Genomic DNA, 144,179 nt, shown 5'->3' with positions numbered 1-144,179 from the left:
CTGGACTGGAAAAAAGGATTTCCACTCTAAGTCTGTGTTGGCACTAAAGGGGATTCAGGTAGCCCGGGCTGCTGAGTTTTTGGGTTCATTATAAGAGGTCATTGCGTAGGGTAAATATTCCCCTGGCTTGTGCGATTAGATCATTTGACCATCAATCAGTACTCAGTCAGGATTGAATTGACAATATCTCTTCCAGTGGCCAACCTTGTTACAGATTTAACAAGGGAAAATATTCTTTAAAGCCTAATATTTCTGAGGTTCACACTGCCTCATCCTCTCCCAAAACCCTGCATGTTCCCTCAATAAGCCATTGAAATTCCCTGCACATTTGGTCCTATACGCCTATTAAATCCCAGAACTGGGTCAATCACATTCATACTTACCATGCCTCCATTTTTAGCTAGCTTGGTTAGGATGCCCATGAACCTTTCCTTCAAATCCATTCCCTTGTCATCCAGGGTATTGCTGCAATATTTTTCATACTGCAGTATCTCATCTAAAGGCATACATTGCTAGCAGAGAATGCCTTGAGTGTGTCAAATTCCCTATAACTAGTTCTGCATTATACAAGGCTGGTCTAGTCCTTAACATTTTGTTTATAAAATCATCCTTCTCCTCGCTCTCGCTCTCTGTCTCTATCTCTCCTTTGGGTTTTGTTTTACCACTGGGGTTCTCCTTCTCCAAAGCATCACTATCTATCAAGGGATATACATCCACTGTCTTGATAACATCCTCCCACCATCTCCTTTGTCTCTCGTCATCTTGTGCGCTTATCCAGGAATGGGCCTTATTTCAGAATTCCCTTTGGTATTGCTTATTTCAGAATTTAAGTGCAAACACTTGCCTATTCTTCTCATTTACAGCCTGTTCCCAGAGATTCAAGGCCTCAAATTGGATTGTTCTAGGCCGGGACTTTAACACAGGGATCCTCTTTCTCAGATTCTCAAGTCTAGGTATGTGAAGCATCCCACACAACTGTAAATTCCATCGTTTAGACATATTCATGCTATTATATGAGCCATATGCATGTAGGTAGCCCTTTTTTGGCTGCCATTTCTCTTTAAAAAGGACTCACCTATTCCCCATCTAATTACTCCTGTAATGATCACACTCTTCACACATTCAAGCCCTTCTCCTTCTCAGAGCTCACAGATCATCTGCAAATACCGGCCTGACCCTGTCAAAAGTCAACAAATCGCGACATGGCTTTTGGTGTGTGATAGCCAATTCCTGCGCTGGACCCTATGATCTTCCCTAACTCTCTCCCTTAGAGTTTAACGTTGTCTGCTTCGCCTAAAAAGAAAGTGTCTAAAAGATGGAGAATGCTATTCACACTCAATTGCCAACAGACTACCGACCGGAGGGAGCTTGCCTTAACCAGAGAGCTCACTCTCATGCACTGAGGAAAGAACAACTACCGACCTTGATTAGTACAGGTGCAAAAATAGCAATGTTAGGTCCCTATCCTGGTATGACTGGTAGCACTTTACCCTACACCTCACCTTAGCAGACAGTAACCTCTCTGCAACTATTTACATTAAAAGGTTCCCAGCCAAAAGCAGTTTATGTAACACCATCCTCAAAATTTAAAGAAAAATGTCAAGGATACATAGATTACCATCCGTGTAAATCCAAAAATCATGCACTGTCTTGCTTCACAGTCATCCAAGGCTCATTGCACACACACCGTACTCTCTAGTGATACTCACATCGTTGCCTTCAGGGTTACTGAGTCAGCAACTCATCTCCGAGAGTCAGGATCATGCATGTGGGCTGGCTCAATTTGGATATCAGGGCAAAACCGCCGAAACCATAAAGGTGCACTTTGCTGGTTCTATGGCCAATTTACCTTTCCATGGCAGGTCCAATCAATATCTGATGGATCCAGTTGGAACGATCAGCTCTGCTACCAGACCTGTCAATGCGCTAACCCTCTTTGGCTTTAACTTCCGAAGCGCACCGATAACTTGGACTGGGAGTGGTCTGTTACCTGTTGGACTGTGGTGCTACCTGTTGGACCAGTCTCTCTGGTATTTTGATCTCAATTCATAGAACAATAAAAGGTAAGCATGTTGCTCAAAGAACATGAGATGGGTAAAACCATAAAGTTGTATTCAAATTAGAATAGTTACAGCAATGCGTGGACTGGGCCAGGCCCTTGATTAGCAATATTAAGCATACAAGTTTATCAAAGAGTAGGATGTCAAAAAACTCAGTAGAAATCTAGCCATAGAATAGAAAAGGAGTTGGCTATAATTATTCAAACTTACATCATCTTTTCTTAAAATTGATCGTGAGTGATTAGTGGTTTCTTAGTGTTCTTAAGTAATAAGTGCTAGGAACCATTCACCGTATGGGAGTTTCCTTGCCCAGATTGAATATTAAGGAGTGGTTTATTGTTTTGATTAAGTATCTTTAGACTGGGTGTTGAGTGATTTCTAAGTGTTGTAATAGGAATACATTGCCAGCCATATGCAACGTTTTCTTGACCCTGTTCCTCATGTGAACAGTCCAGCCCAAACTGCCAAGCAAGGGCATTGAAAAACCATTGAAAGGCCTTAAATTCCACCTTTTGTACATACAAATCATTCCTAAGGTAGGCCTTAAGTAGCCCAAAAAAAGGGTGCTCTGTATTTAAAATGTAGGACATGTGCGTTTAAGTTTAACATGTCCTGGTAGTGAAAAACTCCCAAATGTGCTTTTCATTACTGTGAGGTTTATTCCTCTCATAGGATAACATAAGGGATTCCTTATTACATTTAATGAACTGTAATTCCTAACTGAGAGGAGGTAGATCTGTCATTTTTAGTACCTATAGAATTTTAGTGTTAAATCCTCTGTAATGACAGAGTGACATTTATTGTTACAATTTTGAAAATGCCACTTTTAGAAGGCTGGCATTTTCCTGCACTTAGCGCTGTGTGCCTGCAACCTGTTTCTGATTGCATGTATGGGTTGGGTTACAGCTGGACATTGTGCATTCCCTCTAGACAGCTACACACAATGGGAGCTTATGTGTGGGTTTATGTGCCAGACTGGGATGATTGAGGGAGGAGCAGGGCACAGCCTCACATTTACACCTGAATAGGCTGTGTTCTGTCCCCACACAAAGCACTGCATATGCCCCTGTGGATTGGTGTCACTACAACGCAGGCTATTACAACGCCTGCTGTTACAACGCGGTTTTTACACCGCATACCATTACAACGCATAGTGCTTTTAAGCGCTGGATAGTGAATTATTTAATTTACTATTCCAACTCCAGTCCCCGTGGATAGTAGGGAAGGTGTTGGATAGTAAATTAAATATATTCCCTATCCTAGAGCGCCCCCCAGCGCAATGCGTTGTAATGGTTTGCGTTGTAATGGTTGCGATGTAATGGTAGTGCGTTGTAATAAATGCGTTGTAAGTGATGTTCCCCGCCCCTGTATCAAGTCTGGAGCTAGTGCAGGAAAGGAGGACATCTGTGCACTTCAAAGACCCTTCTTTGAAGTGTACCCCACTTCAGGGTTACCACTTGGTATAAGAACTGAACCTTAGACCCTACCACCTCAGTAAACTTCTGGACCTGTGGATACTCTTCCAACAAGATGGACTGCTGTGCAACTGAAGGACTGTCACTCTGCTGGACTGCTGCTACGTAAGAACTGGTGCTTCTGCTGTGCTGACCTTTTTGCTTGGAGAGAAAGCACTGGAATCCATCTTGAACCCAGGACCCCAGAGTGACTCAAAGGGCTAGTCTGCTGGCCTCCTGATCTTAGCATCAGGGACAGACAGGATTTCCACAGCTCCTGGGCCCATCTTCAATAAGTTTGTGACACTCAAAAAGCATCTCTCAGGTCACTGCTTCCTTCAGTAAATCTGTAGTTCTTAAATCAAGCTTTTAGGCTCTTTGTGAATTCAGGCCCGTTCGCACCCTAACTATGCCTCTCACCGGAAGAATCAGTGAAAGCTGCCGCAAGTTTCTCTCTTCGCACAGAAAGCATCGCCTTCCAGCACGGATCTCCAATGTGATGTTCAAGCTCATCCATGACACCCAGCCTGCTCTTTGCCCCCCTGCCAACCACCGGCAGTGATGGTTTCTTTGCTCCAGGCGAACTTCTGCCCCGCGAACTGGACTCTTGGCACAATTCTTGAGAAGGTAAATGTCAGCAGGAATTATCTGGGACTGTATCGACTCGCTCTCCATTGTGGTCTGCTTGAACTTTTGAATTTGGTGCCCAGTTGGCGCTTCAAGCTTTTAGGCACAATATTTCAGTTTATTCTTTATAAATCCATTACTCCGGTTCTACCGTTTGGATGTTTGTTGTTTTGGTTTTGTTTTGTTCATTAATATTGAGCTCTATTTGTCTAACCTTGCATGTCTTTTTTTGTGTGGTGTTTTCACTGTGTTACTGTTTGAATTGTGTCACAAATACTGTACACATTGCCTCTTAAATTAAGTGTGACTGCTCTTTGCCAAGCTACCAGAGGGTGAGCACAGGCTAATTTATGGTGTGTGTGTGACTTACCCTAGCTATGATTGTGGTAACTGTTTGACCAGGTCTTCTACCCCAGTGAACCAGGGACCTAATTTCTAACAAAAAGCATAATAGAATTTGGTGGTGATGGTGATTCCTGATTGAATTAGATTTCTGTAACGCCTTCTATAAGATAACATGAGCTTTTTTAAATGCACCATTGGGGTTTGGGTGCAGAAGGTGAGGCCACTGGGTTGCATATCCTTACCACTCTGAACAGTGAAATTTGGTTTCTGGGTTGTCTTCTTTTTTTGTGCAGAGACACAGTCCTGGCTTGGGATTGCTTTGAGTGTGAGTGCCAGGACTCATGACCTACCTGAACCTGAGATGTGGCAGCCAAAGTGTGGAAACATTAATAGAGGGGTAACATGGGAAGTGCTAAATCCATTTGTGACATAAATCACAAAGACAGAAGTGTATTTGTTTCCGAACAGCTTATGTCCAAACAGCATTGTCTCCTTTCTGAGGAAGTATATAGTCATGGATATTCCTGTAGGTTTTTTTTTCACCAAATGACATGGACAATCTTTCTATATGCATATTATTTTCCTTTTCACCTCTGAGAAAATGTAGGTTGCAGAATTAAGATTAGGCTCACCTCATTTATTGGCCTTTTGTGTTCCTCGCTGCTTAGACTAGCACATTAAAAACAAACACAATCTATTTTAGAATATTTTCCCGAGGATTTTGCGAACAGTTCACATTCGAAAAGAAAAGAAAAATCGTTTTCACTTATTTTTTCCTGTAGGTCATACATTAAAAGCATTCTGAACCCTACTGCCTCCCTCTATAATAAATGTGCTTATTCATACTATTAATTCTGTTTAAGCATCAATAATGGATTTCTTTCCCCAAGGAGACCGATCAATTACCCCTGAACTGGAGGGCAAGTTATACTTTGTGAATTTGTCCTTAAATGTGTGTTTTTTTGTAGGCGTACTCAAGCTTGTAACCTGAAACACTTCATGTTTCTAATGATGAATAATACAATACTATAGCATATTACTTGTAGCGCACAATATTTTTAGGATACAAAAGCACTTCACTGCAGAATGCAGCAGCTGTGGTATTAGGCGAGCAGGCTAAGCCACTTCGGAGACAAAAACAGCTGTGTTATTGTTGCAGTAGCAGCTCCTCTCACTTGAGGTCACCCATTATAGATGTTGTCCGCCAATAAACGAAAGAAATATCCTTCAAAGGAAAGTACAGGATTGTGACTCACGATATCTTTGTAGGTATCCTCTCAGATTCAAACGGCTTCATTCAGAATTCACCCCTTCATTTGTCCATTAATATACATTCGATTGTTCTTTCATTCATCCAACCAGCCAATGAATCACTAATTCAACTGCTCACCCATTCATTAAGTAAAGCTGACGCAGGAACTAGGGGATTTATTGCTCAGTATAGGAGACATAAAAGACAGTTTAACATAGCGATTGGTAATGTGACATGTATACCCGCAATTAATGTTGACACTGTTGTTTTACTCTATCTATGGTTGTGGTATGTTTGAAAAACACAATACATTGCAGTTATTGAATGGGAATATGTTTTTCAATCTGAACATGACAATTTTATTTTAGCCCATTAACTCATTGGGCTTTTCCACCTTCAGTGCCAAGGCCATTTTCTGATGTTTGGGGCACTTCACACTTAAGTCTTCATAACTTTTTTCCACAAAAGGTATTCAGACCTAATGTGGACCCTTTTTTCCAAAATAAGGAAATTTTAAACATATGCAGTGTTTGTGTATTCCTTTGGGGAACCAAGAAAGTAAGCAAACGATAGCAACATAATGAGATTAAAGTGCTGTGCAATAAAGTGTAGATTTACCCTAATCTGGCCTCAACAAGTGGTTTGCTATGCTAAGATCCTCATCTTTCTAGGTTTCAGCAACAAGGAGAGTTATAATAGAAACCAATATTGTAATCAGTTTTTGCATTTTTCTAACTCGTAGACAATTTTTTCCATTATTTGTGGTTTCAACCTACTTGCAGTTTGTTCTGGAAACAGGTGTTAAACCCAAGTGTGAACCCAAAAACCTATACATTTCTAAAATCTAGGCACAATTCTGAATTCAGCAAGGAGTAATTTGTTTTTATTGTTCTTGTTGTTTTTAAAAGAGACTAATCATTAAAATACAAAATATTGAAAAGAAGTCAGTAATATAGCAAGTGTGAAAATGCTTTCATTAGTAATATTTTGCCCTGATGGCTGAGTCACAAAAGTAGTACACAGTTATGATCAGATCCCTCTGGTCGCAGTGATATATAGAGTTAGTTGGTTGTTCAAAAACACACAATTCCCACTGCTAACAACTGAGCTGGAGCTTGTAATGATTTTTCATTGATTACAGACCATAGAGCAATTTATATAGTAAAATGTAATGAATGTAAAATGAGTTTGAAACTATGCAAAATACCACAACATAAACCTAGCAGTACTGAGGAAAGTAACCCTCAAATGGAGAACAAACTTTTCTTGTAAAACCCTCACTCCCCAGGGTTACCCGTTAGTGGCATGCTCCATCGTCGGCTCCATCCTGTTCTGCTACATTGCAGGCGTGCTGCCACCTGGGGAATACGTGGAAGAACTTATAAGACTATACAATCATAAAGGAGATGGTGTAAAAACCGGAAGTGGGGGGTGTTTTGTGTGTCTTAAAAATATCTGTCTAGTAGGTTTAACCTATTTATTCAGACCTCTAGCCGGTTTGATTAAAAACAGGGGGTGTTTTAGTAAATTAGGGTGTCATGTACCCGGTTTCCTGAAGAGTCAGCATGTTTCAAGCTGTACCCCTACTGGCTTTTCGTCAGGACCATAGGAAAACAATTATTTACAATGATGACAGTTCCGTGGTACTATTTCTGCTACATAACAATACACTTATTGCACGCAACTGGAAGGTGTATACACTTATAGCACCTAACAGGGGAATGTTGTCTTTTCTTTCTGTGAAAAAACAAACAGAGGGGTAGAGTTTACAGTATCGAGCTGTATGTATGTTCCTAAGTGTTCAATCTTATTATTTGCGGCATAATTAGCACCTAAAAGTGAAGAGAAACAGACTGTGACAGGGCACTACTTGTGTAATCCTAACCATTCCAAAAAGCTTTATTCGACGTTTTAAGTCTTAAAAGCACACAAAAATACATCTAAGACAATTCATAAGACATCTACAATCAGTTCATAATACACCATATCAAATAAGAAACACCCAAATGGATAGATAAATACAATTACCATCAAAAAGCTATGTACAAATATAAAAATACAATAAAAATTATTGTGCTAAAACTTTGTAGTTGTTCATAATATGGACTTCAGATTTCTAAGCCAGGTGGTTAATAATAAAAAAATACAATACAGCATGACATAATCTCATTTAATCTAATGATTAATCTTGGTGACATGATCCTATTGACCACGCCCACCCCAGGTATTTCGCCATTGTTATGACAATCACTTCTGTTGTGTTGGTTTTTAGGATTCTTTCAGCTTCGCTGGCCCTTCTTGTTCCCAAGAGCTTACAAATTGGTGTCAACCAGACATGACGTAGGGCATTGTATCCAATGCATACAAACAATAGATGGGCCAGTGATTTTTTGCCATACTGGCATACCGACACAAGTCATTGCTAAATTTGAACCATTTACTAGTAACGACTCTTAATGGCAATGTACCCACCCTATACTGGAAATATAGTTTCCGCTTGTGGGGCTTTGTGATAAAATCCCAATATTGTTCCAGCCTAGGGATAGGTTTACAGTCCAGAAATAGCCCTGTTAAAGAAGAGGACTCACAACTTCTCACAATATTAATCTGGACCGATTTCCAATATTTGGCCTTCAGAATTGTTTGGGTGGAAAAGTGGTGTTTTTAGGATCCACCCACAAAGAATTCATATCGATATTCATTAGGATAGGTCTAAGCTCCCTCAACCATTTTATTTGGTGCGATGTGCCTACCCTTATTATATCTCTGAAACCAGCCACATATTCTGAGAGCTCTGGGGTGGGCCAGAGTCTACGCCAGTATAAAAGAAGACGTAGTTTAGCAGTGTCTGCAATTGAATTTCTCCCAAGATTGTTTAATAATGGGCGTGTCAGGCTTCTCTGTGGCAAGTTGGTAATATTTCTAAAAAACGTATTTTCAGAAAGTGTGAGCTTAACTGAGTTCTCATACCCCAAAGCTCCGCACCGTATAAGGTGGAGCTGATGATTTTCATGTTATAGATCTCGATTAACGGGCTGATTATCTTAGAGAATGAGGTGTTAGATTCCCTTTGCTGCACCCCTGCCAATTGTCAGTGTTTTAGGGATGCTATATCGACCTGCTGTGCCCAATTTAGCCCCTCCTGGATGTTTACCCCTAGGTATGTGAACTCCTTGACTTGCTTAAGCAGGAGGTTCTTCATTTTAATGCCTACCTTGAAGGCCCTATGTGGATTAAACGTCATCAATTTTGAGTTCCTCAAAAATCTTTAGAGCTCTCTGGAGCCCACTAGGCGTCTAGGAATGATCAATGTGTCATCCGTAAACATTAGTATGGAGACTTTTTCACCTGCTAATGTCGGAGCATCTGTAGGGGTTGACCTCATGCAGTTCACTATTCCATTGATGTATAAGGAATATAGTATTGGGCCATCACACATCCTTGTCGAACTCCCTTCTCTACCGGAGAAGATTCCATGACTTCACTCTGCATACCTCAGCGAATCTTATTCATGTTGTCCTCATGCATCCTAATGATAAGTGTCAACAGGTCTGATGGTAGCCCCATTTCTTGTAATGTCTGCCAAAGTTTCGCCCATTGGTACAAGGTCAAATTAAGACCTAATTCAACAAAGACGGTGTACAAACTACCCTTACCCAGGGTTACTGTTTTCCAAAAAGACAAAATAAACCTGAACACTTGGTCGTTTGTGCTAGTAAAAGCAGGGAACCCTGCTTGTAGTGGCAATAGAATGCTACATTCATTGATCCATTCTTTAACTTTGTTGAGCACCAGCCTACCCATTACCTTTTGCAATGAATCTATTAGTCTGATTGGCGTATAATTCCCTGGGCACGCTTTGTCCCCTTTCTTAAAAACTGGTATGATTTCTGCTCCTTTCCAGGAGTCCGGGACCGGCGCACTCTGGGCCATAGCAATTGTCAATAGGTAGATGTACTTACACCATCTCTCTTTATCATAAAGGAATACATTCCCCAGTATTCCATCTGGGCCAGGCACCATCTCAGCCAAAATTGATTTCAGTGCCAGCTCGACATCTGTCTTGCTAAAGACTGCCTCCTGAAAAATAAGTTTGACGATGCCACCCGCTTTTCCATACACATTTGTGGAGTATTGTGGTTTAAAATAGTTTACCCACTCCGACTGTGAGACATGGCTTTGGGACTGGCAGGCCTGCCCACCTCTGTCCCATTTGTTTACATTCCAGAACTGTTTGGGTTTCTCCTAACACATGCCTCCCTAAGTTCCACACACCTTTCATTGTCCCATTCGTTCTTTGCCTTTACTTGGGCCCCCGATAGGTAGCCCTTGCTGCTTGCACCGCTAAGGGAATACCTTCTTTAATAGCCACCCCTAGGAGTGCTCAAGTCTTTTTTCATTCTTTGCAATACCATTTCTGCGTTTTAGGAATAGCTGCCTTTTTAGTTCTACCCTTTTTGATAAAATACATAAGTAGCTGACCAAAGAATTTATTGTGTATGCAAGTGGGTTGCTTTAGGGCCGTTGGATTTACTGCACTGGCCTGGAGCTCATTTATGGCATAATCTATATCCTTTTCGATGCTGGCTAATACTTCAGGTAGCTCAGTTATCATGGAACAACTTCAGCAGTGGAGTATGTGTCCTGTTGTTCATGGGGAGCCTTAAACCGTATTAGGTCAGGTTCACACATAATGGATTATGGTCACTTTCCAATCTATCATGAACCCTCATATCCTTAACGGCATGCCAAAGTGCTAGGCTAACTAATACATAGTCTATCCCACTAGCACCATAGCCATTGTCAAATGTCTTGAACCCCATTTTGTCTGACGGTGTTTGGCCATTAACTGCCCGCAATCTCTTCTCCATACAGATGGAATGAATTTGGGTCACCGCATCTGTCTATCTTTTTATTGGGTCAAGTTCCAGCTTTGGGACACCCCACTTAGTGTCTTCCTCATCTAACAAATTACCCTCCTCACTCAATAGAGGCTCAAACTTTGCGTTCAGGTCCCCCGCGACAATGATGTTTGAGTTTGTCTGGCTGTCAATAAGAAGATCGTCAAGAGCTGCTAAAACTCCAGACTTTTTCCCCCTGTTACCTCGCACATAGATATTATATATATCCATGATCCTGTTAGTTCCCCTATACACTCTAACAGCCTGAATGTCCTGATTAAAAGTTGGGAGTGCTTGGATGTCTAGCCCTAGGTCTTGCCTCACCCAGATTGCCAAGCCGCCTGATGGCCTCCCTTTTGAGCCTTTAACGTCCGGGATGTAAACATTTTTAAATATCCCACACAAAAGAGAGGGACTTCTGCCCAAGTCTCTTGATAGAGACAGATCTCAAAACCTTCAATGAAAGCATGCCATTCTGGGGATCCCAGTTTGGAACCTAGTCCTGCGATGTTCCAGGACAACAGGATTTTCTTCAAGGATATTGTACAAACAACCAAATGACCACTCAAGACCACTAAAATTGGGCTATCCTCCTGTCCTGGACCATCGTTTTGTCTAATTGGCATGGATTCAGCTTCAGGGGTTTGATCTAGCTCTATAGTTAAATGTTCAATACCTACTGTACTGTCCCTTTGGATGGTATTAGTTAATTGGTATTCCTGCTGCCTTATAGGCAATTCGGCCTCTAGTCAGTCTATGTTGTCTAAGGTAGCGCTTCCCTGCATTCTAGCTAGTTTGTGGGTGAGAGGGCAGGCATTCTCAAAACTCAGGGGAGAGCACCTACACTGGATGGCTGACTGGCCCGGCGGGCTTGTGCGAAACTCTAAAGCACATAAATTATCAGCTAGATCTGCCCTAGTCATTGAGCGCTCGATGCAATCCAGATGGTTAGTCGGTGAAAACAACCTACAAGCTTTTGCTTTATCTTCCCTTATTACCGATCGACACCCCCTTACATGCAGTATCAAGTGAATGGTTTTATTTATTAGGGAATCCTTGTTTTCTGGGCGTTTGCTTACATCAAGTTTTGGTACGTTCACCACAAAAATTCGATGGGTTTTAGGTGGATCTGCAAAATAGTGAGCTAATTGCGTGTGTCTCTGCCCGGTCTCCGGCTGGATAGGATATACTACAACATTTTCGTTATGCCGAGTCGGAGCCCTCATGTGAGCTGCTTTGTAGGGGTTGTCAATGTAACTTGCAGTAGGGTGTGGAGTGAGTCTAGACTTTGGTAGAGGTGGCCTTGTATTATCAAACCTGGGCATTCCCAAACTGGATAAAGCCCCTCCTGCAAGAGTTTTTGTTACTTGAGGTACATTACTGGTGTAGCCCTAGATGTTACATGGGTACCTGGAATCATACTCTCCCTTGCATCCCCAGTTTGAGCTGGGGCAGATGTCAGTAGCTTAACCATCGCCGTTAGTTCCCCTATCTGGCTTCTCAAAGATCCCATTTCCTGCCTCAATAAAATAAGTTGGTGTGAGATATCTTGGTGTTCCTCTGTCATGCCTGGCTCTACATCCTTTCCCTGCTCTGGTGAGGTCTGTGTCATCTGTGTTAACTTTAGCCCTCCTACTTCCCTTTTTTCGTTATCGGATATGTCTAGTAGTGGCAGATATCTGTTTGTACAATGTATCGCTGGAACAATGTGATCTATATTAGCCATGTCCCCATTAGCCCCTTCTCCATCATCCTTCTTATTAGACACTTTTTTTAAGTGTTTTATGGTAACATTGCAGGGATGGTGGGAGTGATGGAATGTATCTGTGTGGACAAACTGGGGAGAGTTGTAATACAATGGCCTGAGTAGTGGGTGCAGACTCCAAAATGCCCTCACACTCTCCTATTACGGTATCAATCCAATCTAAAACACAATTACTACCTGCATGCAATTGGAGCTCTCTTGCCTTTTTACCCATATCACCCCGATTTGATCCATTGCCTCCAACCTCCCCCATCCCCACTTCCACCCGGTAGCTTTCTTTTGCCCATAGCTTACCGTTACGGGTCTGGCAATGTGCCCCCTTCAGACAAGCTGCACATCCAGCGTCAATACTATACCTTTGCTTCAATATGGTATTTCCTTGCGAGCGCTAACTCTAGTAAGACAACCAAAAGGAGGAATTATTGCAACATCGAAAATAAAGCCAACTATTTCAAACAGATAGTCTCATTAGTGGCTTAGTCGTTCAGTCAACGTCGTTAGGGTGTGAACAGTACCTTGGGGGTTTGTGATAGTCCCCACGACGTCTCAACATCGGCTCCTCAGCTGGACCAGCAAACAAAAAAGGGGTGCGGGGGCTGCAGTGGTTATTTCGCGCCTCCAAGTGCGTTAGCAGCATCACGGGCACTTGGGCCCAAAGGCTGCTGGGGGTCGTAGCTGGGTCGTTCCCCTCACGGCCAGGAATGCTGGATTTCAGCCGTTCCCCTCAAGGCAGGAGCAGAGGCTGCTTGACTTGGTCCCGGTGCCTTTTGATGTCCCACGCTGCGGAGGGCTGCCGTGGTTATATCGTGCCTCCAGGCACATTAGCAGCGTCACCAGCTCTAGGGCGCAAGGGCAGCTGGGGGTCCTAATTGGGCTATTCCCCTCACATCCAGGAATGCTGGATTTCAGCCATTCTCCTTATGGCAGCAGCGGAGGCTGCTTGACTGGGTCCCGGTGCCTTTTGATGTCCCACGCTGCAGGAGGGCCACTGTGGTTATATAGCGCCTCCAGGCATGTGAGCAGCATCATCCTAACTTAAACATAACCTGTGTTGTCTTGAGGGGTAATTCAAAAGTACACACGTATAAAAACACACACATTTCCAAACATGTATAACAGTGTAAAACATCACAAACATTTTATATCATGTTGTCATTACCCCATGGTTCCTCTGGGGAAGAGTATAGCCTGTAGTCACACTCTGTAATGGAAAAATGCAGAGGAGATATAAAGAGCATATCTCTCATTAATGTGGATGAAATTCTGTTTAAAGACTGATCATGGCTGCAATCAGCGAAAATGTAATGAAAAACAAGTGAGGCCGATTTTAATGGAGTGTGGAGACTTGCAGATTGTGCCACACTAACCATATCAAGGCAGCAGCTCTGCTGATTTGCCTAATGGTTTTGCCCACCGGGGACTGCATCTTACTTGCACATTGATCGCCGGTTGATTAAATCAGAAAGGGGGCGTAGGAACGTAATGTCCTTGCACTCACTAAAGACTAGACCGCAATATTCCAAACAAATATGGCGCACAAAAATTAAACAACCTCTCGGTTCAATTAGTGTTTTTTAAAAAAAACTTTATTAAATGCCAGGCCTAATCATTAGGGATGTAAAAGAAGCTACTATTCCACATATCAGTTGTGATGTTTTTACTGTGAAAACGGCTGATTGGATATGAATATTGCATTCGGTACAACAGATCAACCGTTGGTTGTTCTGTGGTTCAATATCTGTCCATCCAATAGTGGTCACCAAATAAAATTAAATAATGGTGCTGTCGAGGAGGTCCCAGATTTCGGTTACGTGTTTGTGGAGTGATCTGACGTTGAGGAAAATGCATTGTTGGGACTTCGGTTCAGGTGTTTTCTTGTGGGCAGGTTATGCTGGGTCTGTGTTACTGAGAATTATGGCGGGTTTGTGAACTCCCCTAGGCGCGCACTATACACTTGGTGTGTCTACACCTTCACCAATTTCAAAGGAAAATTTCAATAATATTGACCCAAAATTCATTTGTCGATTTTATATATTGCATATAATTCTATGTCTGTGTTACTGGCAGTGCTGTAGGTGTGCCGGCAGCGGTGACAGCGGAAAAGTCCGTGGGTGTTGGCTGGTGATGCTAGCTTGCAGTTGTGGTTGCAGCCTGGGTTGAGTGCATAAACTGCCGCTGGGTCGTAGCATTGGCGGTGAAGAGGTCCAGGGTTCCTGGTGCTGGTCGCCGTCGGGTCGCGGACGGACGAAGACTGGCTTGCCTTTGACGTCCCAGCGGCACGGCCGCCCAGCGGCTGCCATTAAGTAGGGGTCAGGGAGGGCTAGACAGTGGGGAGGCAGGAGCAGGGAGAGGAACTGGCTTGGCCGGTCCCGTTGGTCGTGCTGGTGGGGAGGGGCTGCAGGAACTGCAGTGGCAGCGAAAAACGTGAACGAAAAGTGTGAAGGAGTGAAATACAAACAAAAACGTGCAAGAAAATTGGCGGACAGAGATAGAAGGAGAGTAAAAGGGAGAGATAAAATGAGGGTGAAAAAACAAGTACATTGGACCATGAGATGAAAAGCGGAGCGAGAGAAGGAGACAGAGGTCCACTGGACCACCAGGGATGAGGCGCAGGTATATCATGCGGGTGGAGGAGGGTCTCGAACACTAATACTCAGGATTGCAGGGGCTTGGGGGAGGCCTCACTTAATGGTGGAGCTGCGAGGGTGAGAGAGCAATTTCAGTGACAATAAGTCAATGGTCTTGCTCGCCTGTCCACGCAGCGGCTGACATTAAGTAGGGGTCAGGGAGGGCTGGACAGCTGGGATGCGGTAGTGGAGAGGGGAACAGGCCTAGGCCGGTCGCGCTGGTTGTGGTGGGGGAGGGGCCATGGGGGCAGCAGGGAAAAACAGGCTAGGAAAGTGTGAAAGTGAAATAAAAACAGAAAAGTGCAAGAAAAGTGGGGGACAGAAACAGGAGGCAAGCCAGCAAAGTGGGGGATAGAAACAGGAGGCAAGCCAGCAAACCCTTGGAGTCACTCTGATTTCAAGCTAAATGGGTCCAGTCCTTGTACTCACCAGGGCAGAGATCAGCAAGCATAAGGACAGTCAGCAGAGCAGAGAAGCAGCTCCCACAGAACAGAGGGTAGTTTTAAGTTCTAGGGTGGGGGCTGAGGGATGTTTTAGGACATATTTAGTTGTATAGGCATGCATGGTAAAGGCATATGCGTGAATAAGACTTGTGTAGGTAAAACCGCGTGGAACCGCATGCACGGTTCAGACACACAACCCTGTGTATATGGTATGCCACCTTACAAGGGAATTATAAGTAAACTAAATATGCCAATCAGATATACACCAATGTCGCCAGGTTTAGGAGAGAAGCACCTGCACTTTAGCACTGATCAGCGGTGGTAATGCACTCAGAGTCTTAAGGCCAACAAAATATACAGCAAAAAGTGAAGGTAAGCAGACAGACAGTTAGGAGAAGACCACACAAAGGGTGAAAGGTTTAACAACACCCAAGGCAAAAGCACATATTACTATAGTCATGCCTGATGTTCCTTGTGAAACAGCAGAATATAGGTGACTCACAATGATGTTAGACAAGTGCACCGCCTGCCCATCTGCTTCAGCCCACCACAGCATAGGGCAGTGTTTCTGTTCACTTCAGCCACTGATCAGTTATTCATATTTCACTTCGATCCAGCACAGTATAAATCATCAGGCAATGTGTCACCCTACTTCATCCACTGATCAGGAATTGTGCCATTCTTATGTTACTTCCTCCACGCACAGAATACATAATTGTGCAACAGGTGAAACCACTCATTCATATTTTGCTTCTGCACACTATCGGATAAAGCAATGAAGCAGACCAATTCAACCACTGATCAGTTAGTCTACTAGTTAGTCTACCATTCACATTTTGCTCCCGCCAAGCACAGCCTCCTTACTATATGGGCATAGTAAAATACCTAAATAATAGCTGAAGTGAGCTCACCATTTGCCCAGAGATTTATGCTGTGCTCTGTGGAAGTAAAATATGAATGGCCAATACGTTATCAGTAATTAAATTAGTGTGACACATTGGAGGACGAGTCTTAAAAGCCCTGGGCAGCAGCAGATTAAAAAATAAAGAGAAAATGGTGGCCAACTTTTCTCTTTTTATGAGTGAACAGAATCACCCAACCATGCAGCCTGATTAGCCCTCCCAGTGAAGGTAATATCTCCAAACTATTGTATGTCCCCCAGTGGGGCTCAACCCATGCTGTGGGTATGGCCCGCCACATTTTTTTCCTGGGGGGGGGATGGAAAAGCCCCAGGCTAATGCGAGCAACACAACAATGTGACAGCCATTTTTTCTCTTTGCTGGGGGTGCTATGTCCCATGGTGAGTTGACACATGGCTTGTGTGGCTGACCCCCCAAAAAACAAGACACCCGGGATGTCTTAAGTGATCCCTGCTTTTAGGTCTTAGTGTGTTCACGATTAACGAGCAAAGATAGGTTTGAAAGAGCCATTGATGAAAAAGACAGACGGTCTCCTTCACAGCAATTCCTCCTTAAAACATGAGGGAGTCTGCTTAGGGGAGAATCTCATTGTACAAATGCGGAGTTGCTCTCACCTGCTCTTCATGGCTCTGTCTAATAGGAAGGGTTGAATTTGATTTGGAGGTCGTGTGAGGGAGTCAATGGGTCATCCACCACAATAAACTAGTTAAATACAAGTTGAGCAATTAACCTCAGAGAACTTTCAAACAGACAGTGTATAAATAACTGCCCGCTCAAGAGCAGTCTATATTGAGGCCACCCGTTTTCCACTTGTTTGTTGGCAATTACCCTGACTCTGTGCATGCTGTAATTTTAACTCTGCGGGACTCGCTGTGTGTAGCGCGCTGTTTAAATGTGTTTGGTCTTCACTTTCTAAACTCACTTTTAAACTTAAAATCTCAACTTACTTTTGCTGCTAACTTCAACCCGTTCCACTGCGGCAGGATGCCGTTTGTTGTGGAGGGCATCAATTGGTTTCTGCACCTCCCTTTGGGTGACGCATTTCAGGGGACGCAGGGGGCAGGAGGTGGCACTGGCCATTAGTGCTCACCTATTCAGCATGGTGGGGCCGCAGACACACAGCAGACACACCCAGCAGGAGTGCCTAAGGCCAGCCCGCCTGCACCCGTCCGCGCCTGGTCTCCGCCAGTTGCCAGAAATGCTGGCAGTTTGGGCAGAGACAACTTCGCCTATACCAGCGGCGACCTGTTGGATATCAGGAAGGTAGTGAAACCTTGTGCTCATCCTTTGGGCAAGGTGCCTGAGGGTCCTTTTGGCTGTATACACTGCGGCTTTATTTCTTGGGCCACTAAGTTGCCTTGTATAAAACCCCCCTCAACGAGCACAAATTTAAGATTTGCAGTCTGAACTGCTGCTCTCTAGTGAAGCACTTTCTCGATGTTCACGAGCTGTTGCAGGACAAAGCTCCTGATGTTCTTTTTTTAAAGGAAACCTGGCTGTCAGCCGATACGGTGGCTGAGCCCGGTCTGCCACTTCCCCATAGCTTTAATATCATGACTCTTAACAGAGATTCTAGGGGGGGTGATATTGCAGTAGTTTTTAAATCCTGCTATACTTGCACCTCCGCCAAAGTGGCTGAGGCTGGCTGTGAGTGTGCACGTTTCAGGATTTCCCTTAACGCAGGTTTTACCCTTTCGGGTCTACTGATCTACCACCCCCCAGGACCCTCTAAAGAGTTCAGGACAGCACTCATAGAATCAGTCAATTTGTTGGTAACAAGAGCAGCCAATTATACTATCATTGGGGACTAGAATTTGCACTTGGAAAGTCCTCTGGATCCAGAGATAGGCAGACGGGCAGCTTTCTGGCGTACTTGAGGCATATCAGTTGGTTCAACTAGTCCAAGACCCTGCCCACTGTGCCAGCCACTTGTTGGATCCAGTCTTTTTGAACCTCCGCTCCCTCACAGTCAATCCCCGGTCCTGGTGTGCTGGTTGGACCATTACTTGATATCTATGATCCTCACTGGGGTAGAGCCCTCTCAGAAGGTGGCTCAGCACTCCTCTTGCAGGTGCCCATGGTATAAATTAAACAGCGAACAATTTCATGCCCTACTGTCCACAAATGCCCTTACCCACCGGATGACCCGGATGCTGCTGAGAAAAGCACTGTCGGACTGGATCCATCCGCCACTAGATGTGCCTATTCCAGCCAGGTGGTCTAAGTGCTGTAACACCAAGTCTAGTCCATGGTACAGTGACAAGCTTGCCAGCATACATAAAATCTGAAAAAGGTTGGAACGGGTGTGGAGATGTGACTATGATTTGATCTCCAAGGTGAACTATCAGGCAGCTATCAAAGACTACAACAGGGGCATCCAGTGATAATGGGCAGTCAATTACACAGCTGAGATCCAGGGAAGCAAAAAACCAGCTAAATGTATCTTTGGTATACTTAAAGATCTTAAACAGGATGGGTTACCCCCAGCATGACATCAGATGATCAATGTGAGGCTCTCGCCACCTTTTTCATGGAAAAGGTGGAGAACATCTACAATTCTTTTTTGCCAGATTCCTCATTTTTAGGCCCAGCTTTCAGTCCCTGTCCCACCTAAAGTCTTGCGTCCTTTCCATTAATTTCTACAGACGAGCTGCGTGTCCTATGCAGCAAGGTGAAATCAGGTTCTCCTGCTGACCCCCTTAAACCAGAGCATTTTATTAACTCTTTACCCAATCTCCTGTCTCCTTTGTGTCAGATGATTAACTTGTCCCTGTCCAGGGCAGTTGTCCCCAGGACAGGAAAGCAAGCAAGGGTGACTTCCCTGTTAAAAAAAACATTCCCTGGACACAACCAAACTGGTGAATGTTTGTCCCATATCTCTCCTGTCATGGATATCTAAGACTGCTGAGTCCCATGTCAACTCCATTCTGACAGGTTGCCTGAAGACAATAACATCTTGGACATTTCTCAGAACGGCTTTCGCCCTGGTCTCAGCACGGAATCAGCTTTCCTAGTAGTGATTGAAAATCTGGGGGCCGCACTGGATGAGGGATGTATTGTATTGTATTGTATTGTAATTGCATTTATATAGGGCTTACTACCCCTGACAAGGCGTCAAAGCGCTTTTTCGGCGGGCAGCACGCTACTCCGGGACCCATAGAGGATTAGTGTTGAATTAGTATAGTGAAACATGCAAGTACATTTTAAGTGGTGGATAGGTTAGTCAGTTATTTGGATTTGGAATGATCGCAGAAGGATAGAGTAGGACAAAGGTTTGTATTTATTTATCGCTCCCTTGTTGATGCATGCTATTCATGGAGCCTATAAAGGATTAGTGGTGAATAAATATGGTGAAATATGAGGTAATTTCAGTGGTGATATTATTTTGTTACTTGGAGTGAGATGGATAGCGGATGGATAAAAGGGAAAGAGAGATTTCCATTCATATAGCACTTGTTACCCCTGATGGGTGTTGAAGCGCTTTTCTGACGAGTAGCACGCCACTCCGGAACCCATAAAGGATTAGTGTTGAAAATTAGTATTGTATAAATATGAATTAATTTGAGTAGTAGATATGTTATTCAGTTATTTGGGCAGTATATTAGTATAGTTGAATAGGGAATATGGAATTTAAGAAGTGAACATGTTAGTCTGTTAGTTTTGATTGAAAAAGGATAGTGGAGGGATAAAAGAGTGAATGATTTTTTTTTAAGTCTTAGCAGTAGGAAGACGCTTTTGGATGAGTAAAAAGAGGAGAGTTTAGAAATGTTTGTTTTAGGGGATCGGTGTAGTAAAAAGAGGTGTCAGATGATGCAAGGAGGTGTAGAGCAGGAGAGAGTCTAGAAAAGGTTATTTTGGCAATCATAGTAGTGGTATGGGATAAATGAGAGAGTGGATGTAGAAGATATATTGATAGATCTATAGGATGAGAGATAGGGTAGTGCATTAGAAGGAGTAGTAGAAAGAAGTTTGAGATGAGTCAGAAGGTTGGGCTAGAAGATATATTGAGGGAAGTATAGGATGTGCATAGTGTTGTGCGTGGTGTATATTTGGTGTGAGTGTGTTGCTCTGTTTGTGGTTGTGGATGGTGTTGGCTGGGTATTGTCAAATAAGAAAAAGGGCAGCATTTCTGGCCCTAGTACCGACCAGTCTCGAACAGGCTCAAACAGGCAACTACCCTTGTCCTCTCCGCCCTTAACAGGCTTAAAAAAAAGGCAACTACCCTTGTCCTCGCCGCCCTTAACAGGCTCAAACAGGTAACTACCCTTGTCCTCTCCGCCCTTCACCTCGACGCCCGGGCTGAGACGCCCTAAACCTGGCCTTTTTTGTAGCCCTAGTAATCAGGCGACCCCTTCAGCCAATGGGAACTCTAGCCCTAACACTATCCAATCACAACACTAGTCCTAACATCTAGAACCAATAGGAGACCAGGACCTTGCAGCCAATCTTAACCCTAGTCCAAGCACCCAATCAGTTCAAAAACCCTGATCTCTACGTCTAATAAAGGCCTTAGCCCTACCACTAGTCCCAACCCAAGTCCAAGCAGCCAATGGTACAGGTAGCCCTAGTCCCTGCTTCCAATACAAAGCCTAACCCTACTCTTAGTCCCACAACTGGCCCAACAACCAAATCACACCAGAAGCCCTAAATAGCTACTTCCAATTAAAGCTCTAACCCTAGCCCTAGTCCCACCCTACTCCCAACAACCAATAACATAGGAAGCCCTAGTCCCTACTTCAAATAGAAATCCTAACCCTAGCCCTAGTCCCAACCCTGCAATGGTTGAATCACAGACCGAGTAACCAATCAGAACCCTCAAATACCCAACCAATGAGGACATTAACCCTAACCCAATAGAAACACCAGATACAACCACCAATCAGTGTACCATATAAAGTCCCAGCAACCTAAGACAAGGTTTGCTGGCCAGGGAGTTGGAAGCTGCTTGCTCCTGTTCAGAATCTCCTAGGAGACAGACAGGCTCAATCCACAACTTTGAACTTTGAACTTTGAACTTTGAACTTCTGCAGGTATAGGCTTCACTAACTCGAAATCTAACAATACTGTTTGAATAAAGCTTTACTCCCCCTGCTGGCTAAAAAAAACGAAGTGCACAGGCCCCAGTAAATACAGTTTAAACAGCTCACAAAAGCACCCTCTGATGTAGAAAATCCCTGTTGCTGGGGGGGAGGCAGGGGGGGTTGGCCTCACTGACTTGTGAACACAAAATGGTGGCTCCGGGTGCACTGTTTGAGCACACAGGCCTAAGCACAGAGCAAAGGACAAATTTGGAGGGAAAACACATTTGTCACCAAGGAATGAAAGGGACAAACTACAGAGGTTGGACTGCAAATCCCACAATTCAGCACACTAAATGAAGGCAATCATGGGCAGGGAAAACCACAAATTTAAAACACAACACAGGTGATAAAATATGCAATCGACAGGCATCGACAGTAAACACAGAAAGTGAAAATCGTTTTTTAAACAACTTTTTGTCTTGGGAAGAGACAGCACTAGTCTGTCTCCTTACCACTTCCTGGACTCTGCTCACTGCAATCTGGGGCAAAGTTAGGCTGCAACTCACAAGATGTCGGCACTGATTTTATTAGACCTCAGTGCAGTATTTGATATGGTCTCCCATCAGATTCTGTTGCAATGGCTGGAGGAGGCGGGGATCTCAGGTTCAACCCTCGACCTGTTTGTCTCCTTCCTTTCTGAGAGGACCTTTCAGGTGTCGGCTCCCCCTTTCAGTATGGGTATTCTGCGGGGGCTTAAACCATTGCTAGGTTATTTTGACCTGTTCACTCAGCAGGTCATCATCCAGTCTGCCATCCCTAAGATTACAGACAATTCAGAATGCGGTGGCCAGAACCCTCCGTGGCCTCGCGAGGACTTGTTCTACCTCTGCTGCCATCCACCGACTACATTGGTTGCAGGTGGCCAGACGTGTGGAATTTAAATCTCTTTGCATCGCTTTTAAGATTCTGAATTCCTCTTCCCTGGCCATTTTGGCCACCCTGCTCTCTCCCTACATTCCCCCTGCCAACTTCGTTCTATGGGCCAACACTTGGCGGTGGTTCCTAGGGTAAGGAGAGCATGGACTGGGGACGTACCTTCTGCACACTGGCGGCCAAACTTTGGAACTCTCTTCCACTGTCCATTCACAGCCTAAACAATTATTTGGCATTCCGTAAGGCAACAAAGACTTATCTTTTCCTGTCACTGTAGGTTCCTATGCCTTTTCGGGTGGTCTTCTCCTTCTGACTGTTATTAGCTTCGGGACGCCCCTTTGCTGGGGCAGCTGTGCGCTCTATAAGCTACATAACATAACATAACATTACCTAGGGCCTGATTTAGAGTTTGGCAGACAAGGATTGCATCATAAACATGACCGGCATCCTGTCTGCCTTATTTTAAATGCTCTATATGCTAATAGACTTGTAACACATCAGATAGGATATTCTCCACATTTGTGACCAATTACTGGTCCGCCAAACTGTACATCAGGCCCCAAGTCAGGAAAACAAATGAACCCAACTAAAAGACAAGAATTGGCTGAATGTAAAAAAGTATTTCAAGCAGTTTGAATGGCAATACATAAAATATTTTAATACTTCAAACTTGACCATCCCAATCAAGTTTAGCAGATTTCACCCTCAGCCAAGCAGAAATGCTGAAAACTTTGACCATATGGCATATTTTCTGCAAAGTTTAAAAAAATGCCTGAAAACCAATACGTTACAGTGTTTTGAAAATGTCTGAATAAGAAATTTGACAACATTCTCCTATTATTTTTGAGAATCTGTAAAGCATAACTTGTTTCACTTCTAATCACTTTTTTGATGATATTATATTATATTATATTATATTTATTATATTATATTATATTATATTATATTATATTATATTATATTATATTATATTATATTATATTATATTGTATTATCTTTCCTGATATTGACTGCGCTCTGAAATATTTTCACTTAGAAAGTTTTCATGCCCACAAACTCATTCCCTGCTCTATAGCATGGTGGCAGCACCCTACTGTGCAGCATTCTAGAATCCACACTGGCCCTCATTTAAAGGCATTCTACATCCTAAGGTGACCTCCTCAAGTTTATGAAAAAATATGACCACCTCACCCTCACTAAACTCTCATGAAATTTGACTGGCTTACCATTGGCTGCCCACATCACCCTTAAAGCCATAATTTACAAAGCCATCACAACTGCTGATAGAGCGCGCAGGTCACCCGACTGTTTTATTACCAAATATGCATACTTGGGCCCATAATTTATTCATCACACTTATTTAATCGGGTAACCTACACTCTACTACCAGCAACCCTGTTCCTTTCTATTTTTCCCAATGTACCTGACTTACCAATCCTCGTCACATGTACCTAAGATCACAATGGATCAGAGAGCTAGCTGAAAAGATAAGCAGTCATCACAATATAATATCAATTAAAATAGTTTGCACTCTTTATAATAACCACAGACTCAAGAAGTTTTGAAAACTTTTATCTAATCATCTTCATCATCATATGTCATGAGCATAAGATTTACACAGATAAGACTATCTATGACTAGAATTAGAAATAACGTATAGCTATGAATAAGGCAGAAAATACTAATCATTTAGAAATCGTAACAGGGAAGGTGAAAATAAGGAACATGCTAATTTAGATCAACAGACTTTCACAACTTCTCTAAAGGCAGGTAAAGAAAGGGAACATGCTAAATCAAAGTAGACTTTCGTAATTCACTAACTGTTAAAAGAAATGAAACTTATGCAATTTGATTTATCTAGATTTTGCTTATTCACTATAGGGAGGGTAAGATTTGAACATAAACTATAAAATAACAATTTAGCATATGTCTAAAGGTAGGTAGAAAAGTGGAACACGCTAATAGACAAATAACGCATGAAAATCTCATTTATAAAGACAGGGGAGAAAAAGGAACGTATACAATTATGCTTTGCAATATTCGAGGATTAGAAATGCAAAATAGATAAGCAATCCCCCACACAGACTTTATATTTACCTAAGATAGAGTGAAGACCAACCCTGTCCATGGGTCAGTTGGAAAAGACGGGAAAGGACCCTCAAGGACTTAGGTGCCAGTAGGCGAGCAGGTACAGCTCATGGACAGTCAGGACAGGATAACCCCAGAATTTGGATCAGGACCTGGTTCACCAAAGGGTACGACCAACACCCACAGCTTAGGTTGCAACGCCTGAGCTACTCCCTCTCTGCAAAAATCTGCCAATAACCCCGATTGGGTTCTCGAACCTCCCAGCAAAGTGCTTCGCCAGCACTTTCAAGTCTGCATAAACCCCAAATGGGTTTCTCGAACCTCCCAACAGAGTGCGTCGCAGCTCTCTGAGTTCAGTCACCTATAGAGATCGTTGGGTCAGTGACAGATCAGCTATTCGGACAAGTCGGACAATTTCTCTAGCTAAACCTATGCTAGTTATACTGTTTTTTTGGGTCAGCGTACCACCCCCCAATGTTGCAAATGTAAGGATCCCCAATTTTGATTGGACAAAGGAGGAGGTTAGGTCATCACACCACCTAAAATTTAGACTTTCTCAGGCTCCTTATTTGAATTTTCTACCCGCCCCTCGAATTTTACTTTCCCATGACATATGTTTTCACATAACAATGGTGAATACAATTTTCATATACAATTGTTACAAATGTAGTACAGTTCGGCTTCTTCGACTAGGTGAGAAGGCTCTCTCCCAGGCTCATCTTGGCTTGGGTTGCCATCTGGCTTCCGTCCAAAGGTCATTTCTGTGGAAACTCGCAGATCTCGAGCAGACTCAGATTCAAGCAAGATCATGTTAGAACAGGCCAAGTTTTCGAAGTGTTACATGAAATGAAAAAGAACAGTTTTTGTACATAGAATAAATGATTTCACTGTATACCATGAGTTGCGATACCATTCCCATTACTTTATAATAGCCAAAGCATTAAGTTTTGGGCAGAACAGACAGCTTTGCGAAAGCGGCAATGCAAGCTGGGAGCATGTGAGAACACAAAGCATCCATTTTAGCTGTATTGCGCATGAGCAACAGATTCCCACCAGAACTGCGAGTACGTCATGTCACATGGGCATGACCGACGCATGCGCAGTCTAAATTCCAGCGTAGCAGCAGCCATTTTAGTGGCAAGCGTATTAGGTTTAATAAACACATAGGCAAGTGTCACTGGGACACCCCGTGTAGTGTAAAAATGTGCAATATTAGTGAGACAAACATGTTGGTTTAGTTTATTAACATTATTTGAGGTTCTTGATACCAGCAAGTAGCTCAATATGTGAATCCTTGCTCCATCAATCCCCTCTTTGATGATATTTACTATCATCACTAATTAATGGAACCAGATGCCAACTTTTCACATTTCACCCATTTCAATCTCTTCAAATTTTCTATTCAGCCTTTTTTCTGCATCTTTATTAGGATGATAATTTTTCATCTTTTTATGCATTTTATTATTCAATTCTTCTAGTTCGAGTTCTTCCACATTTCGTTTCATTCCTCTCTTATTCACAGCATACTTCTTTTTGTGTTTTTGACATTTACAACAAATTATTATAGTAAACACTAATGAACCTATTCCCGCTATTGGCATCAGTAGTTTACTCACAATACTTTTTCCTAGGTTAGAAAACCAACTACCTACAGAGGAGAGACCATCAGTTAGTCTCTTCCAGGCACTATCAACCTCTAGTGGTTTAAGTTCTTTTTCCAGATTAGTTATGTTTCTCACATATTTCTTAATTTCAACACTTTTGTCTGATATATACGTGCAACAATGTTGCGCTTTCAACATTCTACAGACTCCACCCTCTTTTGCCAATAATGTGTTAAGAGCAAGTAGATTTTGTAAAACCATAGATCTGATCGTAACCAATTTGGTATTGACCATCAAGAAACCTCCAGCAGTGTCAGTTGATAACCGATCTACTACTGTTGACAATTTTCAGATTCTGTGTGTATTCAGAGCCAGTCCCACTGTTGGTTTCAATGTACTAAATATATAACCTATTCTTTCTCCTACACTTTCTCTTTTACAACGTACTAATCCATTAGTGTTTTCATTGCTTCCAGCGACTTCATTCACATGGTATATTTTTGGGAAGACAATTCCAAAATAACAGCTTCCATACCAGTGATCTGGCACATTGAAATAAGCCTTGTTTCCACATATATAATAAATTCCGGGAAACACAGGATCTGACCCATTTTTGAAACCCCAACCTCCAATTACCTTGTAATTGTGTTCCTATTCACTGGAACCAATGAATATGTTATTATAGTAACTAGTCTTTTCTCTGTGAAGACAAAGTTTCCCTTTCTTTTCGAAATCCAGCAACAATGCAGCATTTGCTCCACCATTTGAGGTGCTCCCTATATTTTCAGCCCACTTAGGAGTTTTCGGCTTTTTGTCATTCGCTTTTCTCTGGAAACTTTCTCTTCTTTTCTCTGCCATATTTAGAAACATTTTCCCTTGTTCATGTAATGAACATGTTAGGTTATCTCTATGTGCTTCACCTAAATCTATTGTACCTATAGTTAGGAATTATTCTCCCATATAACGTGTTACATCACTCTTAGTATGTACAGGATTCAAATTTCCACGTATGGGAAGTTCAGAAAATATCACATCAGAATTAGAGTAATAATATTGTAAAGGTCCTCTCTTATAGAATAAACTAGCTAAAATACTACAGGAAATTCCATATGTTAGTGGCAAGTGATGGTAGGTCACACCCTCAGCTACTGAAGTAGGTAGCTTCATACAGACGTAACAGTTTTCTATCTCCTTTGCTTCCACATAGTGTACTAAAAGGTTTGCAAATACATTTAAATGAGTTCTATTCTTCATTCTGTGATAATGTAGTCCTTCCTCATCTGGTGCATCTAAGTCCATTCTAGTTTGTCTAAGGCTAAGTGATTTCTCTTGTGTCTCTACTCTTTGTGGTGTATCTTTCATTTGCAGCTCTTCTGTGTCTTTTGTCACGGATTTAGTAGGGTACAAATTAGTATCTTTACTCATCATTTAAGGAATAGTAATTGTTAGTCCTATCCATAATATAAGTACTAATGCTACACTACATAAACATACTTTGCAGCATGTTTTACAACAATTTCGTCTCGGTCTTCCATTCACAGTGGAATCAGACATTTTGGTTCAAAAGAAGCTTCAACCCCTCTTTGCAACTTTGCACAGGTTGCTTACACAGAGCAACTTTCAGATTGGTTTCACTTCATCGTCAGTCTGGTCAGCAATCAATTCTTCATCACTTTCGTCACTTATTTCAAGGTTTTCAAAGTCTTCCAACACCAGATAAGTCCATTCAGGACTCTTATATTTGTTATTCAGTCTCCTAATTCGGGAACTTCTCCTTTTAGGCTTTGTCCCAGACTTGTCAGGTTTACTGGAGTCTTGATTTTCTGGCTCAAGTTCTTCGTCAATAGTCTTTAGTCTCAGTCTCAGTCTTTTGACAAATCTCGGTACTTTATCTCCTTTTCTGAATCTTTTAACTGGCACTGTGCTTTGGCCCTCTTCAAAGGCTCTTTTATTTTCACTCAGTTGTGGCACATCTGCTTCAGTGTCTTCTTCCCTTCCTGTCTGACTAGTTCCAGGTCTTATTTCAGTTTCTTCTCCCTGGTTACTAAACTGGCCTTGTTCAGGTGTACGCTGGATTTGGCTTTGTTTTGTTTCAATTTCCTTTTCGTGAACACATTTATCTACTTTTATCTGATCCTGTTCAAGCACTTCGAACTTTTGATCTTCTTCCACTTGAACTTCCGCCCTAATTTATCTGTCCCTTTTCAGGCTCAGGAGTTCGTAGAGGTGTGTCGATAACCTGTTCTGTCCCTACCTGGACTCCCTCATCATCAGATTTGATTTGAATTTCGATGATCTGATTATCTTCTATTCCTGTCTCATCCTCACAAACCCACTCTCCACCTAAGTAGGTTTGTCTTCTTGTTCTTATTGGATCGAGAGTCAGGTCCATTACTGGGACCCAATCATCTTGACTGGAGCTCGGTTGTTCTTCTTCAGCTACTTCAGGACCAATTTCAGGAGACCCCACAGCTGCTCAACCTTCAGCCTCAGTTTCTTCTGGTTCAGTCACTTTCTTCGTATGGCTGGCATGGATCCACTGTGGCACACCTGCACACTTCACAACTGTTGTGGTAACCAGAATCACCTGTCTTCGTTTTCCCCACTTTGGTGCAAGGCAACTCTCCCGAGTATGTTTCTTAATTACAACCCAATCACCTGGGTTCAAGTCATGGGCTGGAGTTGCTGGTCTGGCGACAGCGTCTTCCCCAATCTGGTGAGAGATAGAACACACTTGGTCACCCAGTTGCTTGCAGTACTCTAGAAATCATCAGATATGTTTATCAGTTTGTGTCCTTGCACCCATGCTTGCCGCATTGCTCTTCCCATCAGAATCTCATGGGGACTCAGGCCTGTCTTCCGGTCTGGAATACTTCTAAGTCCCATCAAGACAAGGGGCAAAGCGTCAGGCCATTCCATTTGAGTAGATTCACACTTTTTTCCCAATCTTGACTTGATAGTGCCATTCAGTTGTTCTACCACTCCAGAAGCCTCTGGGCAATATGCACAGTGTAGTGTTTGCGTAATTTTGAATGCTTCACAGATTTGTCTTATTATTTCGCTATGGAAATGCCTACCTCTGTCTAATTCAATTGTGACTGGAAAACCGTACCTAGGTATCAACTCCCTCAGTAACAAATTGGCTACAGTGATGCTATCGTTCCTGCATGCAGGATAAGCTTCTACCCATTTTGAAAACAGGCAGACAATGATGAGAACGTACTTCATTCCTCGACATGGTGGTAACTGAATAAAGTCAAGTTGTAATCGTATGAAAGGGCCTTCTGCTTTTCCAATTGTACCTGGTAAAACTACTGTTTTCTTTCCGGGATGGAATTGCTTACACACCAAGCACCTCTGGCAGAGTGCCTCTGCTATGTTTCGGAATTTCGAATTGAACCATGTCTGTCTAAAGACACGAATCATTGCGTCTCTTCCTAAATGTGTATCTCCATGTATCAATCTAGCCATAGGAGCAAGCAGGCAGTCTGGCAACACAGGCATATCATCAAGGTAAACAATTACACCATCCTCATTCCTTCTCCTACAACCAAATGTTCTCCACCTTTCCTTTTCCTTTGGTTCTACTGCATTCTGCAAATCTCTCAGTTCTTCCCATGTTTTTTTTTCTTCAAACACCATAAATTGGCAGCTGTTTCCGCCTACCCCCTTTTTGGTATTGATTGCTATTTTGTATTTGGCACAATGTTTGGCCAGTTGGTCAGCATATCGATTACCTGCTGTCACTTTGTCATCGCCAGATTTGTGAGCAGCACACTTGACCACTGCCAATTCTTTTGGTAACTGGATTGCTTCCAGTAATTCTTGCACAAAATTTCCATTTCTGATAGGAGTACCTGAAGAAGTCAGAAACTCCCTTTGTAGCCACAATTGGCCAAAGTCATGCACAACCCCACAACCATACTGGCTATCAGTGTATATGGTTATTTTCATGTTCCTCCCAAATTTACAGGCTTTTGCCAATGCAACCAATTCGGCTACTTGTGCAGACTTACTCCATACAAATAGGATGCTACCACTGGACCTCCTAAAGTGCCTACTGCATAAGCAGCACTTAAGCCTCCATCCTCATGTCTCATGCATGAGCCATCTACAAATAGCTCAAAATCTTCATCATTTAGGGGCATTTCCTTCATATCTGGGCGTGGTTTTGTGCTATACTCAGTCAGATCAAGGCAGTCATGCTCAACTTCTCCCTTTACTCCTGCTGTGAATGAATTTGGTAGGAGGGTAGCTGGATTCAAAATATTACATGGGGCAATGGTTACATTTCCTGTACCTACAAGAATTCTCTCATACTTAGTCAGCTGACTAGGTGTGAGGTGCTGAGTTTTGGTTCTGGTCAACAAAATCACCACTGCATGTGGAACATACACAGTTACAGGATGTCCCTTAATAATGGATTCACTCTGTTCAAGACTCATGCAAGTTGCAGCTAGTGCTTTCAGACATCCAGGTAATCCAGCAACCACTGGATCTAAAGTAGAGGAAAAATACGATACAGGACGTCTGGTTAAACCATGATTTTGGGTCAGGACTGAAAGTGCACCATTGTCTCGTGTGTCACAAAACAGTGCAAACTCCTTTGAGTAGTCAGGCATTCCTAATGTGGGAGCTGTACACATACATTCCCGTAATTTCGTGAAAGCTGACATGCTTATCAATGGTCTTGCTAGGACTGCAAATCCCACAATTCACTGCCTACAGTATCCTACAACTCCAAGAAACATTCTGATTTCTTTCTGGGTATTGGGCAGCTCCATGTTTCGAATTATTCTAATTCTTTCTGTGGTAACCTTCCTGATACCTCTCTCTATCTGGTGCCCCAGATATTTCACTGAGGAGGTACAGAACTGTAATTTGTCTGGTGACACTTTATGTCCTCCTTCACCTAACTGGTTCAGTAAGGCAATAGTGTCCACGACACAGTCTTTTCTGCTTTTAGACGCCACCAAGAGGTCGTCTATGTATTGCACCAGGACTGATTCTCTAGGCAATACCAATGATTCAAGGCATTTTTTCAGAATTTGATTGAAAATCGAAGGACTCTCTGTGTACCCCTGAGGGACACGATTCCAGACGTAAACATGACTGTGAATTTAAATGAGAAAAGAAATTTGCTGTCTGGATGCAATGGAATTGAAAAGAATGCATGGCATAGGTCGATGACAGTAAGCCATCCAGCATTCCATGGTATTTGATGTAAGATCACTGGAGGGTTTGGCACAATAGGACAGCAAGGAACAACAATTTTATTTACCTTGCGCAGGTCCTGTACTACCCTGTACTTACCACTTGGTTTCTTTATTCCAATTATGGGCGAATTACAAGGACTGCTCAATACCTCCTGTATGATGTCTGCTTCCAACAACCTTTTTATTTCAATAGCAACCCCTGCTTTCACTTCTGCATCATTTTATACTGTTTAGTATTCGGGTAAACTGCATCTTCTTTTATAGGAATTTTAATTGGGTCAACATTTGCCATTAGTCCTATATCTTTCCCAGTGAAATCCCATTCCTCTGGTTTCACCGTCTGTTGGAGCTCTTCAGGTAAGCCTTGTATTGTCAGTCTTTTAATTTCCGAGTCAGGTCTTATTAACATTAATTTATAAATTCCATCTTCATCTGGGGTCTAAATTTCAACGCCATTTGGTGTGCAAAAGATGGTACAGTTAATTTTGCACAGCAAATCTCGTCCTAGTAAGTTCACAAGACTTGAATCACAAACAACGAATCTATGCATTTCTTTGAAATTCCCTATTTTAATTTCCATGGGTTCTGTAACTGGAATACTAATTAATTTATTAGAAACGCCCACTACTTGGATCGCTTCTCCCGAGAGGGGTAGGTTTTGAACGTCTGCTGTTCTTACAGTAGAACGGGTAGCACCAGTGTCCAACAGAAAGGTGACGTAATTTCCTTCAACCTTTCCTTCAATGTATGGCCCTGACTGGTCCACCGGCAAGGAGGTGCCAAGCACCCACTCCTCGTCCTCCCCCCTCAGGCACCGTCAGTAAGGTTCGTCACAGAGGAATGTATCATTTAACTAAAATTGCGAAGTTGCTGCATTTCTATCCCACCGTCCTTCCCAAACCTCTGCTTCTTCACCCTGTTGTGCTTTGCTCCTATAGTTTGGCCTAGGTGCACGAGGCAAATGATTCTGTTATACCTGTTGCTGTGTCTTCTGTGGTCCCTCATTCTGCTTCTGTGGATTTAAATCATTAATTTGTACATTACCATTCTGCACAGCCTTACACTCGTCCCTCCAGTGCCCCATCTTTCCGCACCCGTGGCAGGGACATTTCTTTCTGGCCTCTTCTTGACTCATCTTCACCCTTGGTTTTCCTCCACCCTTAGGGCTCTGATTCTGAGTATTTGTCATTTTACTTAACTGTTGTTCTTGGTGCTCTGCTAATTTTACTTGTGCCCACATGACTTTTTCTTTCAATTCCTTTTTCTTATTTTCTAGCTCATCTTTACAATATTTTGCATATTTCAGGACCTCATCAATGGGCTTAGCTTGCCAACAGATTTTATTATCTTTGATCCACTGTGAAATTTCAGGTCTTAATCCTAACACAAATCGGTAAATGAAGTGGGTCATATCTTTCATTTCAATATTGTCTAGCCCACTGTACGTTTTGAACACCTGTAACAGACGCTCATAATATGAATGCACAGTTTCATCTCAATTCTGAGTAGTTCTATCTATTCGAGTCCAGTCTGTCTCTTTTGCAGGCACCTTTACTTTCAGGTACAACATTACCTGATTGTACTTCCTCATCACCTCTTCGGAAGGAGCCCCTGTCTTTGGGTCTCTAGGGTATTCCTCATTTGGCCAATCTACAGCAATTTTACATTCTGTCCACAGATCTATAGGAACTACAATGTCAAAGAAACCATCTAGATCTTCCAGGAGGCATTTCGAAACCTTCACAAATCTCTCAACCTGTCTGTACCACTCTACAGGTTTTTCTCGTAATTTTGGAAAGTCATTTGTAAATGACACAATATCTTGTCTGGACCATGGCACATGTACATATCCTCCACCTGGTACTTCTCGCATGGGACATAATTTTTCTACCTTGTCTGCTTCTTTTAGGACAAATTCTGAAGCCATTTGTCTTGACCACACTTCTTCCTTTTTCTTTGCCCACCTGGCTCTCCATTTTTCTAGATCACCCCATTTTTGCATCAGATTCATCAACTCTCTGATCTGGACCTTTTTCCCTGACACATTCATGTTTTCTAAATCTTTGTCAGAAAATTCTACTCGATAGGGCTTCTGCAACACTTTCGATTTGCCAATGTCAATTCCCATACTAGCTGCCATATCCATTAATTTTTCGTGAAACACCCTTGTATTTTTAGTGATTCTTTTACAGACAAACTGCCATTCGTCTTCACTAAGGACATTCAATCTTTCCAGCCCCACATTCCCATTCATCAATTCTTCTATTTCAACTCTTAATTTAAATATGTCTAAGGGCTTGGTCTGTGATTTTGGTTTCTCGATTTTGCGGGTCCATCTTTCTATTTCTTCTGGAGTCACTACTGTGGCACTTCTCGTACCTGATGAAGTCTCTATCTGTACTTCCCTTGCAGCTACAGGTGTGGGTTTTCTCAGGGAACCCCTTTCAGGCTCTTGTATTGGTAAATCCATTAAGGAAATCACTGATTCACATTCGCTTGCCTGATCATCTACTATCAGGGTTTCTTTCCTTGGCGGTACTACTGATGTCATTATAACTGGAGCTTTTGGACTAGTCTGTTTCTCTCCGTACAATAAAACAACTGTGCCAATGGTTACTGTAATTGTCAAAGCCTCAGGACTTGTATTTAACTGGGATATTTTCTGAATTAATTCACTTCTCTGTTTATTTAAAGCTTCCTTTTCTCTTTCTTGTAATACTCTCTCAAGGGAGGTCTTGTGAATCACTTCCGGAACTAAAGGTGAATTAAAGAACGGAGCAGTCGGATTTGTAGTACTCGACCCCACATTACAGGAAGGCCTATAATATGGAACAGTCGTATTTGAGGTACTTGATCCCTCATTACAGGAAGGTCTAAAGAATGGATTTTTCGGGTTTACTATTCTTGTCTCTTCACTATATGGTGGTGGATTTTTCATTAATAAATCCTCCAGGTATTCATCATCAGAATCACCAGTAGTCATTAAATGTCTAGTTTTCTCAGTCCTTTTACCTCCCATAGGCTCCTCTACGGTTAGTACTGGGTAAAGTCCTTCCACTATCATATTCTGTTTCCACTGTTTCATTTTTTTCTCTTTTGCTTCTCAGTGCATTTTCGGGTACCATTTACTTATTCCTTTGTCAATCCTCGGTCTGTCTCGCTTAAAGGCTTCAATCTCCCATTCTTCTAAAGGCTCATATTGTGTCAACCTAGGTCTGGGATGTAAGTCATTCATTCGGTTTCTCAAATTAAACAAAATTCTTCCATTGAAGGTACCGTGTAAGGGAATGCTAAATTTCCATCATCTTTGGTATATTCCACCCAATTTTCCAACCATACACAAGCATGATACCCTCTGTCAAACAGCATAAATGAAGTAGGAGTGTTTGGTGGTGGAGTAATAACTCCTTCTCTAGTCTTAATCGGCTTGTCTTTCTTTAAATAGTTCTTGACTTCGTGTACAAGAGTCATTTTTCTCTTGCTTCCATACATATTGTAAGGTCTGCCCTTTAACATCTGTTCCTTAGCAAACCCTAAGTATCTCGGATCAGGTATAGTTTATGGATATCTCCGATACCACATATACTTTGCAAAAACTCAAATCGTGCAAAAATACGTACGTCTGTTTACTAAATTCTTCCAATGCTAGCGCGTCTTTCAATTTTCGACAACCAATCAACACTGTAGTTGTAAATAAGTTCCACCAATGGATAAGCGGCTTTACTGGTGAGACAAGTTCTCACGCTCCTGCGCTCACCCCTCCTTTCACATACTATCTCAGCTACCCGCCCGCTGTCTCGACCAATACCAGCGCGGCACAGAGTGACGTCAGCGCAGCTCCGCAACTGACTCCCTCCTTCACACGGTAACTGAAATTCAATTTTCTTTCTTAAAGTGCAAGTGCTTTACTTAATTTACAACCTAAAACATTCGCCACTGTACTCGAGCGTCTAGAAAGGAAAGATTTGTTTCACTGCAAGTAAACCTCTTCTGTCTACTTTTCATACACTACGGATAGATCCCTTCTGCCTATCCTTCATACAAGCATTTGAGAACCTGCTACTCCTTCGTCTCATCCACTCTGGGATATATACTAAGCCAAAAGTTTCACTAGCGAACCCTTTTGCTATCACTCAAGCTCTGACGAACCTACTACTCCTTCCGTGTGCAACTTACTAGGTTATACCACAATAGATGTTTTGCTAGCGAACTCGTTGCTATCATTCATTCAATTATTCATACAGAAAACCCTAATTAGTGGTTCCAGTTCTGCTCAACCATGCATTAATTTTCCTCGAGCCACTGACCTCATTGCGAGGTGGATTCTCCTCACCACCCGCTATTCTGCCCCCAGGGATTCTAGACAACATATAACAATTACTAATGAGTTGTGTTAATACATGGATCAATATAACAGTATTTCACCAAAAACACATTTCATAACATTTCAAAGCAATTTTACATTTAATCGATCGATACTCTTATTTAGCAGCAATTAAATTTCACAGTTAGCAGCAATTAACCTATCTACCTATCTTAACTAGTCCCTAACCATCATTCTGCTACCAGAAAATTACTGATAGAGCGCGCAGGTCACCCGACTGTTTTATTACCAAATATGCATACTTGGGCCCATAATTTATTTATCACACTTATTTAATCGGGTAACCTACACTCTACTACCAGCAACCCTGTTCCTTTCTATTTTTCCCAAAGTACCTGACTTACCAATCCTCGTCACAGGTCCCTAAGACCAGAATGGATCAGGGAGCTAGCTGAAAAGATAAGCAGTAATCACAATATAATATCAATTAAAATTGTTTGCACTCTTTATAATAACCACAGACTCAAGAAGTTTTCAAAACCTTTAACTAATCATCTTCATCATCATATGTCATGAGCATAAGATTTACACAGATAAGACTATCTATGACTAGAATTAGAAATAACGTATAGCTATGAATAAGGCAGAGAATACTAATCATTTAGAAATCGTAACAGGGAAGGTGAAAATAAGGAACATGCTAATTTAGATCAACAAACTTTCACAACTTCTCTTAAGGCGGGTAATGAAAGGGAACATGCTAAATCAAAGTAGACTTTCGTAATTCACTAACTGTTAAAAGGAAATGAAACGTATGCAATTTGATTTATCCAGATTTTGCTTATTCACTATAGGGAGGGAAAGATTGGAACTTACAACCTGATTCATCAACGGGCCGTTTTGCGAGCCCCTAATAGCGAATCATAGCGATTCGCTATTAAGGACTCGCAAAACGGTAATCATGTAGGAATCGCATAATAAAATGCGATTCCTACTGATTCCTTATTTGCGATTAGCAAATTGCTAATCGCAAATAAGGAATAACTCGCCATTCATTCCTATGGGCCAAAAGGCCCATAGGAATGAATGGGGAGTATTCCTTATTTGCGATTAGCAATTAGCTAATCGCAAATAAGATTGCGATTTGAAGGGTGCCAGGGGTGTCCACAGGACACCCTGTAGCACCCCTCAAATGAAATTTCACACAGGTGTTGCACACACACATGTCCAAAGGACATGTTTGTGTGTAACATGCAACTCAGAAAAATGCATTTAAATGCATTTTTCTGAGTTTTCGCAATTTACCGCGAGGTCTGACCTCGCGGTAAATTGCGGCAAGAAATTGCGAATTCGCAAATTTAAATTGGATGTTGAATTGCATTTAAGGAATCTCTAATAGAGATTCCTTAAATGTAATTCCTCGCACATTTGCGACATCGCAATTAGCGATTTTTGCATTTGGGATGCTGAATCCCAAATGCAAAAATCGCTCTCGCAAAGGGCCGGATTCTCAGAATCCGGCCCCTTGCGAGCGCAATTTAGGTTCATGAATCGGGCGGATAAACTATAAAATAACGATTTAGCATTTGGCTAAAGGTAGGTAGAAAAGTGGAACATGCTAATAGACAAATAATACATGAAAATCTCATTTATGAAGACAGGGGAGAAAAAGGAACGTATGCAATTATGCTTTGCAATATTCGAGGATTAGAAATGCAAATATAGATAAGCAATCACCCACACAGACTTTATATTTACCTAAGATAGAGTGAAGACCAAACCTGGCCACGGGTCAGTTGGAAAAAACTTGATAGGACCCTCGAGGACTTAGGTGCCAGTAGGTGAACAGGTACAGCTCATTAGACTCAAAAGTGACACAAATGGATTGAACGATTCTATTCCTTGGTCATCACTTTAAATCTTTCTGATTGTTTCAAAAGCTGTGAGCAATGCAAAAACAGTAATGTCTTCATTACATCTGGGCATTACTTCGAATTGATTTTATCATGGATACACATTATCAGAAAAGAATAAAGTGTCACGAAAGTATGAAGAGTTGAAGTCAATATCCCATTATTTTATAGAGATTAAGACTTCTTGAACTACATATCCCATATGTCTTGGTAATTCTGGACATGACCATGAACACTCCGGGTTTTTCGGGATATCCATTTGACAGATAGATTAAGGATAAACCATTTTTGAACTCAAGTCTTCTCTCTTTTTTGTATAAATTTTGTGTACATTTCGTGTTTAACAAGCTCCCACCTTCACGGGCCGAACTTGTACATTATTTCACATCTCTTTTGTAGTTCCAATTAGAGTCTTGCGGTATTCGTGGTACCGCGAGATTTCAGATAGGGACCCGGAAGACTGCTGTTTGTACGCAGGCTATTAAACTGCTGTCGCCCACCCGTTCAGTACCTCCCCGACGGCTCTGCTGACCGTCGGAGGTACCGACGGAAAGGTAGGCGGAGGGTTCACTTTTGTTAATACGCCGCGCTTGTTAATATGCTGCGCATGTTGAATTACGGGGACAGAATAGAAATGCTAATCTATACAACACACGAGATAGTGTAGCTGCCCAGAGACAAGGGGCTGATATAGTTTTTTTCCTCATTGCAAAGATCTATGAGTTATGTAAGTGGATATGACATCGAAGATCGCTAGAGTAGCTTGTTTTCTAATGCATTGGCAGTACAAGTTCTAAGGGGTTCAATGTACTGTGGGTAACACAGTTTGCCTGTTCATAAAGAAAAGAAAAAACAGCTCTTTTCCTCTTAGGTGTACCCCATCGGTCGAGATTCATCTGACTGAACCCTCTGCTCATATATAGTTGTAGATTATGTTCTTGAGCAGATTGCAGTGATGCATCCTTGGTCTTTGTCTTTACCCACCATCATCAGTGTCAAACTATATAAACATAATGAGAGTATATCTAATGCCTAATTGGTTCTGTGCTTGTGTGCTGGGGACAATTGTTACTGATTCTAATGTAAAAGTCTGATACACAACAAGAATTTTAGTTTGGTGTATTCTTCTTTTTAGAGCGGTGCCTCCTATATCCTGAGCCGTTGCCAGGTGGCGTTAAGTTTTTGTCTTCCATATTATAAAGGTAAGATAGAGTTTTGCACCATTCAGGGGCATATATGATGGCATAACAATTTGTAGCCACATATTATAAGAGGACTATTTGGTTGTTCTTTTCTAAGAATCACATGTGTTTTGTGCTATTTTATTTTATTTATTTTTTCAGAAAATTGAAGATATCAAGAGGAAAACGGGATTGTGAGATGCTGTACTCACGCCATATCCTTTTTTTATGTATTGTAAATAGCAGTAATTGTATTTTGGTTTTTTGAGGTCCTGACGAAAGCACATGGCTCAATCTCTTGCCTTAAAGTGCTGAAACATGTTGACCACTCCTGCTTAGGACAGCTATTTGTTAAAACTAGTCCTGGCGATCATGTTTTTAATCCTTGATCGTGACTGACACGAATAAAAATTGTTAGTCTGTTCACGCACCAATTTTATATTCTTGCACCCCACTATTTTTCACTGCATTAAAAAAAAAATGTTTTCATAAAAAAACTTGGTCCCACATATTCTATCCTGCTCATCTTGGTAATTACACCTTTCTGACATTCGCAAGCTCTGATGTTTATAGAGCTAGTCTGTCATTTTGCACATCAAAGGATACCCAAATGATGAAGCTGATCACCAGGTTTGGTGAATGATGGGAATCCATATACATAAATTTTTATGTCTATTTGCCATTTCAAAATTTTGCTTCTTAGCAGGAACTTCCTCTTTTTGTTCTCTCTTTCTCTAGACGCTGGAGTATATTTTGTATGTACAAGTCAGTTTGGGGCTACATATTCCAGTTAGTCTTTAAATTTTGGCCTCTGACCCTAATCTATCTTTTTTGTGTGTTACAGCTCATGGACAGTCAGGACAGGATAACCCCAGAATTTGGATCAGAACCGGGTTCACCAAAGGGTACGACCAACACCCGCAGCTTCGGGTGCAACACCTGCGCTACTCCCTCTCTGCAAGAATCTGCCAATAACCCTGAATAGGTTCTCGAACCTCCCAGCAAAGTGCTTCGCCAGCTCTTTTAAGTCTGCATAAACCCCGAATGGGTTTCTCGAACCTCCCAACAGAGTGTGTCGCAGCTCTCTGAGTTCAGTCACCTATAGAGTGCGTTGGGTCAGTGACAAGTCAGCTTTCCGGACAAGTCGGACAATTTCTCTAGCTAAACCTACGCTAGTTATACTGTTTTTCGGGTCAGTGTACCACCCCCCAATGTTGCAAATGTAAGGATCCCCAATTTTGATTGGACAAAGGAGGAGGAGGAGGAGGAGTCTAAAATTTAGACTTTCTCAGGCTCCTTATTTGAATTTTCTACCCGCCCCTCGAATTTTACATTCCCATGACAATGTTTTCACATAACAATGGTGAATACAATTTTCATATACAATTGTTACAAATGTAGTACAGTTCGGCTTCTTCGACTAGGTGAGAAGGCTCTCTCCCAGGCTCATCTTGGTTGGGTTGCCATCTGGCTTCCGTCCAAAGGTCAATTCTGTGGAGACTCGCAGATCTCGCGCAGACTCAGATTCAAGCAAGATCATGTTAGAACAGGCCAAGTTTTTGAAGTGTTACATGAAATGAAAAAGAACAGTTTTAGTACATAGAATAAATGATTTCACTGTATACCATGAGTTGCTAAACCATTCCCATTACTTTATAATAACCAAAGGATTAAGTTTTAGGCAGAACAGACAGCTTTGCGAAAGCGGCAATGCAAGCTTGGAGCATGTGAGAACACAAAGCAGCCATTTTAGCTGTATTGCGCATGAGCAACAAATTCCCACCAGAACTGCGAGTACGTCACGTCACATGGGTATGACCGACGCATGCGCAGTCTTAATTCTCGCGTAGCAGCAGCCATTTTAGTGGCAAGCGTATTAGGTTTAATAAACACATAGGCAAGCGTCACTGGGACATCCCGTGTAGTGTAACAATGTGCAATATTAGTGAGACAAACATGTTGGTTTAGTTTATTAACATTATTTGAGGTTCTTGATACCAGCAAGTCGCTCAATATGGGAATCCTTGCTCCATCACTGCCAACACCTACCTGGTTGATACCGAGAGTCTTTAGTGAACAAATCCATTTGCACTTGAAAGTTGATTTATGCTGTCATTTGCATCAGTTAGCATTGCATAAACTTTACTAATTCAGGCTCTTGATATTTTGGGAATTTGCAGTAGATGCAGTTTGCGAACCAGGTTGCACCAATGATGCTCTGTTTAAATGAAAAGCAATTTTATTCCCAAATTCCCATAACTATCACTCTGTTAAGAACCCCTGCACAAATACACATAGTAAATAAATGGGAAGTAAGATGACTGATAAATTTGTACCACTTATTCTACCATAAGGGACATAGGCCTCGATTATTCGACCGGAAGAAATTGATGTAGAGATTTTCCTGATTCATGAAAAACTGGATTTGCGATTCTCAAATAGCGAAAAATAGCGAATCGCTATTGAGAAATCGCAAATCAGAATTCATGAAGATTAGCGATAAAAAATTGCGATTCGCACGTGGGCGCAAATTCCGGTTGTGATTAACGATAATCGCAGAAAAATCGCTATTTCTGGCTACCCGCATCGGGATTGCGATATCGCAAATAGTGATATCGCTATTTGCGATATCGCTAATTGCGAGATCGCAAAATCGCGAGATCGGGAAAACGGGAAGTCGCATTTCGAGCACAGTGATGACATCACAACCAGGAAGCAGCCAGTTCCCACCCCCATTCACCACAGTGAGGCAGACCTCGAGGGAGCATGTGGGAGAGCTGCTGCTATACTACTGGTGATTTGTACTCTGCAACAACATTGCTGCCATGTCAGAGGAACCTGTTCCTGGCCCCAGCAACACCACAGGGCGGAAGAGGAAGCTAAAATTTTCAGAGCAGGAGCTCGAACATTTGATTGAAGGGGTGGTTGCCAACCACGCCAAACTGTTTGGCAAAGACTCCAGGAGGGTCCCGGAGCAGGAAAAAAGGAGGATCTGGCAGGGAATAGCCTCCACCGTCAACTCCGTGGGTGTTGCCGATAGGTCACTAGACGAACTGAAAAAAAGATGGTACGGCCTCCGAGGTCGTGCCAAAAAGAAGGTGGCTGAGCGCCATGGAGAGGCATCGGGCACTGGAGGTGGCGGACCTACAGTCCCTCCTAACACAGCCTTGGAGGACCAGGTGGAAGACACCCTTGAGAGGGAGGCGTGCATTGGCTTCACACGTCTGGACTCATCCCGCCCAACCCAAGACACCCAAGGTAAGTGGCATGCGACTGCGACCCTGTCCCCTATGAACGTCCATGACCATATAGGTTCCCATAATGTCCCATAGTCATGCCATTGTTGCACATCAGGAAATGCCCTGAAGCATTGTGGGAGATGTAGTGTTGCCACAATGTAGTAGTACCACCTTGCAGCCAGACAGGTTCCAAAGTACGCAAAGCCACAGCCAGTCAGGGAATGTCACCCAGCATGCATGTAGCAACTGCACGTCTGACTGATACATGCAACTAATGATCGTCCACTTACCCTCACAGGTGGCGCTGAAAGCAGCGACAGCGAAAGGCTGCTAATTGATGAGGAGGCCCAGGAGGAGGAGGAGCCACCACAAACACAGGCACCAGCCCCTGCCGCTGCAACTACACCAGCAGCCAGGTCCACCAGCAGTGTGCCCCCTGCATCTGGCGCACCACCTACAGCCACAGCCAGGCCCGCGACTATTGTGCCCCCTGCGTCTGGTGCACCACCTACAGCCACAGCCAGGCCCGCGACTATTGTGCCCCCTGTGTCTGGTGCACCACCTACAGCCACAGCCAGGCCCACGACTATTGTGCCCTCTGCGTCTGGCGCACCAACTACAGCCACAGCCAGGCCCGCGGCTAGTGTGCCTCCAGTCCCTGCCGCACCAGCAACGCCTGCTGTGACACCACCAGCAGCTGGTGCTACAACATCTGGGCCCGCGACAGCGGCAACACAGCGGCCAGCCACAGTGTCAGGCCAGCAGAGCAGGCGTGGCAGGTCTTGCCAGCACACCACTGCAGCAATCAGCAGGAGGGGCAATGGACAGGGGCTGACCCGTATGAGCGTCGAAAGACGCATGTTGCGTATCCATCAGCGCCAGGCACGGCAGCAAGGTGCCATACATCTCCAGCTCCACAAGATTGGGCGCAATGTGGCCGGAGTGGGTGACCGCATGGACCGCATGGCGGCAGCCATGGCAGGTGTGGGGGACCGCATGGACAACATGACTGCAGCCATGGCAGGTGTGGGGGAGGGAATGGCCCGCATGACTGCAGCCATGGAGGCCAACACTGCAGCGATGACTACTCAGCGCAGTGCAGCACGCCGGCGCCACCATCAGCTCATGAGCCGGCTGGCCGCCTACAGCAGGTCCAATTATGTTGCAGCCAATGCAACTTCACAGTTGTCGCGGCGGTCCCTAGCACAGCAGCACCAACTCATCCAGTGCTGTGAGGATATGACCAGGGTCCTGGAGCACCTGACCACGGCGGTTACAGCACTACACCCTCCTGCTCTACCTGCCACTGTTGGGGGTGATGATGTCAGTGAGGGGGCATCCAGCATCAGCAGCCACTCTGCCTCACAAGTCCCGCCACTCAGGCGCAGCACCAGGCCCACGCCAGGTACACGTGCCCCGGAAGAGGATGAGCCTCAGAGGCGCTTGGGTGGAACACGCAGGATGCGCAATTGACTACAAATGACAATTACAAGCACAGGCTGACTATAAGCCTGCCCTGTCCTTTGACACAGCAGTATGCAGTAATACTGTTAGTAGTAGATAGTTGAACTGGTACCATTTTTGTGATTGAAACAATTATATTTATTTTTGCAGCACACATTAGCGTTGTGTCATTATTACATTTTGCATGCATTAGTGATTTGTGGGGTGAGGGAAGAGGGTGCACTAGAAACTGTTCAGTGTGATGTGGTTGCGACGTCTGTGGCCTTCAGCTGGGTTCTCCCCGCGTGCATGGCGCGCATGTGCAGGTGGTCGGTTGTCCCCTTCAGATTCACTGCCAGAGATGTCGACAGGTATCCGGCGCTTGGTTGCAATGTTATGTAGTATTGCGCAGACAGCCACAATGCGGCAGCACACTGCAGGACTGTAATACATGGCCCCACCTGTCTTGTGCAGTATGCGGAACCTGCTCTTGAGCAGGCCAAATGTCCTTTCTATGTAATTCCTTGTCCGTATGTGTGCAATATTGTAGCGCCGTTGCCGGGGTGTAGCAGGGTTGAGGTATGGGGTGAGGAGGTATTCACGGAGGACGTAGCCACTGTCACCTGAATGAGAGGAGCAGAGGGTGATTGCCTGTGCTGCGCTGCTACCTAATTGCAATGTGACATTGTTGACAAAGTGTACTTACCAAGTAGGTGTCCTTCCCCGAACTCTCCCCTGGCCAGTCGTGTGTGGAGACCGCTGTGCCGGAATATGAAGGAGTCATGGCCACTCCCTGGGTACTGGGCCACAATGTCAGTGATGTATGTCTTAGCATTGCAGACCATCTGTATGTTGAGGGAGTGGTAGGACTTGCGATTGCGGAACATATACTCCGTGGCAGCTGGTGGGCAGATGGCGATGTGGGTACAGTCTATGCATCCGAGTACATGTGGAAAACGGGCTACATTGTAGAATTGTAGCTTGGTCAAGTCCAAATCCTGTTGGCTGGTGGGAAATGTGATGTGACGGTGTAGCTGGGTGAGCATGGCGTCAACAAAAGTCTGGAGGCAGCGTGACATGGTGGGCTGGGATATCCCTCCAGCAGCCGCTACTATCCCCAGGAAGCTCCCGGAGGCCAGGAGGTGCAGGCTACACAATACCTGCACATGTGTAGGCACCGCATTGGTACGCCTTGTTGGGTGCTGCATCAGGGGGTCAAGGTCCTGTATTAGCTGCATTATCATTTCCCCATTCAGCCTGTATTTTGCATATATCTGCTCTCTGGTTTGGCCCAGCAAGGTGGCCCGCTGGCGGAAAATCCTGTCCTGGATCCTGCGTCTCCTCCGTGCTGCTCGCTGTAGCCTTCGACGCCTGACCACCATGTACATTCCTGGCATTGTGGAACTCCTAATGCTGCTGCTGATTGTCCTTATGTGTGATTGGTCAGGCCTGTACCTCTTACTGATTGGCCAACGGTTTTTTAAAAGGAAATTTTTGATGGCTTTTGGTTACCACCTGCTTTGAGTTGTCCTTAATTTGCGCCGCGCAAACTGCGATTTTTGGGATTTTCGCTATTTGCGATTTTTCATGAATGCCGATTGCGATAGTATTGCGAATTTGCAATTTATTTAGCAGAATCCGTGGATTGTCGCATTTTCCGATTCGCTAATGCTCTCCTACAGGGATTCTGCGAATTTAATTGCGAATTCGCAATTATGGGTTTGCGAATTCGCTATTTTCTTGTTGAATCCCGATTCCGGATATTGCGCCCGCAATTGCATTTTCGCAGCGATTGCGGGCGCAATTTAGCTTCATGAATCAGGCGGTTAAGGCCGCTGGAATAGAATCCCTACTATTTAAGCAATATCATCCAATAGGATGGGCACTTTAAAATATTTATTTATTGTGGTGGAGTAAGAAGGCCTGAGGTGAAGGAAAGAACCCTACTCAATTGCATTCAATTACTAATTAGAATTACCAACCTAAATGTGGTTAACGATCTGTCCCCAGTAGTTAAATTGGCCAGGGCCATCACCAGGGCAGGCTCAAAAGACAGTTAGGAAATGAATCGTGGAAAGAGAAGAAAATAGAGTTCTGGTCACCCAAGTGAAAGGAAATAAATTGTGAAACGTCAACATTTTAAAAATGTTTTTCAATATCGACTTTTGCATCATCTATGTCCATTACAATCATGAGCGCCTTGTGACCCCTGTAAACCAATAAGATGTGATACTTTTTGATTTATTCAGCCTATTGTCATTTCAAAATTCTTTTTAGTATGTAATCTAATAGGTTTACACCCCACTTGTCACCAAAAACAATGCGCCGCCATAATAGTTTCTTGTTTCTCTAGGAAATACATTTTGAATTGAAGAGGTTTTCCTATTTGATTTTATCTTCTACTTTGTTTGGTGTATTACTGTTTACATCTGTGTATATTTTCTGTTGTTAAATTATGCTTAATATGTTCTTTTCCATGAAAATATGTATATTCTCTCCCTGCAACGACCTCGAGTGAACTACTATTTTTGCCACACTGTTGTGATTCCAAGTGTAGCTAATCTTTTCTCCATTTGGACACCCCTAAAGCAGTGACAGTCTGCCCTGCCAGGTTGGCATGCTCCAGTATGGAACTATTGCAGGATTCATGAAACAGGCAACCTTTTAAAAGACACATCCAGGGCGTGGCCAAGTGCTTGGCTGTCATGCTCTTCAGAGATAGCATCCACTAAGGCACCTCTCTTCTCCTGTGTTCCTGGCTGTCCAGGTTGACCAGATGTCTTCTGCTAGTGGGCGCATTTGGGACTTTTTCTGCAGTGTCACATCATTGAACATCCTTACATCCATTGAACACTATAGGGGAAATTTGCACAGATCTTGCGCAGTGATTGCGTCACAAAAGTGAAGCGAAATGGCACAAAATATGTTTTTCCTAATTTTTTTAGTGCTGCAAATAAGGTAAAATTAATGCGAAGCAGTGCAAGGCGAAGCTTTAAATTACTTTGCCCCATAGGGGTGTGCCAAGGGTGGTGCATGGGCGTTCCCATGCAACTACCCAAGGTTTCCCACGCTAAACCCATTGTACTAAATACAGTAGATTGCATATAGCGTGGGAAAACTGTGCCGTTTTAAACTAGGAGCAAGAAAGGAGAAATGCTTTAATTCTAATTCCTTTTCCGGCTTTGCATGCGTGCTGCACTGTGCAGCATGCATACAAAGTAGGAAAAGCTTTCGGTTGTGTCTAGGCAAAGACATGAATGTTTTAATGTAATAATATGAAATTTTAAATGCAATATCATGGAATATATTATATTACATCATATTGAAAATTATTATCAAACTGTTTGTACTTTCATGAATCGAAACAAATATTCGATTTAAGTTTTATGATGATGATGATGATGGTGTTTAGGCATAGTATTTTGTACAGGAAGGGTATCCTTCCTATACAAAACCTATGCTAGACTTACACACAACATTAGCGCTATGGTGCTAATGTGGTATGCGGCGCACAGCTGCTGTAATCAGTGCCGGCTCAAGGGAAAGGGGAGGGGGAGGGGAGAGCCATATCTTTGAAGATATGACGATATGACGCTCTCCTGCTCTTTCACTGTCGCGCAAAGCAGCGCAGCCTCAAGGGAAGCTGCGCTGCGTTGCGGGGAGATTTGGTAAATCTCCCACAATGGTCCGCTGAGGCCTCAGAATACTCATTAATTAGGGAGAGTTAGGTATATTTGTTTTGAAAGTAGGGAATAATGCTGGGAGTCTGTACTGGTCTTTGCACCTATGTACTGAAACGCTGGCATGCCCTCAAAGCTGTACCATAGTAACAGTCACTTATGCCTCCACCGACGTTGTGTGAGGCTCAAGCAGTGGAGCTACAACTGCCTATATGGCGCTCGGACAAGAGCAGTCTCTTGATGACTTCCTTGCTGCTAACAAGATTAAGGTACCGTGCCATCAATGCGCAGAGAGTTGGACAAAATGCACCTAAAACTTGTGTAAGCCTTGTGTCTTTTTGTCTGCTACTGGGGTGTGACAATTCACGCAAATTCCATTTAAAAAACTGAGAATTCAAGGTCGATGTAAGAGCAGAGAGTATCATTATTGTGTGCTCTGATTATGAGCCATCTCACATAAGATGCTGCAAAAATCAAAGAACTAAGGTGATAAGACAAGCTCTATATCTACAAACCGACAAAATCTCATGTGTGCCTTTTCTCGCGTCCATATTTCTCTTCTGTCTTCTTTGCCTTCAGGGCTGAACCCTGTTCTGAAGAAGCTGGGCATTATTCCTGGAGAAAGATACTGGTGGCTTTCATGTTGTCTTTGCAGCAACATTCCAAAATCTCCAGGTTAGCTGTGACTGAAGTTAGACCCATTGCTTTAGTCAACTAGGTAGGAGCGATATCCCTAAGAAGGAGCGCGTTGGATCTCTAGTTGCAAAATCTACAATGAACAAGAGGTAATTATAATGTCTGGAGGAAGAGATCAAAGTGCCCATCAAACCCACTGGCACCTTATGAAAGACGACATATTATAGGCAGTGTTGAAGTGGATTTTGGATAATCTACCTGGTTTGGTTTATTGACATATGCAGCATTCCTACTGTGATGTGTATCAGGAAAGATCCCAAGTCACTAGAATCTGAACTTTTCTGGGGACGTACCACTGTATATCACAGAGTTATCTCTCAGGAAATACAATCTTACCTCGCTGCCATCAAGTTGATTGACTGCTTGCTTCTCTAAACAGGGGTCTTCGATCTGTGGGGCATATTATCAAGGAGGGGGGGGGTGATAGGAAATTATCGGTGCTTTAGCGGCCGTTTACGGCCGCTAAGCGGCGATAATTCTATTGGTATAGAGTCAAAAGATCAAGTTTTTTATTTCGAATTACATTAATATTGATTCAAAAATATAGAATGGCACAATATCGACTGGACAGAATATAGACTACAAAAATATCGACTAGAATAGCATAAATATCGATTCCAAAATATAGAATGGACAAAATATCGAATAGACAGAATATAGACAACAAAATATCGAATTAGAGGTAAGTAAGTTAATATCAATTTTTGTAAGTGTTTTTTATGTTACTATATGTGTGAAAAGTGTATATTTATTTTATAATTTATTTTAATTAATTAATTTTATGGTATTTTATTTTTGAGTAATATAAATCACTAGCGGGTTGTGGGTTTATAGGGGAATAGGGTGGGACGTAATTTAATTATAATTAATTAAATATGTTAATTTATTGATTGGTATTTATTTTGAATTCATTGTTAATTAATTATTAATGGGTAATTAATTAAAAATTAATTGGTAATTCATATTAATTAATTGATTAATTGATAATTGCGTTAATTATATTAATTTATTTTCTGTAGCAGGTTGTGGGTTTATAGGGGAATAGGGTGGGAAGTAATTTAATTATAATTAATTAAATATGTTAATTTGTTTATTGTTATTACTTTTTAATAATTGTTATTTAATTATTAATTGGTAAATAATAAAAATTAAATTGGTAATTAATTATAATTAAATGGTTAATTTATAATTATGTTAATTATATTAATTTATTTTCTGTTGCGGGCTGTGAGTTTATAGGGGAATAGGGTGGGAAGTAATTTAATTATAATTAAATACGTTAATTTGTTCATTGGTATTAATTTTTAATTAATTGTTAATTCATTATTAGTTGGTAAATAATTAAAATTAAATTGGTAATTAATTATAATTGATTGGTTATTTGATAATTACGTTAATTATATGAATTTATTTTCTGTTGCGGGTTGTGAGTTTATTGGAGAATAGGGTGGGAAGTAATTTAATTATAATTAATTAAATATGTTAATTTATTTATTGGTATTTATTTTGAATTAATTTTTAAATTATTATTAAATGGTAATTATTTAAAATGTAATTGGTAATTAATTTTAATTAATTGATTAATTGGTAAATAATTAAAATAAAATTGGTAATTCATTGTTAATTAATTAATAATAGGTAAGTAATTAAAATATAATTAGTGAATAATTTTAAATTATTGTATAAATGTTAATCATGTTAATTGTATTAATTTATTTTCAGTAGTGGGTTGTGGGTTTATAGGGGAATAGGGTGGGAAGTAATTTAAATTATAAATAATTCATGTATTGGTTATTTTTGTTGAAATTAATTAATTTATTATAAAAAACTAATAATTATTTAACATTTTTTAATTGGTATTAATATTTAATTATTTTCATTCATATATGAAGTATATACGTTCCTACTGTTGCACTCTCTGGAGTGGGAATAGTGATTTTTACCCCTACGCTATCCAACGCTTTCCCTACTGTTGCACTCATTGGAGTGGGAATAGTAATTTTTATCCCTACGCTATCCAATGTTTTCCCTACTGTTGCACTCTCTGGAGTGGGAATATTAATTTTAACTCCTACGCTATCCAGCGCTTTCCCTACTGTTGCACACACTGGAGTGGGAATAGTAATTTTTACCCCTACGCTATCCAACGTTTTCCCTACTGTTGCACTCACTGGAGTGGAAATTGTAATTTTCACCCCTACGGTATCCAAGGTTTTCCCTACTGTTGCACTCTCTGGGGTGGGAATAGTTATTTTTACCACTACGCTATCAACGTTTTCCCTACTGTTGCACTTATTGGAGTGGGAATATTAATTTTAACCTTTACGCTATCCAACGCTTTCCCTACTGTTGCACTCACTGGAGTGGGAATAGTAATTTTAACCCTCCCGCTATCCAACGCTTTCCCTACTGTTGCACTCATTGGAGTGGGAGTAGTAATTTTAACCTCTACGCTATCCAACGCTTTCCCTACTGTTGCACTCACTGGAGTGGGAATAGTAATTTTTACCCTCCCGCTATCCAACGCTTTCCCTACTGTTGCACTCTCTGGAGTGGAAATAGTAATTTTTACCCTCCCGCTATCCAACGTTTTCCTTACTGTTGCACTCACTGGAGTGGGAATAGTGATTTTTATGCCTACGCTATCCAACGCTTTCCCTACTGTTGCACTCTCTGGAGTGGGAATAGTAATTCTTACCCTCACGCTATCCAATGCTTTCCCTACTGTTGCACTCACTGGAGTGGGTATAGTAATGTTTACTGCTACGCTATCCAATGTTTTTTCTACTGTTGCACTCACTGGAGTGGTAATAGTAAACGTAACCCTCTCGCTATCCTATGATAAATATATTGTATATTTTATTATTAATACTATGTTTATATATATATATTTATATATATGTATACTTTTTTATTATAATAATTATCTATTAGTTTTAATGTTATTTAAGTATTTTAAGCATTTTTAAGTTAGTTATATTTATTATTTTATTAATTTTAAATGACTTTTAAGTATTTAAAAAAGTCTAAATTTTGACTATCTGTAATTGTTCATCGATATTTTTGATTTGATATTTTTGTACTTACCTGTTTGGAGATAGGAAGTCGATATTTTGGGATTCTATATTAGCAAGCTGTTGCCTAACAGATAACAGTTAGCGACAGCTTGTAGGCCATAGCGAGCGGTTTGGGGCCCGCTTTGCATGTCAGCGAGATTTATCGCTAATGACATGCAAAGTGGGCGTACCCAACCTGTTAGCGACTGAAAGCAGTCGCTAACATTGCTATCGCCTATTACCAACACAGGCGTAGCGATGGGAAAATTCGCGCTAAGCGCGAATATCTCCAAAAACTAACACCTGCTCAGACCAGTTCTTAGCCATTATATCCAATGGGAGGTGGATATAATAGCTAAGACCCTATTAGGGATAATGTGTGAATATCGCTGTATTCTCAGCGATATTCACGGATTTTGCCGCTATCGCCGGGAATTTTATCGCTTTGAGATAAACGTTGCTAATAGCACGTTATCTCAGTGATAAAATCCGGTGATGCGCGGCGATAAAAAAATTGCCGCTAAGCCTACTTAGCGATAATTATCACTATTTGTTGATAATATGCCCCTGTGCCTTTAGGAAGTTTCTCCTTCTACCCTACCCAGAGAAGTTCAAAGAGAGATTTGGTTTGCTACATACCATATACATATATTGTATATCCAGTTTTTACAAGCTCTCTCTTGTTTCTGGATCTTTTTCTTTCCCCATCACAGATCTAGGAATCTAAGTTTGCGAAAAGGGTGCCCTCCTCCCCCATCCTTGCTCACTAAACAACTCATTTTCTGCTTACAAGTGTGCACTGCCCTATTGTCAGCTCAAACAGCCTTCATCTTTTTCCAACAAAATGAAAGGTATGCAAATCTTTCTTAAAGGGCGCTTTGGTTTGCATTGGAAAAATTATTTTTATTCAATAGTTCGAAACATAAGACACATTTTCTGTATTTCCATTGCTACTGCCATTTTCACATGATTTCTTCGTCCGGTCAAATTACTATCCACTTTCCCACCAGCCACATACTACTTCAGTAGGTTTTCACCTAGAATATATCAAGGCAATGTCAGTTATTTTCTATATTGAGAAGATAAATTGCTAAAAATGAAATGTCTCTGAACTTTACCTAAATGTGTTTTTATTTACATTTACAGCAGGGCTCCAAAGCAATAGTCGCAATATGGATGTATTTGGTACCTAATTCACATACAGTTTATAACCTTTCTACCTATTTATACGCCTAACTTATGGAGGAACTGGCTTGGAGACGGTGTGGCATGCACATGAACAGAAAGAACTTTTTCCCGCCATAAGCAATAAACCACAAACACCTTGTGTAAATTAGAAATTAAAGAAATACTGAGTAATGGAAACAGTATATATCCAACATAAATAACTATTGGAATGATAGAATGTGTGAATATGTATTCTTAGCTATCACAAAACACCACTAGAATAATATAAATGGCAGAAATACTATTAAGCAGAGAGAACAGATTACAGCATAAGTAATACGACTCACAATAACTTGTGCATGTTAATAAAGGAATATATTCAAAAGTGGGGATAGTTAATTATAAGCATAATGAAGCATTAATAATATTGAATCCATGACGCTGGTGGCATATATAATACATTGCATGGTTATGGACGGATAGGGAGGCGACCCCAAAAGGAAAATCTTACTATCCACCCAGGACAGCAGTTCCTCGTAAGGAAATCAGAATCCTATTTTGGCCACTGTGGCAGCAGAATGCAGGGGAAGGAGCTCAGGAAAGGGGCGGATCTTATTTTTTTATGGTTCAGATCTTTTTGCTGTATGTGTGAGGATTAACACATATACCCACCTAAAACCGCAGGCCGGTGGGAATTAAACAATAGACTGTAAAGTCACACAGGATAACAAAATGGAGGGAGGGTGGAAGAAGTGGGGAGGGGTAATAGGTGGAAAGGGAGACAAAACTCAGGAGCCTATATCCAATTCCATTGTCGCTACCGCCCTGCCAGCACAGCCATCCTTTTTCCAGGTAGGAAGTCATGTTCCAGAGCTGATTGGGTTGTTCGTAGGGCTGCAAGTATAACACCCACGGCAGTGAGTCTCAGCACACAAAGATAAGCTGGGCATGTGAAATCTTTACATGGGCACCACGTCTTGTCAAACATATGTTGATTATGCTCCAGTGCCAGAGTTAAATTTGTTATGCCCAGAGGATCCAACAGCCGGTGGAGGCAATCCTATGTGATCTGGTACCTTATTCATGCCACATCATGCCCTTATAGCTTGTTTGGCTGCACACAAGGCCAAGGTGATAGCGTTATTCCTGAGTGATTTTAATGGAAAGGCCAAAGAGAATATAACTAGGGAGTCAGGGAAGAGTGGCGTCAAAGGTTCGATACTGAGGACCACCATTGCTCAATGCGCTCAAGGTGTTGTAAAGGTAGTAATTGAATGTGAGCATTGCTCCTTTGCCAGATGCATAAATGCCAAGGACTATATTCTGAAATAAAAGTCAGAACATTCTTTATTGGATAAAATGCATTCTAATTCTGTCTCCCAAAGCTGTTGAATGTGTGACTTAAATGTCGGTTGGGATTGGATAAGGAATCGATAGATATCCGATAGTAGGGCCTAATTGTCGATTTTGATGGATAACCATTTCTCAAAAAGTGCAAGAGGTCTACCAGTTCAAACCTTTACAGTCAGTTGGGTGACCCAGTGACAAATGTGTTGATATCCCCAATGCTCCATCTCAAGTATGCCTTAAGTTTGCTCAATGTGCTAAAATGCCATGGGAACACAGTGGTCAATGAGTTCCCCATTCATTTACACTTAGCATTTTACCATATTTGACAATCATTGGTTGTTGTGGCCAGAGAAAAATCGGGGTTCTCGATGATGGGGGTGAGTGGTGAGGGGTGTGTATACAAACCTCTGGCTAGTAAATTTCTGTCCTAGGTCTGTGTCATGATTCTTGTCAAAGGAGAGGAGTAAGTTACCCAACTAGGGCACCTTCCAAATGAAAATGTCTGCTATGGTCCGGTCCAAAAAGCACGAGTGTTTTATGGTGGCTGGCCTATCAATTCCACTACATGTCGAAGTTAGGCTACCAAATAATAGTTAGATAGGTTGGAATGCGTAGGCTTCCATCATTTAGCAAGTGGTATGCTCCTCCCAGTGCCACCTGTGATCTCTTAGATCCTTAGACAAAGGCTTCTATCATTTGCTGTAGTTTAGTGAGGAGTTGGTGGGTGGCTCCTAGGGAAGAGTCTGTATAACAAAGTATTCTGGGAAGGAGGGTCATCTTGAGGGCTGCGATATGACCCAACCATGAGATGCCTCCCATCTGTCAAGTGTGGAGATCCTTTTTGCAGCCATGATGAGGTCTTTGTAATTCTGTTTTACCATTTGTTTAGGGAAGAACCAGATTTGAGGCCCAGATGGTGTACCATGTTAGAGGGAATTGGTACTCCAGCATCAGTTTCTCTGCCTTGGGCATACTAAGGTTTAGGATAGTTTTGAACCTGGATACTCACCCAAATACTTCTATCTCATTCAGCTGGGCCATGATTTAACAATGGAGTCTGAGAGGGTCAAGAGGATATTATCGGCTACAGCTCAATCTTGTGTTCTTGATTGCCTGGGATCATGCCATAAATCACACCTCTCCATCTAATGTTTAAAGCAAAAGTCTCCATATATAATCTTAATAGGAGTGGGGATTGAGAACACACCTGCTTGGTACCTTTAGCAATGTTAAAAGGATTCAAGAGGGTGCAAATAACTCTGACCCAAGTGTATGTGTGTATGTAACCACTTTTGCTTAGAGGTGGACGGAATGTTCTGTTCTGCCTTTAGAACTGGCGAGTCTCCAAATATATGCGAGTAAGACTTGGCATCCCCTAGTGTGATTTTTTATGCAGGCATTTCTGGTCACAGGGCTTTCATTTGAGTACATTTGCTCGAGTAGATTTTCTACTTCAGCTGCAGCAAAACCAAATCAAATGGTCATGCTCTTGCACAACACATGGTGCAGTCTCTGCTGATTTTCAGCACTGCTTGTGCTACTGGTGCTAAATTGCAGTGGAATTTCAGGGAATCCTCCAACCCATGCGTTTGATCCACTGCTGCTGACAGTGGCTCAAACTCACCCTCTCTAGAACCATTTGTAAAAAGCACCCGTGGACCCGATCAAAGGCATTCTCTGCATCGGTGGAAAGAAGGAGAACTGATTTGACAACATGTGAGACTTTAGCTGAGGGGTGGAGTATCAGTTTGTGTTAGCGCTACACCATCTTTCTGGAATGAAACCTGTCTAATCCAGGTCCACTAACCTTTGTATATGTTTTTTGTTGAAAACATTTTGGGGGAGTTTTTTATAGCAAGAACTAGACACGAGACATCAGGTATCTTAGCGCTTTACATGAGCACCAGTTTAGTTACAGATGGACACGTTAATTTATGATAGGCACTGGGAGATTAAGTGATTTGCCCAGAATCACAGCATGTTGAGCGTTGTTGCTGAGTCTCAAACCCGGTTCCCCAGCGTCGAGGTCACCCGCTTTGGCAGTTAGGCTACATCCTCTATGTTGCCTAATATGTCCAGTTAGTATGCCTATGAAAATGTTAGCATCAATGTTAAGTAATGAAACGAATCTGTAGGATGCACAGAGAGTGGGGTCTTTAACTTGTTTTGGGATAACCATTATTACTGCTTCACACTTTTTGTCTCAAAGTACAGCATAGTCACTAAAGGAATTAAAGAGGCACATGATGAGCTGCGCCAACATTGGGCAAAACATCTTCTAAAAGTCTGAGGTGAACCTATCGATCCCAGCAGCTTTCTTGATCTGTAATAAACTCCTCAACTAAAATGTTTGTTTCCAAAGCTTCTGCTTATGCAGAAGACAAATGAGCTTTTTGAGAGTCACATATATATTTCCCGATCTCCTCTGATTTACCCCATCAGTGGCATACCGATTGGTGTAGAATCCCTCAAAGTCATGTGCTATGTCTTCATTGGATCTAGCTTCCATTCCCTCAAGATTAGTAACCAGTGTCTCCCTATATCTCTGTTGTTTGACCCTTAGCTTACATGCCAGAAGATGCCTCAGTTTATTTCTACCCGCATAGTATTTCCGTTTTGCATGGTATATGATGTATTGCACCCGATCATATTCCAGAGCTTTAAGTTGTTTCTGTGCCAATGTCAATTGCTGCCTCACCGTGCATGCACCTGAAATTTTATGAGCATCTTCCAGGGCTTTTATGCGCTTCTCAAGGTCGAGACAGTTATCTCGACCTTAAGAGGGTCCGAAATAGTTTTTTTTAAATTTATTTTTGTCTTTTTTTGTCCTCATTAAAGAGATAAAGTGAGTGGTAATAGACGGTATCATGGCACTCTCCTGAGCCCCTCAGATGGGAGATGTAACCCTGAAGATCTCTTTCCACCCGTAGGGTTTTTAGGGACGCCAACCGCATGACACTTGGGAAATTTCCGAGGATAGTATCCCGCTCATAGTTTATCCATAAACCACTTTCTCCCAAAACTCACTTGTTTCATAATCATTGGACTTTTATGCTTACTAGAAAGTTGCAAGACTCACATTTTTAGCCCAATTGTCCTAAAGCCCCCATAATCTAGTTATTTTCTTTGCCTTACAACCCATATCCAACTTGTGAGTTCTTTTAACAGAGGACACCCAATCTAAAACCTTTGGAGAATTAGGAGAGATCCAATTTAGACAGATTTCTCTCCTTGCCAAAAGGATTAAAACAAAAAATAATGAGACTTGGAGATTTGACAATTTGATAATAATACTGTCTTCAGGCAAGATCCCAAAAATAATTAATACCAGGCTTACTTGAATTTCTTGGCCCATTACATCTGAAATGGTCTTACCAACTTGCCTCCAGAAGCCCTGGATCTGAGGACACTGCATGAACATATGCACGTCGTCTACGCTTCTCAGATTGCATTTCACACAGGACTTCTCTCCGCCTCCCAGCTTGGAGAACCTTTTCGGGGTCCAATAAGCTCTGTGGAGTGTGAACAGATAATTTCTCCTCAATGATGCAGCCTTCACTACCTTCCACAAAGTGCATATATATACTTGCCATAAGGATGAAATATCGCTAGAAAGCAGTTCTCTTCTTCAGGGCCCCTCCATAGGCAGCAGTGGCAAATCTCCTTTAATCAAAATCCAGTACCAATTCGCCACTTTTTTTTTACGGTGGCACAGGACAAAAATCCAGCTCTCCGATTCCTCATTTATAACACCATCTTTGCCCTGATTTGTAACCCAGCGGGAGAGTTGGTAAAATGTATATCTGGATAAACTTTGATTTGTTTGAGATTTAAGCTCATCCCATGGCAAAAGTTTGTTATCACGCAGTAATTGGCCCCATTTCTGATAACCATTTTCCCATAAAGGGGCTGATATTCTGTAATTTAGGCATTCTAAAGTGCCTGGAGAGTTCCACGTGGGAGCGCTAGCACAGTAATATGGAATTTTAGGCAGTTTCCTCATCTGGACCTATAGTTCACCTTTAGTTTAATTTTGTTAAAGTATTTGGGTTGTCCAAATTTAAAAAGAAACCTATCACCCCCTTGCTGTAAGCTATTAGACATAGCTATTAATTAAGGCGGGAAACTGGTAGATTCAAGAAGAAGGGATCTTATGTTCTTAAAAAGGAAAGCCCACCTATAGAACCCAAAATCCGGACTAGGTATCCCCCCAGCTATTTTTTCACAACTCAATTTCTTCCATGCAATCCTGATACCTTTGTCAGCCCAAAGAAGACTGTTTATGTCTGACTGCAAGTTTTTTAGAGCAACTGAACTGAATAATAGAGGGATTGCATCAAAGATAAATGTCATTTTGGGCAAAACAACATTTTAACCAAGTTGGAGCGACAAAAAATTGATAATGGGAGTTTCTGCCAAGAATTCAATAAGGCTCTAATCTCCTTCCGTTTAACCTCTAAGTTAACCTGTGCCAACTCGTTGATGTTCTGGGTTATTTGAATACCTAAATATCTTATTTGATGGAGTACTAAAGGCGAACTAGATTGCCAATTCCATGACATAATCTAATTTTTTGGGGAGTTAATTTGATAGCCCTATATCTTCCCAAAATCTGTTAACAGTTGTTCCAAACTTGGCAAAATCGCAGGTGATTCTTTTGTAAAAATCATCAGGTCATCAGCGTACAGGGCCAATTTTTTAGACCATCCCCTAAATTCGAAAGGGGGAAAGAACTCACTGGACCTGATTATTTGTGTCAGTGGTTCTATGTAAAAATCAAAAAGAAGAGGGGAGAGGGGATATCCCTGCCTAGTGCCTCGCTCTAGAGCAACTGAATTGATTAGGTTTCGAATAACTATGATCCTAGCTGTGGGGGTTTTATAGATATTACTAAGAGTTCTTGCTATATTTTTTCCTATGGGAAAACAGACATCGGGTTGGCTCTGATCAGCAAGGCTGAGCCTATATGTCAAGTAACAAAAAGAAATGCCAATACTGATAACATTTATTCATAAATACAACTCATTATCCAAATCAAGAAAATTAATTCAGGAAAGGGTATAGCTACTTAGTCGCAGTTTTATTTTTTGAAAAATTCAACAATTCATTACACAATTTTTAATTTTTTCATAAAACGGGGAGAAGCATTAAAGGAAGTAGAACAATTCAGGACACATCACACTAAATTCAATCACTCAGTCATGTCACAGTCAGAAAACATTCACCACATTCATACCTGAATCAAATATACCACATACTGCTATTTACAAAGAAAAGAAAAGGAGTGCTAACTGGACCTGCACAAGTTATACAATAGTTCGATACAATTGTTTGAAAATGGTACATTCCATTACATTTTTGAATTTATTACCATTCGAATAAGGAAATAATAGGTAATGTACAAGAAATAATACGGAGTCTAAAAAATAATGCTAATAATGACTCCTAAGCAGGCCAGTGAAGAAATGGCCTACGCGTTTCGAATCCCCTTCTACTCTTCGAGGATTCTCGTCAGGGCCTCACAACACTGTAAAGGTGGAGAGAGAAAAACATAAAAGAAATGTTTCAGAAAGAAGAATAACACAGTGTAAAAGAAAATTCAATTCAAAACTTTGAAATGCACATCAAGAGTCTAAGAGCTTAGGAATGCACAGTTTCTGGAATTACACTAGACTACGATGAACTTCAGTTGGGTGACCTCCTTGGACTCTGATGGAATGTGACCAAACTCTCTAGGTTTAAGATTCCTCAACATGCACATGGTACCTATTTAACACTAGATTTAGTGGATACTTACCACCCAACGGACTGAACTTGGATCCTTAGGGGGTAGGGACAGAATAGGCTTCTCAGAATTGACACAGCCTAGGAGTCAAGAATAGAATCATATCACTGAATAAGAAAATTTGAGCGATTAACATGACGAGAGAGAAAGGAATAATATCCTTACCACTGGTTGGCTGGGAGTGAGCACCAGTTGGTTAGGGAAGTGGTGTATACTGTAATATACGTGAACCTGTGTGGAATAAGGCGAACCTTAAAAAACGGGACCAAAATAGTACACTATGGCTAGGTCAAATACACATGTGCCCAGTGTGCCTTATATGCTATACAATCAGACCATAGATGAAAGTACCTATTGGGGATTGAATCCAACCGCCGGAAAAGCCGGAGGAAATGGCAGCGGCGTTGAAAATGGGATTATCTGCGTCGCCGTCAGCTGAGTGTGCCTGGTGATACAAGGATCACAAATACTGTGGAAAATTCCTACACGGGAGGTAAAAGTACTTGGTGTCAAGACAAGTGTCTCAAAAACTCTAGGGTGTAGAGGTTTTAAACAAAGTGAGATACCAGAGTCTTATATTTGTATTACCTTTAGTAAAGATGGAGCGTTGAAAGAATTATCGGAGTTCGTCTCTGTTGCGGTATACAAAAGGGGCAGCGTCAGCACATACACGCTTGAACGCTTGTGCTGAAACAGAGAGGGAGGCAAACAATTAGGGATACCGTGAATACAGTTTTGGCAAAAGTGGCCAAAGCTGGGGACACACAAAAACACTAGGGGGATCAAAAAAGCTAACGTCGCAGGGCGAAGGATCTTACCGGTATTCTTGAGACCAACAGTGTCTCACTGCACGACGGGATCTGTCGGCGTCCAACCCTACGCTAATCTCTCGCGCAGGCGCGTTACCTAGCCGCGAGTAGTCCTTCTTTATATCGTAGAAGGTATACTGGCACCCCACCCTGTGGGGCGGTTCTATTGAAGTGGACTGACTGGAGAGATCTAAAAGTTAGGAAGGGGGGTGGTCATGGACGGAGCTCTATTCGTCAATACTATGCAATGGAAACAATAAACACGCAGTTACCACATGGGTGATAGTACTTGGGCAAAGGCGGTGTGCTCTGTGGGCATATATAAAAAATGAATAATGACATGTGCCAAAGCTGGCTGAACATTAGGAAAGGAATGTAGGTACCTGGAGGAATGCACGTGAATTTCACGTACAGGGGGTCACTTTTAGAGAGAGTAGAAATCCAGGGCTTCCAATTCTATTGATCATAGTTTGAATATTTCCGATAATTCATTCAAGCCGGACACCGCAGTGTCAAACTTGACAATCAGCATGGCCTCCCTTTTAGATAGGTTGAGGCTGAAGTCGCCCCCTCGTGGATCTTTTTCTATCCTGGAGATGACTGTCCATTTGAACTCATTGAGCCCATGTCGCATCCTAGTCCAGTGATTTACCAACGGAGCATTCTCGACGTTTCTTTTAAGTCTGGACTTGTGTTGCGATATGCGCTGGCGTACTTCTTGCTCAGTCTTGCCAATATACAAACGGTCGCACGGGCATTTGATGCCGTAAACAACAAATTTAGATTTACAGTTACTAAATACCTCGTGTTTCCAAGAGATACCCTTATGTTGGAAAACATCACCCTGTATAGTAGTCTCACAACAAAGGCATGTACCACATTTATTGTGACCAAGTATTGGGGCCAATCCCATCATTTGGCGAAGGGATGGTTGGGTCTGTGTAGGCATTGAGCCTCTCACCACATGGTTCGCGACACTTTTCTCTCTTTTAAAGGCAAATAATGGTGGGTCTTTTAGACTTTCGTCTAAATTCTTCACCAAATGCCAATTCTGCCCGATAATACGTTTCAACTGATTGGCGTTGGGGCAAAAGGTGGTAACGCACACTTGGCGCTTTTGTTGTTGTTTCTTTTTCCGCTCTAACAGTACTTCGCGGGGGTCCACCTGGCTCTTTTCATACTATTTTTGACCAGTTTTCTGGGGTACCCTCTATCACAGAGTTTGGAAACAAGATTTTCAGCATGGTAGGAGAAGTCATTTTCATACGTGCAATTTCTGCGTACACGCAGAAACTGCCCGTAAGGCAGATTCTCTCTTAAGCTTCTGGGATGATTACTTTGGAACAGTAACGCTTTGTTGCGGTCTGTAGGTTTTGTAAACAGAGTCGTACAGTAATATGGAATTTTAAGCAGTTTCCTCATCTGGACCTATAGTTCACCTTCAGTTTAATTTTGTTAAAGTATTTGGGGTGTCCAAATTTAAAAAAGAAACCTATCACCCCCTTGCTGTAAGCTATTAGACATAGCTATTAATTAAGGCGGGAAACTGGTAGATTCAAGAAGAAGGGATCTTATGTTCTTAAAAAGGAAAGCCCACCTATAGAACCCAAAATCCGGACTAGGTATCCCCCCAGCTATTTTTTCACAACTCAATTTCTTCCATGCAATCCTGATACCTTTGTCAGCCCAAAGAAGACTGTTTATGCCTGACTGCAAGTTTTTTAGAGCAACTGAACTGAATAATAGAGGGATTGCATCAAAGATAAATGTCATTTTGGGCAAAACAACATTTTAACCAAGTTGGAGCGACCAAAAATTGATAATGGGAGTTTCTGCCAAGAATTCAATAAGGCTCTAATCTCCTTCCGTTTAACCTCTAAGTTAACCTGTGCCAACTCGTTGATGTTCTGGGTTATTTGAATACCTAAATATCTTATTTGATGGAGTACTAAAGGCGAACTAGATTGCCAATTCCATGACATAATCTAATTTTTTGGGGAGTTAATTTGATAGCCCTATATCTTCCCAAAATCTGTTAACAGTTGTTCCAAACTTGGCAAAATCGCAGGTGATTCTTTTGTAAAAATCATCAGGTCATCAGCGTACAGGGCCAATTTTTTAGACCATCCCCTAAATTCGAAAGGGGGAAAGAACTCACTGGACCTGATTATTTGTGTCAGTGGTTCTATGTAAACATCAAAAAGAAGAGGGAGAGGGGATATCCCTGCCTAGTGCCTCGCTCTAGAGCAACTGAATTGATTAGGTTTCCATTAACTATGATCCTAGCTGTGGGGGTTTTATAGATATTACTAAGAGTTCTTGCTATATTTTTTCCTAGGCCAAATACTTGGACTAACTGATGTAAGCAGGTCCAGTTGACCTAGTCAAAGGCTTTGGCCGCATCAAATGCAAAAATCATAAGTGGCAGATTATTGGCTGAAGCAATATCAATTGCACCAATCAACTCATCAGTTAAATCATGCAATTGGTGCCCTCTGATGAACCCCTTTTGATAATGATGGACTAAATTTCCCATTATGTTATTCAATCTCCCTGCTATAATTTGTGCAAAGATTTTATAGTCATAATTAAGCAGGGAGAATCAAGGTGATGGCTGCCTCATTCCACAAACTAGGGATTGGGAATTTATTTGTAAAGATGCTATAAAAAAATTTCTCCATGACCGGGACAAGCGTCTCATTTAGTGCAATGTAAAACTCATTAGGGATTGAATCTAGACCTGCAGCACTCCCCCTCCTTAAATTTTTAATTACAGCCCTGATATCAGATAGTGAGATCTTCCTATTAAGTTGTTGAGCCTGATCTTCAGATAATGACTGTAAGGAAGTTTTATCTAGGTAATTTTTAATTTGGGAGTCAGTGACGACAGGTCTTCGATATTAGCAGGTAGATTCATCAAAGACCTGTTTTGCGAGTCTTAATAGCGATTCATATGGATTCATGTAGGAATCGCAAAATAAATTGCGATTCCTACACATTCCTTATTTGCGATTAGCAAATTGCTAATCGCAAATAAGGAATAACTCCCCATTCATTCCTATGGGCCTAAAGGCCCATAAGAATGAATGGGGAGTAGGGGGCGGAGCTTTCCGGCGTCCATGAAAGACGTGTGAGCATTGAGCTCCTCGCCTGAGCCCCGTTAAAATCCGCCAAACCTATCCTTTTGGCACCCAACTAGCTCTAAAAGTTGGTGTGAACTTTCAGACTACGCTACAGTCCGGCTGGGGCTCCTTGTCCCGCTGAAATCCGGAGTGGTGGAGCTTGGCTGCCTAGGAGACCTTGCCGGAGCGGACCAGGCCGGCATCCACAGACTTTCCTGCGGGGCTGCCCGTGCTACGTCACGCTACGTGCAGTTCGCCGCACTGAACAGGGTCCGGTGTGTCTGATCTGCAGCCAGGCATGGGTGGCTGGACTGTGCGGTTACGATCTGCTCTTCGGTGGCGGTGGGGCATGTCGGCATTCGTCTGAAGAGAGACAGAGGAGGCCCGCGTGGAGGTGTTTGCAGCGGTGCTAACCGCCCGGGACAGTGCTTGACCAGCTCTCATCCCCTTGGGGAGATACCCTGTTGCCCCGCTCCCGACAGAAGTGTGCAGGACTGAAGGTGTGGTGCGGTCCGGTAGGGCAGTGACCCCTCTGCCCGGCTCTTGGACGGTGTGGTGGATAGGGAGTGCTTTCACGGTGGAGGAGTCTGGCGGTTGGGCCTGCACGCGCTGCCGTGCGGACGGCCGCCATTTTGGGGGCAATTTCTTGCTGCGCAACACACTGCTGTTTGGCGCCATCTGACTGAGCGGCTCCTGTTTGCCCCACTGCCTTCCCCCTACGGTTACACAACAGTTGGCTGTGCAACCCACGCGGATGTCTACTAGGAACGCAATGGGGAAGAGCGACAGGACACAACCCAAACTGTCCTTTGACCAACGTAAGGCGAAGGGGGCGGATGGGTCGGCCCCAGACTCCTCGCCGCGAACCGCCGCCTCCGACAGTACACTGTGTGCTGATATACGCGAAATGCTGGTGTCGATGGAAAAAGGCTTACAACAGCATGGCCGCGATTGGTACTAAACTTGATGCCCTGACATATCGCATGGATCGCATGTCTGAGAGAGTCGATAAGCATGCAGAACGGCTTGACATGGCGGAAAGGCGTCTGACGGAGGCGGAGGAGGCACAGTCAGAATGGGACAAGGATCGCAAACAGTTTGGCAGACTCCTTCAGGTCATTCAAGACGAGACGGAGGATTTGGAGGCGCGCTCCCGGCGCTCCAACGTGCGCATCACTGGGGTTGCGGAGTCCACCAACACTGGCAAAGTGGAGTTGTTTGTGGAAAAGCTGCTGAGGACTCTGCTGGAGGACGATGTCTTCTCCCCTATGTTTATAGTTGAGAGGGCTCATCGCACTTTAGGGTCGAAGCCACAACCGGGAGCCCCTCCGCGGCCGATTATAGCGAAGCTGTTAAACTACCGTGACAGGGATCTGGCCCTTTGGCTGGCTAGAGAAAAGGGCGAGCTGCAGTATGAAGGTATGAACATTTCCCTATACCCGGATTTTACGGCAAAAGTGCAGGAGGAGAGGAAGCGCAGGAGGAGAGGAAGCGCTTTGCTCCATACAAGAAGCAACTGAGAGACCTTGGGCTCGACTACGCCATGCTGTACCCTGCGAAACTCCGTATTAATCGGCAGGGGCATTCGCATTTCTTCACTGATCCTATGGAGCTGAAAAAGTCGCTGAAGGAGTGGGCTAAAGAACGGCGGAATAGTCCGAGGAGTCAACAGGCGGATGCCGATGCCACATCTCACATGGAGGAGCAGGAGTAAACGGGAGTGCGGAGTTTGATCGCAGGAACGGAGTAGTAAAGGAACTACTAAGATGACACCTTTTGCGGGACGGGTGCGACCCGTCGGACATTGGAACTTGAAGGGAGTGTGCAGGCCCACTATGAGACGTTCTCAGGGTGAGACCTTTCCGGTTACTATCTGCACTGATTTGCTTGTTCGTGGGTGATTGTTGGAAGCACGGTCTACTGACCACTTGTTTACTCGGAATGGGCACTCCCACAAGCGAGAGTTCACTTCTTTGACTGATGATTGAAGACTGTTGTGGGTGCCGATTGCTAGCAGGGGGCAGGGTGGAGGAGTAGCTGAGCTTTGCAGTCACGGACTAGAGTTGAACTGTTGTCTGGCTGGGAACCTCTGCCCCTGCGCTTTCGGCATTTGGCTCTGTCAAGAGCCATATAAGGGTTTGACGGGTTGGCTTGTTGTGTGAGGAGAGGATGGGTGGTAGTGGGATCTGTCTGACCTGGTTGGGGGTGGTCGGCTGTTGTTTATGCTCGATTGGGGCAGTTGGGAGGGTTTTTTTTAGGCCTACTACGGGACTGTGTCCGCGATCCATTGTGTGTGAGTTCACTAAACAAATCGTATTGAAATGGCGGACACTGAGGCCTTAGAGTTGGAGGGCGGCCCCAACTCTCCTAGGGTGCTAACCTGGAATGTGAGGGGACTGAATGACTACCGTAAACTTCGGAAAGTGCTGGCCTACTTACAAAGACACCGGGTTGACCTTGCACTCCTCCAGGAGACCCACCTCCCTCTCTCCAGCCCTATGCTGTTGACCAGAGGCCTTGGAAGCAATTGCGCAGCAGCGGGCTTCACCACGCATGCAAGAGGGGTGATTACGTGGGCTAACCCCAAATCGCAACTGAAGTTACTGCAGCTGATTGTAGATCCGGAGGGTCGTTATCTGATTGCACGCTGTGTGGGGAAAGGTCACGATTTAATTGTTGTAAATGTCTATGGGCCCAATTATGACACCCCGGACTTTTACGCCTCACTAGCAGATTTGTGCAGACAATACGTGGGTTCTAGGCTGCTATGGGGGGGTGATTTCAATTTTGTGTTAAACCCGGAATTGGATAGGTCGGCTGGCGCTACTTGCTCCCCGGCGGCCTCGGCGTTGCTTATGCAGACTGAAATGTTAAAGCTCGATCTGGTTGATGTATGGCGCCATAGACACCCAGGGAGGGGAGGTTACACACATTACTCGGCCTATCATAACATACACACGAGAATTGATTATTGGTTTGCGTCCCACACTCTGCTTAACTCAGTGAAGGGGTGTGAGATTATGCCCCGTACCCTCTCGGACCACTCACCATTATTACTGCTGCTGGAAGCCCCGGCTAGGAGAATTCCCCCGTTTACATGGAGGTTCCCCCCATATTCGCTCCTGGATGAGGTTTTTAGAGGGGAGTTGGCTAAGGACATAGATACCTATTTTGAGACCAATGTGGGGTCGGTAGATAGTGTACAGACACTCTGGGACGCATTCAAAGTGTATATCCGAGGTATGACGATGGCTAAACACTCTGGGGTGCTCAGAGCTATTAGGCAGCGGCTGAAACACTTAGAGACACAGCTGTCTGAACTGGAACAGCGCTCTAGACATGCAGTACACACTGACACTGAGGATAGGATTCAAAACCTAATAATAGAATTTAACGAGGAAGCAGATAGAGAAATACAACACATGGGGAAGTACGCCACAGCACGCACCTATGGGGAGAGGGATTGTCCTGGTTCACTCCTGGCTAAACTCATGCGCAACAGCAGGCCGCAGTTGGTGGTTGAGGAGTTAATTACATCCACTGGTGAGGTGGTCACAGAGGAGGGCGACATACTAGCGGAATTCCAGGCTTACTACACTGAACTCTACCGTTCACGCTCTGGTCAGCTGGAGGAGGAAATAGATGACAATCTTAGCTATCTCAATATGCCCTTCCTCGACAATTGGCAGAGGGAATTTCTAATGATGCCGATTCAGAAGGATGAGATCTTAGAGGCACTTGAGGGAATGCGTTCAGGCAGTGCTCCGGGGGCTGATGGGCTTACGGTGGCCTTCTACAAGGCTTTTCAAGATAAGCTTATTCCGCACTTGATGTCACTCTTCGACGATATTTGCCAACAAGGTAGTATGCCAAAGTCCATGAGGGAGGCGCTCCTTATCACAATCCCGAAGCCGGGGAAACCTCCCAATGAATGTGGTTCATATAGACCCCTCTCCCTGATAAACGTCGATACTAAAATATATGCGAAAGTTCTGGCTGCGCGGTTGGCCATACTGGTCCCTGAACTAGTTGCCCCCGAGCAGGCCGGGTTTGTCCCGCTAGGAATTTGACATATAATATCCGCACGGTGTTAGGCACCATACAGCATGTCCGGCAGGAAAATAAAGCAGTCGCTATATTCCTGGACATGGAAAAAGCTTTTGATTCGGTGGAGTGGCCGTTCATGCTCAGGGTCTTACGGAAGTACGGGCTGGGTGAACCTTTCCTGCAGATGCTGGGGGCTCTACACTACAAGCCGACAGCTAGACTGAAACTTGGGAATATGGTCACCGCCCCGATAGAGATCAGTAGGGGCACCAGGCAGGGCTGCCCCCTTTCCCCTCTTTTGTATGCCTTGGTAGCGGAGCCACTGGCGTGTGCTATAAGGGAATATCATGGGTTTGAGGGGATTAACTTCCCCACTTACAAGATTGGCATATCTACGTATGCCGATGATACATTGTTGTATGTTCGGGAGCCGGAGGAGAATCTGGTGTCGGTATTAAGGGAGGTGGTGAGATTCGGTGCATTATCTGGCCTGCGAGTCAATTGGGATAAATCAGTGGCGCTCCCCCTGACTCCGGTGACCTGCCCGTTTGAGTCGGAGTACCCACTTCAGTGGACCACGGACTCCATATGCTATCTTGGGATACGTTTACATACTGATCCCGAGATCCTTGTGCGTGAGAACTATGGGGTGGCGTACTCTAAACTTGTGGATGACGTGAAGGTGTGGTGTAGGCTTCCGTTGTCACTGATGGGACGGATAGCGATCATGAAGATGGTGGTTCTCCCCAGGTTCCTCTTCCTCTTCACTAATATCCTGGTGGTGCTGTCTAGGGCCTTTTTCCGACAGCTCACACAGACTCTTATCAGACTTGCGTGGGGAGGTAAACAGCCCAGGGTCCAATGGCAAACTTTAATGCTCCCATATGACCGAGGGGGACTAGGGGCTCCTGATTTAGAGTGCTACTACAGAATAGCGCAGGCGGCTCACCTCCACACCTGGGTCCATGGGAACCCCGATATTCCGCACATGAAACTAGAACGCCTGTTTGCGGACCCCACTCCACTCCCGGGCACGATATGCCGCCAAGTTGACCGCAGGACTGGGATCTTGGACTCTATAGCGGCTACGAACCATGCCTGGCATGAACTGGTCCGTATGCGGGAAAGTGAGCTGCTGTATTCACCCCTCATGCGTGTGGAATGGGCGGTATGGTTGGCCCCATTGACAGAAAAGGGGGTACTTAAGGCGCTAAGGGAGCTGGGCATAGATAAGATGGGGGATCTCTTCTTGAATGGCACTGTGAAGACTCTCCAACAGGTGCTTCAGTCCCAATCAGGGAAGACACTGTTGCACAGTTTCCAATACCACAGGGTCCGTGGAGCACTACAAGAGTTACTGGACCCGGAGCTAACGGAACCCCCGGAGGTACCGGAGCTCACCTATGTTATTAAGACTCCATCATCCAGTAAATTGGTCACGAACCTCCAGAAATTGGGGGACCGACACAGGCAATGTCCGCCCTCCAAGGTCAGGCTGGCCTGGCAGAGTGATTTACAGCTGGAGATTACGGAGGAGATGTGGCAATACTGCTGCACAAACACTAGAAAGGTGTCGCTCAACAGCAGGCATAGACTGATACACTTCAAATATCTACAGCGTGTCTAATACACCCCGGAACGGTTGCATAGGTACGGCTTGAGGGACTCCGCGGAGTGCGAGCGATGCCACCTTCCATCGGCGGACTTTCTGCATGTGGCATGGTCTTGCCCTGGTATTTATAAATTCTGGCAGGGTGTTTTCGCTGTACTAGGTCTGATGGTGGGAGCAGATATCCCGCCATGTCCGGCCCTGGCCCTGCTGGGCTATTCCAAGACACTGCCGGTAGCCATGAGGCGCCTGGCGGATATTGCACTGCTGACTGCCAAACGTCTGGTTGCTATATGTTGGATGAGAGGGCCGATACCCACTAAGAAAAGATGGGAGGCGGCCTTACTATACTGCTGCACGCAGTCGGAGACATACAACGAGCTGCTGCCTCCGAAGAACCGACCCAAGAACTTCTGGGGGTTATATAGGGCTTATCTGTGTGCCAGGGATAGTGTGGACTCGGAACTGGACTCGGAGAGGGAGGAGGTAGGAGAGGTACAGGAGGAGGGGGCAGAGTCTTTGGAGAGGGACACACTACACATTTAGCTGTGGCATGGTGGGGAGGTGGTGACTGGGTTCCCCGGGGCTGTTGCTGATGTTGAATGGGGTGGATGGAAGCAGGGGGGGCGACCTATGGGGCTGGAAGTCGATGACCACCCAAGTAAAGACACTCTCGCACAAATGGGTATGTAGGTAATGTGACTGTGGGGCGCAGTGTTCGTCAATAGACTGCCAGAGATAACACAGGTGGATAGGTAGGCACATGTTCGAGTTGGCGGGTTGTTGGGGGGGTGGGGGGTTTAGTGTAGAGGTAGGAAACACTGTACTGTTCCAAGGTGGACGCAGATTTTTGGCTCGAGGACTTATTACGCACAGACGCACTAGCCGAACTGAAGCTGCACAATACACTGCGATCTGGCGTTGTATTATGAGGCAATTTTATACCATACTTGCTGGATGGCCCTGCTATGCAAGCACAATACTCTCTTCGTTTCCGCCGCCAGGCCCCCGGGATGCTGGCACTAAGGCTGTGTACACTGTTTTTGAGACCTAGTACAGATGCTATTTACTGTAGCAGCCGGCCTCCGGGTTTGGGCGAAATGTGCTGTGTGTTCCTTGAATATGCAATAAAGTACAAATTTAATTTAAAAAAAGAATGAATGGGGAGTATTCCTTATTTGCAATTAGCAATTAGCTAATCGCAAATAAGATAGCGATTTCAAGGGTGCCAGGGGTGTCCAAAGGACACCCTGCAGCACCCCTGAAATGCAAATTTACACAGGTGTTGCGCACACACATGTCCAAAGGACATGTGTGTGTGTAACATGCAACCGAGAAAAATGCACTGAAGTGCTTATTTCTACTTTTTCGCTATTTACCACGAAGTCAGACTTCGTGGTAAATAGCGACCACATATTGCGAATTTGCAATTTAAAATTGGTTCATGAATTGCATTTAAGGAATCTCTAATAGAGATTCCTTAAATCCAATTCCTTGCAAATATGCTATATCGCAAATAGCGATTTTTGCATTTGGGATGATGAATCCCAAATGCAAAAATCGCACTCGCAAAGGGCCAGATTCTCAGAATCTGGCCCTTTGCAAGCCCTATTTAGCTTCATGAATCGGGCTGATAGATCCTTAATAAAAAGTATTTTAAACACTTATTCCTACTTGGCTGTATCTGAAAATATCTTCACTGTTTCTATATTGCAAATCTCTTTAATCACATTTCTAGTTAGATTAACTTGAGATTTCCAGGCCAGGAGCTTCCCACTGCCCTCTCCATATTCATAATTAGCCAGTTTGCTTCTTCCCATCTTCTTCTAACAATATTGTCTAGATAATCTGCCATGTCTTGTCTTTTAGCTAATAGCTCAGGACTATCCTCCCTCTGTTCTACACTAATCCAATTAGTTGGTAGGTTAAGCGAGGCTTTGAGGATTTTGGCTTCCAATATATTAAATCTTTCTTTACTCACCTTATTAATATTAGCTGAGATGCCAATAATTCTGCCTTTGATAAAAGCCTTATAGGCATCCCATAATGTCTCTGGAGGGGCAGACCGATCATTTGCTTCAAAGAAAAACAGAGTGTCCATTCTTAACTGTGCAACCACTGACTCATCATGAAGAATGGATTTATCGAACGTCCATCTTTTGGTTTCTGATTGGCGAAAGAATCTTTCATTTATCTGGACAGCTGAGTGATCTGATAGATGTTCTGGGATGTGAGAAATTGCACCAACCAGTGCTATCTGAGGATACCATCAATTGAATAACGCTGCCAGGGACTGGTCGACACAAACCAAAACCTAAGAGAATACGAATGAACAAAACTTAGTATGCCCACAGTAGTCCTAGGACTTAAACACCACATGGTTATGGTCAATAGATAAATTGAAAAGTGTGTGGTCGAATGGACCAGTACCTGTATGCCAAAATACAATAACAAACTGAGTGCCTGGAAAACGGGAGGGAAACAGGACATTGCGTACCTCATTCAAATCTGGCTAATGGTGACACAAAGTAATCGGCCGGTTGTGTAGACATCATGGCGTCTCTGATTAAAGCATGGCTAGATGTGACCCAATGTGATCGACCGGTATGGAGGATTGCGAACGTGAGTAATGAAAGATTTGGAGTTAAAAATGTACAATTAGTGAGATGCAAACAGTCAAAGCCAGTGTTGGGCGGCCCAAGGAGGAAAATTTCCATAGTGAAATGAGACCGATAAAACAAGCCCACCGGTGCTCAGTCGTGTGGAATGCGAGTCAGGCCAGGTTTCTTTATCGTGTCAGTCCTGAATTAGCAGAGACAACCTAGACACCCATAACAAACAGTGAACATGAACGGATAAATAAACCACACCTGATACTTACAGAATGCATCCAAACATGATGCAATCTCTTGGAAAAGAACAGGATTGCTGCCTGTCAAGGTCGGGACTCGTGTTCTAAAAAGGAGCGAAAAAGAAGATGCCATCGGTTGTTGGAGTGCATAAATGGCCGCGAGTACTCTCTAGGGGAGAGAGATTAGGGCCGTTGTATCTCTTACCAGAGCGCTGGAAAAGGCCGCAACGAAGTCGGTCAGATCGGATCTGGGGTCGGCTCGAACTAACCGGTTAAGTAAACGCTGTCACAGGTCGACTCACATGCGTGCGTCAGGGTGGAGAATTGAGGGCCGATGGAGTCGAACTGGTTTCCAGGGAAACCAGTCAACAAGGAGCGGTAGTGAGGCGTGCCGGATCACGTGGAAAATATTAAATCCCACTGTATACAGAAAACCTTGAGACATGAGTACAGGGACAGTTAAAAGCAAACATGAATGCATCTCTAAACATACGGGAAGAAAAAGCAAAAATTTGAAAATAAATGTGGGCCACAAAATATATAAATACACAGTGCTGTCGCAGGACACTCAATTATTGTTTAAACTGAAGGGAGTAGGTCAGCACATCTCAATGCAAGAGGGCAAGTGACCTCAAAATGTGCCTGACATGGAAATCACATAAGACAGTGAGCACATTATTATTGGGTGTGTACAGGTAGAACCCCGCGCCTCTCAATACAGGAGGGCGGAGGGCATCCCGAATGGAGCACTAGTCACAATGTTACACCTGTAATGATAGAAAGAGTGATTCCAACACCAGCGCCTATCAACACAGGAGGGCATAGGTGTGTATAGATGGAAGACCTTGGAAAGGAGAATAGGAAAGATGCTTAAGGAGACAGAGCCTAGCCCCATAAAGATCTATTCTCCAGACAGTGCGGCGGAGAGGGAGGTATGGAATCACAGTATAGCTAATTGGACTTGGCTGCTGTCCATTTCATTCAGGCTATTCTTGACCGAGTCAAGTAGAGACATCCATTTGGACTGCCTAATATTGAGTATAGTCCGTATGTCACCACCCCGGGGCCCCAGGGTAGCTTTTTCAAGGACAAGCCTGCATAGTGAATCAGGCGCGTGTCCCTTGGCCTTAAAGTGTTCCACAAGGGGTGCGCCAGCGACCTCACAGTGAATCCTGCTGCAGTGATGTAATATTCTGTTCTTGACTTTTTGTTGCGTCTGGCCTATGTATGCCAGGTCGCAAGGACAGAGGATCAGGTAGATCACCTTTTCCGGGTTGCAGTTTGTAAAAGTTTTTAGTTACACCCTGAGTTGTTTGTACTCAAGGCCTTTTACTTGCATAGTCATTCCACAGGCTTTGCAGCTCCCGCATCGGTGATGACCCTGGATAGGTGGAAGGTCCCACATAGACTCTATTGAGGGCGGGTCTGGAATGTCCAGAAATGATCTAACTATGTGATCGCGGATACTCTTGGCTTTCTTAAAAGAGTGCATGGGAGGGGCTGGTTGGTCTATGTCATCTGACACCAAATTCCAATGTTTATTAACAACTTTTTGATGGCATTACTTCAAGTAGATTAAGTCGATACGCAGATCATTCTCAGGTTCATAGTATCATCTCGTGCCTTGGGTTGTAGAAGGGTCTCATGGGGATTGAACCATGCTCGTTTCCGAGCCCTTTTGACTAGTCTCCCCTGGTAGACACGCTCAATGAAACGGTCCATGAGGTCCTCTGATTCCTTCATAAAGTTATTTTTATCAGAGCAGTTCCTCCTGATCCTGAGAAACTGCCAGAAGGGAAGGTTATCTCTGAACCCTCGGGGTGATGGCTGGTGTACTGTAAGAGTGAATTGCGTTTGGCTGCCTTCCGATACAGTGTGGTGTGTAAACTGTCATTCTCGGCATAAATGGTGATACCAAGAAAAGCAATTTTGCGTGGATCAGATTGAATAGTGAATTGAATATCAGAGTTGCGTTGATTGAGCCACAAATGGAAGTCTTTTAGTTCAGCCTCCGTCCCTGTCCAGATGATGAGAATATCGTCTATGTAACGCCTCCAGAGATTCAGCTGTGACACAAAAGGATTGACTGTGCTGAGCACATGGGTGCGTTCAAAATGGTCCATGTATATTATAGCCAGAGCTGGAGCAAAGGTAGCACCCATGGCTACTCCTTTCGTCTGCAAGTAAAAGGTTCCTTGGAAGACAAAAAGGTTGCGCATTATAGCAATTCGTAGGAGGGTAATAAGGAACTTTGTGGGTACCGCACAAGGGGCTGGTCTCTCGTTGAGGACTTGCTCCACGACATCCAATGCAGATTGTTGGGGGATGCTGGTATATAGCGAGACAATATCGCATGTAGCCAATAACTGTTTGGTGGTATCAAATTGCTGGCCATCCACCAAGTTGATGGTTTGCATAGTGTCATGAAGGTAGGTTAATTTGCACTCAGCAATCGGTTTCAGGAAATAGTAATTACTTATAGTAGGCAGGGACTCCTCCAATGGCACGAGGGGAGTAGGATGCGTTTTCTCCAGTACCTTAAAAATAGGATCTTAAGGACGGCGTGATTCTAACACTAGAGGATTCCTTTAGATGTCATAAAGACTGAGACGAGATAGTTTGCTGATCTCCTTTTAAATTCTTGCCTGTCTTTTTAATAGATTTTTTAATAGCAAGAGTTCCTGCTATAGGAGAGCAAAGGGAGGTGGTATGAGGACCGTCCAAATGCTCCAACTGGTCTTAGATTTTATTATGAAGAGTATATCTGTTAAGGTGTTCTAAAGTAGTTGGTCTTTCCTCTGTAACCACTTGAGAGAACTGGGTTTCCAGTGTTTCATTCAATTCAGCGGGGTTAGACAGATTATACACTGATAGGCACCCCTTATTTATACAGTCTGCGGAGTGTACTTGAGGGGGTATCACAGCCAGAGCCCTATATTTTACTTTTTTACCTCTCTTAGATGGGAGGCTTGAAGGGGTATTCACATTGCAATCCCCTTTACTTAATTCTTTAGCTCGTTTGGCTCGTTTGGGGGTCATAGGCTGGGATAGGTTAAAACACCCCTTTGGGAACTGCTAGAAGGCGGGGATGTTTGCGGGAAAGTCCTCTGCCCTTGTAAATGTTGAGCACAATACTGTAGATTTTGAAAGTCCTCCCATTGTAAATCCGAGAAAGATTCAATCACAGAGACACTCCTGCTGCTAAGACCCAAATCTGCTTTCACTTCTCTAATACAACAGTTACTATAAGCTGATTTCTACCTGAATGATATTCTACCTGGTGTCCCTCACAGGGAAATGCTGGCAGTTGCACGCCTATCAGAGCAGACCCCAGACGCTGCCTGAAGTAATCTTCCCCCTCCAAGAGCAACCGTAGGTCCCCCATGCAGCCCTACCGGCACTCGATCCAGATTTACTGCAGGGGCCTCCCAGTCACTGTAAACCAAAACCGAGGGCCGCCCCCACTGCACCAAGCAAGCAACTTGAGGCAGTAAGGCAGAAGGCAGAAGGCAGCAAGAGGCAAGAAACAGTGAAATACACTGGAGCGCCAACAAACACCCCCACCGCGCCACACTGTGAAAGGCAGAAAGCCGAAGACAGCCAGCCCCCACAGGCCGCCAAGAAGACTAACTCCCCTGTGCCCACACACGTTGACACCCAGAGACACTCAAGGTCGGGCGGCGAAGTCAAGACGACCGGGGAGGCGAAATCAGGACAAAATCAGGACGACGCCACGTTCTGTGAGTAATTTCAGAAGGGTTTCTCCACAGTTAGTGCTCAGGAGTCATTAGGCAGTGCCGGAAGGTGGAGAGGAGCTCGCGGCATGACCTAGTCAACCACCATGTTCCCCAAAAACTCACTCTTGAGGTCCAAAATTGTTATAAAGTAGCCACTAATTACTGCTTTAAATTTGTCTCAGAGCAAGGGTAATGGGGGTATTTGCATTTTCATTATGTGGAAGGTACTGTTGGATGGTTGCTATAATCTGTACCTGAGCCTCCTCTGATTGCAAGAGGTTATCATTGAGTCTCCAACTTTGCCCACCTCCTGGAGGCTGAGTAACTGAGAGTGTGATATGTATGGATGAGTGGTCTGACACCGCTGAGACACCAATCTCCACATGTGTTGTGGCCAAAAAGAGATGGGAGGAGGCCACAAAAGTAATCTAGTAGGGAATATGTCTGTCTGGATGCTGAAAAAAGGAATAGTCTCTAGTCAGGGAACGTATTGTTCTTCAGATATCTGACAGACCCATATCTGCCAACCACTGGACCTCGCCAGGTTAGAAGTCACCTGTGAGATCTGGGGGTCTCTAGTTCACCTTTTTCCAAATAGGGACCCTTACTTCTAAGTCAGGATAAGGGGATTACACTCCTAAATAACCCCTGCTCACCCCCTTGGTAGCTTGGTACGAGCATACAGGCTTATCTCAGAGGCAGCGTGTTAAGCATTTGTGAATATACACAGTAATACAGTGTAAACACTACAGATGAACACAACACAGGTTTTATAAAAATAAGTATTCTTTATACAGATTTAACACAAGACCACAAACGACAAAAATCCATAATACTTTATGTAAATTTGACTTAAAGATGATAACAGTTGCTAAGTTCAATTTGATGATAAATGCAACAAAGTTCTCAACAAAGTACCTGGATGCCTAACGCAAAATGAACAAAAGACTCGCAAAAGGGGAGAGGCGTCGGTTCCGTGATCCGGGGGAGATGATGCATTGCGCCTCAATGCTTGCTCAGAGTATTGGATGCATAGTGATCCTTACTGGTGAAGGGATGATGTGTAGGTTCTCGGTTTGCGGTCCGGTTGCGATGCGCAAGATGGCACCTCAATGCGATGCGATGATCCTGGTGCGATGCGAGAAGATGACGCTCTTGATTCGAAGATGCGATGACGATGCGTAGACGACCTGGCAACCTTGCAATAACTCTGTACTTTGGAGCCGCGACAGGCCCTGCGAAACGCTTCTCCGGTGATGCGATGGCGACTCTCTCAATGGCGTCACGCTTCTCTGGTGATGCGACAGCAGGCAGCTTTGACAAAGACACGCTTCCTGGGAGATGTGGCGGGGGCACGCTTCTCCGGCGATGCAACGATTTCAGCTGCGGCGGAGGCAAGCTTCTTCTCGAGGTGTGGTGCTTCCAGCTCCCAGCGACATAAAGGCTTTGGCAAACAGAATTCCCAGCAAGGAAACTCTGAGGGGAGCTGGAGATGAAGTCTTTTGTCCCTGAGACTTCAGCAGGAGGAAAGCACACGTTCAAGCCCCTGGAGAATATTCTGTAAGATGATGAAGGTCCTTAAAAAGTTCCTTCTCCTTTACTTGGCAATGAGATAACCACTGCAGGCCAACCCAGCAAACTGCACACTGGCAGAGGGGCAGTCCAAACTCCTGCAGATTCCTTGGTTCTTCTCCTTGCCAAAAGGTTTCTTGTTCCAGAAGTAATCTAAAGTTCTTGGGACTGGGTCCCAATATTTATACCCCAACATCCTTTGTTCTCTGAAGGCAGAGAGGCCTCTGCCTAGTCCAAACCAGTTACTGAGCACTTTGTTTACATGACTCCTTCCTTCCTTTCACAGTGCAGGGCAGAGACATCAGATGCCCCACAGGAGGTAGATCCAACACAGGAGAGGGAAGGCACAACCCTGGAGCACTTTGTTGACATGATTCCTTCTCTCCTTTCACAGTGCAGGGCAGAGACATCAGACACACCACAGGAGGTGGAGCCAGCATTGTGGAGGGAAGGCCCAGCCTTATTCAGGTCCCAGGTGCGACTCCTCCCTCCCATCTAGATGCAGATCTCTCTAGTCACCACTGGGCTGCCCCAGCCTGTCCCCTGGAATCCCCCAGCCATGTCACTCAAAACTCCAGACAAGGAATACATAACCTAGCAGAGGCAGTCCTGGACAGTTAGGCAAGAAAATACCTACTTTCTAAAAGTGGTACTTTCAAACACAGAATGTTAAAACCAACTTTACTAAAAGATATATTTTATCATTCTGTGTTCAGGCATATTAAATTCGAATTTCTACCATGTTCCCTGAGTCAGTTAGGATTATACATTGTAATATTCTAACTGCCCATTCTGGCCTATGGAGAACAGGTAGCCTTGCAATACTGAAAAACGAAAATGGCTGTAATTCACTATTAGGACATGCTACACACAGCAGAGCATGTCCTACCTTATACTTACAATGCACCCTGTCCTTGGGCCTACCATAGGGGTGTCTGATATGAAGTAATGGGAAGGTTTAGGGACTGGCAATGGGTGCACTTGCCAAGTCGACATGGCAGTCACAGACTGCACACAGGCCTTGCAATGGCAGGCCTGAGACACACTTTACAAGCTGCTTCTGTGGGTGGCACAACCAGTGCTGCAAGCCCACCAGCAGCATTTGATTTACAAGCCCTGGGAACACAAGGTGCACTGTACTAGGGTCTGACAAGTAAATCAAGTAACCCATTCATGGAGTCACTAATCAGTACATCAATTTAACATAGGGAGCACTTGCACTGTGGCACTGAATAGCAGTGGCACAGTGCCCAAAGAATATAACCAGCAAAACATATAAAAAACAGAGGAGGCAATCAGTAAAATGGAAGGGAGACTCACACCAATGATGCCCGGTCTAACAGCACCAGATTAATCTGTGCGTTGAACTGACCTGTCCAGTTTTCGTCAAGTACTAAGTTAAAGTCCCCGCTGATTAGGATGTCATAATCTGGGGTAGAAGTGACCATGGAAAAAGTATTGTGAATTAATTGTTCCTGGGAGTCATTGGGGGCATATATTGTAACCTATGTAAAGGAGTACAATGCTAAGGTGATCTAGAGTGTGATCAGTTTTCCCTGTATCTCAACAGAAGCTTGTGGAATTTGCTCTCAGGGCGGTGACTGAGAATAAAAATTCACTAGATCTACTAGGACTAAACACAACGTTTTGTGACCTCTTAGTGATGCAGCCATTTTGTTATTTCCTGTGCAAAAGAAGACCACACCTTAATTGTGTTGCACAAACTTAGGGCACCTGTACAGCAACATAGGGCTTGATCTAGTGAGAAGGATACAGGAATTATCCTTACCTTTTTCACTCCTATTTCAATGGACTTCAGGTGAGAAAGGAAAAAGCTGAGTATACGGTAGGATGTAGATACTCATTTTTGGAATTTCAATTCTTGACTTATAATCCATTGTTCTTATCGACATAGCATGTACTTGATGTTTCCTTTATGTATGAGGGATAAGCCAAATTGGACATCTGAGAAGTGTGCTTGGCATAGCCAGGGTGAAGGGCGTGGACTGTTGTGAAGGTGTGATTTCTCAGCACAGACCACTCCACAGGGTAACCGATGTGTGCTGTAGGGTGTGGCTTCTCTGCTCAGACCACTTCAAAGGGTGAGGAGCATGCACTGTAGGTGTGAAGAAGGTGTGGTTTCTCTTTACATACCACTCCCTAGGTTGATGGATATTGCTGTACCGTAAGGGGAGGGAGTTCCCTCTCTGCACAGATTACTCATCAGGGCAGCAGGCATGCACTACGTGGATCTATCTGATAATTATGGCTTATCTGCATGTACCACTCCCACGGTTGATGGACTCATGCTGTAGGGTGTGGGGCAGGTGTGATTTTTCTCCACAGATAACTCTGCAGGGCAACAGGCATGTGCTATAGGGTGTGATATCTCTGCACTGGGTCCCCCTGTTGACAGGCATACACTTTAGAATGTGAGAAGGGAGGGCTGTCTATGCACAAACCACTCCCAAGGGCGATGGACGTGTGTGTTAGGTGTGGGGAGGGACTTGCTTTTCAGCACAGATGAGTTCCTAGGGCTACAAGTGTGTGCTGTATGGTGTGGGGAGGGATTGTCTTCTATGCACAGACCACTCCCTGGGGCAAAAGGGATGTGCACTATAGGACGTGGGTTGGGAGTGGCTTCTCCTCAAAGACCACTATGCAAGTGGATGGGCATGTGCAGTATTTTGTGTTAAGAGTGTGGATTTTCCACACAGACCACACCTTAGGACACTGGGCGTGCACTGTAGTGTGTGGAGAGGGAGTGCCCACTACGCACAGACAACTCCTCAGGACATCAAATGTATGCTATAGGGTGTTGGGGGTAGTGCCTCTTATCTACAGACTACTTCCCGGGATGATGGGTGTGCACTGTAGGGTGTGGGGAGCAAGTGGCTTCTCCTCAAAGACCACTACGCAAGGGAATGGGCATGTGCAGTAGGATGTGTTAAGAGCGTGGCTTTTCCACACAGGACACTCCCTAGGAAGCTGTGGGTGCACTGTAGTGTGTGAAGAATGACTGCCAATTATGCCCAGACCATTCTCTTGGGCATCAGGCATGTGCTATAGGGTGTGACGAGGGAGTGGTTTGTCCACACAGACCACTCTGTAGGTTGAAAGGCATGTGCTGTAGGGTGTGGCAAGGGTCTGGCTTCTATGCACAGACCACTCCCCAAGGTGATGGGGGTGTGACTTAGAGTGTGGGGAGGGCGTGGACTTTCCTCACAAACCACTTCACAGAGTGACAAGCGTGTATGATATAGGGTATGGGAAGTGTTATACCTGTCAGCCTTGGTGTCTTTTTCCCCCAAACCTTTTGCCTTTACCCTCCTATGTTTCTGGATGTGTTTTTGCTGGTATTAGGACTCTGCACATTTTACCACTTGTGACCAGAGCTATAGTGGTTGTGCTTACTTTATAAAACATGGAAAATCTGCCTACCCCTGAGTGGCATATGTAATTCACAAGTCCCTAGTAAAGGTATTAACCATATACCCAGGGCCTGTAAATTAAATGCTACTGGTGGCCCTAAAGCAGTTATTGTGCAACCCACTTGAGCAGCCCCTTAAATATGTGCCTGGTCTGCCATTGCAGCCTTAATGCTATTTAAACTGCCAGTTTAACTTTATAAAATAACCCCCTTGCCAAGTCTCAAACTCCCCATTTATTAAATATAAGTCATCCCTAAGGTTGGCCCTATGCAACACACCAGAACCAAGCCTGAGTGACTAATATCCCTCTAAGTGGTACCCTTCCAGTCCTGTACCCTTGATGGTGGTGCTAAAAAGTGCCCAGAAAGCCAAAATCCCAAACTCCTGCTGCATTCTTCTCCAAAGCAGCAAATCCTGTCCAGTGGTCCTACACCAAAGACGTATCCGGACTCATGGAGCTCTTGTTGGCTGCAGCCTTCAGCATGCTAGAGATTTTCGAGTTCCAAAAAAGAGACAAAATCTAAGCTTAGAAATTTTCATTGCAACCTTGTCCATCAGCTCCCTGAAGATGGCCATTCTTCCTCAGATACCACCTGCAGCCTTGCCCAGCTGCAATTAACATTCTCTGAAAAGCTTTTGCTGAAATTATTTCTTAGTCCAAAGGTATGTGCAGACTCAGCCCAATCCACTTTTTATATCGGACTTGTGCTCCATCCCGGTTGACTATTTTTTTTAAATTTGACCCAGTCTTGCTGCTGTTTGAGCAGGGATAACACCGCATTCAACCAACAACCCAATATCTCACAAGAAAGGAGTCACCTTTCCACACAGACCACTCCTCAGGGTGATGGGCATGCACTATAACGTGTGGGGAGGGAATGCCCTCTACGCACAGCCAACTCCAAAGGTGACATTTGTGAGCTTGAGCTCGTGGGGTGGGAGTGGCTTCTCCCCACAGTGCACTTTCCAATGGGATGGGCATATGCTGTAGTGGTTGAGGAAGGTGTGGCTGCTTCACACATACCACATAGAAGAGCAACCAACGTGTGCTAAAGGAAATGTGGAGGGTGTGGCTTCTCCTAACAGACAGCTTCTCAAGGCAATGGGCATGTGCTATATCTTGTCATTTGAGATGTCAGGAGTGATTTCGTAAGTGATGTCATTGACCATGACATGAGTGATCTAATATGAGAGTCCATAATCAGAGCATTGAGGGGGCATAATATATAGTTAGCTCAACCAACTATATCTGATGAATTTCTATGGCTTTTTACATTTTTACATTTTTTAACCTAACTGAAACCTGTTACCTTTGAGAGTAGATGTGTGAGTGGCTGTATGGTTCTATGAGTGTGTCTGTAAGGGCCAGTGTGTGAGTGGAGATGTGTCTATGTGGGTCTTTGAGTAGGTGTATAAGAGTATCTTAGTGAGTGCCTGAGTGGGTGTAAGAGTGAGTGGGCCAGTAAGTGCATGTGTGGGTCTCTGAGTAAATCTATGAGTACCTGTGTGGGTCTGTGAGTAGGTATGTGAGTGCTTGAGTAGGTGTAAGTGCCAGTGCATCTCTTTGAGTCTGTGTGTGAGCAGTGCTATGCATTGTGGGCATTTGCATTTGTATTTAAAAGGGAGAAACACAGACTCTGCTCTCACCAGGAGATGACAAGAAAAAAACAACTCATCACAGTCACTATTCATCAGATATTGCTCCAATAGATCGACAATGAATTGACCTCCATTAAGTATTTCATATTATTTTTCAACAAGGAATACAAGAGGAAACACACTTGCTTAGCCTTCACCAAGCCCAAGAAGTTAGATCGTGTGTGATTTACTGAAGTGGAGCTTCAACTGGGGGAACTGCTATGTTTGTATTTGTTAGTGCCTCCTGTTGAGGTTTAATTTCTGTGAAATAATCAAAAGGGCCAGAATTGAACCTCATTTTTTCCAACCTGGCTAATTAGTAGGTGCTACCTCATTGGGTAAATGTCTTGTGCATATTCTACACTACAGCTGGGCAAAGGACCACAAAGTAATGTTTTCAGTGACTGTGTGTGCATGTAATTTCGGCAATGTGATTGTTCCTGGAGCAGCTTCATACACAAACCTGTGATAACTTGAATCCTCTTCAAGAGAATTTGACGAGACTACTAAGAGGTGAATCTCCACCAAAGAGGGGTACTTCCTCTTAACTAAATGAAGTGAGTTTATTTTATTTTTTATATTTATCTTTGCATTTTTATATAGCACTGATGGAGCAAGGATTCGCACATGCAGCGACTTGCTTGTACTCATGAACTTCGAATAACGTTAATAAAGTAACCAACATGTTTGTTTTACTAATATTGCATATTTTACATCAACATTTGGGTGTCCGAGTAAAGCTTGCTTATGTGTTTTACTAACCATAATACTCTTGCATCTAAGATGGCTGCTGCGCCATGAGGGTTTCTACTGCACATGCGTCTGTCATACTCGCATGACATGACGTACTCTTTACTTTGGAGGGAATCTGTCACTTCTGCGCACTGGTGTTAATATGGCTGCTCTTTGTTCTCATATGCGAGAAGCTTGCACGGCTGCTTTTGCTAAACTGTACGTTCTGCCTAATCCTAATGCTATAGATAAAAATCAATTTATGGGTATAGAGTAGAAATACATGGTATACAGTGTATTCATTTATTTTGTGTTCTAAAATTGTTTATTTTCTACTTTTCATACATCGTAATTATTGGGCCTGGGAGGTGTTATTACTCCATCTTGAAAGTCTTTCTGCGCATGTCAAAGCCTAGAAAGAAACTGAACTTCTTTGTCATTGAATTGAAGCCAAAGACAGTCACAGCCAAGATGCGCCTGGGAAGCTGACCCCTAACCCTGCTAGAAGAAGCTAAACTGTACTCAATATATTACAATGTATTCAATGTTAAATTCTCCATTGTTGGGCGGAATAAAGATGTCATGCGAAAAAAAATTGATGGGCGGAAACGAAAAATCAATATTCAACACTGAAGTATCAGAATTTGGTGTGGTGTGATGACCTCCCCTCACTCTTTTATCCAATCGAAATTGGGGATCCTTACAATTGCAACAGTAAGGGGTAGTAGCTGACCTGTCACTGACCCAACGTACTCAATAGGTGACTAAGAACAGAGGGCTGCGGAGTACGCTGTCAGAATATTCGCTGACCCAATCTGGGTCGGGGAAGCTGAGGTGCTGGTGAAGCACTTTGTCGGCGAATTCGATAACCCAATCGGGGTTTTGGCAAGTTACTTGCAGAGAGGGAGTAGCGCAGGCGTTGCAACTGAACTGCGGGCGCTGGTCTTAACCTTTGGTGGTCCTGTCCTGATCCAAATCTCGTTTCCCCTGTCCTGATTCTAATCTGCACCTGTCGGTCTATTGGCAACTGCAACTTTTGGCTTCTTCTGTCTTTCTACTGACCAGTGGCCAGGGTTGGTCTTCACACCATTCTAGGTAAATATAAATCTGTGTGGGTTCATCATTATATTTTGTTCCTTCTCTTTACCCTACCTAACGTGAAACTTTGATTGCATAGGAAATTCATGAATAGCATGTTCCTTATTTTTCCCTCCTTTTGAGATAAATTCTCAAATCGTTCAATTATATAGTATGTTCCTTTTTTTTTACCTTTCCTTTAGAAATTGCGAAATTGTTCGGAATACTTAGGGTGTTCCATTTTCTTACCTTCCCTATAGATGAATGTTCAAATTATTTTTAGTAATTGCATATTATGTTCTTTTTCCTTACCTTTCCTTTGATAAATGCTTAAAGTCGTATTTTTGATTAAATAGCATGTTCCTATACTTACCTGCTCTTTAATTACTAAATGTTTAGTATAATATATCTTTTGCATAGTTATACACTGATTCTGATATTCATTCTTGAGAGTCTTATTGCATTAAACCTCTGGATCATGACTATTTATGAAATGTAGATAAAGAGTTTAAAACTTTCCTGAGTCTGTGGTTATTATATGAGTGCAAATATAGTTTTTCCTATTATGCTAACGCCCTGATCCAATAGGTTATAGGTACCCATGACAAGGATTGGTAAGTCAATTGGTATAGGACTTAGTAGGTAAAATATAACTGATAGTAGAGCGAAGGGTAACTGATTGAATAAATGTGTAATTGATTATGGGCCCAGGTGAATATGGTAAATTTGAAGTCGGGTGACCTGCGCGCTCTATCAGTATATTACTTTGGTAGCAGAGGATGGTTAGGGTTTAGTTAAGATAGGTAGTGAGTTAAGTTATGTACTGAATATTGATCGATCAAATGTGATATTATTAAAATATTATTGAAATTTTGTTGAATTAATTGAAATTTATTTTGATTCTGTTGATGCTGTATTAAGTTCATGTATTAACCAAAATTGTTCGTACCTGTTATATGTTTTGTCTGGAATACCCAGAGGCAGAATAGCGGGTGGTAAATGGAAGCCGCACTGCAGTGAGGTCACTTACCTAGAGGAAGTTAATGCATGGTTAGGTAGAACCGGAAGCACTATTTAGGGTTTCCTGTATAAATGTGTGAATAAATGATAGCAAAGAGTTCGCTAGCCAAACTTCTGTGGTGATATCACTTAGAAAGGGTCGCACGAAGGAGTAGCAGGTTCATCTGAGCTTGCTTGATAGCAAAGGGGTTCGCTGGTGAAACTTTGGTCTTAGTATATATCCAGGAGTGGATAAGTATGAAGGAGTAACAGGTTCTCTAATACTTGTATGAAGGGTAGGCAGAAGGGATCTACTCGTAGTAATTAAAGAGTACACAGAAGGGATTTACTCGTAGTGATTGTGTACAGTGGCAAATGTGTTTTCGTTGTTGAATAATAAAATTCTTTTTCATTTAAATTGAAAGAAATTAAGTTCCGTATTACCTTGCAAAGGAGGGAGTCAGTTGCGGAGCTGCGCTGACGTCACTCAGAGCCGCGCTGGTATTTGTTGAGACAGTGGGTGTGTAGCTGAGATAGTAATTGTAAAGGAGGGGTGAGCGCAGGAACGTGGGAACTTGTCTTACGATAAAATCCGCGCACTCATTGGTTAGTACTGTTTGAAACTACATTGTTGATTGGTTGAAGACAAATCAGAAATGCACTGGTATTAGAAGCCCTTTAAGTAAACAGACGAGTATAACTGAAAGGTCTGAAATTTGCTAAGAAAATATATGTGGCACATAGGTCCACTTGACGGAAACAGACCCAATAGGAAATACTTAGGTTTTGCACAAGAACAGATTATACAAGGGAAACCTTACATTATGCACGGAGGTAAAAGAAAAATGTCATTTTTAAAGAGAAAAAATAATTATTTTAAGAAAGATAAACCAATTTAGACTAGAGAAGGAGTTATTATTCCACCACCAAATCGCCCACATCATACATGATGCTTGAGAGAGAATATAATACTTGTGTATGGATGGAAAATTGGATGGAATATACAAAAGATGATGGTGTTTTGGCCTTTCCTGAGAATGGTACATGTAATGGCAGAATTTTATACAATTTAAGAAATTGCAGGAATGAATTAGATCCCAGACCTAGATTAACGCAGTACGAGGCATAAGAAGAATGGCAGATTGAGGCCTATCAGAGAGATAGACCAAGAAGTAACAGGAATTGGAGTAAGTTTTATCCCAGCCTCCCCAAAGAGACAAGAGATAAACAACTGAAAAAATGGAGACAAGACATGATAGTTGAAGGATTATATCCTGTATTAACTTTAGAAGAGCCCACTGGAAGTAAAAGAACTGAGAAAACAAAACATTTAATGACTAGTGGTGATTCAGATGATGATTATATGGAGGATTTATTAATGAAGAACCCACCACCTTATAATGAGGAACCAAGTACAGTAAATTCGAACGCCCCGTTTTTAAAACCACCTTTGATTCCACAAGTGGTACATGGGACCTCAATCGAAAGGGTATTACAAGAGAGAGAAAGAGAAGCATTAAATAAACAGAGAAGCAAGTTAATTCAGAAAATGTCACAATTAAATCCAAGTCCCGAAGCTCTGACAATTCCGGTAACAATTGGCCCAGTTGTTCCTTTGTACGGAGATAAACAAGCAAGTCCTAAACCTCCTGTTATAACTACATCAGTAGTACAGCCAAGAAAAGAACCATTAATAGTAGATGATCAGGCAAGTGAATGTGAGTCCGTAATCTCCTTAATGGATTTACCAATAAGGGAACCAGAGAGTAGTTCTATCTGAAAAACCACTCCTTTAAAGGAAGTATAGATGGAGACATCCTCAGGTACGAGAAGTGCAACTGTAGTAACCCCTGAAGAAATGGACAGATGGACCCGAGAAATAGAGGAACCAAAGACACAGCCGAATCCATTGGATATATATACATTAAGAATTGAATTGGAAGAATTTAATGCCTGGAAATATGGGATTGGACAGGTTAAATACTCTTAGTGAAGATGAATTATTATTCATCTGTAAAAGTATTACTAGAAATACAAGGGTGTTTCATAAAAAACTATTGGACACCGCAGCTAGTATGGGAATTGACGTTGGTAAATCTAAAGTTTTACAAAAACCATATTGAGTTGAATTTTTTCACAAAGATCTAGAAAACATGAATGTGTCAGGGAAAAAGGTACAGATCAGGGAACTACTGACGCTATTGCAGAAATGTGGAGAATTTGAAAAATGAAAGCCAGATGGGCAAAGAAAAAGGGAGAAATTTGGTCTAGACAGATGACATCAGAATATGTGTTAAAGGAAGCAGAAAAGGTGGAGAAATTATGTCCGATGAGAGAGGTACCAGGTGGAGGTTATGTGCATGTTCCATGGTCTCGACAGGATATTTTATCATTTACTTATGATTTTCCAAAACTTCATGAAAAACCTATAGAATGGTACAGACAGGTTGAGAGATTTGTAAAGGTTTCAAAATGCCTTTTGAAAGATTTAGATGGATTACTCGACATTGTAGTTCCAGTAGATTTGTGGACAGAATGTAAAATTGCTGTCGACTGGCCTAGTGATGAATACCCTAGAGACCCAAAGACAGGGGCCCCTTCTGAAGACATTATGAAAAAGTGCAACCAGGTAATACTCTACCTCAAGGGGAAGGTGCCTGCAAAAGAGACAGACTGGACTCGAATAGATAGAACCACTCAGAATACAGATGAGTCTGTGGACGCATATTATGAGCGATTACCACTAGTGTTCAAACAGTACACTGGACTGGATAACATAGATATGAAGGATATGACGCACTGTATTTATCAATTTGTGTCTGGATTAAGACCAGAAATTTCACAATGGATTAAACATCATAACATTTGTTGGCAGGCAAAACCTATCGTTGAGATCCTCAAATATGCTACATATTGTGAAGATGAGCTTGACAATAAGCAAAAAGAATTAAAGGAAAAAGTAATGTGGGCACAAGTAAAATTGGCAGAGCAGCAAGAACTTCAGTTGAACCAGATAAATAGTAACCAGAATCAGGGTGATTGAAATGGAGGGAAGCCCAGGGGAAAATTCAATAGAGAGGAAGCAAAACGGAAATTCCCTTGTCACGGGTGTGGCAAGTTGGGGCACTGGAAGAACGAGTGTAAGGATGTGCAAAATGGTAATGTACCAAATAATGGTTTGAATCCACAGATGCAGAATGAGGTGCCACAGAAGACAGCAGCAGGTAATACAAAACCAGTTACCCCCTGCACCTATGTCAAATTACAGGAGCAAAGCACAACAGAGTGTATATACCGTAAATTGGGAGGGAAGTGAAAGGAGAGATGCAGCAACCTCACAATTCCTTCTGAGTGATACCTTGTTTAGTGAAGAGCCTTACTGACGGTGCCTGAGGGGGGAGGACGAGGTGTGCGTGCTTGGTGCCTCCATGCCAGTAGACCAGTCTGGTCCATACTTCAAAGGAAAGGTTGAAGGAAATGACGTCACCTTTCTATTGGACAGTGGTGCTACCTGGTCTACTGTGAGAACAGCAGACGTTCCAAACCTACCCCTTTTGGGAGAAGCGATCCAAGCAGTGGGCGTTTCTAATAAACAAATTAGTACCCCAGTTACAGAACAGATGGAAGTTAGAACAGGCAATTTTAAAGAAATGCATAGATTTGTAGTTTGTGATTCAAGTCCAGCAAACCTGTTAGGACGAGACTTATTGTGTAAGATGAACTGCATCATTTTCTGCACCCCAAATGGTGTTGAAATTCAAATCCCAGACGAAGACGGAATCTACAAATTAATGTTGGCAAAACAAGAGACAGAAATTAAGAGACTGACAATAAAGGACTTGCCAGAAGAACTGCAACAGTCGGTAAAACCAGATACATGGGATTTTACTAGAAAGGATGTAGGATTAATGGCAAATGTTGACCCAATAAAAATAACAATAAAGGAAGATGCAGTTTACCCAAATACTCGACAGTATAAAATTAGTTCAGAAATAAAGGCAGGTGTCGCAGTAAAAATAATACGGTTGGTTGAAGCAGGCATTTTACAGGAAATGATGAGCAGTCCATGTAACTCACCCATAATTGGTATAAAGAAACCGAGTGGTAAGTACAGGGTCGTACAAGACCTTCGCAAAATTAATAGGATTGTTGTTCCCGGCTGTCCAGTCGTGCCAAATCCTGCAGTGATTCTGTATCAGATACCATGGGAGGCTGGATGGTTTACTGTCATTGACCTGTGTCACGCATTTTTCTCGATTCCATTACACCCAGACAGCAAATTTATTTTCTCATTTGAATTCGACAGTCATGTTTATGTCTGGAATCGTGTCCCTCAGGGGTACACAGAAAGCCCCTCGATTTTTAATCAGATTTTGAAAAAGTGCCTTGAGTCTTTGGTACTGCCTGGAGAGTCAGTCCTGGTCAGTATATAGATGATCTATTAGTGGCATCTAAGACTCGAAATGACTGTGTTGTCGATACCATTGCTGTACTGAATCATTTAGGTGAAGGAGGACATAAAGCGTCACCTGAAAAATTACAGTTTTGCACCACATCAGTGAAATATCTGGGGCACTAGATAGAAGGAGGCGTCAGAAGGGTTACCTCAGAAAAAATCAGAATAATTAGAAACATGAATTTGGCTCAAACTCAGAAAGAGATCAGAATGTTTCTTGGAGTTGTTGGATACTGCATACAATGGATTGTGGGATTTGCAGTTCTAGCAAAGCCATGGATACAAATGACAAAGAAAAGAGCAAAAGACCCAGTAGAGTGAGATGACGAAAGCATGACTGCTTTTGTAAAACTACGAGAATGTCTGTGTAGGGATGCCTGACTATTCAAAAGATGTTGCACTATTCTGTGACACATGAGATAATTGTGCACTTTCGGTTTTTACTCAAATTCACGGTTTGAAGAGACATCCTCCGGCATATTTTTCTTCCACACTAGATCCAGTGGCATCTGCCTTGCCCGGATGTCTGAAAGCAGTGGCTGCAACTTGCACGAGCCTGGAACAGAGTGAGTCCATTATTATGGGACATCCTGTAACCGTGTATTTTCCACATGCAGTTGTAATTCTGTTAACCAGGACTAAGACCCAGTATCTCACACCTAGTCGGCTGACTAAGTATGAGAGAATCCTTGTAGGTGCAGGAAATGTAACCATTGCTAGGTGTAATATTCTGAACCCAGCAACACTACTACCTAACTCACATTTTGCAGAAGTGAAGGGAGAAATTGAGCATGACTGTATCAACTTGACTGAATATAGTACAAAACCACATCCAGACATAAGAGAAGAGCCATTAATTGATTCCAAAGATGAGCTATTTGTAGATGGCTCATGTATGAGACATGAGGACGGAGGTCTAAGTGCTGCTTATGCCGTGTGCACGCTGGGTGGTCCAATTGAAGCATCCTAATTACCTGGAGTCAAGTCTGCACAAATAGCCGAATTGGATGCATTAGCAAAAGCCTGCAAATTTGGGAAAAATTGGAAGGTAAACATATATACTGACAGCCAGTATGGTTACGAGGTTGTGCACGACTATGGCCAATTATGGATGCAAAGAGAGTTTCTGACTTCTTCTGGTACTCCAATTAAAAATGGTCATTATGTAAAAGAATTACTTGAAGCAATCCAGTTACCAAAAGAAGTGGCTGTGGTCAAGTGTGCTGCTCACAAAACTGGAAATGACAAAATGACAGCTGGTAACAGATATGCTGACCAGTTAGCCCAACATTGTGCAAAATATAAAATGGCTGTTAATAAGAAAGTTGAGGTGAGTGGAAACAGCTGCCAGGAAGTAAGAGATTTGCAGAATGGAGCATAACCGAAAGAAAAGGAAGAATGGAGGAAATTAGGTTGTCAGAGAAGGGTTGAAGATGGTGTCATTGTTTATCTTGATGGATGGCCAGTGTTACCAGACTTTCTGCTTGCTCCTATGTCTATGATGGTTCACGGAGATTCTCATTTGGGAAGAGATGCTATGATACGTCTGTTCAGACAGTCATGGTTTAATGCGAAGTTCAGGAACAGAGCAGAGGCACTCTGCCAGAGGTGTTTGGTTTGTCAACAAATGAACCCAGGAAAGAAAACAGTAGTGGTACCAGGAAAGATTGGGAAAGCAGAAGGTCCCTTTATACAATTGCAGATTGATTTATTTAATTTACCCCCTTGTCGAGGACTACAATATATACTTGTCCTTGTCTGCCTGTTTTCAAAATGGGTAGAAGGTTACCCCACACGCAGAAATGATAGCATCACTGTAGTCAAACTCCTACTTAGAGAGCTTATACCACACTTCGGTTTTCCAGTAACGATTGAATCAGACCGAGGCTGCCATTTTAATAATGAAATAATTGGTCTAATCTATGAAGCATTCCAAATTAAGCAATAGCTGCACTGTGCAAATCGCCCAGAGGATTCTGGAGTGGTAGAACAATTGAATGGCACAATCAAATCAATATTGGGAAAAATGTATGAGTCTACTCGTTTAGAGTGGCCAGATGATTTGCCACTTGTTCTAATGGGACTTAGAAGTATTCCAGACCGGAACACGGGCTTAAATCCCTATGAAATACTGATGGGAAGAGCAATGAGGCAAGCATGGGTGCCAGGACACAAGCTGATAAGTATATCTGATGATTTAGTACTGGAGTACTGCAAAGAACTGGCTGACCAAGTGCGTTCTATCTCTCACCAGGTTGGGGAAGACGCTGTCGCCAGACAAGCAACTCCAGCACATGACCTGAACCCAGGTGAATGGGTAGTGTTAAAGAAACATACACGAAAAACTTGCCTTGCACCGAGGTGGGGAAAACCACGACAAGTGATTGTGGTTACCACCACAGCTGTAAAGTGTGCAGGAGTTCCACACTGGATTCATGCCAGTCATACAAAAAGAGTGACTGAACCGGATGAAACTGAAGCTGAAGGTTGTGCAGCTGAGGGGTCTCAAAATATTGATCCTGAAGTAGCTGAAGAGGAACAACCGAGCACCAGTCAAGATGATTGGATTCCAGTAATTGACATACCTGTAGAATATGTGCGAACCAGAAGTCAAACTTATCTAGATAGACAAAGTGACAGTGAGGACGAGACAGGTTTAGAAGAAGGTACTCAGATCATAGAAATACGAGTCAAAAGTGATTCTGAGGAGGATCAGATAGGGAAAGATCAAGTAATCGACACTCCACCAAGAACTCCAGAGTCTGAAAAGGGACAGACAGTAACTAGGGTGGAGGCTCGAGCAGAAGAAAATCAAGAGTTCGAAGAGCTTGAGCAGGATCAGACAGGAATAGAAAATTGTGTTGAGGAAGAAGAATGTGAATCGAATCAGAGCCAAATACAGCAGATACCTGAACAAGGCCAGATTAGTGACCAGGCAGAAGAAGCAGAAATAAGACCTGGAGCAAGTCAGATAGAGAGGGATACAGAAGACAGCATCGAAATAGTCCGTACCTGATACACGGCGCCGGGAAACCTAAGAGAGGGAGATCAACTACAACTAGGTTAACCGCCTACGTGGACAAAACGGCGTACCCGCCCATCCACAAATGTATTTCTCCTCCCGGTTACCGCTACACACGGGGATCAACGAGATTTCGTACAACCCGACTTAGTATTTTGGATATCCGAATCAGGATTCCACGTAACACCCGGACTGGGAGTTTGTATAACGAACCTCTGCCATAACGTTTTACTACGAGGACACGGAACAGAGTCTGCACACTGACCGGCCATCTCCTTAAATTTCATTACCAAATAATGATAGAGGACTAGACATCCGTATGGATTATATTTAATCCCAAAGGTTGTTTTCAATCTAGCCCTGAAGACTCGCAGTTTGTTCCCTGCGATGAAACACGTGTTGGCTTTGGAAATGGAACAATAAACAGAAGTGACTACACCAAGAACAGACTGTATCTCCACCTATGTTTCTCCATGCACATATACTCATTCTCGGAGATTCACTATTTGTTTAGATTTGTCTTAAATGCCTTAATTATTAGATTTTCAAAAAAACGTACACTATTATTACTATTGACTCACTGAATGTTTATAGTGCAGGGGCATAGTTGTTTTTCTGTTATTGTGGATCAGCTCGCTGGTCCTCATTGGAGTGGTTCAGAGGTATTACCGCTCGCCTCATTGCCTAAACTGACGACCGATAAATATATTACCTTGCGGCCACCTAGGAAGTGCGCCCAGTAATTCTGGAAAACTAAAAGACCTCTTAGCTGTTTTTGAGCATCGAAATAGATGTGCCACAACTGAATGAAAATAAAAGAACATTGGAAGAGGGCCAAAGCACAGTGCCACCTAAAAGACTCAGAAAAGGTGACAAGTGGCCTAGGTTCGTAAAAAGACTAAGACTGCGTTTAAAGACCATTGATGAAGCACCTGAGCCAGTAAATGAGATAACAAGTCAAGCTGACCAACCTGTGATACAACCAAGAAGGAGAAGTCCACGATTAAAGAGACTGAATAATAAATACAAGGGCCCTGAATGGACCTACATTGTGCTGGAAGATTTTGAAAACTAGGAAATAAGTGACGAAAGTGATGAAGAATTGATTGCTGATCAAACTGACGAAGAAGTGAGACCAACCTGAAATTCTCATAGGGTAAAAGGCTGTGTAAAAGTTACAAAGAGGGGTAAAATCTCCTTAGCCAGAAATGGCTGATCATACTGTTAATGGAAGACCGAAAAGAAATTGTTTAAAAACATGCTTCAGAGTATGTTTATGTAGTATAGCAATAGTACTTATAGTTTGGATAGGACTAACAATAGCTATTCCTTACATGATGAGTAAAGAGACAAAGAATGACACTAATGAACAACTGCCAAAAGATACAGAAGAGCTACAGACAAAAGATACACTAAAAAGAGTAGATACACAAGAAAAATCACTAAGCTTTAGACAACAGAAGGTAGATTTAGAAGCACCAGATGAAGAAGGACTGCATTATACTAGAATTAAAAACAGAACACACTTAAATGTATTTGCAAACCTATTAGTACACTATGTAGAAGCTATGGAAATAGAAGATTGCTATGTTTGTATGAAGTTACCTACTTCAGTACCTGAAGGTGTGACCTACCACCATTTGCCACTAACATATGGAATTTCATGTAGTGTTTTAGCTAGTTTATTCTATAAGAAAGGACCTTTACAGTATTACTATTCTAATTTAGAGGTGATATTTTCCGAATTTCCTATTTGTAGAAATTTGAATCCTGTACATACTACTAGAAATATAGCCTGCTACATGAGCGAATATTTTCTAACTATAGGTACAATAGATATAGCTGACGCACACAAGAATAATCTAACATGTTTATTGCAAGAACAACAAAAGATATTTTTGAATATGGATGAAAAAAGGAGAGTGAATTTCGAAAGAATGGCAAATGATAAGAATCATAAAATTCCTAAATGGGCTGAAAGTATAGGGAACACCTCAAATGGTGGGGCCAATGCTGCTATATTGCTGGATTTCGAAAAGAAGGAGAAACTCTCTCTCCACAGAGAAAGAACTAGTTATTATAATAATATATTCATTGGTTCCAGTGAATGCGAACGCAATTATAAGGTAATTGGAGGTTGGGGTTTCAAAGATGGGACTGAACCTGTGTTTCCGGAGTTTATTAAATATGTGGGAATAAGTCTTATTACAAATTACCAGATCACTGGTATGGGAGTTGTTATTTTCGAATAGTCTTTCCAAAAATATATCATGTGGACAAAATCACTGGCACTAATTAAGAAACTAATGGAATAATACGTAGTAAATGAGCTAGTTTTGATGAAATGGTAGGTATATATTTAATGCACTGATACCAACAGTGGGAGTGGCTCTGAATGCACCCAGAATCTGCAAATTGTCAACGGTAGTGGATTGGTTATCAACTGACACTGCTGGAGGGTTCTTGATGGTCAATACCGAATTGGTTGCGATCGGATCAATGGTTTTACAAAATCGACTTGCTCTTGACACATTATTGGCAAAAGAGGGAGGAGTCTGTAGAATGTTGAAAGCGCAACATTGTTGCACTTACATACCTGACAAAAGATTTGAAATTAAAAGGTATGAAAGGAATATTACTAATCTGGAAAAAGAGCTTAAACCACTGGAGGTTGATAGTGCATGGAAGAGGCTTACTGATGGGCTCTCCTCCGTAGGTGGTTGGCTTTCTAATGAAGGAGAGAGTATTGTAGGTAGAATACTGATGCGAATGGTGGGAATAGGCTTACTAGTTTTAGGAATAACAATTTGTTGCAAATGTCGAAAACATAAAAGTAAATACTCCGTAAATAAGCGAGGAGTAAAAACAAATATTGATGAACTTGAACTAGAAGAGATAAATAGTAAAATATACAAGAAAATGAAAAATTCTCATGACAGAAATGAGAAGAAGCAAAATAGAAAGTTTTTGGAGAGATTAAATTTTGTGAAATGTGAAAAGTTGGCATCTGTTTCATTAATTGGTGATGATATAAAATATCATCAAAGAGGGGATTGATGGAGCAAGGATTCGTACATGCAGCGACTTGCTTGTACTCATGAACCTCGAATAACGTTAATAAAGTAACCAACTTGTTTGTTTTACTAATATTGCATATTTTACACCAACATTTGGGTGTCTGAGTGAAGCTCGCTTATGTGTTTTACTAACCATAATACGCTTGCATCTAAGATGGCAGCTGCTACGCAAGGGTTTCTACTGCGCATGCGTCTGTCATACTCACGTGACATGACGTACTCTTTACTTTGGAGGGAATTTGCCGCTTTTGCGGACTGGTGTTAATATGGCTGCTCTTTGTTCTCACATACGAGAAGCTTGCACTGCTGCTTTTGCTAAACTGTTCGTTCTGCCTAATCCTAATGCTATTGATAAAAATAAAGTAATGGGTATAGAGTAGAAAAACATCGTATACAGTGTATTCATTTATTCTGTGTTCTAAAATTGTTTATTTTCTAGTTTTCATGCATCTTAATCGTTGGGCCTGGGAGGTGTTATTACTCCATCTTGAAAGTCTTTCTGCGCATGTCAAAGCCTAGCAAGAAACTGAACTCGTTTGTCATTGAATGGAAGTCAAAGACAGTCACAGCCAAGATGCGCCTGGGAAGCTCACCCCTAACCCTGGGAAGCTCACCCCTAACCCTGCTAGAAAAAGCTAAACTGTACTCAATATATTACAATGTATTCAATGTTAAATTCTCCATTGTTGGGCGGAATAAAGATGTCATGCGAAAATAAATTGATGGGCAGAAACGAAAAATTTATATTCAACACTGAAGTATCATAATATGGTGTGGTGTGATGACCTCCCCTCACTCTTTTGTCCAATCGAAATTGGGGATCCTTACACTTGCAACATTGAGGGGTGGTACAATGACCTGGAAAGTAGTATAACTAGGGTAGGCTTAAATAGTTAATTTGTCCGACTTGTCCGAATAGCTAACCTGTCACTGACCCAACGCACTCAATAGGTGACCAAGAGCAGAGGGGCGTGGAGCACTCTGTCAGAAGATTCGCTGACCCAATCTGGGTCCGGGAAGCTGAGGTGCTGGCGAAGCACTTTGTCGGTAAATTTGATAACCCAATCGGGGTTTTGGCAAATTACTTGCAGAGAGGGAGTAGCACAGGCGTTGCAACTGAACTGCGGGTGCTGATCTTAACCTTTGGTGGTCCTGTCCTGAGCCAAATCTGAGTTCCCCTGTACTGATTGTAATCTGCACCTGTCGGCCTACTGGCAACTGCAACTTTTTGGTTCTCTGTCTTTCTACTGACCCATGGCCAGGGTTGGTCTTCACACCATTCTAGGTAAATATAAATCTGTGTGGGTTCGTCATTTTTTTTTGTTCCTTCTCTTTACCCTCCCTAACGTGAAACTTTGATTGCATATATATATGTTCCTTTTTTCTTACCCGCCCCATGATTAAGTTCTTCTAGGAAATTCTTGAATAGCATGTTCCTTATTTTACCCTCCCTTTGAGATAAATGCTCAAATCGTTCAATTATATAGTATGTTCCTTTTTTCTTACCTTTCCTTTAGAAATTGCAAAATTGTTCGAATTACTTAGCGTGTTCCATTTTCTTACCTTCCCTATAGATGGATGTTCTAAATATTTTCAGTAATTGCATATTATGTACTTTTTCCTTACCCTTTCTTTGATAAATGCTTAAAGTCGTATTTTTGATTAAATAGCATGTTCCTATATTTACCTGCTCTTTAAAGTGCTAACAGGCACATGCATCATTCCTTTTCGCATTCGCAAACGGTGCGAATCGCAGAAATCGGCCGTTTGCGAATGCAAAAATGAATTTTGGTATGCATCAATATGGAAGTCAAAATCGCAAATTTAGAAATCGCAATAGTGTTTGCGATTTCTACATTTTCTCGCAAAAATAAGGAATCGCAATTTAGGAACAAAAAAGTGTATGCATGAAAAATCGCTATTTGCGTTTCTTATTTTTAGAAGAGGCCTGAGCTGGTGGTATTTTTTTTACTAACAGAGCATCAGGTGAATGTGATCAGAAAGGCATATAAGGGGAACACCAATTCATCTGACATCCCTTTACTATGGCTGCAGTCATTGCATTTGCACGTAGGATGAGGATGAGAGTTGCTAGGAGGAGAAGGGTGATTAGTGAAAGAATTTTTAGATTGCGCATTACTTTATTAGGGCAGACTGAGCCAGAGATATATGACAAATATAGGCTTAATGCTGGTTCTATTTTAGAGTTGATTGCAGATTTGGACCCAATTTTGCAGAGGCAGACATGTAGGACCCAAGCCATTCCTACTCATGTTCAGGTTCTTTGTTCGCTCCACCTTCTGGCCTCTTTTCAGGGTGTCATTGCCATTGGTAGTGGCGTCTCCCAGAGTTCTTTATCTAGGTTTTTTAATAATTTTCTATATGCAATGTTGCTTAGGGTAAGGCATTACATTAGTTTCCCTACAACTGCGCAGGAATTGCTTCAGACCAAGCTAGACTTTTACAACTTGGCTCATTTCCCACATGTGATAGGCTGCATAGATGGCACACATATTATTATTTGTCCTCCTTCTGACAATGAGTACATTTTTCGCAATAGGAAATGTTACCATTCCCTCAATATTCAAGCTATATTTAACTCCAAAACTATCATCACAGATCTAGTTGCTAGCTTCCCTGGGAGTGGCCATGATTCCTTCATTTTCAGACACAGTGCTATACATGCTAGACTGCTGGCTGGAGAATGTGGTGATGGGTATTTGCTTGGTAAGTGTTTTTGATGAGATACATTTTTTAAGTAATAAAATAATACATAGCAATAACACTAACAGCTTGTATTCCACATTTTCTTGTACTGTAGGTGATAGTGCTTATGGTGTCAGATCATATATACTTACACTCTATCTGACTCCGACTGCTCGCAAAGAGCAACAATACAACCATGCCCATATTTCTACACGCAATGTCATTGAAAGAACTTTTGGAGTAATGAAATCTAGATTTCGCATACTTCATAAAACAGAAGGTGCCTTACAATATCGCCCAGAAGTGTGCTGTAAGATTGTAGCAACATGTGCCATGCTGCACAACGTAGCAACTAAGAGAGGACTTGAATTGGATTTTGAGGATGTTTTGCAAAACAATGACAACCAACCCCAACAACCCCAAGCAGGAATACATGGTCCAGACGCAGCAGAGGGAAGGAGAAGGAGGGCAGAGATCACACAACATTACTTTTAACACGGGTAAGACACTTACACTGCAGATTTATTTGTGACATGTTCTGTTTATTATGTTTTTCTTAAAAAGCATTGAAAAAAACATGTAGACATCATAATGGCTGTTTGTGAAAGTAAACTTAAACATAATGACTTATTGAAAACTTTTCAAAAGCATAACTCTTATCATGTCACTTAAGGAAACATGCTATTTTCTTCTACCTCTCACCCCTTAGGCTTTACTTGTGACATTGTCAGTGCCCTAGCCCATGCTGGTTCCTTTCCCACTTTTCCTATTACTGCGGCGTTCAACACTTTAACTACTACTCCCTTGCTCTTCTCCATCTGCCCCACCATGACTGACCGCCTGTTCAACAGGCATTTCAATATTTTTCACAACTGGCATGCTATTTGTTAAAGTCATGATTGAGGACATTCCCCTGGAAACATCATCACAACACTTTCTCAGGCCCTTTTTCATGGCAACTGTATTCTTGATAAGCTGCTTTGTGGCCATGCACCTCCTATTTATTGCCCTAGTGCATGATTGCATTGAGGTGAAAGACCGGTGTGACCTTTTTGACTGTAATAAATATTGTGCCTGCATTGTTGCAGACATGGAATCCATGGAAGCAGCAATTCTGTCAAGTTTTTATGAGGACACCATATGTGCATTTTCAATGAGGGCAGACATTTTTGATAAACTTGTACTAATGTCATTGAAATCAACACTGATGTTATTGATTTTTCTTTTAATGACCCTAATGTCTTTACCTTGCAGACGCTGAATTTTTAAAAGCTTCAATTCCACCACACTGGCACTGGTGTCATCATCATTATTAGATCTGCGCTGACCATGACGTGTCCTGCGCCTGAAAAATTGCTGCAATCTCTTACGTCTGCCAGCCTGTCTTTCTGGAGGAGCAGGGTTTTGGGGAGTATTTTGGACTTCAGCAACATCATTTTTTGGTACATCGCTGTCTGACTCCGGTAGTTGACGTACTCTTTGACGTCGATTACTTCTCTGGACGGTTGGTGAGGATGGTTGTGAACAACTTTCTACAGAATTAAGCAAATCCTCAGTGAAAGACTCGGCAAAGTCTATGAAGTGTGTGCCCAGGTCTGCATCTATGGTTAAAGAAGTGAAAAAAAAATTACTATGTGTGAAAAGTACTTTATGTTGCTTTAAATAAAGTACTTATTTATGAAATCCACAACATGTTTTCAGCCTACATTCCTTGTCTATCACCATATGTAAGTCTTTATGTTTTTAGAAAACACAATTGACAATCTTTAACAACATATGTGATGAACCAAACTACAAGTACCATGATGCATTGCAGCTACTATGTTAATTGGTATTGCACACACATCCATAGGTGAAACATTGAAGCAGATGGCGACACACACCAACATCACTTATGGTGTACTTTGACATGGCCAGTTAAAACAAACATTACATAGAAACACACAGAACAGATTTTTACCTTGAGAAGTTCCTGGTGGCTCTGATGTGTCAATGTCTATTAATCCAACCACCGCTTCTGTGCAAAGGGTTCCTTCAACAAGGTCCTCAATGGGTGTATTTGGCTTGTCTTTGGGAGGTCCTCCACCAGTCCTTCTGGCAGTCATGATGCGTGTCGCAATTTTTTCCTTTGCGCGACTGCGCAGATCATACCATCTTTTCTGTAAGTTGGTGATGTCCCTGTGTGCTACGCCTACTGCATTCACTTTGGCCTGGATAGCCAGCCAATGCTTCCTTTTCACTCCGTCAGGCACCTTAAGGGACTGTTTGCCAAACAACTGCTAAGCACGAATATCTCCAAAAGCTAACACCTGCCCTGAGCAGTTCTTAAAAGTCATTTCACGTGAGGGGCGAGTTCCCACCCCCAAACAATTGCACAGCTTATATGAAGCCTCCTTGGCTTTCATTTTCTAATTACTTTTTAACCATAGTACTCCAAAGTATTCCATTTTTATCTTCTTTTATCACTCCATTTCATCAACAGTATTGTCTGTCCACACGCGGAAAGAGACATGCCATATTTTCAAGTTTCTGATGCTCATTTAGTGTCCATCCGGACCTTCTCAAAGAACACGATTTGAAGCAAACATCGTTTGTAGCAGCGTTTATTGAATTAACAAGGCCCAATGCATTTCGGGCGCCTCGCGCCCTTCGTCAGGGGTCGCTAGAAAATAAACAGTAAAACAATTACTATCCCTTCTATTAACAACGTGTCATGCCGTAATAAGTACATGTAGAACATTACGTGAACCATTCATGTTATGCAGTATCCTGATCATTATATCTTTGTGTCCATTCATCAAACATTGCCCCCAAAATGCGCCGGTTATATTATTTGAAAAGTTTACAAAGAGCGTACATAATCTCATTCCACCACATAGTGTTGTGTAACCCCCATCAATCTTCTGGTGTGACTCCGTTCTATTTAATTTCCACTTTCATATTTTCCTTCCCGCGTTTCTCTGAATCCTCTCTTCGTTCTAACCACATCTATCGTAGTGCTGTTTTAACTGCTTACTCACTTAACCCGCCTCTCCTGGCCACCTGCATTTCACTGTATACCAGCACCCACCCGTTCTGTTAATTCCTGCTAGCGTTCTAATCCCAGTGTTATATCGCGCTGTTAAACATTCAAATCCTTTTAAATATAAAGTCACCCTTTTCATACCTGCTTTGCTAAAACGTGAAGTTTCCCATCTTGATCTGCGAAGATCAACAGCCAAGTATCCGCCCGTTGTTACCTCCCACGTGTCCCAGGATTTGTTAACCCCGTCACCTTCTCATTGGCTCACACAACTTCTTAACCACCTGGCGGTAACCCAATCATAAATTACTAAATATCAAACGAACTCTAATTCCCATAATCCCATTCGTTTTATACCTAGTAACATCAAAATCACATTTGGAAGCCCTCTGCCTAAGTCACGTGTCACTAATATTACAGCGTATCTGAAGAAATAGTATCCTTTTAAAAGTTCTTCATATTCTTTAAACGTCAGCATTTAAAACGACTCTCGATGTTATTCCGTCCGTGTGGATGATTCCGTTGTACGTCGTATTTTTCTCTTGTCTTTACTTTTACTGGGTGCAAACCCTGATTGTGGACAGTGGGTATGAATGTCTATAGAGAGAGGGGGATGCACACCTCCATATTCTTCTTTTGACATGTTTTTTCTTTTTTGTGTCATGATTGCGTGCAGATTGCATTGGCGCTCTGCCCACAATGGCGCCATAGTACGAAAAAGTCATTTCACGTGAGGGGCGAGTTCCCACCCCCAAACAATTGCACAGCTTATATGAAGCCTCCTTGGCTTTCATTTTCTAATTACTTTTTAACCATAGTACTCCAAAGTATTCCATTTTTATCTTCTTTTATCACTCCATTTCATCAACAGTATTGTCTGTCCACACGCGGAAAGAGACATGCCATATTTTCAAGTTTCTGATGCTCATTTAGTGTCCATCCGGACCTTCTCAAAGAACACGATTTGAAGCAAACATCGTTTGTAGCAGCGTTTATTGAATTAACAAGGCCCAATGCATTTCACGTAATGTTCTACATGTACTTATTACGGCATGACACGTTGTTAATAGAAGGGATAGTAATTGTTTTACTGTTTATTTTCTAGCGACCCCTGACGAAGGGCGCGAGGCGCCCGAAATGCATTGGGCCTTGTTAATTCAATAAACGCTGCTACAAACGATGTTTGCTTCAAATCGTGTTCTTTGAGAAGGTCCGGATGGACACTAAATGAGCATCAGAAACTTGAAAATATGGCATGTCTCTTTCCGCGTGTGGACAGACAATACTGTTGATGAAATGGAGTGATAAAAGAAGATAAAAATGGAATACTTTGGAGTACTATGGTTAAAAAGTAATTAGAAAATGAAAGCCAAGGAGGCTTCATATAAGCTGTGCAATTGTTTGGGGGTGGGAACTCGCCCCTCACGTGAAATGACTTTTTCGTACTATGGCGCCATTGTGGGCAGAGCGCCAATGCAATCTGCACGCAATCATGACACAAAAAAGAAAAAACATGTCAAAAGAAGAATATGGAGGTGTGCATCCCCCTCTCTCTATAGACATTCATACCCACTGAGCAGTTCTTAGCCATGTTATCCAATGGGAGGTGGATAACATGGCTAAGAGCATTTGCTCGATAATGCATGAATATCGCTGACTTTTCAGCGATATTCATGCATTGCGGCCGTTTTTTATCGCATTTGCGATAAACCTTGCTAATAGCAAGGTTTATCTGCGATAAAAATCGCCGATGTGCGGCGATAATTTTTGTCTCTAAACAAGTTAGAGACAAAAATTATCGCTAGTTGTTGGTAATCTGCCCCCTTGTTTTTTAATTACTCCACAGCTCCTCGCATTCGCAGTTGCTTTTTCGTGCCGGGACACTCCTGAGTATCTGTGTGCGTTATAAGTGTTAATAACATAACAGTTTCAGGTCCTTTTTAAAGGTTGTTAGCCTACCAGGGAAAGACTGGCTTGTGTATTGAGGCAGCAAACATGGAAATAGCAAAAACGAGGAGAAATTAAGCATTTCTCCTTGTTTCGCTGCCTAAAGACCAGAATTTTGCTGGTCTTAAGTTCGGCACTTCCACCTATTAACGCCGCACTCGATAATAGGTGGCAGCGTCAAATTCAATGGTGTGCTCACCACAACAACCACTGCATCCCCCCTTTCACGCTTAGTTTAGCGTGAAAGGGGCCCTATTCTCAAGGGAGCGTTAAGCCGCTTAACGAGGCTGTAAGCCACGTTAAGTGGGTTAAAGCTGCCTTGAGAATAGGGCGCCGGCCCTATCCCCACGGGAACGTAAAAAAAAGTGATGTTCCTGTGGCGATAGGGGCTTGAGGATATGCCCCAGAGGGTGCTGTGATGCACCCTTTTTGTAAGCCACAGAGAATCTGAATTTTGTCACCCTATGCACTTGTTAATCAGGGTATATTTCACTTCATGCTGGAAAAGCATGCCACATATTTTGTTGTCATAGATTTATAGGATTTATCATGGTACTGATAATCAATTGAAGCATAACATTTATACCATAAACAAGTATATGAAACTGTTATTGCAATATGTCAGGCAATGCATGCATATTTTTAAAGGAGACATAAAAAAAATGACACTGATAAATGTATTTAGAAAAAGTTTTCTGTGCTGAAATACAACTGATTAAAACTGCAGTATAAGGTCAGGCTTTTCAGAAATCCATTTGAAGCGTATTCCAATAAAGAAAGGTTCCTCTGTTGGAGTTGTGACAATATTGAATTACAGTCACTAGGTAGAACACGCTTTGGCAATGCCAATAGGTCTATCTTTAAAGGAATGTTGTGTAGTAATGAGAAGCGTTACAATTATATAGCATGGTAATATGTATGTATTCGCGTGGAAGCAAAGAACTGGAGAATAATATTGGTGTAGATTAAAAGGTCAAGTGGCAGTTGCGCTGTCAAGCCAGACCTACAAATCCATGAAGGTTCATGACTGCCCTCCTCCCATCTGTGCTGCTGTCAGAGAATTTTTTTTATAAGTGATCATGGGGCATATTACCAACAACTAGCGATAATTTTTGTCTCTAACTTGTTTAGAGACAAAAATTATCGCCGCACATCGGCGATTTTTATCGCAGATAAACCTTGCTATTAACAAGGTTTATCGCAAATGCGATAAAAAACGGCCGAAATGCATGAATATCGCTGAAAAGTCAGCGATATTCATGCATTATCGAGCAAATGCTCTTAGCCATGTTATCCACCTCCCATTGGATAACATGGCTAAGAACTGCTCAGGGCAGGTGTTAGCTTTTGGAGATATTCACGCTTAGCGCGAATATCTCCAAAAGTTGGTAATAGGAGATAGCGATGTTAGCGACTGTTTCCAGTCGCTAACATCTCGGCACGCCCACTTTGCATGTCATTAGTGATAAATATCACTGACATGCAAAGCAAGGCCCAAGATGGTCGCTATCTCCTATTAGCTGTCACTAACTGGTGTTAGCGACAGCTTGGTAATAGGGAGATAATTTTATCTCTGCTTTCTTGGCTTTTAAAGCCAAAAAAGCGGAGATAAACCCCCTTGATAATATGCCCCCTTGTTCTCTAAAACAGTTTAATAGCATTTCAATGAAATGTGTGCACCCCTGAAAACTCAAGTTTAAGATGCTGGACAAATAACATGATCACAGTTGTGTGGAGTGCACCCACTTCTTTGTGGAAGCAAAAACCTTCTGCCCAATCAAAATAAATGCTCCTGGTTCCCAACATGTGACCGGAGCTAAAGCCCCTCTTTAGCGATGCTCACATAATTGTCTGGCAACAGCTGCACTGTCAAACCAGACAATAAAAATACATATTTTATGAAAATCAATTAATTGAAACCTAATGAGCGAAAAACGTGATCGCTGCAGAGGGCCAGTATAAATATAAACCCCACTTAGTTTAATCTTATATGTAAATCAAATTAATGGTAGGACTACGTACCTACTGAAGTATTGATCGGTGCGACTATCTTAATATATTATATGAATTACTATATTATTTTGTTTTCAAGAAGTATAAAATGATAATTATAACGCTTGCAAATCATGAACACAAAAAAATTATGGAGTATTTATACTTTATATTTTCTAGTCTTGAGAATGCGAGAGGGCACGTGAAACATGTTGGCTAGCCCTACCATTATCAAGAATATATTATTGCAACAAGAAATAAGACAAAGTACACTGATTGCAAATAAAAACGACCTCTTTTCTTTTAATCGATAATCTTGCAATAGTGGTAAAAGTTGTTTGCATCAGGCAGTTCCTTATCACCAAGCACATGTAACAGTTCCAATCAGAAATGTTTTGTGAATCCGCCCCAAGTGTTGTGTTTGAGGTACTAACCTATGATCATTGGTAGGAAGATGTTTTGTGAGATGATGTTGGAACTTTGTAATAAGTAGAAAAATAAATGAAAGTTACTTCTAAACTAAAAATTGCTAGTTTTGATGATCTGGTGGAACGAGTTTTAGCTAAAAAAAGAGTAAATTGCAGCAAAAAAAGCTTTGAAAATATGCAAGGTCTGTGGTTTGAAATGGATTTCGAATTGTAACTGCGTAACTTGAGATATGAAGTTATAAATCTTTTTATTAAATAAAGACGCGTTTAAGCACTAGCCAAAGCTTTTAATGTATTTAATATCACATTTAGACAAAAAGCTCAATAGGGGTTTGGCTATTGTTGTACTTTAACTCTTTCCCACTCTCCAACACTCCACATTACAGAGAAGTTATGGATTGCTCATTTAACAAGTCTCTGTCCTCTATGACAGTCTGCACACTTATTTTCTCGAATTTGTTAAGTTTAGCTAATGTAGCTAAAATAGCAGATTCTGTAAGTCCTGCTCAGCTTTGACTGATGTTGGATCCTAGGTTTGGTGATGGGTCTCCTAAATTACAAGCCACAGCTGGTGTCCCATTATTTATGTTTGTGGTGAAAACAGGCTAACTCTGTCATCATGGAGAGGAGGAGTAATAAAACCATTCTACAAAAAGGGAGGTCATAATGAACCAGCATTATATAGACTGAATTCCTGACTGGACTGTGAAGCTAAAATCACTGTTCACGGGGCCAAAAGGGAAGATATAATTTTGATAAACCTCTAAATACATCCCTGAGAAAAAAACAGTGGAGCACAGCAGCTGAAGGAAGAGCTCACTAAACTATTCAACGTTGAGGATACAAACAGTTGGATTATCAGTTGGGGACTTCAATCTAAATATGCTCTGCAACCCAACTACAGACATCACCACTGAGGAGTATTCCTTTGCTTGGGAGCCATACTCTCAAGATAACACCTTTGGAGGCAGAAGCTCAAAAACAGCATGGAGACTGTTTTCATCACTAGAAGAACTGGGCATCCGAGCACTTGATGGCAGATTCTCAGGGGACCGCCCTCAAGCAGAAACCTTTCACAATACAATGGCCAGTTCCACAATTGATTTTACATTCCTTTCAAGCAGTTTGTACCAAAAGGGAAGGAATTTCCACATTGGCTCACAAGACTACAGTGACCATCTGCCTCAGGAAGTTATGATTGATGCCATCTCAATACTAAACCGACCTGCAGCTAACACACATAGCTTAGAATACACTGCGAACAAGAGGCGGGTAAAATGCAGAACGGATGACCCACAAAGTCTCCTATTCCACACTAAACAGGTATTAGGCGAAGTGCAAACAGGAACACCAGATCTGATTGACAGCTGGGATGTGTTTACTAGAACATTACAAAATAAAACAGGAGCAAAAAAGGGCAATGGCCATGTTAAAGGGACGCTCAAAGTTATGAGGCACAAGAGTAATTTAAACTTTAATTTACATTTCAGAAATAACACATATAATAAAGCTTAAGACCTTGATTAATCAAACACTTCAAAGACTGAGGATAGACCCTGCTGCTCAACAAGAACTGAGACAACTAAACAAGAAGCAGAAGAAACTCTGTGGGCCAAACTATTACATGATATTAAAACAGGCAACAGTGCACAGCTTTGGCAGGAGATCAATAATCTGACAAGCAAACGGAGTCAGGGTATTGAATCTTATGCCACAGAAGAAACCTGGACAACTTTTCTTGGATTACATTTTAGCAAAATTCAAGAAACCAGGTAAGGGCTACACAATCCCTTAAATGACACAAAAGTCCAGCTACTACAATCTAATGAAATCAAGGCGTCGGAACAAGAAATTTCAATTATGATTGTGCAGAACTGTGAAAGAATTTCAAAGGGAAGACGAGAGGGTGCACCAGGGCCAAATGGGATCACCCCCATTTTGTTCAAACAAGACCCTGAATTCTGGGCTACCATTCTTAAACTAATGTTTGACAAGATCTTACAAATGTCCTTAATCTCAACATGCTGGAGGGGGGCCATCATCTTCCCAATCTATAAAAAGGAAATAGAAATGACCTGAGAAGCTACCGGCTAGTATCCTTACTTGACAACAAGGCCTAATACTTTGTGGGCCTACTACTCCAGGAGTTAACATCATGGGCAACAGAAGTTACTCCAATTCCATACAATTAAACGGGCTTCTGCAAAAATACAGGGATGACTACCAATATTCTAGCTCTATCCCTGATGATTGATGCCGCTTTCGCAGCAAAACAACCCCTATACCTGTGCTACATCGATTACAGCCCGCAATTGATTGGGTCAACAGAAACCTTTTGTGGCAAAAACTAAGAAAGTTAAACACCTCACCACAGCTCTTAAAACAACTAATCCCCCTGCATAATGACACGTGGGTGCAAGTTAAACTAGGTAATGGTGAATATCTATTTAGGAAGGTCCCAACAAACACATGGGTTAAACAAGGCTGTGTGCTAGCCCCAACACTTTTCAATCTATTTATGGGAGAGCTATCACCTTTGCTGAATGAAAGCAACTCGCATGCACCGAAGCTAGTGGGTACCCAGCTGTCCAACCTTTCCTACGCAGACGACCTGGTACTCATAAACCGAACCATGTTAGGCTTACAGCGGCTGTTGGACATAACATCAGGATATTCTGCAACAAATATATGTTTAGCATTAACCAAGAGAAATCTAAAGTCATGTGAATTAAAATACACAAAAAGAGAATAAGAAACAACTGTTTCTTGGCATCAATGAAGCTGGACATCGTTTGTGAATACAGACATTTGGGGGTCAATATAGAAGACAAGGGCCATTTCAAGCCACAATACGACGCCATAAAAAAGAGAGGTCTAATGATGCTGTAGCTTTAAGAAACTTAAAAAACAAGATCACTGGTCAAGTCAAGTCAAGTCAAGTCAATAAATTTATATAGCGCGCTACATACCCAGAGGGTCTCAAGGCGATTGAAGAAGGGTGGGGAATTACTTGTCAAATATCCACGTTTCAAGTTGCTTTCTGAATGCTAGGTGGTTCTGAGTAAGGCGAAGGTGAGTGGGAAGTGAGTTCCAGGTTTTAGCTTCCAGGTAGGAGAAGGATCTACCTCCCATGGTGGTTTTGTTGATGCGAGGTACAGTGGCAAGGGCTTGGTTGGAGGATCGTAGCTGGCGGGAGGGGGTGTAGAAGGACAGTCGTGTGTTGAGGCATTCGGGTCCGATTTCGTAGAGTGCTTTGTGTGCATGGGTTAGGAGCCGGAAAGTAATCCTCTTATTGACGGGGAGCCAGTGGAGGTTTTTCAGGTGACCAGAGATGTGTTCTTTACGCGGGATGTCTAATATGAGCCTGGCTGAAGCGTTCTGGATGCGTTGGAGTTTTTTCTGGAGTTTTGCGGTGGTACCGGCGTAGAGGGTGTTTCCGTAGTCCAGTCGGCTCGTGACCAGAGCGTGGGTGACTGTTTTTCTAGTTTTGGTGGGGATCCAGCGAAATGTTTTTTTGAGCATGCGAAGAATGTTGAAGCAAGATGAAGAAACGGCGTTGACTTTTCTGTTCATCGAGAGTGAGGAATCCAGGATGACGCCCAGGTTCCGTGCGTGGTCCGTCGGGATCCCAACCACCTTCCTCCTATTAAGGTGATCCAAGCACAACTAACTCCATCGATTACTTATGCCTGTGAGGCTGAGAGGGAGGTACCCTGCTACAGTTGTTGGCACCGTAGCAAGAGCAATGCGCATGATCTTTGGCTTTGCCAAGTTACACATATCTCACACAGATGAGACTTATATTCGGGCTCCAAAGAGGCACAAAATAAGCAGGGGAGATTCGAAAACGCTAATGATCTCCTGTGGAAGGGGCTACAAACCAAAGAAACTTGGCCTGCAAGGCTTTATTTAGAGGCTGCCATCTACCATCTGGGGCTAAGCCTGCATTGGGAACTCCCAGGGCCCGCGGCAGCCTTAAAAAAGTAGTAAACAAGACTATCAGGAAAGAATACCTCAGGCAGGAGAAAGCATTCCCGGTAGAGCGTGCATACGGCTGGCTTACGGCACAATCCTTCATTAAACCCTTGCCTCAAGGATACTTCCAGACTGGCTTCTCAAAAAAAAAACGAAAGAGAATTTTTTTTAAATTGTGCCTAGGGCTGCTACCATTGGCAAATCATCTACCCTCTTGGCTACGGGCCCAGACACCAGTAAAGTGCTGTCTTTGCGGCATCTGATAACCATTTGCAGGGAACTAGATCGAAGGGCCCTCCTGAGACCGTTCTTCAACAGAAAAAAGATACCGTCCTGCAGGCAAGCGGTGCTGGTATGCTTTTGCGGCGATGATATCCAATTGAGCTGCCGGGTGTTAAGATTCCTAGTAGCGGCCAAAGGTCGACCCAAAAAACAAACAGAACTTCATGGAGACAGGAGTACGGATGCAGAGGAGAACACACTTTCATAACCCACTCGAAGAAAAGCTCCTGAATACCCCAGCGAAGAAACAGGAAGAGCAGCATCGGCAATTGGAGCTTTTTGATCCAAGACACTACATCTGAAGGGGCAATGGTCACGATCTTAAAATTACTCTGTTAATGAATATTTTTTGGTATCACATGTTTTAAACTTTTGATGGTCCGAAACTAGGATAGCTTAAAATCATGCAGTGGGTTATCTCATGCCGCCCCCTTGTACCAAAGGATATAATAACTAGCTGGACGGAAAGGGAGACCAAGCAAGCTTAATTTACTCTCTGGGGGGGCTAATACTAGCTGCTCTGCAACAACTATTAATGCTCTTTCTCGTAATAAGTCCTCCTCACTTCAGGCTTATTCTGGCAAGGGCCTCTGTTTCTAGACATATCGGCAATTTAAGTACACTTTACATTCCGAGCTAGGCCCCAAGTGCCGATCTTTGAGGCACTGCACCCCCCTTTAAGGATAATTTTGGAATTAAGTACTCTCTATCTCTTAGCCCATGCTGGGCCTAGATTGTCAAGACGACTAACCTTGGAAATATATGTAAATAAAGCATCTAAGCACAAACTTAAATCATGCCATGGCTTTTGTCTAATATATCTGCAAGGCAACCTCACATATATAGATCTGGATAACTGCTCTTAAGACCAGAACAGCCTCATATGGGTACTGAGTAATGAAATCGTTCCAACGGTCCCCTGGTCGCCTAATTAAGGCTCTTAATAATCCATACGAATGGTACTTTGTTCCCCTCCCAACATCCCCTGCAGTAGAAAGGGTTCTGATAGGGGAATTTCTGGGCTAGCCTTTATGTTTATTTGAGGCTTATAAATTATTAACTGCAAGTTTGATAGTTTTTATCTTGTTTTCTGAACAAATGGCCTTTTAGCGTTGAATTATTATTGTAATTTGTTGTCCTCTCTTTTTTAGCTTGAAACTGTGTACAACGGAGATTTTTTTTAATGCTTTTAATTAACTGCACAATAAATGTTACCTTACCTTACCACTGTTCGAATCCTACCAGAGGCTTTGGAGGCAGTGGCGTAGCAGGGAATCCACAGGCTTTTATGTGAGCAGATTAAATGGGCTTCCCATCCCCTAGTTTGATAGTGAAAAACAACTGTATTTGGGCTGGAGTGGGTGCCTTAGACCCTGGTCCCTGTTTGGAGTTTTCACCAAGGAATGAGCATGTTGCATCATATTTATTAGGCCTGGGAATAATTTCAATATCCAGAGTAATTCAGAATTTCCGCATTACTCTTGTGATAATCAATTACTGATTATAATGCAATGACGTCATGCTGCATAATCGATTCTCTCACTTGAGGAAAATTGGACAGCTAGTAGCACTGAAACACTGAAAAAGTGCCAAGGCTCATGTTCATCTTTTGGAACAGACGGTCAGGATAGGGAACTCATGTGGGATTACCCTTTTTTAAGGGGAAGTGTCTGCACTTCTTTGATAACTGAGGCCTAATGTTAAACATACTTTTTCTCCATTTTCTTAGGTGTGTTATATTTTTTATTTTACACTGATATGTATACACATTTATTGTGATGTTGTTTTACTTTTTGGGAACAAGTCTTTCCTGCACTAGGCCTTGGGTGTATTTTGGATGTGTGTTTCACATTCTCACTGTTTATACTGCTGTTACACATTCTCACTGAGTGCTATATACTTTTTAGAAACATTTAGAGGGTTGTAGATGGCTGTGGATTAAATTCAACAAATATTTTTGTTTTTGTTTATACGTGCATGTTGCTTATAATAACTTTGCAATGCTACAAGATGTTTTTGTCCGGGGTGCGGAAAGCACCCAATGCAGTACAGGGCAGCTATCTTCCCATGCTGCAAGGGCCATTGTACATACTATGTGTGCGTATTTGCCATATGCTGCCATGTGTTCTTTGTTTTCCATACCTCATCTTTGCTGGCCATGTGTTGGTGGCCATTTTGTGTAGTCTGTGAGTGTGTATGTGTGTGTGTGGTCAAAGTAAACATTTTGTACAGCCAGTGTGTGCTTCAATCCCTTTATTGTACTTTTAAAAGTCATTTAATAGGAATAAAGATTGAATTGGCCTATGACATGTTTTTCTGTTTGTTTTTCTATTTACTTGATATATGTATTTTTGCTTGTGGCTGATAGCAGTACAGTATTATAGGTTTTTCAATTTTTTCATTTTTAATTCCTTGTCTCCCATACACTAGCCAAAGGCAAAACAATTCTGCACCCGTCTACACCTGTCTGTGTCCAACCTGGACCACGGACCTGCCACCATGCCCCAAATCATTTTTACTCACAGAAGCTTCCAGCCGGTGTGTCATTGACTAGACACCCAACTACAGTCAAAGTTAAATAGGTTAGGGCTGTTAAAACTAAGGCACCCCTTGACCAACCCTGTTGAACTTATGCTACCCCCTTTACACCCAGACTCTCACCTGGATACTAGCGAAGGCAGGATGAACAGCACCAGCATAAGCTCCCTCTCAGACTTGCTGTTCATCATCTATCTGAACACACACGTATTAGCTAAACACAAAATGGAGATCTTCCACTTATTAGAGTCTGACTCCCCAGAAATGTTGTTTTTGGCTGATACTTGGCTTACTGGTGAATCCACACCCGAAATTCTAGCTGCCCTCCCTGAGGATAACTATATTCTTCATTCCAACAGGCAGGCATTACAAATATGGGGAAGGAGTAGCATGGTAAAGAAAAGCCATACATTTTCTAAATTAACTTGCCCTAATATCTTCGGTGTTGGTAACCTCATTTTCAAAATTGAGTCCCAGTTCTTATCATTTATATGCATTCTCACTAACCGGTCCCCGGAATATATGCAGACTTTCCCTCAGAAGGTTTATGACTCAGTATCCCCCTTTCTAAGATATATCATGCTAAAATTCTAATCCTCTGTGATTTTAATTACTGGGCCAACGATGAGAATATCTGCTATAAATCCCAAGACTTCACAGACTATCCGAGCTGCTTTAACCTAGAACAACACGTGATTGCTCCTTCCCATAACAAAGGCCACACATTAGACCAAGTCGAGTCAATGTATCTACAGTTGTCAAACTTGACCATATTACCCTGAGTTTGGGCCAGCCACTGTTTCATTGAACTCACCTTGGTCACGGTCTCTCTTCAGAAGAGCAAACCACACTCTGGAATACCATTTTGGAACTGGTCACTTGTAGACATGAATAACTTCTGCAACATTCTTGCAACCGCCATACCTGACGCGAAACACACTACCGATCCCTTTGAAAAGGAGGTGGCCGTCTAGTTACTCTCAGCCAGCAACATTCATGCACCCCTACATATGTCTAAATTGGTCAGACGTCATAATTCAGTTAAATGGTTCTCTGAAGACTTATAGTTAGATAAACTAGAACTTTGCCAAAGCAAGCGCAAATGGGGGAAGGATTACAAAGCCCATCTCCTGCAGGCAAAGTCATCCTTTTTTACTGATAAAAGGCTTGTTTCCACAAACAAATATCAGGAGATTTTTTTAAAAGTGTTAGAACTATTTACCCTGATAGACTCACTCTACCCTTCTCAGAACTACTGTATCCTTAACGCCTTATTCATTGATATGATCAAAACTATAAAGGATTGTATACCTATGATTACATTCATGAACTGTGTCAAATCTGTGGATAGGAACCATATCAAAGTAACCAACTATCCCTCTATAACAATGAACATGTCATGGAACTCCTGCCCAAGTTAAAGTTGGGTCCAACCAATGATCCCTGACCCCCTCGTTCTTACAATCTGTCTCCTTAATCCTCCAAGGTCCTGCTCCGTCCCTCCTTAATTCCTCCATTTTTCAACGTCATGTACCAAGCTCATTGAAGGATGCTATGTTCATTCCACTTAGGAAGAAAGTCGGCAAGGATCCCCTCATAGTGAAAAACTATCAGCCACTATCCTGACAAAAGTGTTGGAGGCTCACGTGGCACAGTGTCTGTGTTCTTTTATTGAAGAATCTAAGGGCCTCATTTATGTGGCACCTTAACCATTGGAACGTCATATTTGCGTGATGTTTATCGTGCAGCACTAAGCCACTTTTTTTAGCGTACTGATGCCTGATAAATATCAGTCCCTTTAATGCAGTGTTCTGGGTTAAAGAGGTGTGCAATGGGTGTTGCTGGGGGCGTTCCCAGCAACATCCATGACCTTTTGACACTGCCCCAGATTTACGAGAAATCGTAAATCTAAGGCGGTGCCGAAAGCTTACGCCTCCCCAGGGGAGACGTAAGGGGGGCCCAACGGGGAGAAATATCTTTATTTCTCCTCGTTTTTCCTTTTTCTATGTGTGCAGCACACATAGAAAGAGGAAAAGCCTCTTGTGATTATTTTTGTACAGAGAGGTTTCCCTTCCTGTACAAAAATAATTATCCCCGCATTGCTGGCACACTTGCACCATTGTGCAAGGGTGCCTGCGCTGGCGCAAGCAGCCCATTGTGCCCCGGCGCAGGAGAAAAGGGCAGGAATGCACCCTATACAGCACATTCTTGCCTTTTTCTTTTGCCGTAGGGCAGCGCAGCATGAAGGCCTACTGCGCTGCCCAACAGCAAAACTTAATAAATGATGCCCTACATTTTTAGAGCTGTGCCTAGCCGAGTTCCGTCCGGCACAGTCCACTGAATCAGTAATCTTTTCAGTGGTAGACGACAAGAGTCAGGAATGTGATAAAGACTCTATAATGGCATTAGTCCTATTGGACATTTGACATGCCTGAAGGCTGCATGGCTCTGCACTAGACTGGATCAAATCCTTACTGAAGGACGTTCCCAATCAATATGGCTTACCCCTTTCATGGCAACAGATGCCCATTTTAATTGTGGAGTGCCCCAGAGTTCCCCCCTTCACCTCATCTCTTTAACAAATACATCTGCCCCCGATTCATGGCTCACAAAAATGGGGAAACAACCGTTACAACGCAACTATTACAACGCACACCATTACAACGCACACCATTACAATGCAGGATCATTTACAACGCATGCCTTTACAACGCATGACATTACATAGCAGATGCTATTACAATGCATGCCATTACAACGTAAGTATAGGTAAGTATAATATTTTATTTAACCTTATTTTTAATTACAAAAATATTTAAAAAAAATAAAATAAGTTAAAGTAATTTTATATATATAGTTTGGGTTATGGGGTTCAGGGGTATTTTTAGGGTTCAGGGTTGGGTTTGGATTTTGGGGAAAAGGGGTATTTTTAGTGTTCAGGGTTGGGTTTGGGTTTTGGGGTACAGGGGTATTTTTAGGGATCAGGGTTGGGTTTGGATTTTGGGGTACAGGGGTATTTTTAGGGTTCAGGGCTGGGTTTGGGTTTTGGGGTACAGGGGTATTTTTAGGGTTCAGGGTTGGGTTTGGATTTTGGGGTACAGGGGTATTTTTAGGTTTTAGGGCTGGGTTTGGGTTTTGGGGTACAGGGGTATTTTTAGGGTTCAGGGCTGGGTTTGGGTTTTGGGGTACAGGGGTATTTTTGGGGTTCAGGGCTGGGTTTGGGTTTTGGGGTACAGGGGTATTTTTAGGGTTCAGGGCTGGGTTTGGGTTTTGGGGTACAGGGGTATTTTTCGGGTTCAGGGTCGGGTTTGGGTTTTGGGGTACAGGGGTATTTTTAGGGTTCAGGGCTGGGTTTGGGTTTTGGGGTACAGGGGTATTTTTAGGGTTCAGGGCTGGGTTTGGGTTTTGGGGTACAGGGGTATTTTTAGGGTTCAGGGCTGGGTTTGGGTTTTGGGGTACAGGGGTATTTTTAGGGTTCAGGTCTGGGTTTGGGTTTTGCGGTACAGGGGTATTTTTAGGGTTCAGGGTTGGGTTTGGGTTATGGGGTACAGGGGTATTTTTAGGGTTCAGGGTTGGGTTTGGGTTTTGGGGTACAGGGGTATTTTTAGGGTTCAGGGCTGGGTTTGGGTTTTGGGGTACAGGGGTATTTTTAGGGTTCAGGGCTGGGTTTGGGTTTTGGGGTACAGGGGTATTTTTAGGGTTCAGGGCTGGGTTTGGGTTTTGGGGTACAAGGGTATTTTTAGGGTTATGGGCTGGGTTTGGGTTTTGCGGTACAGGGGTATTTTTAGGGTTCAGGGTTGGGTTTGGGTTTTGGGGTACAGGGGTATTTTTAGGGTTCAGGGTTGGGTTTGGGTTTTGGGGTACAGGGGTATTTTTAGGGTTCAGGGCTGGGTTTGGGTTTTGGGGTACAGGGGTATTTTTAGGTTTCAGGGCTGGGTTTGGGTTTTGGGGTACAGGGGTATTTTTAGGGTTCAGGGCTGGGTTTGGGTTTTGGGGTACAGGGGTATTTTTAGGGTTCAGGGTTGGGTTTGGATTTTGGGGTACAGGGGTATTTTTAGGGTACAGGGTTACTGGGGTATTTTTAGGGTTCAGTTTTTAAATAAATAATTTAAAATAATTAAAAAAAAAATTATATATTTTTTTAAATAATAGTTCTTTAATAATAATAGTTCTTTAAAAAATAAACTATTTTTTAAATATATATATGTACAAATTAATTATTAAAAAATAATTAATTTTCATAAATTACATTTTTTAATAAAATAATATACCTACCTATACTTACGTTGTAATGGCATGCGTTGTAATAGCATCTGCTATGTAATGTCATGCGTTGTAAAGGTATTCGTTGTAAATGTATCTGCGTTGTAAAAATTGCGTTGTAACGGTGTGCGTTGTTAAAGTTTGCGATGTAACGTCATACATCCACAAAAATGAATTTCCCTTTGTATTGTATTGTATATTGGATTTATATAGCGCCTATCACCCAGGGGTCTCTAAGCACTTGCCTTGGGAACCCGTCCTGGCTTTTCCCTGTGAGATAGCCCCTACAGGGCATCCCCAAGGTGAAAGCCAGGCATCCCGCCGCGGGGGGCCGTTTTGGAGATTAAGCAAGCTTAATGCCCAGAGTTGCAGAGTGTGAACCCATGATTAGGTCAGGCACCGAAGCAAGAATTATCGAGTCCGTGGACATTTGAGCTCAAGACCCTGCTGTGTTGGGAATTGAACCCTGGTCCGGGTCTGACCTCTGCTTCAGGGTCTGCCTGCTCTAACCAGTGAGCCACACTTCTCAATAACAAAAAACACCTTTAAGTCTTTTCTACCCCAGGACGAAAAGCCTAAGGCTCCTTAATCGCTTGGACTCCAGCATTCACTGGGCCTATTAAGTGTCCCAGAAGTACTTTGTCACATCTGTTTCGCATTTGCTGTTAGGAGATTCTATTATACCGTGGCCTTGACACTCATAGATCAAGGAACTACAAAACCACCTTGTCTTCCAGGAGGAAAGTAAGAAAACGTTCTTCAATTTTAAAACCTGTATGACAAACAACCCAAGCCATGATACTTAGAAACGCCATTAGGAACTCTATGGAGAGAATATGAGGCACCCTGATCTCGAATGGAAGGAACAGGCTAACTCAATCACTATTGGATGACTTAAACCAGGCCTAACAAGCCATAGGAAGACTTCAAATTTACTGCGAGTGACTGATAGTGATGGGACTTTTCCCTTTTCACAGCTCAGTACTTCAAGAGGGCCATTTGAGCTTTATTTGTGACCTAATCGAGCCATCCTTATCTTTTACAGACTTGTCGCATGGACAGGTGAGCTCATTTACACTGAATTCGACCCTATAGATTTTGAAGTACTTTCTCATTGAAGTTGACTCCTCACCATACAATATCAGGCTTGAAAAAGTCAAAGTGAATAAACACGAGTTGGCTGCCTTTTCTTTTCGTTTGCATTTTAAGGATTCATGAAGATTGGAAGAAACTTGAAAATAAGGCGAGGTTTAATTACTTCAACACCTTAAAATCTCTTCTTTGACCTACAGACTACCTGGACTTAAGTTATGTGTGTGCTTTTGTATTATTGTTTTGAACCTTTCAGAATTATACCAGTTTACAGTTTGCTGCAGCTATAGCATTACCTGACTCTGTAAAGGGTCTGACGGGTGAGCAGTTGCGTTTTACAAGCCTTTGATTGATTGATTGCTTGATTGATTTATAGAGTGTGTTACATTTTATTGCACCTAATGCACTTTCATGATTCATATGTATTAAATAATCATTTATTTGAAAAGGCACAGCCGTGAAAAATGGAAACTTGAAAGTACGCAACATAAGAGCGATAATAGCGATACTTCACCAGCGAAATGAAACATAACCACTCATGAAAACAACACATGACATAATTATCCATAATAATAAAACAAAAAACACACCACAACAGTGCAATACCAAGCCAACATAATGATAGACCAGCAACACTAATAGAAGCCAACAACAAGAGACAACACTATAACACATACAACGAGGAAATTATGTGTTTTTATGTTGTGTTCAGTTGTTTCTATGTTGTACTGTAGGTTTATTGTAAAGTATTGTTTTGTGTTGGTACCATGTTGTGTCATGGTTGTGTTTTTGTTTCGTTTTTGTGATTGTGCCTGTTTCGATGCATTGTTGTGTGATATGTTTGACTGACTGTGGTGTTGTGTTGTGTTGCCTTGTCACTGCTACTCTTATTGTTTCGTATTCGTTTTGGTTCATTTTGGGTTGGTTTTCAGTGTTGGAGTTTGGAGGTTTTGTTTTATATTTGTATTAAATTGGGTTGTGTTTTGGAGGTTTGTTGTTGGTAATGTTTCAGATGTATTCTTGTTTTGTTTATATTAAGGTTATTCTGCATTTGTTATGATGATGGTCTTTTGTGTAGGTCTCTGTTACAACATTGGGTTGGGTTTGAGGTGAGGTATTGTTTGGTTTTTGGTATGTTCAGGAGTAGTTGTTTGGTTATTTTTTGTTTTCCTGCATCCTGCTGTTTTCACTGTGCTCCTGTTTTGATGTGCTCTGTATTAGCTGGCGGTCCTTTGCTGGCATTGTCTCCTGCTGCACTATATAATGGCTTTATTGCCTACAGAAAATGCTGCTACAATTTCACCGAAAAGCTGAACATACTTTCACCGACAATCATTTATCCCTGCAAATGTTGATAATAATCTGGCATTTGAATTTTTCAGTTGCTATAAAAACTAATATGCCCAAAAGTGTGTTATAGTCCATGTCCTAAATTGCTATTTACATGTCTGACTGATCCAGTTCAGAGGGCCATGGGGCAGGCAGAGACTACTGGACTCCAATCATAGGGGTTCAGGTTGTTTATCACGGATGTCCTATGGTACATCCTAATAAGGCTCTGCAAACTGGGCCAAGTACATCCCCTTCAGCATTTGACTCTCAGGGTAGCGAGGGTGAGCAGACAAAGACTTCTTAGTGAGATAGTATAGGGTTACTCAGTCCCAGCACTCAGCAATCAACCAACAGCCACAATTAGGTTATTGTCCACCCCTTGTGCTTAGCTTTTCCTGAAATAAATAATTTTGATGGCACAGTTGCTAACAGTAGTGCACTATTCAATTAATGCACACAAGTTAGTGAATTTGGGTGCAATCCGATATAGGCACCACACCCTCACTCTCATTCTTTCCCTTCCTAGTTATTCATCTTGGTTCTAGGTCACCCGGCCATGGATAATCAGAAGTAGCAAGAATCAGGGCCGGGTGAAGATATTCACTGCTCACAGTTCAAATACACAAGGTCTTTGGCTTATCTTATGCCTCCTTAGGAAAGGCAATCTCTTTCAAGTCCTTCCAATGTTTCTTAGTACTAAGGAGTTACTCCTGTGAACTCAGCAAGAGATGAGGAGATTCGGCAAGGGTTTTAGTTTGCATCAGGCCAGTACACAAGCCACTTTCATCAGTGGGTTTCCTCAGCCTCGGCTGCAGGTGTCACAGTGCCGGGACAAAAGAAATCATGTGTCAGCCTGTGGCAGTTTATGATCATGCAACTCATTCTGTACAGGTACAACCCATAGGTCAAACAGCGAGCAGTCATAGAAGGTTTCAGTCATGGGCAGACCAAAGGTAGGTGTAGCCCTGGGTGGACCGATGGCAAACACACAGGTAAAGCCTCTACCATTTCCTACGACAGGCAGATGCAGTACAGAATGGGTACTCATCAGTCAGGAAGATGCAGCCCTGACTCAGTCTTTGACAAGCTGATTGTTGCATGGTTGCAATATCGACAGGAACAGAGGTGAGAGACTAGAGGGAGCCCACAGGCACTAGGATAGATTGATCTCAAGCAGTCATCTTCCTGGATATGGCAAAGCCGCTGAGGTGTACTGAGCATTGTTCCTCCCAGAAAGTATCTCTCGCCATAGGGCCAGCACGCTGTTTTCCTCTCCCAGCAGACAAGCATGCTTCTAGAAGCATTGGGCTGGAACATAGCTCCTCTAATAATATAGCTAGCATTGAAGTGATGTCTCCACATCTTTGGGAGACTGGTTACCAGGCAACCCTTGGAGTACTTTGCAAAGCACTCCCTTCTCTGGTCATGAATAACTTGAAACTGGAACAAAGTGTGTTGGTTTAGGTCACACACTTTAATATACAACTTCTAGACAGGCAATTTGGATCATCTGTCTCAAACTGTAGAATTAGCTTAGGGTGATTCTCCTTTCAAGGGCCCCCTAATCTATGCTACAGACACAGACATTGTGTACAGCAGAGGTTTTCAAACTGGGGTCTCGCCACTGTGGGGGACTGAATTGATCTCTGGCGGCTACCAGGTACTGGTCAAATGGAGCCTCATGCTAAATAGTGCTTTCATTTTTGTGGGGAAAAAACAAAGGCAGTGAGTCACTCTGTAACATGCCATCAGTAGCATCTTTTGTCATTCCTATATTGGCTGGCAGTAGGTGTCAAAAGGGGAGGGGCTTGAACTAATCCTCAAGAATTTCTGATAAAGGATCACACAGGGGTACATTTACAGCTTAGGAGTAGCAGTTAGCCCTTCACATGTTGGCAATCATGTATCTGATTGCATTTGTAAAAGGGATGACTGAACATAACTCTAATGTGTAAAGTGTTACATTATCTTAGAAGCGGCCAATTGTACTGAATATTTGTGAGAGCAAGTATTTTCATTCTGGGAGGGGGGCACGGCATTAAAAAGGTTGCAGACCACTGGAGCAAAGTGATGCTTCTCACAGCAGTTAGTACTGGGCCTATCGCCATCCTGGAGGACCCACATGAGAAGCACAAAGAAGTGAGTGGTTTCTGTGCCTGGGTGCCATCAGCCGAAAGGAAGGAATAATCAAGGAAAGTCCAAAGGACAGTGCTCACCTAAGGGCTTCCTTATCTTCCACTACAGAGTCTGCAGTCCCCCCTTCACTCTTAACCATCCACTTACTGGCAGCGCTCAAGAACATTAACCTGCAACATCTTGCAAAAAAAAGAACATTGCCATTTGCAGCCCTGTCACCACTGCCCTCACTTCAGGGTCTCTTCCTTCCAGCTACAAGAAACCAGATAATGCACTCCAACTCTCTGGGGAGTACAGTCCTCACCTCTGTCTTGTGCTAGGCCAGGCCAGGGGTATTCAGCATGGATCCCACTGGCCTCCACATAATGTCAGAGCTGGGTCTGGGTATGACCACAAAAGTAGATATTTGCATGTGGGCCTTACTCCTATTGATACAGATAAAAAGGTCCGCTCACACTACTGATTTCCTCCAAAATTCGTTATGCTGCCACCATTGATATGTCCACACAGGGACAGCAGTCCACTGTCAGGAATGAGGGCACCTTTTGGCGCACACAATCCTGGTCTTAGAACAGGCCCAGGACCTCCTATTGTCAGGGGCAAGCCGAGTCCTCTGCAAACACGCTTATAATAGTGCAGCCATAGGGACAAAATAAAAGTCAGGATTCCAATTATCTCCTCGTGTTCTAAGATGTGGGCACTCATGGGAGGGGGACACACTGTGTATCATGCAGGTGGCATTCTTGTTCCAAAGACAACCACTTTAAGCGATCAGGCCCGCATCTTTAAAACAGTGGCAAGTGATAAATGCATATACTGAATGGACATCTTGGTTCCAGTCTATGAATCTATTTTACATCTTCAGTTGCTTAGCCTCTCTCTCTGCAAAGACATTCTGTTCTTGTGTTACATGCAAGTGTTTGGGTCCTAGTGGAAACAAAGACAACGGGATACGTATAAGTTTGAAATGTATTCACCAAATTCGCAACATTTGTGGCAAGTGTCAACCCGACGGAAACGCAAGTTGACTTCTGAAGGTTCCTGACTATTTTAAACGTAACCAGAATATATTAAATATATAATAGTTGACCCTGTGTTACAATACACATTAAGGGGCCTGTTCACATTGCTATTTTTGGAGTACATTAAGTATTATTAATAGTATTGGCTTATGTACTCCTACATGCCTTTGGATATTCTCCACAATACATCGAAAAAATGAATACAGTAGGCTTGTGTTAAGCAAGTAACACGAGCTGCACAAAGTAGGCAAACAAACGATCAGAATCCTGGTGCAGAAGTTTCATTATCTGTTTGGATCTAAACGAGCAAAAACGTAAACTATGTTAGGTGACTGTGCAATAAATTAATAAAAAGTGCAGCAAAAAAGGGAAAGTAAAAGGACTGAGTGATGAATATGGAGAGAGTACATTGGGAAGGAGGGAGTGATAAAAGATGGTGTTCTGGTTTCTCATATAAAAGTCTTCATGTTCTGCTGCAAATCTCCATTAAGTGCAATTGATGGTCTCTGAATTCTCCACTCTCAGAGACCCATTTGTCCTCATTTAGGAGCACTGAAATGCATTTTCCAACGTTTAGGACTGATGCCTAGTGTAATGGTGTAAGACGCTCCATGTCTAATTGCGTGGTTCATCATTATTCAATGTTCGTTGTGTCTGTCATCTGTGAACTAGAAGCATGCCTTCCACATCATACTGCAGAGACAGAATTAGGATTCTATAATCGCTTCTGTTCTAAACAGTGCATTTGAGGCAAGCGCCTTTTCCATTTTACAACAGTGTTCAAGCACTCACTCCTCCAAATGCACTTTTCTGTCTTCTCTGCATCCAATTTTTAAGAAAGCCGTGGTATAATATATAGCCTAATGTTATACGCATTCATTTTCCATTATGAGGCATGCTTTATTTAAATAAATAATTCCCAGTTGTAAAGCGCAAAAATATCACCCCCATAAGGGTTTCAAGGCGCTTGAGGCCGTCGAGGAGATTAAGTAAGCTATTTCCCAGAGTAACATAATGCGGAGCTACTGCCGGCGATCGAACCGTGACCCCCCACGCTTCGGAATCAGTCAGTCCGGCTGCTGTGTCACACCTCTCCTCTTTAAAGTTTGTATAGCCACTCCACAAGAACACAGATGTGAAAGAAAGGAGGACAGATGTTAGGAAGAAAGGATACTCCCAAATCCCAGATATGGTAATGAAAGCATCAGGATGCACCTATCACCAGATATGAATGCTTGGATACATCAAATGAATAACATTATGAGGCTGTGGTCATACCACCTCAACACACATAAATCTGCCTTATGTTGTGTCTTACAAGGTAACTTTTGTTATGAAGGGCATCTAATTTGGGCGACATCACCTCTTGGAGTGTGGTCAGTGAAATGCCTGCATGCAGTCCCGGCAGCAAGCAGCAGTGGGTAGGATCTGGGGACAGGGGCGGGGGTGGGTCCACTATAAAAATAATTACTAACATCCTGGCCGCTGCCTCTCCTGTTTCCTCTTCCTGGCTTCCTGTGAGAAACAGGAAGCAGGAAGCACCAGGGCTACCACACTCCCACAGCCAATCACAACGCTGCAATGCAGTGCTGTGATTGGTCTGAGCGGCGTGGCATTGCACTCAGCCAGGGGCTGTTGGGGTGGGGATGTTCTCCATGCAGACTGTAATGCAGCCGGCATGGGGATGGGGGAAAGTATGCATGACTGGTTCAGACTGGCCGAGCGGCCAACCAAACACTCATTGCTCACTAAAAGACTGTTGCATCACTGCTCCCCTGCTCATCAGCCCTAACCGACCCTCTGGAACAAACTGCAGCAGCAGGGGGACAAAATAAAATGATAATACCATTTACTATTATCATTTTATTTTTCCTTTCTCTTTCTGCTCCTAGGTAGTGGGGCGACGCTCCTCCGCCTTAGTGGAGGAGCCGCCTCTGCCTGCTTGATGTATTCTCTTAAGTTTCACTAATTGAGAGAGTTTTAGGATATCAACCAGATTTTCTTCATTGAGAAGTGAGAAACTGAATGCTACAGGAGAGGCACAGATGCTCTGGACTGGAACAGGTAGTCTACAGAGGAGTGTCAGGATTACCAAAAGAAGAAAACCGAATTCCAGAGCATGCTCAGATTATTAGACAACTGGGTGTATCACAACTGGCACGACATCTATCTGATTGACAAACTAACTATCTCTAGATACTCTTGCGACACACACAGGGAGGATACCATTAGTCTGACAAATGCAGACGCGCAAGAGGGAAACAACTAGGCCAACATTACTTCTCTCTATATGTACCCAAAGACTGCAACGACAACCCTGTATCAATCACGACTGCCTCTACCCCTCATCAGTTTATGGAAAGAGTAAAAAGCACACCTCTGTAAGGATCACTCCATCACAAAATAGTAATTGCCCATCACTTCACTACCTAGGCCCTCATTATGAGCTATGCATTTACAGCCTGATTCATGATCGGGCCGTTTTGCGAGGCTCAAACAGCGAATCATAAGGAATCGCTATTTGAGACTCGCAAAACGGTAATCATGTAGGAATCGCAATATTAATTGCGATTCCCACTGATTCCTTATTTGCGATTAGCTAATTGCTAATCGCAAATAAGGAATAACTCCCCATGCATTCCTATGGGCCAAAAGGCCCATAGGAATGCATGGGGAGTATTCCTTATTTGCGATTAGCAATTTGCTACTCGCAAATAAGATAGCGATTTAAAGGGTGCCAGGGGTGTCCAAAGGACACCCTGTAGCACCCCTTAAATGCAAATTGAAACAGGTGTTGCGCACACACATGTCCAAAGGACATGTGTGTGTGCAACATGCAACTTAGAAAAATGCTTTTAAAAGCATTTTTCTAAGTTTTTGCTATTTACCGAGAGGTCTGACCTCTCGGTAAATAGCAGCCCAAAATTGCATTTTCGCAATTTTCAAATGCTTCATGAATTGCATTTAAGGAATCTCAAATAGAGATTCCTTAAATGTAATTCCTCGCAATTTAGCGATTTAGCAATTACCGATTTTTGCATTTGGGATGCTGAATCCCAAATGCAAAAATCGCACTCGCAAAGGGCCGGATTCTCAGAATCCGGCCCTTTGCGAGCCGATTTAGCCTTCATGAATAAGGCTGTTAATCTCATAGAAATATTGTACCCTATAATAATACAACTGAGTAAATATTGCGTCATTACCTTTTTTACCTCACCCCATAATATCGTCATTTAATAGCTGAGGAATTCATTGTATGTGTCAAACATTACATCCAATAAAAAATAATATTTGTAATTTACAATGTGCAATATTGCCACCTGTCATGTGAAGTTCATGCACTTTCTTACGCACATGAGCAAATTTACAGGAAGCAGCCATTTCTTATGCATAGAAGCATTGGCCAGGATAAAAGATCTTTGTAAAATAAGGAAATACTTGAAATAACACCATATTTGTGTTTCTAGACGCTGCACAAATACTACAAAATTACTGAATGGAGGAAGGAGGCACCCATGTTGTTTTCACTTTCAAGAAGAACTTTGTTTATTCACAATCAATAGCCATCCTTCCACTGGATTGATACCCGTTGTCAAAAAGCACATATATCAAAATGATGGACCACAGTAGGCAGCATAAATGTAAATATATTTTTTAATGAGCATTTTTACATTAAAAGGGAGCACTTGCTATGGCAACATGGGCCCTCAATACAAACTGCCTATTCAATTGAAATATGTGTGGTAACCACAGTTATTGCACATATTGCGATTATAATATTATTTTTAAATATTGGCTGAGTTGGATTTGATCGGTGGAACAATTCTCATGACATTTACTGGACACCATATACTGAGGGCATTTATGTAGGAGTTATTATTATGAATGGCATGGAAATTGATGTGATATTCATGGCACCTTATAAAATAAAACTTAAGAGTGATTGGAATTTATCTGGTTAGTTAACTATCATCCAAGTTTTGGGAAAAAACATACTGATATTGGCCAAGTAAAAACAAGACTTTCTCCATTATGTAATTACAGCAGGTTTGTCCTGCAAAAATGTATGAAATGGTACAACATTTTTTAGACCTGATAATAACTGGTATCGATAATCATTGCATGAATTATAATTGTGATCCATCTCCAAGCAAGCGTTTGAAAATGGATCGCAATTTAACAGACCATATCTCATGCGGGGTTTAATGTGATGTACATAGTTTCAGATTCTTCATTGTAACATGCTCCTTTTGTCTTATGGAATAATTCCGCCCCCAAATCTGACTGTGAAGATCTCTTTATGGCAGAGATCTTCAAACTGTTTGATGTTCGGACCCCCTTGTCAAAAGCGTTTAGGCGTAAGGACCCCCAACTGACAAAAATGTCTAGAACTTTGGCCGCCTCACCATTGTCAACTATCGACAACCATAAACACCCCCAGTTCCCACAGCAAATCCTTTATACATTGGGGAAATAAATGAAACAGTGTTTAGTCAACCAAAGCTCAGTTGTTGGGGGCGTGGTCAAAGGTGTGGCTAAAAACAAAGGGCCTAATTTATGAGGCATTGGCATAGGGCAGCACAGTGCATCGAGTCTTCTTGCTGTGCTGCCCTACGCCATGAAAGGGCAGGAATGCACCTTATTTATGAAATATGGTGCATTCTTGTCCTTTTCCCCCTATGTTGGCACAAAAATTGCTGCCTAGTTCCAACACAGGCAGGATGGTTTTTGTGCAGGAAGGGTCTCCTTCCTGCACTAAAACAAACCTTAGAGGGGTTTTCCTCTTTTTATGTGTGCTGCAGAATGACAAGGAGAAATTAAAAAATGTCTCCATGTAGCCCCTGCTGTGGGTAGGTGTAAGGTTTTGGCACTGCCCCAGGTTTACATGGGTTTGTAAATCTGGGGCAGCATCAAATCCATGGGCGTTGTGTGGAAAAACCTACTGCATCGCCTATGGAATGCCTGCTTGACATAGAGTAAGGCAACGCAGCAACTTGCGCTGTTTTGTCTTACTCTATAGCTATGAGTCCGTGCAAAGCCATGCACAGTGACTTTGCCTTGCCTCATAGATATGATTGAAAAGCTTAAAAAAAAATGATGCACCAGTGGCACAAGCCTCTCATAAATCAGCGCCAAAATATTTTGTTTGTGTTTTAGGTCTTTCACCATCAGGTAGCTACATATAAATTAATGGGTAGCTTAAATGAAAAATAAATTTAAAAAGTTGTTACCCAGTGGGAAATGCATGTGTAGTACATTATAAAACCTCTATGTTCAATGCACTGCATAGGTCTGTGTGAAACCAGAGAGCCACAGAATTAAATTTGGTTAGTGCAGTGGAAAATAGTGACTTGTGTATTTTTAGTTCTATGATGTGACAGAAAGCACTGTGAATGTGTAAGGCATTATTTTATATTTGCATTACACACAATATAAGATAGACTGCTACAAAATGTGCAAAGAGTTTTAGGATAAAATGGAGCTTCCAAAATGTTGATTTGTGTAATAACAGACTATAAGTAATGCAATTCATTTTTTTCTCACCATAACTGTCCCTTCAACACCTTCTCAGGGGGACTAAGTGTTGTGTAAATACAGATAATCATTAAAAGCACACACTTCATAGCCCAGTTTCTAACAACCACACCAAAAAAACTACACCTTTGCCATTACGATACTTGAAGTGATTCGAGCAATTAAAGCCAGAACCACTCCCAAGCATCCTTTATATTAGCAGATTAACTCGTAGCATACATTTGCATTTCATTCAGGCAAGCAGGCACCCTGGCATAATGGCTTATTTGAAGGTTTGTTTACCTGTCTGCTGTGCCTCTTCATTGTACATGCAAACACTGAGGCACTAGATAGTGCCCCAAACCACGGCACTGTAACTGCTGCAGTTGCAGTAATCATTATTCCATTTCTTCTTTAACTTTTTTTTGATCATGTAATACACATATTCTCATCACTTTTTTCCAATTTATTTTTCATTTTCTTTTTCTAACATATTTCATCCACTTGCAAGGAAATGCTTATTTTCTGTTTTTCTCATACTCCCAATGGGCCATCCGTGCCTCTTCAATCAAGAATACGTAAAGGTGCGGATTTCGTAAAAAGCAGTTTTATTAAAAACCCAATGCATTTCGGGCCTCCATGGGCCCTTCGTCAGGGGTAACTAGAGAGATCAATAAAACACCAATTAATATATGTACAAAACATCACTTACTTTATGAAATTAACATACTATTTAGCAATTGACTCTAATCTTTCACATTGGTACAGCAATGACAGGCCTCAACTTCATTTGACTAAAAGCGTAATGATGGTATCATCATGTTTCAAATTCTTTTTATGAGCAAATTATTATTTGTATCACTGCCCAGTACTTGCGCATTAGCCTCATCCCCTTTTCCCCATCAGCGTACACCTTCCTAGTGCTCTCATTACCTCTCTGACTACATTCCTCTGCTTCCTTCTCCTTCGAACTCCCACCTCTAACCTCTCTCTAACAGTACCCACTCTCAAACAAACAGACTTCCTTCCGTCACATTAATCTATCGTGCACCAGCTTCGTGAGAGAAAATGCTTTGTTTCTCTTAAACTCCGCACCCGCTTTTTTAAGCTTTCTCTTCCCCACTGCTTTATGACTCATAATGAAATTCCAGAAACCCATTAACTCTTCAAACCCACTTTTTATAACAGCCTGCCTGAAACCATCACGTACCTGCTAACCCAGTTCCAGCCTTCTCCCTTCCTTTCGACAGAGAAATCTTTGTGCATACCACTCCCACGTGTTACTTAAAGCACTAACCCCACCCCCTGTACCTGATCTGTAACGCCCATTAACCCAATATTGCTCGCACCTGGCATCGTTCGTACATAGACATCAGTTACCCGCACTACTACTCCCAGAATGCTAAGTTTGTGGAACAGATCCAATCCGCTTAAAAGTCCACTGTTTGTGAACAGAAATAATTGCATTACAATGTGACAAAAAACGAATCCATAGTCCCTTGTTGCTGTTGTATATCTCATTCATTACTGACGTTTCTCGGTCTTCATTGTACAGCACATAACACTCAATTAGCCTCAGCTGAAGCATTTTAACGATCGTACTTGACTTTGTCCAAAAGGAAGAGCACCTTTTGTATTACAGGCAGAAGTTAGGCCTGGAAATGCGCGACCCCTCTTTCCAGGACTCGTGGGCCCCCCGGGGGTCACACCAGAACTCTGCTTTATGGTAATGTATGGGAAACTTTTCCTAATACTTCATTATATGGAGCTCTTCACCCCGACTATGGAGTCTCCCAATTATAAAGTATACGGGAAAGTAAACAAGTTTATTAAACTTGGAAGAAGTTTTTGAAATTATTTTAATTTAAATTTTAATGTAAATTTATTTGATATGTTTATTTTAAATTTAGATTTAAAGCAAAAAATGCTACAACACTATTATTTTAATTTTGAAAAATATCCTTAACCGCGAAGTGAATTCCGCCACAGAGTGGCAGTTTGAAAGAGTTGGCGGGCCGCGTCAGCCAACGGACGTGAGCAGCAGTACCGACGTAGTGCTCGCGGAGGCCGTTGGCCGACGCGCGCAGCAAAGGGTTTAATTATTGTAAATATATAAAAATAAAAATATATTTGTTTTCAAGTTTAAATCAAAAAATAAATGTCGATATAAAGTAAAAAAAAATATTATGCATTAATAATGATTAAAAGTGATGCATAGAACTACTTTAATGTAATTTGATTATATTTAATATGATTTAACGTTAAATTATTTTTTAAATGCAAAGGTAATTGTAGTGGTTTACTATTTTAGATATGTTTTAACATTGAATATATGTTATCTTTATAAATATATATATATAAACTTATATATCTATAGATAGATAGATAGATAGATAGATAGATAGATGCATACATAAAAAACAATTTACAGTCTTTTAATTCAATTTAACCTTATGTCCATTTGGCTTTTATTTTAAGTTCTATGGGAAGGTATTACAGTATCAGTCAATGGCCATGTGTGGTGCTGAACTTACTGCAGGTCTGAACTGGAGTCATTTCACCACTGTTTTACATACCTTTTTTGCAGTAGCAACTTTAGAAGGGAAGTTTGTTAATAGCAGAGGCTTACTCTTTTGTGGTTGGGTACCTGTTCCTCTCTCAACACGTCCCCGATCCTCCCTTAACTGCTCCTTACACCTCCTTAAATGCTTCCCCTTTAGTAGTCAGCAGTCCCCAGTTTCCTGCCACTCTTCCCTCTCAACATTTACCACTAAAATGTATGTAATACTCCAAAGTAAGGTCGAGATCTTAGCATAGAAATGTTAGGCCAGTCATTGGCATACATTCTGCACATAGGTTTGTGAATAGCATTTTGTAGAACATTTGTAGTACTGGAAAACAAACTACAAAATGCAGTTTGTAAATAGACACCACGCTCACCATCTCTGATAGTTCTTGACGCACTCACTGGCAGGATATTATCAATCTGTGGACTAAGAAGTGTAAAAAAATGAAAATAGGCAGCAGGTCTGGAAAGAACATCCATGTATCCATCACACCACTCCAACACTTCTCTAATTTCAGAAAGATTTGATGACACACTTCTTTAAAGAATACTACATCACAGTTCATTAACAGTCCACAAATGAGCTACTGCTTCTATAACTCGTTGTCATTGTGCTGCTCTTTAATGCTGTATAGTGCTTTGCCTAGGTTCATGCTATAGAAATATCATATACATACTCATATACATACATACATACTTAAGCTTAGAGATTACATGATTTTGATTATGATTTGAATAACCAGAATGTCTTGTTGCCTTGATACAGGCTACATTGAAATACTGCTCACCATGTTGGTGACCTACAGAATTTAACAAACCCCCAGCCTCTATATATACTGTAAACAAATTCTAATCCAATGTTTTTTTAAATATCATTTAATACATTTTCATCTTGCACACCATGAGAAGGGAATTATCACTGCTCAAGGAATCTAGTCCGAAGGTGTAGCCCAAGTGTCAATTATCTTCCACCTTTACAACTATAATTCACTCTACTTGGGTCTTTTAACCTATCTGATTGCAAGACTGCAACACATTCAGAATTTGACTGCTTGGTGTATTCTTGGTCTCAGTAAACACCGTATCATAGGTCAGCTAAAATCGATACATCAGTTCCAATTAAGGACCCCTTTCTGTTTAAGGCGCTGGTTCTGTGCCACAAAACCATACAGCGTTCTTGCAAAGAATGCTTTAGCCATATGTTACAGCAAGATATTTAAGATCTCTTTTTTTAAATTCTTTTTATTAAAGTTCATGGTGCATTTGACAAAACAGTTAATTAATCACAAGCAGGGTATAAGAACATCTGATACAATTAAATGATCACACAAATATAAACAGCTAAAAACACATTACATGACGTGGGGGTAAAAAATACAGAAGATCTACCAATACATATAACAATACAGTACATATCAAGTTCTTATTCTGTCCTCCAGCCATTTCTTAACTGGGGCCCATAGTCGTCTTCCCATCTCTCGTTTTTTAGCACCTTTAAGTTCATAGAGACAAGACTCAATATTATAAATACCTAAAAATCTAGAGAACCACATCTGAAAAGAGGGGGCTGTAACATCCTTCCATCCGGCCGAGATCAAGATTCTGAGCACAGCAACCGACATAAAAACCAAAGCGGCCTCATCCTCTGTTAAAACCAGTTTAGAATCTGAGCCAAATAACATCAATGTTGGGGATAGATCGATCTTATGACCTAGCAGCCCCTCCCAAAATGTTGTTACTGCATCCAGAACAGGGGCCAGCCGCTCACAAGTTAAGAACATATGTAATAAATCTGCTTGCCCCTTATTACATCTCGGACAGCGATCATCAATCCTGACACCCCAAGCAAATAATTTGACCGGTGTATGATACAGATTAAAAACTGTTTTAAAATGCTGAGCCCGTAAATTCGAAGCCCGAAAGATCTTTTTATTTAACCATAATGCTAGATCCAGATCAACATCCGGGTTTCCCAGTTTAATTGCCCAGTCACTTTCTACTTTTCCTACATCGTCCTGTATTCTAGAGACCAGGATATTTAAACCTCTTTTATCTTCCTGCATCCTCTTCCCATGACCTCAACCACAGGGAAATCTACAAGGGGCTTAAGTCTTGGCCTATAAGCCTGTATGATGCGTGAGATTTGGCCATAAATAAGCCACTGATTTACAGGAAGGCCGTACCTCCTTTGCATGTACTCAAACCCAATTATCTTGTCTCCTACCAATAGGTCTCTGATAGACTTAACCCCCAAAACCTTCCATATTTGTAGATTCTTATCATTTCTTAACTGAGGAAAAAGACTCAAATTTTCCAAAAGAAGAGAAGGGTTAATTTTAGGAACATGAAAGAATTTTAAGATTGTTTTCCAGACCTGCCATGCCCCCAACAGGGTCTTAAATCGTGCCTTCTTATAGAACCTGTATTCCAATTCCGACAGCAGGAGACCCGTTGCATTACCCCCCAGCAGCAGTTTGAAAATTGGAGGGGGGCCCTGGCTGTCTGGATTAATTGAGCCAGTATCACATTGAACCAAAATTGACATCTGAATCAGGAGACAAGACCAATGATACAGTCTCAAGTTGGGGAGTGCCATCCCACCCCTTTCCCTCGGCAGGGACATGAGGCTCGTCGATCGTCTAACCTTCCCATACTGCCATATGAACCTAATAAAGACAGACTCGAGTTGCTTCAGAATTTTCTCTTCAATGTATAGGGGAATGGTTCTACATAGGTACAACACTCTGGGAAACATCACCATTTTTAACAAATTTACCCTCCCAACCAGAGAAAGATGGAGAACATCCATCCTTTTCAATTCGGTCTCTATAGATTTAATTAGGGGGGGTAGTTCTCTTTGACTATCTTACCCACTGAAGCATTGATCTTTACCCCTAAATATATAGCGAAATCCACATATCTTGAGTCAGATCTTGGTATATTCTTAGAGCAAATTATCTGGGTTTTAGATTAATTTAAAAGATATCCAGAACCTTGACCGAAAACTTTAGCCATCTGTACCAACTCCGGAAGTGCCTGCTGCAGATTCGTTGTGATAACCGCCAGATCATCAGCGTAGGCTAGAATCTTATTTTCATAGCCATTATAAATCACTGGAGAAATTCTAGGGCACTCTAAAATTTTCTGAATAAGAGGATCTATGTACAGAGCGAAAAGTATGGGGGAGCAGGGACTGCCCTGCCGCGTCCCTCTACTTATCTTAAACTTATCTGACTTCTCCCCCATAACCGTAATTCTTGCCACTGGATCCATATACATAGCCTTAATAGCCCTGATGACATTCGGTCCAAAGCCTCTCCCTGCCAAAATACCCCACAGGAAGCTCCACCCCACCCGGTAATAAGCTTTTTCTTCGTCGAGCAGGATCATGGCCATCCCACCCCGCGACTTCCTGGGCGTCAAACAGAGTTATAGCTCTACATGTATGATCTGTCGTGCCACGCCCAGGAACGAAACCATGTCCCCACGGGGAGACGAGACCACCTATGATCCTGCCCAACCTCTTCGCCCAGATTTTTGAATAAAGTTTGGTATCAGCGTTTATTAAGGATATTGGCCGTTATGACCCTGGTTTCTCAGCTGGTTTCCCTTTCTTATGAAAGACTATAACATTAGTTTCTTTCCACGAGTCCGGGACCGCCCCGAATACAATATCCCATTAAATAAATCTACTAATAGAGGAAAAATCTTGCGTTCCATTGCTTTATACACCTCCAAGGGGAGACCATCAGGGCCAGAAGCTTTCCCTGGCGCTAGCTCTCGCAGGGCAGATAAGACTTCCGCAAACGTAATATCCTTATCGAGGGCTGCTCTTGTTACATCATCCAGACAGGGGCCATTATCGATATATCCCTCCACCTGATTGTCATTGAAAGGATCCTCTTCATATAATTTCTGATAGTAGTTTTTAAACACCATCAGAACATCCTTTATCTCAGTATATGTTGTCCCTTCCTCTTCTATACATGCAATCGCGTTCTTTGATCTTTCCTGTCTTATCCGAAGGGCAAGTGCTCTGCCAGCTTGCTCTCCCGTTTTGTATCTTTTTGCCCTCGAAGATTGGTACTCCCCAATTGCTTTCTGCGTAACCTCTTTCTGCAATGCCGCTTTTACTGCCAGCAAAACACTCTGACTAGCCTCACTATTACCACCTGAAGCAATATCCTTTATATGTTGTTCTTCCGCTATGACCAGCTTATCCATTAATTTCTCTACTTCAACCCTATCTTCTCTTCTGAGCCTGGCGGCGCAGCTGATCATTTCTCCTCTTAAAGCGGCTTTAAAAGCCTCCCAGACCCCGTTCCGAGATGTGCTGTATCTATTTGCCGCAAAAAATTCCCCAACCCATATATTCAGATGATCAACAAATCTACTATCTGCCAACAACCTTCTTTCAAATGTCCAGTTTGCCTTAGATCGTTCCAACCCTCCCATATCATAGTTTAACAACAGGGGGTTGTGATCTGAAATAAGCATGGGCGAATTTTGCGAATTGGCAATTCGCGAATTTGCGTATTGGCACTCCGCAAAATTCACGAATTCGCGCGAATTTGCGGATTTTTTTATTATTGCGTGTTCGCTGGTGTTCGCGAGGCGCTTTGCGTGTTCGCGAGGCGCTTTGCAATTTCGCGTTTTTTTTTTTTTGTCTCCTTAATCACTGCCACCCTCTCGTTTTTTATGCCCATCTAACCTCTGTACCACTTGTTTCTGTGCCCTTCTGCCCTGTGCCCCACTCATTTTTTGTCCCCTTCTGCCCTCTGTTCCACTTTTGTGCCGTTCTGCCCCACTTAGAATGGCGCCGGAAAGCTGCCAGCGCCATTCTAAAATAGCTAGAAATAGCTTCAACAGGAAGCACTAATAGATAAAGTAAAGCAGGTGCTCCAGTTGAAGGTCAAATTAAGTTACACAATCATTAATCACCCCAAGTTTGGGGTGATTAATGATTGTGTAACTGAATTTGAGCAGCACCTGCTTTACTTTATCTATTAGAGCTTCCGGTTGAAGCTGACTTTTGTAACTATTTTAGAATGGCTCTGGCAGCTTGCCGGTGCAATTTTAAAAGAGTTACAAAGGTCAGCTTGAACTTTTGACCCAATCCGTTCCGTTTGCGGATTTTACGGGAAATTCACAAATCTCGCGAATTGCGAATTTACCGAAAATCCGCGAAATCCGCGAGCGGAACAGATTTTCCGCCCATGCTTAATCTGAAATACCCCTTGGAAGTCTACATATCTTAACTTTCTCAGATTCTAAAACAGAAACAAAACAGTAATCCAATCTTGAATATTTCTGGGCTGGATTAGAAAAGTAAGTATATCCTGCGTTTGAGGGCTCTTTAGCTCGTCATACATCCTGTAGCCCATGAGAGCCTATCATAGCCTGGACCGCCTTAAAAACTCAGGGTTTTCTCCCCTGATACAGTATACCCGTCCCCCATTCAGATGAAATATTTAAATCTCCTGTAAAAACCAAAGGAGAGGACCAATTTGCAAGCTCAGTTTCTAAAAAATCATACATTTTTGGATCGTCCTCATTAGAGCCATATACCGTACAAATAGTAAGGCCCAATCCCATCTTGATAATCACCCATCTTCCATTGCTGTCTACTTTCACTTTCCTAGCTTTTCCTAGACTTTTCCTTCCTAAAATAGCGACCCCCCTAATATTTGATGTTTGTGTTGTACAGGCCAATATTTCAAATTCAAGATATTTAATATCTCAATCTATGATTCTGTTTATTGTCCCCTAGTTTTCTAAAATGTGTTAAGGCAGGCTTTCTCAGTTTGTTCTGCTGGAAAATGGAACACATTCCCTGGTGATTTCACATTACTTCCTGATTTAGCCCTTTTTAGAAAATGTTTGAAAACGAATTTATGTGTCTGCAACTGATGTACTATATTCTTTGAACTTGTGCTTTTAGTGTCAGGGAGTTCTTTGGATAGTTGTTCTCACTTTACAAGTTATATAGATAAATACATTGTAGAGTTACACCTAAGGGTAGCAGTAAGCATACACTGCACTAATTTTCAAAGGGAAATGTACATATGTATACTTACTCACGTGTATTTACTACTACTTTTCACATTAATGAGTGTAGATATAAACCTAGGTGTAGACTAGCATGTCTCAACCTTCTAAAATAAGGAGTTGAGCCTCTTACAACAGGATTTTAATGGGTAAAATTAATAATAGTAACTTTGCACACAGCAGTGGAGATTCCACAACCCTATATGAAGAAGTCTCTTTGTAAAAGTATAATGAAAATTATTGAAGTTAATTACTCTATAAATATAATATTTTAATCTAAAATATGAATGTAAAGTGATTTAGATTATGTATTATTAAACTAGAATTTAAAAAGCACATTAACGCATCAATTTAAATGTGTATCATTTCATCAAGTAACTTAAACATATTGATTTAAATATATAATTTGTAAACAATATTTTGATTTGAAATGTATAATTTAATAACAAAATTATCATATTTTGTCATTTTACAACTACATAGATCTATATTTGTTTATTTATGTATATTTATAATTTGAATGTCAAAATAATTTCATTTCATTTAACATTAGTTTTGATCGGATGATAAATATTTCTCTGCCTCCGCTGTTTTCTATGGGAGTGTATGGAAGTAACTGTGAGTGGCCATGCATTGTGCTTGACTTACTTCAAGGCAGGATTGGATTTGACTAAGGGTGGGAAGGGGTTTCATTCTGGTTGCTGAATTCGCTGACTCTGAGTTACTCTTGTAACAGGGAGTTCAGGCTAAATTTGGCTAATCACCGCATGGAGGAATTTTTTCCCCATGAGGCTCAAGAAATGCGATAGTTTAGAAAGAAGGGGACCCCTATATACTACTAGTGCACTTGCTATACATAGGGAAACATAATTAATTTGAAAAAGTCTATAGCCAAGTGAGAAACACTGAGAATACAGATCAATATATGGGGAAGACACTGATGGAATTTATAAGGATATTGCCCAACAGTACAAAAATCTAATCACCCAAATGATGAATCATGTATTTATTTTATTATTCATAGATTATGTATATATTTTATCTTTTTATGACATTTTCGTTCCTTTTTTATCTTTCTTATATAGATGATTTATAATTCATGTACAAAAAGTTATTAAAATCACACAACAGACAAACAAATAGCATAAGACAAGGCAGATGATGGAGGCAAAGCAGTAGGGTATTTACAACGCGCGTTTCGGCTAGGCAGCCTTCCTCAGGCGACCGTCTATTGCAAGAAAAACTATCCAGGTCATACATAGAGAAAATGAGAACGTATAAAAACAGCCAGTCGTCGACCACTCATTATCCTGTTTAGACTAGTAATACATAAGGATAGATATGATGGACTGTACCCCAACGTCCGGTACTAGTAGTAGTGAATCCTTAAATTGGGCCTTGTATTTATAGCATATTTATAACCGTATTCGATTATATGGACTCGAGCTTGATCGAAAAGGATGACGATTCTGTGAATTATACGTTTGAAAAGGGAGAGATCCTCTGATCTAAATCTGACGGCTAGCGGGTGGCCGAGAGCCGAGGGTTCGATGGTATCTCGTGTTACATATCTTCCTGAATTTGAAAAGCAGTGGCAGGATACGGCTCTCGGTAGCGATGAGACACTACGGAAATATCGGTGTCTGATAGTTGCCTGGTTGCAAGAAATGCTAGCCAGATTTGACATACCCTAGCTCTAATTTCTGATGCATGTAGTCTCTCTCAGAGGGCTGATTCTTGATAAGATGTGCAGCTGCACGAGTAGATCAACTTGAATGGCAGCCCGTTCTTGCATGCCACATTGTGCCGTTCATGCTGATTTTTCAAGACTGCTCACGCGACTGATGCTGAATTGCAGCATGACATGCATATTTTCCACCTGTTGGCGGAACTACACAGAATCTTGCTGAGTTTTTATTTAAGTCCACTGAATTCCATAAAGTGAAACTCCACGAGGTCTGCCAAGCCCTAGTTTTTACACATTTGGGGGTGTGGTAACTTTATTATTGTACTTTTCTTTGGAGTATGTATTTGTATTTCTCTGCCTTAACCAGTCCTTAAACTTCTCTAAACTCATCCCATTTAGTTATAAATATTCCCCATTTTCCAGACATTGCCTTTTGTTCCACCCAAATTTACAACTATTTAATTCAAAGATGTGTGCCATGATCTCAGCTACCTTGGTGGACATCTCTGCACATCAACGATAGGAGTATGTCACAATCCTCTTATATTATACTTGGGTGGCTTTACTTGAAGAACTTCTGTCATCCTGCCTCAATCATGAACACTAATTTGGAACCTGTGCCATACTCTTTTGGAAATAAGTCCAGTATAGATTCCATGGCAGGGTTTGCTTTCTTAAATACTAATGCATTGTGCTATTTGTGTTCCTTTCTGGGGTTGACAGCAGGATGGGTGATATATAGAGAATTATTAATACTTTGAATATATTCTTACCAGCTTAATGATCACCTGCATCATTTCTTGTCATGTTTTGAGACAATATTTGACCATTAACCATTCAGAATTGCCCATGTGTTGCATTCTGGAAAGTCCATGCATTTAATCAGACAGAGATCTGTAGAACAGACCTAAGGGGCATATTATCAAGGGGGTTTATCTCCGCTTTTTTGGCTTTAAAAGCCAAGAAAGCGGAGATAAAATTATCTCCCTATTACCTAGCTGTCGCTAACACCAGTTAGCGACAGCTAGTAGGAGATAGCGACCATCTTGGGCCCCGCTTTGCATGTCAGTGATATTTATCACTAATGACATGCAAAGTGGGCGTGCCAAGATGTTAGCAACTGGAAACAGTCGCTAACATCGCTATCTCCTATTACCAACTTTTGGAGATATTCACGCTAAGTGCGAATATCTCCAAAAGCTATTACCTGCCCCTGAGCAGTTCTTACCCATGTTATCCAATGGTAGGTGGAAAACATGGCTAAGAGCATTAGCTCGGTAATGCATGAATATCGCTGACTTTTCAGCGATAATCATGAATTTCGGCCGATTTTTATCGCTTAGGAGATATACCTTGATAATAGCAAGGTTCCTAAGCGATAAAAATCGCCTCAGCTCAGCGATAAAAATATCGCCGCTAAACCAACATAGCGATAATTATCGCTAGTTGTTGGTAATATGCCCCTTAGTTCCTCTCACCTTCTCTGTGCTGCAGCTAGCTCACACTGGTTCTGTCTTCCATCTGTTCCAAAAAGTGTGAGATGGATTGCGGGGCTCCTATGCTCAGAATATATACTTAAATTACAATTACTGGGAGTTCTTGTATTCCACACCAGCCACATGCAATGGTGAATCTTTGAAAACCTGAGAAGAATTCTGTGTCCTGCTACTGCCTTTTGCAATACCCAGCTTTCCAATGGTTGTCCTATGCAGCATTGTGATTTAAATGTTTTTTCTTCGCCTCATAGTTTCACCATGTTTCTGTCTTTTCTTTCTACCTTCATGTTGTGAATTGCTATTTTCCATGTTGGACCTCTAACCATGTATTCAGTTCCTGTTTAATTCCTTGTTTGTTACCTTTGGGTAACCTTGTCCTGAATTCCTGTGTTAATTACATGTACCAGCAGGACATTCCCTGTGTCAGCGCCTCTTGGGTACATTCTTCAAGTTACTTTTTCTAAATCCCCACTCCTTCCCATCTCTATTGTTTACTGAGCAAAGGTTATTGTAGTACCTCTGTATCCTGCTATTTCATATTGTCTAATTTCCTCCTCTTGATATTTGACTTTTCCACGTCTGGTTAATCTTTTCTCTCTGGTTTTCTGTTCCATTCAAAATGTAGTCCATTGTCTGTTGCAGGTCTGTATTCATTTACAATGTGACCTTAAATGTGTTCTCCTTTCTGATCAGGTAAGAGACAAACTTAACAGCAAGCCCAAACTAGCTAATATAAATCCTTAGGGATTTCCTTAAGTTCCTGAAAGATTCCTTGGCATATTCTAAAACATCCCTTACTTTGATCAAACATTGTTATACTGTATCCTTGCTTACCTCTTATCTCAATCCCTGGTGCTATTTACTGCCAACTTCTATCGACTGTAGACCACAGTTTATTCTCTTGAGCAAGGTGGTATTTCCTCTGGAATCATCCATTCCCGCCTTTACTCCCCAAACACTGGTTGAAGCGGGGGACTCTAGTAACAGGTTTGTGTTTAGCACTTTGTAGAGCAAGACTAGTACTACTTTGCCTTGTTGTGCAGTTTTCGCAAATTAGTAGGAACTGTGCATTTGTGATTGACATAAACTTTGGGATGGTGACATACTGATTCTGTGCACCCCCTGAGAGTATGTTGTCTCTTAGACCAGCTAGCTCACAGTGCCACCATTAGCCCCTCTAACCTAGACAGGGAGTGAACAGTTCTGGCAATCAATGAACATGACAACCCTGTTCCCTCAGGAACCTTGGTAACAGACTTTCACTCATACACTTGTGCTCTCTTTTGCTCAGGGAAATATACAAAGAATACACAGAGGGAGGTGTTCAATGTTTATTGAACCAAAGTGATTCTTGTAAAGAAGATATGTGCTGCATTGATCAAGAGACAGAAGCAGATGAAAGTTATAGTAAACATCAGGACAATTACCAGAATGAAAAGTTCCACGATTGTGCAAAGACAGCATATATATGCAATGTGTTAAAAAATAATATAACAATTCTGAGTACACCTACAATGCAAAATCCTGGCCTGCGTGTCTAGGGTGTGTGTATGTTTTGCCATGAAACCCCCCACTGGATGAACCTACCCCAATACCCGGTGGGTAAGAATGTAGGACCCCTTCTTAGTCACGAGCTGGACACCCTCACGGAGATGTCAGTCAATTGCTGGGCAAAAGCTTCAGCATGTAGGGACCTTTCAAAGACAGCAAAATTGCTTCCTCTGACTATGCCCGGAAACAGATATTTGTACATATAAAAAGCACGGAGGTGGAGTGCTTTGAGCTGCACCCGCACCTGCACGGAGACCCACTCGGAGACGAGAGCGGGCAAAGGTCGACGGTACCACAGCATTCATCGCAATTGCGGACCTGCACTTGTGGCACATGCGGATTAGCGTAACCCAGCTCACCCGGACCCAGACCCAGACCCGGACTCAGATTGACGCTGCCTCTGGAGGCTCCCTTGAGACTCCAAGCGGTTTTCAGGTGAGAAAAACGCACTGCCTCGCCTGCATTGCCTCGCCCCCTACCACTGCTTGACTCAACTCGCCCCATCATACAAGCAGTAACCCCCTGGTCCAGGGCAGCCCCTCCCCCCTCTGAACGCAGAGAAAGGTGATTGAAGAAAGAGGTGGAGGCGGAGGGGTTAAACTGGTGGTTGATGAGCAGCGAGAAAGGGGTCTAAGATCTCTACCAATAGCTTTGCTCCTGCTCCAGTAAATCACCTTAAGAAAACTATTTTTAACCATTTTTAAAAAACCATTTCGAATACTTGGCATTAACCACTCCACCATTGCCACTTCGGATCTTTTCAGCTGGAAATAAATGGGGATTATTGCGGCATTTCCTGAATGAGTCCCCCCCAGCTGCCATCATTGGACAACCATTCCGAACGAATAGCAGCCGTCTGCTCTCCTACGCCTGCCATTTCATGCCCCTCTACACTGGACAGGATACTGGGCAAGATTGACATATTGTGCACGCCTTTTGTAACTAGTTCTTACACCTAGTTCTCACACGCCATTGGGCGACTGAGAGGCGACCAGAAGTTTTGTTGCTTCGCCGTGTTCCAGGGCCAGTATCAGTGACGCCTGGCATTTCTATCCTGCCAACCTTGCCCCTTCTCTTGCCTGACGTCAAGATGCTGAGTGAGAAGTGAAGTGAAGTGAAGGGCAGGGACAAAGTACGAGCGCAGTTGCCGTTAGAGGCAGCCGCTAAGTAAGAGCCCGGGGGGGCTGCCCAGGCCAAGCTGACTAGGTCTGTTTTAGCTCAAGGTACCCCCTGAGTGCACCGCTCGTCCGTATCAACTGTCCCCCCAGTGTTCCACCTTGGCATATCCTGGCCCAAACCAGTAGCCTATTCAGCTCCCACGCCAGCCTCAAAGCTCAAAGCTACTTAACATTTCGCGGCCCCCGCTTCACGGGTGCCGCTCGCTGCTGCAGCTACCATTTCTGTTTCCCTGAGGGCTTTTGGACTTTCTGGACCTTGATGTTTTAGTGTGGGTCCCTGGTGTTGGAGCTGAACTGGGACTGGGGGGCACACTCTCCGGAGCTGGGGGACGAGGGGAGTCCTCTTCTGTTGCCGCCACTGCCAGGAGTCACTACATTGCAGGAATAGCGCCGTCGCCCATGGACTGCAATTCACAGCTGCCTCAGCGGCGGCACAGCTTCCACACGCACTGCAAGCGCCAGAAGGCGCCCATATACAGCGCTCTGATCCACCTCGCGGGACGCGAGCGGGACGCCAAGCAAAGCCCGGGTAAAGGGCGGGCCCACTGTGGCCCTCAGAGGCACGAGGAGGCCGGGACGGGGCCACCCTCATTGACTCCATCACACTGCCAAGGTAATAACTGTTCGTTCTTTCTGACATTCCGGCAAGGGATTACCCACTGGACTTAAGTTGCAAAATTTCTAATACCCACAGATTTTCTTGTGGCCTTGTTATAGCCTAACTTTGCACACCTTACTGAGGTTCCGTGACAATTGTAAGTGGTGTTTTCGACTCGCACGAATATGGTCGAGTCTGGTATCTACAATCACAAAATGACTCCTCTTCGCAGAGATCTATGAAGGGAGTAGTATCAGTTCCGGTTGATCAGAGAGGGCCTTATGTCTCAGTTGCCACCTCGGGCGTAGTTGAGCCTTTTCTGTTGGACACTGGTGCAGCGAAAAGTTCCATCATGCATTCGAAACTCCCTGGCGCACCTTTGTCTGGCTTAACAAATATTTCCGTTGGATTCTCTGGCGCCCCTGTTAGCAATCCGGTTTCTCGCCCTTTGCCCCTTACGATTGAGCCTCGTGAGCTAAAAGCTCCTTTGATTTTAACTAATGGTTGTGGTGAAAATCTTTTGGGCCTGGATTTGCTGAAACGTCTGTATGCGACTTTGTATTGTTCTCCTGCGGGAGTAAAACTTACTTTGGGTGAGAAAGTTATCTCTCCTATGTACTTGTCCATTGATAAGCTTCCACCGGAATTGAGTTCTCTTCCTGCATCTTTGTGGGCAACAGGTCCCAACGACGTGGGCCTGCTTGACATCTCCCCTTATGTTGTTCATTTGAAATCTAATGTGCGTTTGCCACGTATTCCCCAGTATCGTATCTCCCTTGATGGTGAGCGAGCGCTGTTAGCGATCATCTACGATTTGATCGAAAAAGATGTTATCGAGGAGACTCGGGGAAACGTGTGTAATAGCCCTGTGCTGCCCATTCTGAAACGCACTGATCCATCTAAGCCTCCTGTTTATCGCTTTGTCATCGATTTACGGGAGGTGAATAAAATTGTGATTCCTCAGTTCCCTGTGGTGCCCGACATTACGGCTTTACTGACTCTGATTCCAGCCTCTGCATCCTGGTTCTCAGTGATCGATCTGAAGAATGCTTTCTTCAGCATTCCGATTGCTGAGGAGAGTAGGGACCTTTTCGGTTTCTCTCTAGGTGGCCGCAGCTTTAGGTTTAAACGCGCTCCTCAGGGCTACTGTGAGAGTCCATCGATATACAGCCAAGCCTTGAAGTGCCAACTTGACGCGTTTGTGTTGCCGGCCGGGGCGGCCTTGATCCAATATGTCGATGACTTATTGGTGGCTGCGGACACTCAGGACATTTGCAAAATTGCTACGGTGTCGTTGCTGCAGCATCTCTGTGACTTACATCACAAGGTGTCACCTTCTAAACTGCAATATTGTTGCCAAGAAGTAACTTATCTAGGTCACTTATTGTCAAAGGAGGGAAGAAGGTTGACCCCAGAGAGAATTGCAGCGATTGCTCGCATGACTGTGCCAACAACTCAGAGAGATGTGCGTGCCTTTTTAGGTATCACGTCATACTGCAGGCAATGGATTCCAAATTTTTCATTGCTAGCGAAACCA

The sequence above is a fragment of the Lissotriton vulgaris genome, chromosome 6, assembly GCF_964263255.1.
Source record: "Lissotriton vulgaris chromosome 6, aLisVul1.2, whole genome shotgun sequence".
NCBI lineage: Eukaryota > Metazoa > Chordata > Amphibia > Caudata > Salamandridae > Lissotriton > Lissotriton vulgaris.
This window is presented reverse-complemented; position numbering follows the sequence as displayed.